This window comes from Carassius auratus, chromosome 4 (assembly GCF_003368295.1).
Source record: "Carassius auratus strain Wakin chromosome 4, ASM336829v1, whole genome shotgun sequence".
Classification (NCBI taxonomy): domain Eukaryota; kingdom Metazoa; phylum Chordata; class Actinopteri; order Cypriniformes; family Cyprinidae; genus Carassius; species Carassius auratus.
Window position 1 is genome coordinate 9,849,616 of NC_039246.1, and position 144,179 is coordinate 9,993,794.

The window sequence follows — 144,179 nt, forward strand, 5'->3', positions numbered from 1 at the left end:
CCAGCTTAAGCCTTCTGATTGGGTTACACAGATGGAATAATGAGCGCTTTTCTGTTGTCTCAGCCGATCTGGAGTAAAGCTCTGCGGACCAGACCATTCACTGACGCCACACAACATTTACATATACATGAGATTTAAAAAAAACTTTTGCCTCCTGAATTAGTTCAGCTTCCTCACAAACTCGACGAGGCCTTTCCACATCACTAGCACTTTTTAGGAGCACTCCATCGGACAATGAACTCCTGTGATCCGGAGCATAGACCTGCACATCCATTCAAAGACCATTTAGTTTCTATCCTGAAACTAGTGTTGTTTGTTCTGACCTGAATACCTCAGCAACAGCTAATGTTTGCTGGTTTTTAGGAAAAGACGTCTATTAATGAAAGTAATCAGGCTGTAATTAATCTTTTCTCCAACAAAAAAAGTACCAAAATGTTCCCATGTATTTTGGTAGTATGTGTGTTTTCAAAAAGTGACTCAGAAGTTGATTCACTATCTCCGCTGATGAATTTGGTTCAGTGGAGTATTTGTCAGACTAATTAAAACCAGCAACTTGTCTTTTTTAAAAACTATGCATTAAAACAACCATTTGCTTTCTGAGTCACCAAAAAATAAATAAAAAATAAAAACTGAGTCATAAGAATAATTAGTTCAAGTATCAGACTACATTGGTTGTTCTTTGGATTTTTGATTCATTAAAAAGATCCAGTTGGTAATAAGAGTAATTTGTTCAGGAATCAGACTACACTGGTTGGACAGTATGGTTTTGCTTCACTTAGAGTAATTCATTTAGGAATTAAAACATAAAATATTATCTTTGATTCGCTAAAAAGTACCAAAGTAACTTGTTCAGGAATCAGACTATACTGGTTGAAATGTCTGGTTTGGATTCACTAAAAGGTCATGATTCGTAAGAGTCATTTGTTTGAGAATCAGACTACACTGGTTATGCTCTGATTTTTATTAATTAAAATAACCAATTCGTAGAGTAATTTGTTTGATAATTGTTTTTCTTTTTAGATTGTATGGTTTTGATTAACTATGAGTAATCTGTTCAAGAATCAGACTACCCTTGCTGTGTGGTGTGTTTTTGATTCACTAGAAAGAACCGGAGTAACTTGTTTGGGAATCAGACTACACTGGTTGCACTGCATGGTTTTGATTTACTCTCTTGATTTACTCTCATCAAATGGCTGATGAGAGTTATTGTTGGAGAATTAGACTACACTGGTTGCACTGTATCTTGTTCATTCACTAATAAAACTAAATATTCATTAGCAGTGGTAGAAATCAGAAGCATTTAGTATTATGGTGTTTTTACCAAAGTACCATGATATTACAAACTGATACCATGACTCTATCATGTACCACACTGCTTCATGACACTTTAAGGTACCTTTTTTGGATTTAACATATTATTTTCTCATTGTTAGCAATAGTATTTTACTTGGTTAACTGACAACCCCAAAAATCCACAGTGAATGAGATCCAGGTGTGCTGAGCCTTTCCATTTGCACTTATGTTAACTTGAGATTCTCCTACGCCAAACCACATGGTGATAAAGCTCAACCTCGTCCTGGTGCCTGCCACTCACATTACATCACCTGTAAGACAAGTCCAGGCACTGTCAGACTTTATGAATCAGATGAATTTTTTTCTTATTCTTCTCTTTCTTCCTCTGTTCTGCTCTATAAATCACTCCTGAAATCCGAAGACCCTGCTAATGCACCACTGGAACGGATGCATCTGTGGCAAAGACGCTGCGGGATTCTTCCTTCACAGTGATATACGGGAAGAAATTACTTATAGAAAATAATCTGCCTAGTTTCTCAACCCTGGAGCTCTTTCATTGATGTTTTTATGAGGGTGCCATTTCACCCATACGTCATGGTTCATCACTGTTTGTTTACATTCGGTTTACAAACTTTGTCAAAAAGATTTAATATCAAAAGCTTTTATGAGGGGTGGGTGTCAGGGTGGGGGGGGGGGGGTGTGGATTATGAAACTTCCGTTGTCCACTTGTCAAGGACTATGACCTTTTGTGAAATGAGTGTTGACCTCTGACCTCTGCACCTCTGATGAAACAGAGGAAACACGCCTTTTCAGAAATGGAAATGGACAGGAGGTACTAAATTTCCCAACACACCCTCATGTTCTAAGGAAAATGGACAAATTCAGTGCCGCTTCTGCGTGCTTCGTTATAAAGTTGACAATGATGGAATGAAACCAGCAGAAAAAGTTTTTATTGTCTTACAAGTATATAAAAATATTTTGCATTTTTGCATATATTATGGAAATGTCAAAGTTTCTAGCATTAAATTCTGAATCGTAAAATTTAAGCATTGCAAGGTATCTTTACCATGGCCGACTACGTCATCAGCGTTCACTCTGTCTCCTGTCTCCTGCTGGTGTAACACCTCTCTATTACATCAAGTAATGGAGGACGTGTTTCAAGGGGCTTTGCTGTTCCAGCAGGAATCTCTGGTAAAGTGATTATGCTCTGAGTTCTGTCTCTCTTTCTGAAGTGTGATGAAGCCCTCAGGTTACTTGCATACTCTCTTGAGAGAGAGGCTCTTGTTTTTGGCACTGTCTACTCTGGTATTTCCACTTTATAAGCTGTCATTACCATGCAAATTCTGTGTGATCCTGTGAAACACTGAGTGAATATTGGATCTAAATAAAATAAAAATATTTATATTTTTGCTGTAATATTTATATTTACATTTGACCTTTGAGAAAAAATAAATGAGTGGGATCTATGGTTTTTATTTGTATTTTTTATTCAGTTTTTTAATTATTGTTTATAGGGACCAATTCTCATTATTAACTAGTTGCTTATTAGCATGCCTATTATTGATAGCATATTGGCTGTTTATTAGTAGGCTACTTCTAAAGTAGCTTCTAAAGCACATATTCTGCATGACCATATACTACATCCCATCCTACCCAGTACCTGAACTTAAAGGGCTCATCGGATGCAAGTTGATATGATTCTTTAGGGTCTTAATGAAAAATCAGTAACATAGTTTGGTTAAAATTTCTCAATGGTAGTGTAAAAAAAAAAAAAAATTTTTACCCGGTCAAAAGCGGCTCTTTTCAGAGCAAGCCATTTTGTAGCATTTACCTTTACATTTTAATGAGCTTTGCTGACCCCGCCCCTCTCTGCTCTCTTTACTTTAGAACGTTAATTAGAACGTTATTAGGAAACGCTATTTTGCAAAGATACATTCAAAAAACTTTATACTCCCTTTTTCTGTAGGTGAAGCTGGATCACGAATGATTTGCGCGAAGATAGATTTGAGAAAGGGGTAAAGATTTTAGTAGAAAAAAAAACTAAATAAAACACTTGTTGGGTTTTTATCATTATAGGGTGGTTATGGACACACACTACCAACACACATTTATGTTCAAACAGCTAGTCAAAGTGCATGTTTAGCATCCGATGACCCCTTTAACATCTACCACGTTAACTATTAATAAGCAGCAAATTAGGAGTTTGAGGCAAAAATAGTTAATGCTTTGTTGATACTGAGAATTTACTAAAAGTGTGAACAAATAATTTTGTTCTATAATTATTGTGTTATTAGTCCAATCAATTTTTTTTTCTTTATAACAGCACTAAATCCATCCATCCATCTATCCATCCATCCATCCATCTGCCTGCACTAAAACAGCATTACTTGTGATACACAGATTTCCAGTCTATCAATCTTCAGGCTCGTTGTTCATGAGCAGATGTGATTTGTGTTTTTTACTGCTCTCGCTCTCTCTATTTCTTTCTCTCTTTCACTGGGCCATGTGTTGATTGAGCAGACCAAGGCGTCTGAGCTGTCATCACGGCGAGTGGAGGATGTGGGTAGAGTGGAGACTGACTTCTTATGCCACGCAAACATTACCCCTCTCCTCTCTCTCTTTTTCCATCTATCCTTCCTCTCCTCCACTCCCATCATTCTCGTTTCACCTAAACCAAAACTCTTTCAGGAGTCACAGGGGAAGTGGACGTGGTTTACTGATATCTGCTGACTTACTGTACATGGTTTGGAGAGATGTCACTGCTGTGCGTTACTCAGGCAAGAAATATGACCGCTTTAACAGGAAGTTCCTTCTGGTGGAGTGGATATTTTATATGTATATATTTTAACTGAAAAATTAGACAAAAATACTAAATTCATCACCAACTGTCGCCTTATATCACTTCAGTCATTTCTTGGAACAAAGGATGAATACAAGAAGTGACCAACATGCACATATGTGCTTCTGCATGTATATACACGCCAGCAATGTTAGCATTTGCCTATAGGCCTAGTCGTAAGTGACAGACCGGTAATTATTTACATTGGCTATTTGTACAGTAGATTGCACAAATCATTCCATGCCAACAGGTGTCAAAGACTCATTGCATTTGCACTAAAGATAACACAAACACTTAGCAAGCCTACATCCTCAACACAAATGCCGTATTTATCAAAGCCACTCTGACTGACAGAATCCATTCCCTGTGTTTCGAAGAGGCCGCTCCTCTGTGGATCTCATGTTTCAGAGGCTATATTTACCACTTTGCTACTGACAGGCTTCTGGAAACTAGTTGTCAATGAGCTATCTTGTTTTAGCGGACTGCGAGTCGCAATTCATTAAGACGTCATTAGTCATAGTACCCTGACAAATCCCCTCCACATAGTTGAGGTACAGAAGAGCGACAACCAGAGGAATTCCTCGGCATGCCAGCGGATCTGCTGTGAGCGGATCGAGAGACCAAGCTGCAGGTGGATGTTTTTAGCCTCCTGATGTCTCAGAAGTTGGAGGAGGTGTAGTGTCTGTCCATCATCTCCGCAGGTCTATGTGATGTAAACACCTAAAGAGCATGTTTGGTTGTAAAGGTGATGAGACAACGGAATAGACCCGCTCATTAAAAGCAGGAAACACTTATATACAGACATGCTAAAGGCACTGAAAGATGTTGATTTTTTTTTTTTTTTTTTTTTTTTTTTTTTTTTTTGCAATTGCAAGGTTCTGAAAGACCTTCACACACTCAGCTGGTGTTTGTGGGGCACTTTTGTCTTTAGCACTCAGGGGTAAAAAATTCACACATTAACAGCTCTGTCTATCAGTGGCTTTGTTACAGCAAGTAGAGAGCGAGCGAGGGGTAAGAAGGCAGTATAGTCTAGCTCCATGTATTACTTTTTAATTTAGGTTTTAAGTAATTACTAGTAATTACTAGTAAATTTAATTTGCTTGCTGCTTATTTTAATAGAAAGGCTGAAGTTGGTTTATGGACACCAAAGAGGAATACTTCTCACAATGACAAAAAAGAGAAATACTTTTAAGTAGCAGATAATTTGTTCTACAGCTTATTTATTTATTCCTTTATTTATTATTGCATAATTCCTAGATCAATAGATAAAAAGATTTTATTTTAGAGTATTTATTAACCTCAATTCCTGAATTTAGATATTTATTGTTTATTATTTTTATAATTACTTTATTTATTTTTTATATAATTTTATGGTTAATTTATTAGATAGATAGATAGATAGACAGATAGAGAAAGAACAGACAGATAGATAGATAGCTATCTATAGATAGAATTTCTTGTATTTTTATTTTTTATATTATTAATTTTAAAAACTAAAGAAGTTTTAATATAATATTTTAATGTTATTTTTGTTTTAATATTTATGTTATTTGAATATGCAAGTATGCTACATTAATCAATCAGTCAACCATTTTATACAATTTTCATTATCACTTTTTCAATTTTACTCAAACACATAAATCCAGAAATATTCTAGAGGTTCAGAATGTGATGAAATATGATGTCAGAAACCCAAAAAGGTGAGAGCAGGTTGGAAGACAACACACTGTAGGTGCAGCCTACAGTATAAGCAATGCAGAAAAGAAGGACACCTTTTGCCAAACCTTTGCAGAAGAGTCTTTCACATACCTCTCCTTTCAGTTCGGCTCCCTCGTCCTCCCCCTTCAGCTGCTCCCCCTCCCTCTCCTCTTCTCCCCTCCCCTCCTGCGCTCCGGTGGATGGTGTACTGCTCTCTCTCTCTCTCTCTCTCCCTCATTCAGGCTGAGCCGTGGACACAAGCAGCAGCAGTCTGTGAGAGTGTGTGTGAGAGCATGTGTGCGCGAAACCGGAGTGAAGACAGAGGGTACTGAAACTCTACCTCTCCCGCAAACACACAATCCCACTCACCAGTCCTCCCAACCAGGGTCCAACAACGCATCCCTGAGGAGTACACCTTTACCCCCACGACTGGTGAAACGCCCCCCACATGGAGCCATGTGAACCCATGTCTCCTGCTTTGCTTGGGATCTGATTTCGGATTGCCTCCTTGGAGAGAAGCTCCAGGCGCTGGATCTTTTGAAGTAAGGAGGGACTCCGAAGACCTCTGCTATCCCAGAGGAAGCACTTTGCTCTGGGCACTGTGGGCTGCAAGCCCCCCTGGGCTGGAGGCCAGCGCTCCAGCACCATGGATTACCTAGTTGGGATTTTTCTGCTGTTGTGTGGGGTGGCGTTACCTGGAAAAGTTGCACCCCAGCACACCAAAGAGAGCGTGCCCAGACTCAAGCTCTCTTACAAGGGTAAGTTTTGGAACTAGTCCCATCACCATCCAAGATTTTTAACCTTTTTTAATGATCATTACCTGTCTTACACCAATTTACATTTGTAGTTTTTACTTTTTTGCCATAATATATATTTGAATTCCATCACTGTCACTGCTGTTTCATTTTGACAGTCTCTTCCACTCTCTTGCATGTGATTTAGTCTTGTTTTGCCCTAACAGATTATTTCCATGTGTTCAAAGTGCATGTGTTGGCTCTTCTACATAATTTTTCCAGTTGCACTGTTCTGTAGCTCTAAACTCTGCTCTTGTACCCTGTCATATGGCTTGTGAACTCTGAATGAGGTATCGTGGGTAATGACTCTGCATTTGCAGCCAGAAATCTAATTTCTGATGCCTCCAAATTGATTTTACAGCAATCCTTTAAGGGAATAATCCTGGTTCAATGCATGTTAAGCTCAACTGACTGTATGCTGATTAGCACGCATATAATTTTGACTCTCTGTTAAAAAATAAAAAAAGAAAGAAGATAAAAAATGTGTTACAGTGAAACACTAACAAAGTGAATGGGGCCAATTTGTAAGTGAACATTTTAAAGTGAAACGTCTAATTGGATAAGATAACTAACATTGATTCTCTTGTTAAAACGTGTGCTGTAAAGCTATTTTTAGTCATTTTAGGGTTTATGATGTTCTATTGTCATGGCAACAAAGTTGTCGAAATTAGAAGTAAATACACAGAAAAGGATAGAAAGTGAAATGTTAACCTATGTATATGGTTTATGTTTTGTGGCTATATTGTTGAAACAGTAAGTGTTTTTACATTTAAAGATCTTTCCCTTTTACTTCCATTCTAAGTGCCCCCTTTTAACCTAGAATTTAGCTTTTTTAGATGAAAGGGAGGAATAAGTGGGGCGTTTAGTTCTGTCAATTCAACTTGTACTGACGCCGAAATACCTTTGAGTTTACTAGCTTTGTCACAATAAATTGACATGTGTACAGATTCTAGCAAATATGCATACTTGCTCGCACACATTGCATATTTTAAAGCATTATTCTCTCATACTGTACTCCATACACTGTATTTGAATTCTTTGACGATGCTGGCCGCTATGCGTGAATGGTGGTAACAGCAAACATGTTATTCTCCGGGCTGTGCTATTTTAAAGGAGACAGCAGAGAGATCCAGACTATAACAGCCTCTTTGTAACCCAGAGCTTTCATCTCTCACGGAAATAAGCGGCAGCATTTTTGGCATATTTCGGGCTGTTTCCCTTTTTTAATGTAAGCTTAGCGTGCTTGCTGTGGTTCTTTGTTTAGGAACATGACCAAAAGTGTACGCATCTATGTGTGGCGGTGATCTCTCTCTCCCTCATTTGGTAAATATAGCCTTCTGTTCTGTCAGTGATTCTGCGCTTCTGGTGTGTTGATTGTAAGGTCTGTGTGTGGCATGGGTTTACCCCACCAGGGTCTGTTTAACGCCCTCTCATTTCTTTTATAGATACAGAGAATGAAGGAGGAGTGAAAAAGACCATTTATTTTTGTCTGAGAATGTGTTGTTAGGAAAGAGAGAGTCAGAGAACGGAGAGGATTTAAGAAACCAATTGTTGCTCCGAGCATCAGCATCTGCTGTTTAACTTTAGGAGGAAAGGCTGGAGACTTTAATACATAAAAGATGCAGGTCCACCTGTGATCAATCACATGCTTCTCTGAGTTAATGCTGTTGTGCTTGGATGGCACAAAGCATTGTGGGAAAACAGTCTCGCGTTGCGTCATCAAAATGCTTTCCAAACTTACGCCACCTGTGAACTTTATGGATATGTTTTTCTGAAATTATTTTGTATGTTGTAATGGATTTGGATTTAGTTTGATTGACAGTTGTAGTCAGATAAAAACAGAAAATAGCTATACTGCTATGCAAAATGTACAAATGTTGGGGATATCAAAATGGCAAACATTCTGTACAATAAGATGTTTTTCTGATTTTTTTTTTTACTGAATTCTGAATCTTCTTAAACTGAGAACAAACTTGATGTTTCCAATTATTGCGAAAAAATGCTGTGTGATGTAACACTGCCACCGCCCAATCAAATGATAATTGGTGTTTGTGTAACACTTTTGTGGAAGAGGATTTCGGACAAATGGGATCTCTAGAGCAGGGCAGCTGCAGTGTGATGCCACACACATTCATATCTAATCATTTGATAAAATGTCAAATGTCCTGTCGCTCGTTGATATATATGAGCAAAAAGTTTGAATCGCTTGTTACTTTAACGCTTTATGCCTGGTTAGAAAACAGTCTGTTGTAGCATTTTATTCAGGTGTGTTAAGACTAATTTGATCACCAGATAATGCCTAAAGAGCAGTTAGCAAACAGAAATGCAAGACTAGTAGCATGGAAATAGTAACATGTCATTTACAAGTTATTCTACCTCCAAAATCTACTGACAGCCTTGTAAAAGAAAAGTTTCCCTTTTTAATAATTGTTAAAGAGTGAATTTTGAACAAATATTACTATAAATAATTGCTTTTGATACAACATTTGTTTGTCAATCTCATTTTCTGTCATAAAATTGTACATTGTATTTATATAATGTACAATTATAGGTGTGTGTGTATGTGTATATATGTGTTTGTATATATTGTGTGTGTGTGTGTGTGTGTGTGTGTGTGTGTGTATATATATATATATAGAGAGAGAGAGAGAGAGATAGATAGATAGATAGATACCGATTTAAAAAAAATTAATTATAAATATGAAGATCAGTATCAAGAAAACTTGGGCCCCACATACAGTAAGTTGTACTGTAGAATAACTTGTTTTCCTATTGGATTATCATGAGTGAGACATTATATGTGTGTGTGAGACAGAAATGTGTCTGATGTGGTTTTGGCCAGCAAGATGTGTGAGAATGGAGGCAGGCTTAGATAATTAGACACCTGGCCATGGTGATAGAGCTGTTTGTGTGTGTATGTGTGTAATGGAGAGGCATAGTCCACAGGTGCTTGATGGCTCTTTTGATGCTCTGCAGTATGACAGATCGCTGTTCACACCCACACAGTGTCTGAGTGTTAAAACGAGAGAGAGGAAGAGAGGAAAGGATGGAGGAAGAGTGGCAAAGAGGGAACGGGAGGGGAAGAGAGCGGCTGTTTTAATGAAGGCGGTGGGCAGACAGTAGTTGGCCAGGAGAGGATAGTCGTTAAGTGAAGTGTCATTCATTCTCACTCCCCCTGTGAATCCAGCATAGTAATTAAGCCAAATAAACGCGCAGACATGCTCTCCAGAGACGTACTCTCCAACGAGTGCTGAGAAGGGGAAAGGCTATCTTTTTCTCACACACACACACACAGATTTATCATGAGTTGCACACAGAGTTTGCAATTCAGTCGTGCAGCCTCTGGGGAGGCCAGTCCGACGATCACAGACGGAGAGATCCATCTTAGTATTAGTATTATATCAGCACTATGTGTTCTCTTTATTCCCCTCGTACGCTTTAAACTACCGTCTGTGAAAATTGCTCTTGTCAGAGCTATCAGCGGCCCGTTCATCTGTCAGTACGTTGTGGGATATGCCTTCACATGCTTGTCAGATTGCCTTTCGGATCTCAAACTTGTGGTTACGAGGTTGTGAATTCACACTGTAGGATTAGCAGCGGGTGACAGGGTCCATGTGTGCCCAAAAACCCCACATAAATACCATGTGAGATGCCAGATTAGGGTGGAGGTGGTCAGTGCATATGAAGACACTGCCCCCTGCAGGTGGCAAAATATGGACACATGCCTCTGATGGGGGGGTCCCTTTGTGGAAAAGGCCATCCCATTGTCACACGCTGGTAAAATGGTGCATCGGGGACTTTAAAGTGCTTGTGAATCAACCTGATAATTACTCACTACAGCGTAATTACCAGGCTTCGCATTTCATTACCCTGCCCCATGGCCTCCTGGGATTGATTGGGATGGGCGACACTGGGACGAAGAGAGACTGCGAGTCGTCGGAATTCAGCTCAAATCTTCCGAAATAGACACTCCGCGCCCGACCGCACTGGACGCAGACTGGAGGCATCCTATAATAGCGGGTTGTTCACTGGCTGCCGGGTGAAGTGCAAGCTGGAGTCGGGCCAGGATTCGGGGTGGATGGGAATGATTATATGGAGAGGCTGGGAATGATGTTGGTTTCTCTCACGGCCTCATCTGCATCCGTCTCTTGCCTGTCTGTTTTCACCCACTTCACCAGAAGTAGATCTCTGTCTTTCTCTGTTTCTTTTGTCTCGCTCTCTCTCTCTCTTTTTCTCTAATTCTCACATAATGAAGCTACTTTTAAAATAGATAGTTAATTATTAGATAGTTGTTACAGTTAAACTCTTATTATTATTATTAATTACATATAATTACATAATTACATATTTAAATACCCCATTTAAAATAATTTATAAAATGTTTTTATTCTTACATTTAAATGTAGTTAAATTTGTCAACTATATTAAAACAAAGGACTTCATTAGTAGTTATGTGACCTAAGTTTATGTAAATATGAACTAAAATCAGTGTACAAATTATAATTATAATTTCACAAATTATAATTTGTGGCCACAGTATCTATTTTTTTTTCTTTTGCATGTCATGGACGGGGCTCCTTAATCAATAGCTGAATTTAATTTGATTGTGTTTTTTTAAGCACCTACTGTATCTATATTTTAAATGGCAGTTAGAATACTCTTTTGTAAATTATTTATCTACTGAATCAGCTGAATGAACTGATTCACAAAAAACATCTGGATTTCCCAAAGCTTCATTATGAGATGAAGGCTGAACACATTTGATAGTGTATATTGTTGTCTTGTTGTTCACTGCTTCTTGGAAAAGTAGTTTGTTAGTTTTTATCTATGATTCTGTGTGTGTGTGTATTTTATGTTTCATGTCCTTCTTCTCATTCACTCTCTCGCTCTATTTTGCTCTCTTCTGTCTGGAGTGCTGTGAGGAACTTGAAGGTCACCTGAAGTCTTTCTGTCACATGAATTATTTACTCTGTGGCTGTGGAAGGGCTTCGTCCTTATTGACCTTTTTACGTATCACATCCTGTTGTGTTGAGTCTTCTGTTGCCCCTATTAGATGTTAGACTCCTTTAATGACCCTCAGAAACCACTTGGCTCAGTGATTTGCACATTTAGCTTCCTTTTCATTACACACAGTTATTAATAAGCAGAGTGATTTGTTATTCAGATGCAGTGTGTGTTTACACCTGTGTGTCATATGTTGTGTATTAGGTTACTGACTGGATACTGAGCGCAGTGTATTGGGAAGTGGTACACCTGTTATTGAATTTCAATGGTGTCCTTAGACAAGCGTTTCCAGACGAGTCAGATTTCGTATGACTTAAGTGGCTATGTGTATTAGTAGTGTACTTGTTTGCTTGTCAGGGCTCTAGACAAAAAATGGGGGGGGCGGGGGTTAACAACTTCCAGCATCACTATGTATTTCCTTAATAAAAAATGTTTGTCATTTTTATTTGTTATAATTTTGTACATGTTGTCCTGTAAAAGTATTTGCAAATGTATATACTAAACAATCCTAATGTTTAGTAGACTATATCATAGGTTTATGGTCCCTTGCGAATCGTACCAAAAAAAAAAAAAAAAATCTTATTGAAAGAATCACTTCCAGTTAAATGAGAGACTTAGTATGAACCCAGTAACATCTCTGAATGATTCACTGACCGAGAGAGTCTGGTTCAAATGAACATGTGAGAAAGTTTGAAGCTTTTGGGATTTTTCTTTAAATGACTTTAATTAAAAAGAACTGGTTCATAAGTCTGGAGCCCTGCTTGTAAAGGCGATATTTCTGTCAGTTCAAGTCAATATAGATGGCTCAGTCATCAGAATGAACCTAAAAAAGCAGCAAGTTTTTAACATCATCATCGTAAAAAAAAAAAAAAAAAAAAAACTAGAACTAGAACTAGAGAACTAGAACTAAAAGTTCTGTAAAAATGTATATGTAGCTCTCTTTCAGCACTGTGTCTCTCACTTTCACTCTTGTAAACCTCGTCTCTTGGTGATTTGTTTTAATGTCACATTATCTCTGGCTGTCAGTCTCTCTCTGTACATGTTCTGTGTTTTGTGTGTCATCTGGAGCTGTGGAGAGCGGATTGTGCTTCCTCTGCATGGTCTGTGGCCGGGGGCCAGTTTCAAACAGACTCTGCGGTTCACCCGTCATGTCGCGAGCAGATTCAGGGGTAATTAAATGGTTCCACATACTCTCCCCTCTCTCTGTGGATCAGGGCAACACAGGAATTTCATGTGGTCGCGCACAAATATTGTGTTGCATTCTGCAACAAAGGACATCAGCGAGAGCGCTGGTTTTTATGCTGGCGTTCGCAGACAGACTTTCAGGCTTAGAGTGCAACAGAAGAAAGTGCATAAATGCAACCACTGACAACATGACATTTACAGTTTTGGCACAGATGCTTATGTTTTAAGCTAAAAAACGATTCGGTTTAATAAGGCCTCTTTTAAGGTACTTTTAAGATTTTTTTTTGTCATTGTCAAGATTCATTGTCAAGCTAAACAAATTCATTTCAACATTCGTCTTGCAAAAAGCATCACTCTGTTTCTTACCATTTGGCTTTGTGAATGGCAATTTTAGCCAGTTGGCCGTGACATAAATCAGTTCATACAGAGGCATCTTTTATTAAAACTAATGTGCATAAATAAATGTGACACAGTGATTAAGTTTCCTGTTGGTGTCAGTGGAATTAAATGTCATCCTGCACTCAGCTGTCAATCCAGCAGACTGAGCTCCAGCACGGTTACTGGGGAAACTTACCAAAACCTGCGGCATGCGAAAGCAAGTTAAAATGATTAATTCGGACTTATTAATATCCCAGAGCGTGTTAAGCAATTTCTGTTTCTAAAATCAAAGTTCTCTCAAGCACAAAAAACCGACAAGACTGAACCACACACTTAGCCCATTGAGAGAACAGAGAGAAGGAGCACTTTTGCCAAAACCGTGTCACGTTCGACGACGTGTGTTTTGAAGCGTGCCATTGTTCTGGCTTAAATAAACAGGTAGCGCCCCAAACCATCTGCAGGACTCTTTCACTTTTTATACCTTCTTTCCTCACTTCCCTTGCTCTCCTGGGGCGGCTGGTAGCCCGAGGCAGCAGCTCGCACACACACTTTCCCGTCTCTGAAACACATACACACAGATGCAGAGATACGTAACTGTATCCCCTCACTAAAATCCAAAACTGCTTTTTGTCCATTAGACTGTGTGTATTATTAGTTTTGCACTAAATTTCACTTCCTAAACACTGGTCTGTTCACTCTTAATTCATTTTTGGGTTGTGTTGGACATACTGCTTTTAAATTTTTGTCCTTAATAATCAACTTATTTCAGCCATGTGAATAACCTAATCACCTAATTGGTCAACTAATTGATTAGTGAGGTTTTATATTTGTATATTTTTATAACTGATATTAAAAATTTTCTAAAAACTAAAAAGTTTTTATATTTAAGTTTAATATATTTTTGTAAAAAATTATGAATTTAGCGGACACTTTTATCCAAAGTGACTTCAAAAGTGCATTCAGGCTAACAGTTTTTACCTAATGTGTTCCCTGGGAATCGAACCCACAACCTTGTACTGCTAAGACAATGCTCTACCACTTGAGCACTTTTAAATATATTAAGTGAATGAGAGACTTCTCTATGATATATGAAGAGTTGACAGCACAGTTCTCAGTCTGCAGGATGGAGAGAGACTGAGAAAGAGTGAAAGACATTTGTTCAACTTCCTTTTTTAAATCTCACACTCCATTTACTCTAAGCTCCTATCCAGGTTGATGTATCTCCAGATAAAGTGAGTGTGTTTGTGTGATCATGGACCATATGACGGCTACCTTTTGTGATGGTCTAGCCAAGGCAACGTTTTAAGAAATGGTCTTCAGAGTTCAAGCACCAGTCAATCACTTTGAGCAGGGGAATAGTGAAAGTGCCAGACGCGGCCGTCAGATCTTGAGCCAGAATGGCAGGAGAGTGGGGCTTTGGAGAAGTACACCTAATGGCAGTAATACAGACACTGGCAGAGAAAAGAGAGGCTAAGAATAAGAATATTTGGCACATGGATTGAAGCAAAGACTAGATGAGTGAGAATAATAGAGTCAAGGGAGTGAGAAAAGACAAGAAAGATGAGATGTCCTTCTATGTTCTTTTAGGCCTCCCCTGAATTCTGGCAAGAAGGAATAAGTGTGGCTTTCTTTTATTTGCTGAATGCAATTTACTTTTGACCATTAATATTTCTTATTAAATGTGTTCGCCAGAAGCAGCACCAGCCAGAAATTCCTTTAGATTCTTCTACTCAAGAACCTTGATTTGTTGAATAGGCTTCTTGAGTTGATTATGTGGTTCTTCATGATATAACATTCTTCATGTTCTTCATGTCAGTTGAATGGGTTCTGGGTTCTTGGTTCTTTAAGCACCAGTATATAGATATAGATTTCTGAATATGCAGTGTTTTCTTACCGAAGTTTGCTTGTCATTAATTAAACTCTTCTCTGATGCTTAATTTCTGATTTGTCATTTATGACTTTCTGCTGTCAAATATTTTTGTACACGGTTTAGCTAACTTTATTATACATTTTTGACCCCAAGAATCATCATAGTTTGATGTCTCTTGTATTACTTGGCAACCTCTGTTTTCATCTCCATTTAGTTATTTGTTTGGCAGCCTTTAATAAGTTTGGGGTTGGTAAAATATTGAATGTTTTCAATAGAAGTCTCTCTTTCTCACAAAGGCTGCATTTCTTTCATTAAAAAAACTGTAAAAACAGCAATGTTGTGAAATAATAATATTACGGTTTAAAATAGCCGTTTTCTATTTTAATAAATATAAAAATTTAATTTATTGCTTGTGATGGAAAAGCTACAATGTCCAATTCCTCCAGTCGTCAGTGTCACATGATCCTTCAGAAATAATTTTAATACGCTAATTTGTTGTGGATGTATTTCTTCTTATTTATTTTTTTTCAGGTTTCTGTGAAGAATAGAAATCCAAAAAATATATAATTTATTTTAAATAGACTCATGCTGTCATTGCTGATCTCTTGAAGTATCTTTTCTTTTAAAAAAACAACAAACAACATCTTTTACACTTTAGTGCAAGTTAACCAATTACCGGAGTGCTGATATAGATCTTTTCCTCATGTGATATGATTTAAATAAACCCATTCAAGGTGATAAAAGACCCTTCTGTATGTATCGTCTTGCATAAAAGAAAACTTGCTCAATATTCTGACTCAGCCGGAGTCTGTCAGACAGGCCTGGCATCTGTTCATAAATCTGGATATTGCTTGCGATCGCTTAATGAAACTCTCGTGTTAGAAGCAGAGAACGAATTGAGCAGGAACGGACAGACTGAACCGTGCCTGTTCTGCATTCGGCCCTGCGGGAACGCTGTTCTACATTTGATATGCACCGTTATTGACACAGGCAAAGGAAGGATGGTCTGTTTCTCCTTAACGCTTTCCCTTGCTCGCGCTCTCCCTCTCCCACAACCACACAGTTGTCCAGAATCTTAGCGGCGAGAAACACAGATGGCTACTATAGGAGCGGATTGATCTGGGCTCTGGAGAGGAGCTGCAGTCTTGGCGTGTCACTGTTGATTATGATTCGTGTGTGTGTTGCAGAAACGTTTTCGAGATGTTGACCTCACCCTCTCCCTTGAGCAGATGTTCTGGCCCGTGGCTCCTGCAAGCTCTTTTCCAAAGCCATTTCTCTCTTTCACCTCTTCCCTATCATTCTCACTTCATCTCCTCTTCACTTTTCTTTCCCTTTAGCCATCTCTTACTTTTATCCAACCTTGTTTCCTTGCTCACTGGTAGAGTGACAGATCTGGCAGATTTTTGTGCCTCAGGTCATTATATTTTCACAGTGTCTGGTTGAACAGATAGTTTCTTTGGCTGCATCTGCCATAACAACAGCAGTTTTTGCTTGATTAGCTATTCCTTTGACCCGAGTTACTAGGATTCCAAATAAAGCTGTACTAATTTTGTCTTGTGCAATCTAACAAACTGCGTGTGGTCTCTAAGCTGGTGTATTGCAAGTGATTTACTCAGAATTATTGTGCAAATAGGTTTGACACACCCAAATTTAAAGTAGGCTTTTAGTGCTGGTGTTGAAAGATGTATGCAGCAAACTATATTAGTATCAGATTCTTGTATCATGATGTTGCAGTGTTTCTATACACACAAATGCTAAATCAGGCCCTCTGGCTTTATATAGACTATGCAATGTAGACGTAAGTGCCAAAGTGGAACAAGAACTATTAAATAAGCTGTATACACCAGCATGTTTAAGACCTGTTCTGATACTACCTCAAACCCAGCACACACACACGGAGAAATTTGGTTATTCTGTCATGTGTTAAGCTCATATAAATGATTACGTGGGTCAGCTGATCATACACTAGATTTGGTCCTTGTGATTTGTTCATGCAGTGTTTTCCTCAGCAGTTTTTCGTGCTATGCTTGAAAAGATACAGTTGTGGTTCACTAAACACCAAGGTGGTTTTAAAGAAATTGTAACTAAACATATGATTAGTGTTGTTTTTCAAAGATGCAGAAAGTGCAACAAATAACTTTCGAAATAGGTGTATAAAAACATTTAAATAAAGAAAAAAAATTGTGTTTATTGTAATTTATAGAAAAAATAAATGTGTTTATATTAAGTTTATATTTTTACAATTTGTTACTTAAAATTATTTAAATGTAAAAATGTAAGATTTAAATGAATTTGATATAAAATATGTAACAATATCAGCAATGTATTTAAAATTATTTTAAACATAGGTAAATAAACGAATATATGAAAGTATAAAGCGTTATTAGCAATAAATTATGGGGCCTACTTAAGTTTTCTGCTAACCTGACACACACAAAAATAAGTTAACTGTTATTTTGAAATATTTATAATTTAAAGAAATAGGTGCATAATTAAATTTGTAATAATAAATAAATAATCAGCAATATATTTCGGTACCTTCATTTATGTATGTATGCAGGTATGTATAAATAACATTGAGCATTTTGGGACCTACTTGTTGGATTTCTTTAAACCTGACACAAGCATTGTTTTGTTTACTGCTTTATAAAGCAAATTAACAAATGAGTTCTAAGTTATGTATGCCTTCTTTTTTTTTTTTTTGTTCTGTCCTTCAGAAATGCTGGAATCCAGTAATCTAGTGACTTTCACTGGGTTGGCAAACAGTTCAGGTTACGACACGTTCCTGATGGATGAGGAGAGAGGAAGATTACTTGTTGGAGCGGAGGATCACATCTTCTCTTTTGACCTGGTCAACATCAACAGAGACGTCAAACAGGTGACGTACTGCACTGGCCTGCCTTAACATCAGCATAGATGAATGGATGTTCCTAGTCTTATTGTGAGCGATTAATATTGCATGCTATTTGAAGAGTCGTCTTATTCAAATTAATAGGTCATAATCCTCTTCAAAACACCATGTCACTTAGGCCACACAGCTTGTTAATCATGAGCTAAATTGAGTTTTTATTTTTTTATAGAAACTCAATTTTTCATGATCAAATCAAACTGTGCCCTTCCATTTTTCAAGCTGAATATCCTGCTTGCCTTGGAAACATGTCACATTCAGCAGTAAAATATGTTGTGAATGGTAATTCATGGTGTTTCCCTCTGTCTGCATTTAGCAAGAATGATTGGTGAGGGATTTTATGGAGTGTGTCGGAGAAACCCAGGGTCATCAGAGACGTCCATCTCACTCTTATTAGCTGCACAACTTTCTCCTTCTTTCCATCTGCCCATTTGATCTCAGCTTGCCTCCCTCTGTTTTTCATTCCCTGATCATATCTGCAGCGTAATGCTTCTCTTTCTATCTCTCTCAATCACTCTTTCTTTCTCTCTCTGGATTCCATTACTTTGGTTTCCTCTTTCTTTTTCATGCTTTTATTCTTTTTTTCTTTTTTTCCTGGAGGATGCAGACCTTTTGCTTTAAATTTGCTCCTTGTAAGGGTTAAAAGCTGGCTTTTATTGAACACACACAGAAATCATGCATACTTCACCAATGCCATCGTTTAAAGATAAGAACTTGGCAAATTATCGCAATTAACCAAATTACTTTCTCAGACAGAATACCTTAGCAGATCTTAGAGGAAGATAACACAGAATAAAAAACACTTAGCAGGCCTGTGTATGTGTGTGTGTGTGTATCTATCGTGTGCTCCCTGGATAAGAGGAATGGTAGTTTTTATCCTCTGTCTTCATCGTCGTCACAGATGGAGGTGGCAGAAGGACGGCAGGCAGCAGTCGTTGATTATTTTACAGCCAGGTTTCATGCTGAGTGCCTTAGTCAGTCATTTACAGTTCATTGTGTTCGCTCTGCACATATTCTCACACCTTCTCTCTATTCTTGTTTTATAGATCTCCTGGCCTGCCACACCTTCCAAACGCGATGAATGCAAGTGGGCTGGAAAAGACCTTGGGGTAAGTGTGGGCAAACTTCCTTTTGAAATCAGAACTGCATCAAACTACATTGATCTTTTGGGTATATTTAGGGTATGTGACTCACTTCAGAAATATTCAAAGTTTTTTTGTTTGTTTGTTTTTTTTTAAAGAAAGAAATTAATACTTTTATTCAGCAATTGATCAGAAGTGATAATAAGGACTTTTAAATGTTTAAAAAATTATGTTTAAAGTAAATGCTGTTAGATGCTTTAGAACATTTTATCATAAAAGAATCTTGATATAAATGTATTATGATTTTCACACAAATATAAAACAACAGTTCAACATTGATAATATTTCTCAAAGTTCATATAACCCCGAAGACTGACTAGTAATGACTGCTGAAAATGTAGCTTTGCCATGGCAGAAATAAATTACATTTTTAAATATATTAAAATAGATAACATTTCCTGGTATAACTGGTTTTACTGTATTTTGTTAAATTAATTGTAGCCTTGGTGAGAGACTTTTTTTCAAGTGGCCATAATGTATAAATAATGGAAAAATATTCCCCTGAATTTTCCAGAATCAGCAGACAAAATTGCTGAAAAGTTTTCAGAGTTCATCTAGGCCTACTGTGAAAAATTATTTTAAAGATTTTTGGGACGTTTCACAAAAACGTTTTATTCGTACAAAAAAGGCTATTATAGTTTTTCTACTAAATGTAATGTTTAATTTAATGAGTTACTTGGCTATTCTATGTAATTGTTTGTAAAAATTTACTTTTTGTCTAGATGGTTCCATAAAGAACCTTTAACATCTGAAGAACCTTTGTTTCTCAAAAGGTTCTTTGTGGTGAAAAAAGGTTCTTCAATTATAAAAAGGTAAAAAAGATTTCTTAAAAGAACATTTTGACTGAATGGTTCTTTGTAGAACCAAAAATGCTGCTTCTATGGTATCGCCGAGTGTAGCGTTTTCTATGGAAGCCTGTTTCTGCCACTGAATAAATATTTACAAAAGGTAATTTGGTCACAATTCAAAAAGGTCACAATTCTGACATTTTTCGCAATTGCAAGTTTTCATCTTGCAACTCAGACCTTTTTTTCTTAAATAAGAATTGAAAGTGTGTGACAATTGTGAGTTTATATTCTGCTATTCTGACTTTTCTTTACCTGCAATGAGTTTATATCAGAATTGTGACTTTAACTTGCAACTAAAAAGAGAAAGTCAGAATGGTGAGATAAAAACATGAAATCACCTTTTTTTTTTATATATATATATTTAGTGGTGGAAATATAGAGCCAATAAAGTCTCAATAAAGATAAATGCACACAGTACATTCACATATGCACACACAGGATTCATACATGCACACACATGATTCATAAATACACACACAAGATACACAAATGCGCACAAAATTTACAAATGCACACAGTACATTCACATATGCACACATAGTTTTCATACATGCACACACATAATCCATAAATACACACACAGGATACACAAATGTGCACAAAATTCACAAATGCACACACAAAATTTAAAAAGCACAGAAGATTCACAAATGCATACAAAATTCAGAAATGCACACACAATTATGAAATACACACACAATTCAGAAATGCAAACAACATTTACAAATGCACTCAAGATTTAAAAATGCACAGGACAAGATTCAGAAATGTATTTCTGATGCACACACACATGTATCTTGATTTACAAACTGCTTGCTGTCTGTGAACTTCACTGCATTTGTGTGTGAATTTTGAGACTCCCTTGACTTGGCTCAACACACAAATGTCTTTATTTAAACAGGGAATGATCAGCAACCAATCAGATATCTCCCTTCTTTTAGCCAATCACAAGAATGCACTCCACGTGGGGGATTGTTTACTTATAAGCCAATCACATGAACGCATTCACAGAGCCGATATGCCTGGGCATATTATAGCCTACTTATGAAATTGTATGAAGATACAGATGTTTAGATTACAATTCAGGTTTATTTTCTATTATTTTTTACAAAATATAAATAAAAAAATGTCTCAGTACATATAGCCCAGTGACTGCAGAAAAAAAAGTTAACCATGGATTCATAAATTTGAAATATTTTAATGAAAGTAAAAAAAAAGTTACACCTTTTTGAATATTTAAATATATCTAAATATTATTTTGGATGCAATATAGAAGTCACTTTAATTACAATATTCGGTCCCTACATGAAGAGAGAGTCAGTGGTCCGCTGCGAGAGGAAAGTGACTCTCCGGCTGCGCAAAGTGAGTCGCAGGCTGCGTGAGGAAAGTGAGTCGTTCGCTGAGGAAAGTGAATCGTTCGCTCAACTTCGCTGCGTGAGGAAAGTGAGTCGTTCGCTGAGGAGAGTGAATCGTTTGCTCAACTTCGCTGCGTGAGGAAAGTGAATCGTTCGCTGAGGAAAGGGAGTCGCTCGCTGCATGAACAAAGTGAGTCGTTCGCTGCGTGACTCGTGAGGAAAGTTAATTGTTCGATGAGGAAAGTGAGTCGTTCGCTGCGAGAGGAAAGTGAATCTCCGCCTGCGGAAAGTGAGTCTCCTGTTGCGCAAAGTGAGTCGCCGGCTGCGTGAGGTAAGTGAGTCGTTCGCTGAGGAAAGTGAGTCGTTTGCTGCGTGAGGAAAGTGAATCGTTCGCTGAGGAAAGTGAGTTGTTCGCTGAGGAAAGTGAGTCGTTCGCTGATTGGCTTATAAGTAAACAATCCCCCACGTGGGGTGCATTCTTGTGATTGGCTAAAACAAGGGAGATATCTGATTGGTTGCAGATCATTCCCTGTTTAAATAAAGACATTTGTGTGTTGAGCCAAGTCAAGGGAGTCTCAAAATTCACCCACAAATGCAGTGAAGTTCACAGACCGCAAGCAGTTTGTAAATCAAGATACATGTGTGTGTGCATCAGAAATACATTTCTGAATCTTGTCCTGTGCATTTGTGAATCTTGAGTGCATTTGTAAATGTTGTTTGCATTTCTGAATTTTGTGTGCATTTCTGAATTTTGTATGCATTTGTGAATCTTCTGTGCTTTTTAAATTTTGTGTGTGCATTTGTGAATTTTGTGCACATTTGTGTATCCTGTGTGTGTTTTTATGGATTATGTGTTTGCATGTATGAATCCTATGTGTGCATATGTGAATGTAGTGTGTGCATTTATCTTTATTGATACTCTTTTGGCTCCATATGGAAACGGGCTTCCATAGAATTCAAAGTGAAAATCATTTTTACTCATTTTCTTAGTGTAGCTATACACTGATCTTAAAAACTATCAAGAGATTTTTTCATCTCTAAAGCACCATTAACATGGTTCTTGATGGTTTTCTAAAGCACCATGGACATGAAAAATGATTCATGACAAGAAAAGTGTTCATTAAAGAACCTTTACTATATGTGTATGTGTGACCTGTTTTACTCAGGCCGGGTGTTGCATGTGCACTTTGGCTTGATTGATCACGGTTGCCTTTAGCGAAGGAGTTTTGCTGGTGCACACGCTCGTCTGTTCCTCTCGAGAGTTTATATTCTGTGTTTAGATCCAGCAACCCTTGGCCCTTCTTTAAAACAGAAATGGTTTATTTATCAACCCGGCTCTCGCTTGCTCTGTACGTGTGTGTGTTGTTTCTGATGGTAATTTCACGGCTGGGTTCCCGTTGAGATGGTGGGGCAGAAGGGGAGAAGGATTATTACAGATAATTCACCAGACCTACTTCTGAGAGATGTACAACCTTAAATAAAGTCACCTGATATTGCAATGAGGTGCATAAATCACGTGTTTACCACATGCATCCTAAAGGAACCGTAGCTTTTGGCACTGGCTATGAAGGGTTTATCAGGCGTTACATACACACAAATTCACCAGCTCAGAATAATGGCATTTGCGTGCTGTGAAAATGTTTGTTCTGGAGACAGAGTTGTTGAAAGCTGCTAGCGAGAGAGCATGAATGCTTGATTAGGGTATTACCAGAGCATTTCCTTCTCCGCAACCATAAATCTCTTCATTCTCACATTTGGCTTGGCCAGCCGAGGCAAAAACAAGCCCAAAACGACAGCTGGTACAACTGCCCCGCTGCTCGGTCGAAACTCTGGGTGATTCATGTGAGACAAGGGTTAAATATCTCAGCAGCACTCTTCATAACTATTCATTCAAGTCTCAGTACTATATATTTACAATAAATGCATAATTTACAAAGAATTAGTGAGAATCAGTTCAGTTATTAAATACTTATGATAATAAAGCGCTTTATAAAAAATGCTGAGTGTGGGTTAGTAAACTCATGGCTGCTAGTTGCTGTAGTTGACAACTGTATAGTGTGTAACAACATTATGCAGTGAATCTCAAATATTAGCTGTGAAATTGTCTTAAATCTATCTTATGCATGTTTATGAATCAACTGTAATAGTGTTATGTCCAAATACTGGCACTTTTGAATCATTATAGTTCCACGTATATTTTTACTTCCTCAGCATTCTTTGTGAAATATTTATTTATTATTCATTTTATAAATTATCTAGATTATTTTTTTTTTTGGTATTTGCTAATTTACTTATTTCCTTTTACTTTAAGTCACTTGTTTTGTAATATATTTATTTTATAATTTGTTTATTTGTTGTTTTTAATACATTTAAATGTAGTTACTTTGCCATTTCATACTTAAATTTGTGAAATCTACTCGGGGTTGAGTCATCTTTAAAACTCATTATGTATTCTGAATAAATTAGTGCTATCAAATCGATTAATAGTGATAAATTGCATCCACAATAAAAGCTTGTTTACATAGAATATGTGTGTGTGCTGTGTATATTTATGTGTAGAATTAACAAAAATATTTAAATATTTAAGAAATATTTACATATATAAATATGAAAATGTATATATAAACAAACACACACACACACACACACACACACACACACACACATATATATATATATATATATATATATATATATATATTAGAAGGTTTTATTTTGGATGTGATTAATCGCAATTAATCAATTTGACAGCACTAGAATAAATGTGAAATATTCTTATTCATATTAAAGTAAGTCACTGAATTGATCATATTTTTTCAACCCTTCACACTGGCTGCGAGAACATTTATTAAAGGCAAAAATCACTATAATGAAGCTATTTTCATCATTTAATGACACAGTACAGCATGACTATTTTAAAATCATCTGTTCTGTTATCAAGAATTTAAAATTGCACTGATGTTACAGTGAAGTTCTGAATATTTCAATTTTTGTTAACTAATGTAAAACCCTGGTAATATATGTACAATTTGCCAGATTGGTGCAGGCTAATCTACAGTAGCTGTATTTTTTTATATATATATATATATTTAACTGTGCGTTAGGTTTGACATTGACAAGCCCTATACTGTTATTATCTTTTCATGACTTCACTCATGTGTGAATTAAATTAGTCACTACCGTGTTGTTAGTATTGTACGTAATTACAGATGTGTCTAAATCGTAATCCCCAACACTCTTTGCTTATCTTATCTGAAAGGGTATCATATATCTCTCACTCTCATGAAAGTACACTCACTTTTCTGCTTCACAGCTTTGGCCGCGAAGCAGGTCCTTTCTTTATGGACCTTGAAGATAAAACAGCAGGGTTATATGTGTCTAATTACACAGTAGTTACACTGTAATTATACTACACCACCCAGTTATTACAACTTGAGGTTTGTATACATAGTAAACTTCGGAGAGTGCCAGTTCAGCCACCTCTCTCTCACGTGAACACCACACTTGGCTCTGTCGCAGCAGGCGAGGGCCTTAAAAACAATACCGGCCATGGGAAACTTAAAACATTCCGCCTGTTGCAGGAAGGGATGAATTTTATAGTGCACGTGGAATTATTATGTTAGAAATACACACATTTCCTTTAGCTTGGAAAAGCCATTACATTGAAACACTAAAGTGCCTTTGTGTGGGTTGACCAAGATGGGTCACACATATGTGTAAGCAGCGATCGGATTGGCGGTTGCAGGTAATTGAGGTCACTGGATTTGTAAGAAAACTGAACATGTTGCCAGAAAATCTGAGCCTTATACAAGCATTTATTATCTGCTTTGAATAGCTTGCTCAAACTGAACTGAACTGGATGTAATCGAGGGAAACAGGCCTGCATTTATCTATTGTTTGGCTTTCTTCACACACACGTGTGCTAAATAAGAGTGTGTATGTGTCTTTGTGGTGAAAACACACACAGAGATGACAACACCCTTTCCTGTGCTCTTAAATGACAACTCTCATTCAGACAGCACACATCGGGCCGAGACCATCAGTGTTTACACAGATGGACCTGCTTTATTTTCTCAATAGCTGTGGAAAGGTGTGTGCATGCGCATGGTTGTGTGTTTGTTCGTGCAGTGTGTTTATAATGTGTCGGTTTATTATTGTTGAACCCTGGTCCTCGCATATCTTGCAAATGAAAGGGAGTTAAAGAGCATTCATTCACATGAAACAATTCACTCATCGGCTCTCGCCAACTCATTCAGATGGCCTTAAGACATGTGCTATACATTTACCTTTCATCAAAACCAGACACACACACACTTTTCAGCGCTAATGAGAGTTGGCTGACAGGATATTGTGATGGATGAAACAGGTGGGATCGTCATTACTCAACCGTCATGAACTCAAAGGCAATTTAATTACAATAATATCTTAAATATTAGGTTTACGTAGATTTTAAATGTCTCATTTACCTATTTATTACGGATCTTGTGTCAATTTAGATGTTCTTAAAATGTAAGTGCAGTATTTCATCATGCATCATAAATGTAAAATAACTGCATTGCATAAGAGGGGTTATACAGAACCAGAGAGTCTGAAAGTGAGAAATTATGATATTTACAAACTGTTTTCACATTTTTTAAAGAAAATGTGTGTGGTTCTTGCTTAAAAGTAGGTTGATAAGGTGTTCGGGTTGTTGCTTTATATCCAAGTTCCATATACAATATCTTCTTAATAGACATGTTTTATATTATCTTGTTTAACAGATATTTTTGTATGTTGTCTTTTTCAGAAAGAATGCTCAAACTTTGTGCGTGTGCTGCAGCCATATAACCAGACACATATTTACATATGTGGCACCGGAGCTTTCCATCCTATCTGTTCCTACCTGGAGATAGGCAAGCGAGCAGAGGTACACAACACAGTCGATATTAATAATTGATCAAATTAATTATCTTAGTCTAGTTCAATCTCAGGAAAGCAATGGCCCTAAAACATACTCACATGCTCATGTGCGTACATACAAGATCTCCAAGGCACATTCACCAAAACATTTAAAGAAATGAAAAGGAAATTTATAGTGCCTATCTGCTGCTAACATCTACCCTGTTAACAATTTCGGCCCAGTGAAGTAGAAAATGAGAGTGTCACAAAGCACAAATGTGTTATTTAGAAGTGCCTCAACTGTGGGAAATGAGATGGCCTTTACACTGTGGAAAAATGTCAGTGAATTTCAAGATTTGATCCACGCAAATTAATCATGGCCTGAGCACGCTGAACATAATAGAAGATAACTTGAGAGCTGTTTTTTTTTTTTTTGCTGTGATTTGGGAGATCCAAATCTAAACAGGTTTCTATGAATGTTTTTTTTTTTTCAAAAACAGCATCTTTTTGACAACTTTTTGAATATTGAGAGACTCACCTCTCCATTTATTATTCATGCCTTGCTGTGGTTGGTTAATTCATTATCCTTTTGCTCAGGACAACATCTTCAGACTGGATGCCAACTACATTGAGAACGGACGTGGGAAAAGTCCCTATGATCCAAAGATGCAGTCCTCATCCCTCCTGATTGGTGAGTTAGTCAGAGATGGTGATGTTTTGGTTTTAAAGTTTTAGAATCAGTGTTAACTAATTGGAGATTTCATACTCTTCTTTATATGTCAGATGAAGAACTGTATTCTGGAACATCAGCAGACTTCATGGGACGAGACTTTGCCATTTTCCGAACACTTGGGTCACATCATCCAATCAGAACGGAGCAGCATGATTCTAGATGGCTGAATGGTAAAAATGCTGTGTTCTCAACTACTTCAGGCTGGTTATTGAATATATACACGTTTACATTGAAATGCACACCATGATATGAACCAAGTGACTCTTTGAATAAATCACTGAATCATTCTTTCACCAGATTTGTTCAATGAGGGAGTAACTGTATTATTAATTTAACTATTTTTTTTAAATTCTGAAGTGACTTCTGTCTTTGTGAGCAAGTGATTAAATCATTCAGTCAAATGGATCTGTTCAAAAATTTGGATCAGTTCAGGAACTAATCAAGTGACTGTCTTTATGAGTGATTTACTGAATAATTTATTCAACTTATTTGTTAAAAATGCTTATTCTTTCAAGAAAAAATTAAGTATTTGTCTTTATGAGTGAGTCACTGAGTCATTTATTCAACCAATTTGTTCAGAAAGACTTGATTTATTCAGGAACAAATTAAGGGACTGCCTTTTTGAGCATTGTTTTGAATTATTAATTCAACTAGTTTGTTCAAAAATGCTTATTAAATCAGGAACGAATCAAGGGACCATCTTTGAGCGAGTCACAGATTCATTTATTTAACTGATTATTTCAAAACTGCTGATTTATTAATTAATGCGTGTTGTTTGGAGAGGCACAACAGTTAATAATGCTTCTACCTCATTCTGTGATATGAGATATTAGTCATGCTGCCCATTCCTAGTTGAAATATTGTCTCAGTGTGTATTTTTAAGGAGTTCACAAAGACGTTATATATACATATGCTTGCGTATTTGTCTGTCCATGTGTTTTTATAGACCCTTTATGATTTTCATTCTAGCACTCAATTTCTATCCTTAACTGCCTGGTAAAATCATCACACAGTATATGTTACTTTGCTAAGCATGTGTCTGCCAAGAGCAAATGTGTGAAATAAATGTAAATTTATGGGTTTTCTTTAGTGTGCACAAGTTTATGTCCCTTTACATGAATGTGTATGTGCCCATATCTGTGTGAGTGAAAGAAAGAGCCTCTTTGTGAACGTCTGCAGGAGAGATTAGCCCGGCCGGGGTGTTGAGTGTTTCCTCTAACATCCCGCCTGCATTTTTGCAGACTTATGGAACACAAAAGGTCAATATCAAGATAGGAGAGTCGGTCAGTGTTTTCCCATGAAGTTAATCCTGTCTCAGCTGTTCCTGCAAGTGGCTCTCATTTCAGTCCTCACACAGGGTCACCATCCACGCCATCAATACCCTCCTATATCCGCGAGGAAAGGTGCTTTTCAAAACGCTCATCTCACCTTAATCCTCACCATCTGTTACCACGGATACATCGGACGTTAGTTCTATTTCACCCGCTCTGAAAGCTGTCTCTCTCGCACAAAAGAGGCAATGTCGTTTGGAGGATTAGTCAAATGGATATTCTATCAAGCTTTTATCAATAGAAACACGGGCCTCTCGCCATCTTCAGACAATGAAGCCGATGGCTGTTGATGGTTATTCTTCCCGCACTTCAAAGAGGATCAGTATTTACAGGGCAAACATTCGAAAGTTTGGCTGGAACAAGTCGAGTTAAATGAAGCAGTCGGTGTATTGAATGACATGGGCGGCACTGTTTCATTGGCGTCTCTATGGACACATACACACTCTCAGTGCATGAACGGAGTCACTCTTTGGTAAATGTTCGTTCCGCAGTTTAAGCACCACATCCTGTTGGGTCTGTTGGGCCGTAATGCAGCACTGCATGTTGCTTTAAGCGTGTGCCGCCCACGTGGGTGGGGGACTTGTTACATTTCGTTTCTGCAAGAGAGAGCGGTCACGGTTGGGTAAGAGTGATCCCCCTGTAACTGGCGATACTGAGGTCTCGGCTCATTTTGGAACAGCTAAAAGGGATTCAATGAAGTGTTCACTCATTTCTTTAAACAACTCAATTTCTTCCGTTTCTTCTTTCAGTCTTGTGGAAATTGAAGTTCTGATGCATTGTGTGTACTCCAGACCCCAGGTTTCTAGGAATACACCTGATCCCAGAGAGCGATAATCCTGAAGATGACAAGATCTTCCTGTTCTTCAAAGAGAACGCCATGGATGGTGAACATACAGGCAAAGCTACTATCTCCAGGATAGGACAACTGTGTAAGGTATCATCACAGATGGAAACATAAATCATGCACATTCAAGTGCATTTGGAAATAATGTCAGTATTCAAAGCTTTATGGGGTTTTTAAAGAAGATGTGACTAATCTACTTGCATTTTCTCCAGAATGACATGGGTGGACATAGGAGTCTTGTGAACAAATGGACCACCTTCTTGAAAGCCAAGCTGACTTGCTCAGTTCCCGGCCTCAATGGAATAGACACGCATTTTGATGAACTGCGTAAGGAATTTCTATGAACGTTTAGTTTGAACATAATTATATGAACAATAATATGAAGTCGGAAATGCATCTTTAAAGAAATCTTGTGGGAAATCCATGAAATAGTTAAGTCGACAGCATCCATGGTATGCTGTCACCACTGGAAACAATTTCTACTCATCCCTCAAGCTTTAAAAAACATGGAAGTTTATGGGGCAAACTTGCAACAGTTGGCCCATAAACCTCCATTGCAACATTCCAGATGCTGTCAGTAGAGTTTAAGGTGTTTTTTATCCACTTTTAATAACTCCAAATGTTTCTTTATTTCCCTTCCAGAGGATGTGTTTCTAATGAGTGCTAAAGACCCAAAGAATCCAGTGATCTATGCTGTGTTTACAACATCCAGGTAATACAGACATACTTAAAATACATACAATTAAGCGTTTGAAACATTTGAAGAGAAGTTGCATAGAACTCTTTCCTTTCCTTTCCTTTCCTTTCCTTTCCTTTCCTTTCCTTTCCTTTCCTTTCCTTTCCTTTCCTTTCCTTTCCTTTCCTTTCCTTTCCTTTCCTTTCCTTTCCTTCTCATTACATTCCTTTCCTTTCTTTGCTTTTTTTATTGGTCTTCTTTGTTTTTTTCCTGTGTCCTTCTTTATTTTTTGTTTTCCCATACTATTCCTACCTCCTTTCCTTTCCCATATAATTTTTCTCCTTTCTTTTCTGCCTTTTTCCTTCTTTCCTTCCTTACTTAATTTCTATATTCTATGCCTTACCTGACCTTTTTTATCCCTTCGTTCTTTTTTCTATCCTTTCTTCGTTTTTTCTCTTCTCTTTTATGAGATGGCAGTGATTTTTTTTTAATGTGTTTTTAGGAGCTTTGCAGGGCAGTAATCAGGTTAGACTCAGACAGGCGCTTCACATCACTACACTCTGGATGGGAATTTCCTCCTTATCCTTGTCTCTGCCCTCTCTTACCTGTTTCCCCATTCAGCTTCGGCTCAGCACAGCTCAGACGAAATATGATTAAGGTGGTAACCTGAATCTCACTCCCCAGCCAGACACCCTCTTCTCTGTGCCTGCTGGCGAGGAGCAGAGGGTTGGGGAGGGGTGTAGGCAGTAACAAAAGCAGATAAACGATGTTCAAAAGAAAAGACTTTTAAGATGATGGATGAGCACACTGTGTGTGTGTATGGAGGTGTGCGTGCATGTAAACACAAGATGAGGAAGAGGACAAACATATCACGATTAATCACTGTCAAAAAGCGAGAGAGAAGCAAAAGCAGCGGTCGTCCAAACCTGCACATCCTGTTCATGTGTTCCCACCTCACTGATTTCCTAATGTATGCAGGGAACACAACACTCGAAAATTCAATTACGGGCTTTAAAGAATTAGACTGCTTTAATTGGTTTTCTAAGTGCCCCATTTCTGAGATGAATAGAAGTGCATTCTAGGGACTTGCTTTTAATATTGCCACTTAATGAGGCATGAACGCTGGGGTGATGGATCAGTATTTTATGTCTCGCTTTATCTGGGTATGTGTGTTAGAGTGTGTAAGCACATGTATGTGTGTGTGCATTTTTATGTCTGGGACCCTGACTGAGTGATGGGGAATTAGTTTATTCATGTGCCCTGTGGTTAATTGATTTTCTCGCTAATTAACATTTTACAAATGCTATGGGCTGATCACCACAGTGTGTTTGTTCTCATGGCTGTTTAGGGGGAATAGGGGCTTGGATACACACACATACACTGCAATACAAATGCTAATTTTATACATCACATGAAATCAAAATCAACCCTATTAACTGTGTTAACACACGTTTCTGCTCTTATTGTGTGTGATACATTTGTGCATATTAAATTTGTCTTCATGATCTTTCATCAAAATGTACAAACCCAGATGACATTGCCAAGCCCTCTTAATTTTTCATTAGTCTTCATAAAGACTTTTCAATCTGTTTTGTCAAATCCTGATCCAAAAAAATAAAGAATCCACACATGTCCTGCCCAATTTATTCTTGGTAAATTAAAATAATTTTAATACATTGAAATGGATCATTTACTTTTGATATATACACTTCTAGTAAAACTTTACACAAAGTGTCAAAATATTTTGTTTTCTATCAATGATTTAGCTTCTGTTGTCTCTTCTTCTTTCCTCAGTAATATCTTCCGTGGATCGGCTATATGCATGTATAGTATGGCAGACATCCGAAGGGTATTTCTAGGTCCATATGCCCACAGGGATGGGCCAAACTACCAGTGGGTTCCCTTTCAGGGCAGAGTGCCTTACCCCCGTCCTGGCACAGTGAGTACTGGCCAATATATCTGGCATTATCACAAAACTGACAAACTATAGCTTCATATATGTGCACTTGGTAAAATACTTAATTGCATTATTTTTTCAACCGGTAATTTACTGTTATTACCCTAACTGTTTGCTTGCACATTTAAAACTAAATTTGTCTAAAAATTATCCTAAAATACATTGCTGCATTACTTTAAATGTATACTTAAAGAACTAAAATCACACTACATTATTCAGAGTGTGACATTGAAACTTGAACCTGTGCATCAATGAGATTTTTTTTAACCCTTAATCCCTCTCCTCCTTTACCCACCATAGTGTCCCAGCAAAACGTTCGGAGGCTTTGACTCCACTAAAGACCTTCCTGATGATGTCATTACATTTGCACGCCTGCACCCAGCCATGTATAACCCCGTGCAACCCATGGGTGGGAAGCCCATTGTGGTGCGCACAAATGTGGAGTACCAGTTTACTCAGCTGGTGGTGGATCGTGTAGAAGCTGAGGACGGCCAGTACGATGTCATGTTCATCGGCACAGGTTAGTAAAACCAACCAGGACATCAATACAGAAATATAACTGCTGTATAAAGCCAAGAAATCACTCCACTTTTATAATTCACAAGCAGCTGTTCACAAACGTTTTGACTTATTCTCCTCAACAAAGGCTCTATGACTTTTCCAGTTGCATGTGATTTACAGGATAAGGATATGCTAATGGTTTTTATACTGTTCAAACTGTATATTCTATGGCCCTACACCTAACCCTAACAGGAAACTTTGTGCATTTTTACTTTCTCAAAAAAGCTCATTCTGTATGATTTATAAGCATTTTGAAAAATGGGGACATGGGTTATAAATGTCATTTCAACTCATAATATATACTAATTTATTTCATTGGCACTTGAAAAAAAATACTCTTACAATTACTAAGAAATGTTTTACAAATGATGAATATTAAAAAATTCGAATCTTATAATCAGATTTAGGAACTGTGCTGAAGGTGGTGACCATTCCCAGGGAAAGCTGGTATGATCTGGAGGAAGTGGTGCTGGAAGAGATGACGGTGTTCAGGGTATGAGTGCCAACTGTTCATTACCCAGAGAGCTGTGTTTCTGCTTGCTATTGGAATCGAAATCCTCCAACTATAATTTTCACCTTAGTACATTTAATTGCTCCCCCATAAATCTGTCTACATAGCCACAGCATGTCATCCAAAAAATATCCTCAGATCTTAAAATGAGATTAAACTTGTTCTGTTTTCCCTTCTAGGAGCCAACACCTATTACTGCCATGGAGCTCTCCACTAAACAAGTACGTCTGCTTGATATTACTCTTCACCAGCCATTAACAGTGAGCAAACCGTGTCCTAATAGACTTATATGTTCATCTGTCAACAGCAACAGCTGTACCTCGGGTCAGATTTAGGGATTTCCCAGATGCCCCTGCACCGCTGTGAGGTCTACGGGAAGGCCTGTGCCGAGTGCTGCCTGGCAAGAGATCCATATTGTGCCTGGGACGGGACAGAGTGCTCTCGATATTTTCCAACTGCTAAGAGGTAAGTACATATTTGATGAGGATTATTTTATTCTTTAACATTTTGGTAGCTTTATTTTGGAATATGGATCAAATTACATATTCTTAAAGAGACAGTTAATTCACCGATAAAAGTTTTTCCATTTATTTAGCCTCATGTTATTTCATACCAATATGGCTTTCTTTCTTCTTTGAAACATGAATAACCGTTTTTGTCCAGAGGAGTTATTTTGGACCCCATTAACTTTCATTGTATGGACAAAAAAGCATTTTTCTAAATATTTATGAGAGTAAACGAAACTATTTTTGGTGAACTATCCATTTAAGTCAATGACATATTAACACAAATTATGGCACCATATTCACTTTTCAGGTGTTTAGTGCACTACAAACTCTGCATCTGGACACACATGCGTCGACAAGCGCAAACACCTGGATCCAAGTATTTCAGGCTGCTTTTAAACACACTATTAACACATGCTCACAATACGCCGCATATCCTCTGTTAACACACACGCACACACACACTGCATGCTTGGCCAGCAAAACCTTCACAGAGGAAGAAGAGGGCCATGGCTTTGGTCTCAACACACCCTCTTGGTCCACACACTAGTATGGGTCCACACGTCGCGGTTATTACAAGATATTTGAAGGTTGTGAGGTTTGAAATTCAGTAATGAACATCATGAAAGATCTCTCCATGAATCATGTTTCTGAATTAAAACTAGGGCACATTCAGCACTTTCTTTCCTGCATACACATAAAAGTGTGATGTGAACCACAGAACCACATGGAATTATTTCCCTTTCTGGCTTTTTATGTGGACAAACAGTTTATCCCCATCGGATGAGTCATTGTTGGGCAAAGTTGAAAGTGCCGCGGAGGCACATTGTTTACGTTAATGTTTTAATTATTGTTGTATAAAGCTAAAGTATTTCACCATATAAACCTCACATCATCTTGAGATTGTCTGAGACAATATGGTACAATGTAGTTGTTTGATTGAAACAACAGTGCCCTCTAGTGGCCAGACTGAAGTAGTGTTGCAAATACTAAACTTAATACTAGGTCAATTTTAGTGTTTTAGAATATGCAAAGATCTACATTACATGCGTCTAATCCAATTTATTTATTTATTCATTTATTTTTTTACAGGAGAACGAGGCGTCAGGACATCAGAAATGGGGATCCTCTTTCCCAGTGCTCTGATCTGCACCACAATGGTAAGTATATTTATTTATTTATGATCAAACATAATTAATAGGTTGTCAAAACCAACATGAGGATATGCACAGTTCTTGCAAGTCACCTTATTTCAAGAAAAAAATGCTTGAAAAAAGCTCTCCTTAGATATTCTATAACATTATATACAGTAAGGACCATTCATTACACCTCTTCTGTAATATAATGTTTAAAAATTGTGCAGTTGTGAAATTGCACCTCAAAAGAAACGTCCTGTAACTAAACATTAATTAAATCAGCATGCCTGAACATTTGAGAAGGACTGATGCATTGGAATCTTTCATTTATGTAGGCTACACTGGCACACCGTTCTATTTCAGCACTGAACATTACCTCCTTGTGTGTGTTTGTGTGTGTTAGATGATCTGGAAGGATACAGCAGTGTGGAGGAGAGAAGTGTGTATGGCATAGAGAACAGCAGCATGTTTCTGGAATGCAGCCCGAAGTCTCAGAGAGCTCTAATCTACTGGCAGCTACAGAGACCCAGTGATGAGCGTAAACATGAGGTACACACACACACACACACAAACTTATAAATAACGTAGGTCAGCAAAACATGCACTTAAATAATATGCTGTCATTGTGATCATTGGAAAATCCATGCAGGACTGCAAATAATATAAACGACTTAATGTATTGGAACCATTTTCCCATTTCTCTTGGCGTGGTCAGTTTCCAGATTCTTCACACATTAGATCAGTTGGCAATCTTAAAGGTTTTAACAGTCTAACACTGTTTTGAATTAATTTAAAGATTACTGCTATTCTGTTTAATCTGTCCAAAGTAGCAGTCATTTTGTATGAATGCAGAAAGAACATTTTTAATTTTCACATTACAAATGTCATTTCTGTGTCATAAGCTTTGCCAAACACACATGGAATCGCATTAGTCTGCTATTGGTTGGCCAAATAGATACAGAAGCACCACCCTAAACTCACTATTGGTTATATAAGTATTGCAGTGTCCGATTGACCATGAAGTTTTAGATGAAGATATTATAATAGTTCAAGTTAAACTGAAACATTTTTAATAGCCCCCCCCCCCCCCCCCCACACACACACACACACTACTACTACTACTACTAAATGAAGGTATTTTATTTAATAGGATATGACATAGTGACCCCCCTTACCACCCACTATCACATACACCAGCTGTGTTTCTCTTTCAGATATTATCAGGCAAAAAATAGTGCTAAAGTAACACCTCACCGCAGACGGTCATTATGTTAATGTAATAATGGTCAGATTTCAGCCTTCCTGCTGTGTAAGAAAATCCCCAGCTGTGCTGTAGTTTTCTTTGCACCCCATGTGTAAAATCAGCAGTTACGTTCTGAGGTTAAAATCTATGAAAATGTGTTCATAAACTCAATCTGTTTTTCTCCATGTCAGATTGTGATTGATGAAAGGCTGAGTCTTACAGGCCAGGGTCTGCTGATCCGAAGTCTAACCCAGGCCGATTCGGGAGTGTACCACTGCCACGCCATCGAGCACGGCTTCATCCAGCCCCTGCGGCGTATTAATCTCCAGGTCATCCCGTCTCAGCGCGTGGGCGAGCTGCTGCTCCGAGCAGGCGCCAACGATAAGGATCCTTCCCCTAAACACAAACTCTGGTACCGGGATTTCATGAGCCTCCTGGAGCACCCAGACCTCAACAGTGTGGATGAGTTCTGCGAGCGCGTTTGGAAGCGAGAGAAGAAGCCAAAGGGAAAGAAAACCCCCAAAGTCAACCCCATCGCTGGCGTCGGGACAAAAACAGATAAGACCCCTCAAAGGACGGCTCAGAGTTTGCAGAACCCAACGCAGAGGGTGCAAAACACACCAAAGGTGCAGAACAACCCAACTCCTCAGATTCTCCCAAAGTCCACAGGTTTGCAAAGAAGTCAAATCCCGGGAAGTACAGTGAGCACGGAGAGCCAAAGCATCAAACCGGACACTCAAAGCATGCAGAAGGTCCAAAGTGCTCCTGAGAACCAAAAATCACAACCCAGCCAAGGAAAAAGAGGTACCCAGACCCCACAAAGAGGACCTCCTAACACAGCCAAGTGGAAACAGCTTCAGGAGAACAAGAGGGGGCGCAACCGCAGGACCCACGAACAGCAGAGACCACCGCGCAGTGTGTGAGATACACTCACACACACTCAAGAGTCACTTGTAAACATCCGCATCAGTCACTCATACAACAGACATAATCGTGCATAATCAATAGCACAAAACTCAAAAATGGTGAATCCTGCTCACGTCTCTTGTTCACCAGGGAAAGCACATTGATTTTGTTGTTGTGATGTGACAGCAAAGACCTTTTACACTCCTAGTGTTACAGATCCGTCGTCATACACGTGATGTTTTCATCAGAGGATGTGCGGTGGTCGTTTGCCAAAAATCCTTTGCGATAAAATGGGATAGTGCCAATGGAAAAAGAAGAAGAACTCTTTTAACAAGATATGAACAAAAGTCATGGTGGAGTGAACTGGGCACCTGGAAAACTGGAAGCCAGTTGCTTAGATTTGTAAAGACTGTAATATATAAGCAAGCATTGTGCTGTAGATAGAACAACACTAAGTAATTATGGACACAACTGGTCAAAGGTGAAATTAAGGCATGCCTTAGTAACCGCTTGTCTAACCTCTGATCCTCAGAAGCGTTTTGATGTTCGTGTTAATTATGTTTCAGATAATCAAGTGGGCCTGACTGACTAAAAACAGTCAATAACTGTGGTGACCATTTCTGCCAAAATTTAAGTTTCAAATACAACGTGCATGAGTTGAATGAATAAGCTCTTCCAATCCAGTTGCATAGTGGAACTATCTGACGATTACAGCCGCCTAGATGATCGTTTTAAATGTTGGTTGCCTAAAAATGAAAGAACGTCTTTTGAAAGATGTTTTTAGATACTTCCATAATGTCTGTAGTGTATTTCTAAATTATTATTACTCATATTACATACGTTTGCGTCATTGATTTCCTAAATCAGTCTATGTTAGGCTGAATGCTGAGTGACCCTAGTATATGTACATATATAAACAGCAGAACACCACTTGATTATTTATTGCTGGTTGGTTATTGTTTATTGTTCAAAGGGTTGCATTTATTTTTTATATAATTTTTTTTTTTTTCTATGCATTTGTAAACGTGGCTCATTGGCCACAATTCACATAGGCGGACCAAGTATTTGTTTTTAGGCTCAGATTCTTGTTGAGTGTTTGCAGATCTGTATTCTTTTAATTCAGTTGTACATGCTTCCTTTCTTAAATTCAGTCATTCTTTCTTTTTTCTGTCTTAAACTTGTTTAGGTCTTGTTTTAACTTCATCGTGCAAAACTAACGAGAAATATTAAATCATCTCCAATGATTAGCTGTGAATCTCCCTAAAAAAATGTGTGGATTAGGACAGATTATGCCGTGGAGAACACACTGCATGTGAATTCTTCCTTTGTGCATCTTTATTTTTTATAGTCAGTGTGTCGTGCGAGAGGTCATTTTTGTGCCATGCAAGATGTACAAGATGTGAATATTTTTTCCATTTGCATCTAGACATACCCTGTCCCTTTTTATGTATTATAGGTCTATAGGTCTTTTCACACATACAGGTTTCCCCCCACAAAATTGTCATTTCAATGCAATGCAGAGGTATCTCCAGCAGATGGCCCTGACCCAGATGGAGTTGATTTGGAGCTGGCTGGTGCAACAAGGGAGGAGAAGGGAGCTGTCAGTTATGTAAAATTGGTGTTTCTGGCATGCATTTGGTTGTCTAAATAAATATTTCCTCTATAATTTCAGGGTGGTTGTGGGTGGATTATTTGTATATTTCTTTGATGTATATTTCTTTTGATTTTTGCAGCATTTGGAGGACACATGTACTGTAGGCCTAGTCAATCTGTGAATGTTGTTGACTCTCATATTGTGTTTGGTGAGAGGTGAAGTTACCACATCACGTAGTTTACAGTCTATTTTTTTTTTATAGTCACAATACATAGTCAACTTTTGGAGCATTGGTAAGTTTTCAAAAGGAAGCTACCTGAGCTTGGAGGTCTGCAACACTGGTGAGCTGGTGTGTATTGTGATACAGATCTGATATTGTTGCAGCAAATTCCAGCTGCTGTTCATTTTAGTTACACATTTTAGTTACACAGTTAATTATTTAGTCAGATGTTTTCCTAAAATACCTGTTTGGAATCTTGTGTAATCCAAGATGGACTTGTTCTTTGCAGTGTCTCATATATGCCCATGGGAAAGTGATTGGAAATTAAATTAATACAAATGCATGCCAACATAACTAATATCTCATTATATTATCATTCCAAAAAAAGATCTAGCTTGTGTGCTTGTGTGCTGGCTGGCTGAGCCAGAGACGGGCGCGTTTGCATAGCGTTGCATTATAACCAATATTTGAGAATATTTCAAAATTAAATTTACGTTTGGTATTTTTTCGAATAAAAAAAAAAAATACAGGTGTCACCTCAAAAAATAATGAAAGCATGACGCCCCTGTGTACGTGCGTGCGTGTTGAACTTGTATTTACTAAAGGTTATTTTGGCACATAAACTAATGTCTAAATAAGATAATAATCTTTGAACAACAAAAAAAAAACAGTTAATAAAAAATTCGAGATAAAATTGGATTGTTAGCCAATATTTTCATTATTATGGGTTTCGAGTCTCGTTAATGAACTATTTTATGAAGAAATTGAATTAAACATTCAGAAAGCGTATTTTCTATCATCCAGATCAAACTTTCTGCGATCAAAACATCTCCCTAAACCCTATATAATATGCTTAATTGTATCAGAAGTCACCATTTTCTAGCGTGACGGCGTTTGTTTGCATACAACGCGAGGCTCAGCCTTCTCGATGCCATATTAGGAAAGGTAGGCGGAGCAGTGGAAACTGCGCGCAAACTTCATTTGTTCTGGAGAACCTCGTGACGCGCTAGTTTTAAAGCTGGATGAATAAAACGAATATTTTCTACAAATGAAGGGTTATATTTCGGCCTGTTCTCAAAAAAAAAAAAAAAAAAACTGACATTAAGCTTGACTGTACAAGATGTTACATATAGGGGACTACTTTTATGACACTTTGTAGAGCTCGACAGCCGCAGTTGACAAGAAACAGCAGCCTTGTCGTTCACTTTTAGAGTTTTTTTTTTTTTTGGTCAAACACGAGTTCAAGAAAATTGGTAAGAATCTGACATTCATCTATGACTGTTTACAAAATTACCAATCATTATATTTTTAGCCAACTTACTCTATATTTTAAATGTTGAATTATTTCAAACAAATAGTAAACCGTCGTAAATATTAATGATTTACTAAAAAGTTATTTATAACATTTATAGAATTTTTGAAAACCTAAAAGTTCCTTTTCATCCACATTCTGTAATGTAGCCATTTAAGTTCGCACTGTGTGCTTATTAGCACTAGATGGCGTGCAATCTCTTTTTTCATCGCAATGAATCAGATGTATTTGGCTAAAATGTGTGCTGTTAAGATGCTGTATAAAACATATAGTTTTATATTATCAATCCAATTCAAAATCTATATGATGACAAAATTAGTATTTCTTTAATGTTTCAAATTCAATCAAAATATTAAGCACTGTTCATTTATTCTGTGCCCAGGGTTTGACCTAAAATGAGTGTGCACATGAAGTGTTTGTGACTCACAGGAGAGCAACAGAAATGAAGCTGCCCTCGACACATCCATCATCTCCCCCACATCAAAAGTGTCCTCAGAAAACAAGTGTGTCATTCTGTATCCTGGAGATCTGTGTGCGTGTGTGTGTGTGTGTGTGTCATAAGTACACTTATGAGAGCAAAAGGCATGTGTGCATAAGTGTTTGCCATGAATCAGAGGTCTCCTCACATTGTCTGACTCACACACATACACCATGGCCCTAAGGATTCTGGGTAGAATGGAGATTCAGGTCAAAGCCAAGGCAAAACATCTCTCTCTTGCTCTCTGTAAATGGAATTACTAGAATTACTATTTTACAGTTTGTAATGGATTTACTGCTGTAAAATTAATATTTCTGATTAATTATTTGCACACATGTGCAGTTGTCTGAATCAGAGTTGTTACTATAAACTAAACTAAAACTGTCAGAAATAAAATTCAGTAATATACCGTAAATAAAACTGAGAATTATAAAATTAACATTTTCTTTAAGCCTTATATACAGTATAATTCATATGAAAATTTTAATGCATTAATAATGCCTTGTGATTCACAGTTATAATGCATTATAACACTCTATTCATTGTTAGACTCTTGCAAAGTATAATGCATTAAAACACAACAAACAGATCATTTCAGATGTAACAAATAATCTGCAAGTATTATAATGCATTTGAATGCATTTTGTTTAATTATTTATGAAAGTATATTATTGCATCTACATGATAATGAATACATATATAATGCATTATACATAAGATGTGTTACCATTTTCCTTTTTCAGTTTTAGTTTTTTTTAATGCCTAAACATACTTATTTCGGTTAGTTTCCAAGGCAACATTTATCCTTTAACTTCCCTTTTTAATTTAAAACTGCTATTGTATTTGATTTCCTCTTTATTGTATTTACAGAAACAATTGGGATAGCTTTAGTTTGTTAAATGAAATAAATTAATAAACTAAAACTAATAAATGATCAAAAGCACATAACAAAACTAAACTTGATATAAAAATAATCAATTATTTTTTTTATATATATATATATATATATATATATATAAGTACATTCTATAATAGCATTTAAATAATACTAAAATAAAAAGAAGTGCCTTAATTACAATCCCTCAGGTGGACAGGAATGAGAAGTGACTATTGAAATAACATAATCTGGTGGCCCAATAACTGGCAGCAGTGAAGTGTTTCTGACGAGATGGTATATCTTTATTTTTTACTACAAATTAGAAAAGACTCCCAACTGCCTTGGTTATATTTAGCATCACGGCACAAGTGATGAAGTCAGCAGTCAGTCACCCAGCACAACCCCCCTTAGCCCCTAATCTCAGGCTCATTATGGAGTTAAAATGAGCTCTGCCCTTGATGAGAATGGTACACTTCAGCACACCTAATGAATTTCCCTCATTCCGTTCCTCCCTCCCCCTCCTTCCTTTCTTCACTTGCTTTTTCAATCCCTTCCTTCATCCGTATATCCTTCTCTATCGCTCTCGTTTAGAGTTTCGAGGCCTAGCCCTTGGAGCGTGATGGAGGCAATCTCACCTACAATTTGCATTTATTAGAATATGGTGCTTTTCCACATTTTCTAAACAGCTTGAATAATTTCCGTTTCGTAATTTTCTTAATCCCATTTGTTACAACCCTTTGGTCGAAGTTGGGTTTTCATTTTGTAGTAATCCATGTCTCAAATTAAACTTAATTTACTCAGCCTCATGTTTTAGATCCTATATTCTCTGTTAAAAAAAAAGAGAAATTTGAAGGAATATTAACGCTGATGTTTTCCATACAGTGAAAGTAAATAATAACAAGGAACTGTCAAACTGCAAATTGGACAAACTTTACGAGCCAGTATTGTGGTCTATATTCCAACATGCATGAACCAGACCAAAATTAGTAATTATTTACAAAAAAATCTAAATGATGCACATTCATATTCAAAATGGCTTGAAATATTCTTCAAAATTTCTCTTTTTGTGTTCCACAGAAGAAAGAAAGTCATACAGGTTTGGGTTTATATGAGGGTGAGTACATAACAATTATTAGTTGATCTACTTTGGAACAGGTGAAAACAGGAAGAGAGCAGAATAGCACTAGCAGACATGAGCATCAGCTCCTTAGAAACAATCTCAAGATCCCATTAAAAGAGAAAGCGACAGTGTGTCTTTCACAAACAATTGACTTGAACCTTATTCTGACTCTGGACTGAACGAAACCCCACCAGTGTCCCTCCCCACTCACACACAAGGAGCAAGAGATACTCTGAGCCTTATTATGTAACGAATTGGCAAAGTTTTGTTGTTAAACTTAACCTTAAGCCTAGAGAGGTTAAACCGTCATTGATAATGTCTTTTACCAAAGTCAGCTGAATATTAAGTTAGGGATAAATAAATACAACAAGTTATAGTACTTACAGACAAATGTTTAATACCATGGCAATATTGCATTTGCAGATATTCACCATAAAAAAAAAGTTTATTGAAGTAATTGGATAAAGTATATCATTCAGTCATAGTTACCCAGAGAAAAATTGAGTTTGTTTGTAATTCTTATTTGATTTACATTACTATAATATATTTTTTTAAATTAAAATCAGCCTAAATTGAGGTAAATTAATGAGTAATGAGGCAATATGTTAATGAAAGATATGGCACAATTTTAATGGTTCTGCTTAGTTTTTACACAAAATTGAATTAACTTTTTCCTTCCTCATGTGTATGTGTGTGTGTGTGCATATATATATATATATATATATATATATATATATATATATATGTGTGTCTGTGTGTGTGTATTTACTGTTTAAAATTTTTATTAAATAAATCTGAGACCACCAATGAAATTTCTTTTTCATAAATTTTACTATAATTATAAAGGAATTACTAATTATATGATCAGCATACCAATTTAAGTCTTATGACCTACATATATTGCAGTTTTACATTTTTCTTTATTCATTTTAAAATATAGTTTCTTCACTCTTATAAACTTTATTTCCATCTTCAAATTATATTTAGATTCCCGGATTTTCAGTGTGGCTTTGACCTTAGTACTTGCACATGTGCTTGTAAGTGCATGTTCCCGTGTCTTATCCCAGACCCATGATTGGCCGTTGGCTCCTAAGAAAGCTGATTAGAGGTGTTTGTGAATTAAAGGGGGTGTGCTTTCTGCCGAAGCAGATGCAGGGCGCAGCCAGAGAGGTGAGAGACACCTTCCCTTTAAGAGAGTATTTTTAGCCATCCAGTTATTAGTGCTCATTGGGAGGGAAAACGGGGTGTTAAGGGAGGAATTAAGCACATGCAGACTGTCTAAGAAGGATGTGGAGATCAGGATGACTAATATACCACAAGTGAAACGTCGTCCCTAGGGAATGAAGTGCACAAGGAGCTGTCCACTCACGAGTACTACAGCAAACAACAGATAGTCAGCTTGTAGTGCAGGTATGTGACCATTTACTCTTCTACATCCAGTTTTAAATCTTTTTGTTAGTTTACCTCTGAAGCACTCACAACTCTTGTGTGTGATAGTTGTGTTAATGACTATATACACTTGTACAGTCACTTCTGAATCATCATATTCTCAACAGAAATTGTATTATGTTTGAGGGAATTACTGTAAAAGTCTCTATCAAAACTACAACACTCTCCTGATTTGAAGACTAGTCATGATTCATATAACGCTCACAGCTTGTGTGTTACTTTAAGTAATAATGTTTAATCTCCCTTACATTCATTTGAAGGGTCATGCCAGCCATATTTTCTGTATTGAAGCCCATATTCAACTTTAATGAGCAACGCACTGTTTGTGTGATTAGGTTTCAGGCTTCAGTTCCACTTCTCTGCTTCTCCGAGCGCTGTAAGTCACCCATACACACCAGCATACATAGGTCGCACAGCAACACACACACACACACACTCACTGGCATATTGTAAAGCATTATTAATGTGTACAATGTGTGTATATGAGTGTGTATGTGTATTCATTAGAGAGATAGGCTGCTAGAGGAAGTCAGGTGAGCATTTAATATACAGTACTGCTCAAAAGATTGATTACATTTTTAACATTTATAATGCTACAAAACATTGTATTAAAAAAATAAAGGCTCTTCTTTTGAACTTTCTATTCATTAAAAAATCCTGAAAAAAAATGTCACAGTTTCCACTAATCCAGCAAAAAAAATAAATAAAAAAAATAAATAATAATAATTCAGCATTGATAATTATTATTAGAAATGTTTCTAGAGTACCAAATTAGCATATCATAATGATTTTTAAAAGGACCATGTGACACTGAAGACTGGAGTAAGGGCTGCTGAAAATTCAGCTTTGCCATCACAGGAATAAATTAAATTTTAAAATGTATTTAAATAGAAAACAGTTATTTTAAATTGTAATAATATTTCACAATATCACAGTTTTTTGGGACAAATAAATGCACCCCCCCCCCCAAACTTTTGCATGGCACTGTAAAACCAGTTTGACCAGGTTTCATAGCTGTATCTACAGTGGCGTGTGTGTGTGTGTGTGTGTGTGCGTGCGTGTGTGTGTATGTGTGTATGTACTTGCGCTTCAGAGCGTTAAGGTCATTAGTGTTCGCTCCAGCGGTCAGCCCTGTGTGTGGAAGGCTATCTGTTCTGGGCCGCCGTTCATCACTGTAGATGAGAGGGAGAGGAAACGAGGGAATAAGGGCAGGACAACCCCCTAACAACAATAATAGTAATCTCTGACTCTCCTGTCATTGTATTTATCCTGATTGTGGCGCCAACAGCAGATAGTCATGATAGAGAGCTTAAATTACTGCTAATGCCGTTTGATCTGGTTAATTGATGTCTGGAGATCGTTAGAGCAACTGTGGATCTTGATAAGAGTCCATCTCCTCGATATAGCTCAGGGACAACAGCTGGTCACGCAAGGACGAATTCCCCCTGGAGCTGTGGGCTGGGCTGAATAAGCCTCCACTGTCACATCACACAGCCGTCACTCTGATGTTAAATAGGGTGGAGAGGATAACACGTAATAGTTAAAAGGAAGCTGGAAACTGCATTAGAGGCATCTGAGATTCGCTGTTCTGTTTTACAGTGTATGGAGCTGTTGCATTGTTTAAACCATAGCTAAAGATAAAGCGGATGCTCAGTCGTGCTCCTGGGGATCTTCCTTCCTGCCGTGTTTGTTCTAACCCTGCTGTTGCACACCTGTCTGTAATTTTCAAGAGATCCGGAAGACTTTAATTAGCTGGTTCAGTATTTTCCCTGTGGCCTTGTTTGCCATTTTTGTTGATGAGACACTTTAGAAAGCACTTAAAATGATTGTGAGGAGAGGGGCCAACAGGATTAGGAAATTATTACTGCTCAAAATGTCAGATGCATGGGTGCTAACAGCTATGCTATGGTTCAGAATGTTTTTTTTAATTTATAGATAGATAGATAGATAGATAGATAGATAGATAGATAGATAGATAGATAGATAAAGCACCTCTGGTTTTAGTTTCAGAAATTATTGTAGCATTATCACATCTCCATATCAGATTATGCACTGATAATGGACACTTCCTGTAAAATCTGACCTGTTTTGGTCTATTCACAGGGTTCTAAATTCAGAATGACTCACCAAATGTGTTTTTGCATTTAATTTGGCAACCGTTTAAGAATTTTAGGAAATGAATTCAGCCCCGGATTACAAATTTTATCCAGTATGTTTTGTTCAGAACTGGATCAGTGATGTGTTGATCTTGGTGAGAGTGATCCTGCAGACAGCTTCATCTCTGCACAAAAGTGGGAATCAATAAAGGTTGCTAATGGAGACGGGCTTTTCTATCGTCACTCCTCAAGGCTGCTCAGACACAGTTATATTAAGTTGCATGTCTGGGGCTTTCTTCGTTTTAATTCAGAGAAAATGCTATTGTTGGAGCAAATGAAAATCCTGCAGCCTTCAGACCTACCGTCTGCAATGTTGATTCTCTGTGAAACCAACAGGTTTTGTGTCCTCTAGCATTTGATTTTAAGGACAAACAGCACTGTCGGGACATACAGCCCTGTAAAGTGGGCAATGTGTCCCTGCAAATTCTCCCTCTGACTGTAGAAGTCATTGGTGACAAACTACTTCAGTGTCTCCTTCTGTCTCCAGGCCCTTGGCATAGCTGTGAGCCAAGGACATATTGATGACTTATGGACATATTGATGCAGTGACTCATGATTCCTATTCAGCAGGAAATCTGTGAGCAGGATGACTGAGTCTGTGAATGGATGTGTTTGTGAATGTGTGATCTATGCAGTGGTTGGATCACTAAACCTTACGGCAAGTAATTCACTCTTATGCACCACTGTTTCAGTTTTATTTTACACTTTTAACAATTATATTCTTCCTCAAAGCAGCTTGAAAAGGGTGCAAATATCACCAAAGTAACAGAGCAGGGAGCTAAGAATAATAATATTCAAGTACTAAGAGCCAAGGGAACACTTATAATAATGCTACAATATCAAATACAGTGCTGAGCATTTGGAAGTGAGACTAGCCTAAAGTAAGAACTAATCATTTTTAGACCATAAAATGTTACCCCCTGGTGTTCTGCTCTGATTGGTTACACTGCGTTCAGCTGCAGAATTTTTCACTTCAAAACAACTCATGAAACTGTTTATACATTTTAGTTTGGAGCCACCGTAAAAGAAAGCACACATTTTTGGACTTTTTAGACCAAACTTCAAAGAACAGTTTTTCTAAAAATTAAAATTAGCTGAAAATGTACTCACTCTAAAGCTATCCAAGATGTAGATAAGTTTTGTGTCTTCATTGGGAAAGATTTAGAAAAATGTATCACTTGTTCACCAGTGGATCCAGTGGAAACAGCTGATAAAAACATAGCAACAATACACACAGTTCCAATCCATCAGTTAATGTCTTGTGAAGCGATTAGAAACAAATCCAATTTAAAATCATTTTAACTTTTAATCATTACTTATTTAAATTCAAAAGATACAGCGCTAATTTTCTCCAAATCAGCTTGAAGAAGAAACAAACTAATCGACATCTTGGATAGCCTGGGGGTGTGTACATTTTTATAAAGGTTTACATTTTGTGTGAACTATTCCTTAAAAGGTAATGAGATCTTGAATGTATAACAAGGTTAGGTTTAGGTTTTAGGTTTAATTTTTTCCTGTCTATAAATTAACAACAAATCTTGATATTCGAAAAAAAAGTTAATGGATATGTAATCTGTCGACTACCTAATTAAACATATTTACAGGCCTATGTGTAACGTGCTTTCCGTAATGCAAAGTGTTCCAGTTTTTGTTACTACAAAACCAGCTGCTCTGCACCAAATCGGTTCGTTAATTAGGGAATTATTGGCTCGGCTTGAATGCAAAATAAACATTGTAAATATGATATGAGACGATTTTTTATGAGGCGCTTTGTCCCTTTAATTCATTTTTTATTTCAACGGCGACGTCTTGTGATCACCTGTGAGGGGCGGGACATGCGCGTTGGATGGATGAAGGAGGGAGGCGCACAACTCTAGACCTACACCCGCACGGAGAGGCTCTGCTCTTGGGATGTGCGTTATCGCACAGAGACCCTCGACTGAAATGGAGAAATAAAACGACATGCATCCAAGACAACCGCGGATACCGACGCCGATGCCTTATTCCGGACATTAAGAGCCGAATCGCCGCGTAATTAGCTGGAGGGAGGGGGGTTAAAAGGGAAAAGGGGTCGATCATGGGGAACGAAGCGAGCCAAGAAGGCGGCGAAGGGGCATTCGCTGGATTACCAGCGGGACTCGCACCTGATGGGAAGGGTGGTTTCATCCAGATGCCCGCTGGGGTGGAGGCAGACCTCAGTAATCTATCTGAGGAGGAAAGAAAGCAGCTTGTGGCCGCTATGGCCAAAGCGCAGTCCAGGCAAGTTGAAGTGTTTATAAATCTATGCCGTAATCACGATGATGATGTCCGTCCCTTCAGTGCCCGAGCTCTTGTGTTGGACGCGTCTATGATGTGCTTGTGTTTTGATCAGGGCACTGCAGGTTGTCACATCACGACAGCAGCACCGATGCAAAACATGATCACACCCATTCACGCTCTTGCTGCATGTCTAAGGCCGTTTTATAGCTAGATATTTAATCCGGCCAAAATTTCAGCCCTGCATATGACTGCAATTCAATACCTCCTTAGAGCACTTCTGTTTTATAACTATACATATCGGTAGAACCTACCGCTGATTTGAACGAAACGCATTTTTTATAATTAGTATCATCATTGTTAATATGGTGGGGCACTGTATGTGCACAGTGGATGTGCATAGTATTTTAATGAATGTAGTTTTCTTTAAACCACCTTATTCAATCCATGCAAGACACCACGGTTATAGATTGAATTAAAAATAAGAGTTTCCTTGTATGAAAATATGAATCCATGCTGACAAACATCCGTTCTCTATGTATCCAGATATCCATTGCGTTCTCCATGCACACTCCATCTTCCTCTTATGGGCTGTGTAGGTGATGTCATGAGCAGATTTGGATAACACTGCCTGAGAATAACACAGGTCTATGACAATTCGATCACTAGAAAGCACTCGATCGACATTAACTTTGACATGATCTCATTCGTAAGCTAATTGAATTGTGTCTTTAAAACTGCTTAGGCGTAAATATGTTATTTTTGCCCAAGCGCAAATGGGGGAGGGGGTTTAAATATTAATATGACTAAATATAGCACCGCAAGCACAAATGCCATCATGCTCATTGATCGCTTTTGCTTATTTTTGGAGAGCGTGCGTGTAATATTACACCTGAAAACAAGAACTGTGCTACAGTCATATCATATATTGTTCGCTGTCCGTGGTGCTGAAACGCTTGAAGTGATGCCTAAGTGAAGAGCGCCGCTCGATCAGAAACAATACGAAAATTGGACGTGGCGTGATGATCTTTTATGGGAGGCTGAATGACAGAACGATCAAATATATGTAAAATAACGCTCCTGTGATCGACTAACCGTTTGAGATGCTGTGCTGAACAGCCATTGAGCTAACAATAGTAATCCACTGAAATTAATTATGGTGAAAATGGGCCAAAAACTATGAAACGTTATTTTAAATTAGTCTTTATTTTTAATAAATAAATTCTGTTAAAATTATCATATTTTGATAAGTAATTACACTTTTTCACCCTCAGTTGGCATCACTAGAATAACAAAGGATAGAGAAACTTTGCAGATGTAAAAACTGACATCAGGCTTTTGTAACTAGATAACAATGGACAAATGCACTAAAAGAAAGGTGTCTCTGTCTTCTTACATGAGAGGCACTTTCTCTTTGTATTAAGATGCGCTAAATAGCCTTATAGCCAAAATGCAGGACAACCCTATTTATTAAAGCACTAATAACCAAGAGAGCAGTATTCTGGCATAGGAACTTTAATATCATAACTGGGAAACTCAAATATGTTTGTTAAAATTTTGACCACAGTATAAAGGTGATAGGTAACCATTGGTATATAATTTGAGTTTTGGGCCTTTTGGGGGGCTTTAAGTTCTGGTGCATGCTTAGTTAGCCTTTATATTTATTTTCTGTCACATTAAATTGTGATGAATACATTGACAGTTAACTTTGTTTTTGACTTATTCTGTGTGTTTTGTTGCTGCAGTCTCTTAGAATTAATAAACTATTTAAATATTGTTCACTGACAGCAGTAATAGACTTCATATGTATTGTGGATACGTCTCAATATTGTTTGTCTTGCGTTGTGACCGCAGAGCCCATTTTAGATGTACATTTTTTCTGCTGCATGAATTTTGCTTTTGATTTGATTGTCTGATTAATTTGCAGTGGCCTTTGAAATGTATTTTTGGATTTTATCCACTATAGCTATTAAGTAAAAGTACATTTCAGTTAATCACATATTTTTTAAAATCTATGTTGACTTGAGGCTAATAAATGTGAAGTTGACCTTATGTCTGTTCACTCCACAGGCCACCAGAGACTCAAGCTGGTGGCACCAGAGTCCCAGCAGGTCTCAGTAAAAGTCGGACTGTAGATGCATTTGGAGAGGGGCCGCCTCCCAAGCCAAAGCCTGGACGGAGCCCCTCCTCACTCAGTCTCCTTGAGTCACGTTTCCGGCAGGAGCCCAAAGACCCAGAACAACCACGAACTGGCATGTTCTCATCTGGCTTCTTGAGTGGGGCCAACCCCCTGAGTGCGGTCTCTTCTGCTGTCTCCTCTGCCAGCATCCCAAAGTTTAGTTTGTTTGGTGATGATGAGGAAGAGGTGCCTACAAAGCAGGAAGGAAAGCCTCCTGGCCCACAGAGTGGAGCAGGGAAGGGTCCTCCTCAGCAAGGGGGTAAGCCACCTCAGCAAGGTCCACCTAAAGGACAGGGGCCTGGAGGTAAACCTGGAGGTCCTAGTCCCCAACAACAAAGACCAAAACCTAGTGGACCAGGACCCCAACAGGGACCTAAACCTGGGGGACCCGGACCCCAACAGCAGGCACCTAAACCTGGTGGACCAGGACCTCAACAGGGACCCAGACCTGGGGGACCAGGAACCCAACAGCAGGGACCTAAACCTGGTGGACCAGGACCTCAACAGGGACCCAGACCTGGGGGACCAGGAACCCAACAGCAGGGACCTAAACCTGGTGGACCAGGACCTCAACAGGGACCCAGACCTGGGGGACCAGGAGCCCAAGAGCAGGGACCTAAACCTGGTGGACCAGGACCTCAACAGCAAGGACCCAGACCTGGAGGACCAGGCCCCCAGCAACAAGGGCCTGGGAAGCCTGGTGCAGGGGTTACAGCAAAACCCAGTGGACCTCAACCACAGGGTAAACCTGGACTGGGGGCTCAAGGGAAAGCAATGTGTCCTCTTTGTAATTCTACAGAGCTGAATCTGCAGGCTAAAGACCAGCCACCCAACTACAACACATGCACCCAGTGCAAACAGCAGGTGTGCAGCCTGTGCGGCTTCAGTCCACCAGACTCAGCGGTAAGAGACATATCTGCTGCCTTCACTAAATCATTCACCTAGATCTCACACTGGTGTCACTTTTTACCTAGATATAGATAAGAGTGGCATATATTGTCAGCTTTTTGTACAAGGCACTATTATTCTAGTATTTCTTTGAAGACATCAGCAAAATCAGTTCATATTTTGCTCATTAAAGGTGCAGGGTTTTGTTTTAATAACCCTTCTTTGGTTCTGCCTAAAATGCTGCTTGCACTTATTCCTCTCATCCATGAGTTTGGGAGGAAAATATTGGCACAGAAGGTGGAAGATTATCAAGGTCACTTACATCACCCAGACAGGAAGTGGAGGAAGTTGTTATTCAGTGTGTTTAGAAACTACATTCATCAGTTATAAAGGCAGTGATTATACAGACGTTTGGCATTATTCCTGGTCCATGTTAGAGAGAATAACAGTATTACTCACACAGTGATGAGTGTACAGTGTTAAACTTGTTTTCTAAAGGATTTTAAAGTGTGCATTACAATAAATGTCTCCGCCAAACCAATAATACAAGTAAATTAAATGTTATTCATATAATTAAATCAGAAATTCATGACTTTCAGAGATAACTAATCAATCCAATAAGAATAAAGGATTACAAAGAATAAATGATAACAGAAAGTTCTCCACAAATTAATATGTTGCTTACTGGGTGTTTCTGTTGAGTGGCTGGCTATATAAATTAAAATATTGTGATTGCTATTTTCTAATGAGCTTGAGATGATGCAAATCAATATTCTTATAAAAATGTTATTTGCAGCATCAGTGTTCCTGTGCCTTGACTTTCTCTGTTTGTTACAACAGGGTAAGGAATGGTTGTGTCTGAACTGTCAGATGCAGAGGGCAGTGGGGGGCATGGAGCCTCCTGGACCTCCAATGATGAAACAGCCCCCCAAGCAGGGTTCTGCACCTCCCTCCCCACAAAGGAAGGAGCCACCTTCTGGGTTTCCCTCTAAGGATGAGCCAGGGAAGAAGCCCCCAATGCTGACCAAACAACAGAGTATTGCTGATACTGGGAAAGGAAGTACTCCTCCAACTACACCAAAATCTGGACCACAGCAGGGCCCTCAGCCTGGACAACTAGGGGCCAAGCGTGGGCAGCCACCACCTCTTCAAAAACCTTCACAGAGCCCAAAAGGTAGTCCTCAGCCTTCTCCTGCAAAAACTACTCCAAAACAAGATGGAGGGGGCTTTTTTGGAGGATTTGGTCTGGGAGGATTGACAGAGGTGACAAAACCCTCTGGAGGTGCCCAGGCTACAGAGTCAGTCGCAGGAAAACTCTTTGGTGGATTTGGTGGGTCGTCCGAACCTCAGGTCGGTTCTACTGCTCAGGCCAGCGAGTCGGTCACTGGAAAACTCTTCAGTGGGTTCAGTGGTCTCACTGAGTCGGCTAAACCTATGCCAGCAAGTTCTCAGTCTGCCGAGAGCGTGTCTGGAAAGATGTTTGGTTTTGGCTCTTCCATCCTGAGCTCTGCCACCAATCTCATTTCCGGGGAGGAATCAAAGTCTCCCCCAGAATCTCCTCCAGGATCACCCCCTGATTCCCCCATTGGGTCTGAAGCAGACTCCCCTCCCGGATCCCTCCCTGACTCAGGCTCAGAGTCACCTCCTGACACACCACCTGCTTATTCCAAAGACACAGCCTCTCCAGAACCTACAGCCGCTGAAGGAAAAACATCAGCAGACATGCCCCCTCCAAAATCGACAGAAGTAAAGGAGCCTCCAACTCCAATTTCAGGCTCTGAGGCCCAGTCCTGCTGTCCACTCTGTAAAGTGAAGCTGAACATGGGATCAGGAGAGTCACCTAACTATAGCACCTGTACAGAATGCCAGAAGACTGTGTGCAACCTCTGTGGATTCAACCCCACTCCACATCTCTCAGAGGTAAGAGTTCTGCTGCAGCTCTTTGTTAAAGTGTTTTTGAGCAACTCTTTACCTTAATTTATTGGTGTATTTCCTATTAACACAGGAAGTTGGGCCAGAACACCTCATAGAGCTTGTTCTGTTTTTAGCTGTCTGTAGCTTTTAGTTTTTTCATCACGGCTGGCAACACTAAAAGACTATTTATGCTTCTTACATTAGCTTGTCGTAGGCAGGTGGTGTACATAATTTAGGAGGATGGGACATGCTTATTCCAGAGGGCATTTTATTGGACAATAATTTTTATACGTGTCTGTGAACAATATGAGTCATCAGTTTTTTTTGTTTGGTCAATTTTTCAGGTGTGTGCTCCTTTTTTTTATGGTGATCAAAGGTGTGATTTACAATGGGTTTTGTGTGATCTACATTTCAAGCATTTCTCTGGAGAATGGCTTTTTGCTGTTGCTCTTTGAAGTTTTTATTGTTCTTTAGCATTATACCTAAGTCTCATCATTCCTGTCCCTGTTTACTTAAAAAGCTTGACACTTCACTGTGTAATCCAGTGCACTCTAAGCCTTTTCGAGTCGATGTGTTTAAGAATGTCTCTGCACTCATAGTCTGATCCCATTTCAGATGACTTACCAACTCACTTCCTGTTGGAAATTAGACTTTGCTTTTTAGTGAACTCAGATGGTAGAGGAGGTATGTTTTAATGTTTTAAAAAATGAGCAAAGGAATATATTTGAGAGGAGTGTTCATCTAAACATTAAAATTATGTCATTTACTCACCCTCATGAAGAATGAATTTAAGGTGAGCTATATAAAATGGTAAAAACTTTATTATGTTTATTATGCATAAAATGTACCTTCATTTTATGATTCATATTAGCATGGGTTGCCTAGATGAAGGATAGACCTCAAGGAATTTTGTTTATTAATAGATTCTATAATTAGTTACTATATATTCTATAATTACCTACTAAATTATAATGTTTTGTAGCTAATTACAGTGTTCCTACTGTCTTGGATACCTGGAAATGTCAGGTTTAAAAATTTTCTTTTTTCTTCCCAGAGAAGAAAAAATGCTCCCAAAAATGCTTTGATTCTTTATGATGTGGCTGTGTAGAGCAACACTTGCATGCAGACCGGTGTGTCAACATCAGTCTGTCCGCTGAGGTTAACTGCCTGTGTGACTCAGAGCTAATAATTATCTCCTATGGGACACAAAGTTGTCTTCCTGGAGCTATATCAGATCTCGCAATATGTGTGTGTGTGTGTCTGTGTGTGTCTCTGTGTTTTATTTAAGGTTTTTTTTTTTTTTTTGTATGTGACAATGAATATGATAATTTAAATGTATTAATTCGTTTTGTCCACCAACATACACATTTTCAGTGTTTTTCATATGAAAAGATGCCACTGAATTAAATTGGTAAACATATCAGTTACTGCAGAATAAACACAGTCCACATTATTATACAGTGCATGTTTTTTGTGTGTGTGTGTGAAATTTGTTTTCTGCTTACTAAATGGTGGTAGATGTGGTAAATAGTAAATTTTTGTGTAGTTCTTTGCAACAAGATTTTTTATTCCAAGTGAGAGCACGTCTTTAAACAAATTATTACATTCCTCAAGGGTACTTGACGTGTTCTTCCATCCATATGAACAGGTTATGCTAAGCTCACATGCTTTGACCTCCACACCGTGGCCTTTGATGGCTCTCACATGTAAAACACCCCCTGTGTTTGATCATGGGTTTGTACACCAGGTTGCTCATTCTCTCTGTAATCCCATGAGTCTATTTCAGGTTTTCCAAGCAGATTAGCCTGAGCATGTGCGTCTGGTTTCACCTCACATGTTACAGCCAATGACTTCACTTATTATACTGTCAAGAGTACCCTACCAAGATGGCTGACAACACAGATCCTCATTAAGCTTAGACTAGAACGGAAAGCAGAGACAGTCCTGTCATTTTTAACTGCAGACAGGCCTTATTACACTCATTAAAATGAAGGTGTCTCATGATGCCATAGAAGAAACTCTTTGTCTAAATTGTTCCATTAAAAACCTTTAACATCTGAAGAACCTTTCTGTTTCACAAAAGCTTCTTTGTTCCAAAAGAAGGTTCTTCAGATTATAAAAAAAGGTAAGGAAGAGATGGTTCTTTAAAGAAACTTTGACTGAATTGTTCTTTTGAGGAACCAAAAATAGTTATTCTATGACAGGGGCGGCGAACTTCGGTCGGAGAGCCACAGCCCTGCAGAGTTTCTTCAACCCTAATCAAACACACCTGAACAAGCCAATCAAGGTCTGAATGGTTACTAGCAAGCTACGGGCAGGTGAGATATTAGAATTAGAAGATTAGAGAATCAGGGTTGGAGCTGAACTCTGCAGGGCTGCGGCTCTCCAGGAATGTAGTTCGCTACCCCGGTTCTGTGGCATCAGTTAAAGAACCTTTTGAAGCACCTTTATTTTTAAGAGTGTATAGTAAACGTTAATGCATGAGACTGCGTGCTTTTGGAGTGTGTTGTTTATTCGTCAGATCATCCTGATCAAAAAGGCTCAAGGCCGTACAAAATTGCGTTATCAGGATCAGTGCTGAAGAGCTTCCATTCGAAGAACATCCTCACTTGAGATTAGATTTAGTTTTTTTCTCTCCTCCTGTGACATTTTAACACTACTTGTGCTACTGTGACAATGTGGGGCGAGTGTGCATGTGAGAGTTGGTGTAGTAATCTGTTTGAGCTAACAGGATTTAAAGGGCAACAGCTGAGTTTTTCTAAAGGCCACTTTAGGGCCATATTTTAAAGTCTCTCAGTATGTACAAGGATTTAATATGACACACTTTACCTTTCAAAGATTTTCTCCATTTCTCTTCATTGTTTCTCTTACCTATCTCTCTAGTGGCAACACACCTTCTCCATCAGATTTTTCACTTACTCATGTGACTGGAATTCCTTGTGGCGCTGATCTTCTGCCTCATTCCATCCTCCTCCGTGGATTTAAATGACTTGAATTAGAATCTCCTATAACTCCCATTCTGTCTCTGTTCTTTCTTCATCTTCATTCTTTGTATTTCTCACTGGTTGTTTTGAAGAAGACAGGAAATGTTCCCTAGACAATCACAGACTGTGTATAATATAAAACACAAAGCATTTAAGTATATGCCCAGAATCTATGCTCTATTTATTTAGACTAGGGCTGTCAAACGATTAATCCCGATTAATCGCATCCAAAATAAACGTTTTTGTTTACATAATATATGTGTGTGCACTGTGTATATTTATGTATATATAGATAAACACACACGCATGTATATATTTTGAAAATATTTACATGAATATATTTATATTTTTTTATGAAAATAAATGTTATGCTACCAGTGCGGTTGATTAAAATTAACTTCTAAACATGAAAAACTCCTTTATCTTGACAGTATTTAACCCGGGTCATTTAGTTGTATCCGCAGACTCTAATCAGATTCTTTTGTTTAACTATTATATCAATGTTATTAGTGTTCCAAATTCATAATTGGCAGGACTGCGCTTAGTTGCACGTCATTTTACCTGATAAGCAATTTAACATCGTCCTTTAATCGCTAATGAAGTAGGCATTGTTGGACAAATCAGGTGTGCCGCTTTTTCTGTGTGGCACAGTGTTGACAGTTTCACAACAGTCCCACAGAGAACTGGACCAGGGATTAGAATGCACACTTTCTGTGTTTTTTTTTTTTTTGGTTGGCCATCTGCCTTAGGCTTTGAGTCACTTGCCAGCCACCTGATGTGTCATCCCTCCCCACAGAGCACCCCCACCTCAAAGATGACCCATTCATTCCATGCGTACAGTCACAGACAGCCCAGTGTAACATGAAATCAAGTGCATGTGGTTTGTCTTTTGCCATGCCTCTATTCTCCAAGGTGTTGCCCACACAATCACGCTCACTGTGACCCATCCACCTCCCACTCCACCAGTGTAATAGATTTAGTTGACTCCCCTTCCTCAGTATTTCCAGCACAGGGTCAGATACAGCACTGCATGGCCTCCCTCAGAGCAGAACTCCACAGTTTTACATAATCAACCACCTCCCTAAATCTGAGCATCTAGCAGCCAGAACTGCTTCCTGCTATTGTACCGTCTCTCTATAGCTGCAGAGCAGGCGTGATCGCATTCTGTTTTTGACCTGATTTTATTCAGCTTTGATATACAGAGAATAATATTGTCAATATGCATTTCACGTTTGCATCCAAGTCCAAATTAAATCATAATTTACTTTTTAAATATGTGTTCCTAGTCTCAATGTGCATGATTCGTCATTGCAAATTATTCCAAAGAAAAAAAATGTGGTGACATTTTATTTTATGCCTTTATGTATAAAGCATTATAAACGGTTATTAAAGGCTATATTGCATTACAATTATTCATAATGTGTATTGTAATACATTATATATTGTCGTAAATAATTATTACCACATTTAAAATGCATAGTGTAACAATAAATTGATAAGTGTTACAATGTCTTAACTGTGGTTACATGAGATTGTACAAATGCATTATAAGGTGCATTGCAAGGCATAATTAATGCATTTAAAACTACTTTTTTTAATGCATTTTATATAAAAGCCTTAAATAAAGTGTTACCAAAAATATTTATTTTGTCCCCTTCATCAAAATGTGACTCCTCTGTCACTATTTTTTTAAGCATTATTTTTATATAAATACAGTATTTACATAATTGTTGTGGTGAAAATGGCACCACAACTGAGGAACAGTGTTAATGTGTGTATAAAAAGGTGTCACCAAAATGGTTTGTCTTTTGACTCTTTGATTGTATTATAATGGTTTTTTAAAATGTAGTTAAAATTTTATGATGTATTTAGGAAATGTTCCTCCCAAATTTTGGACGTCTGTTCACAGTTTTGCCTAGAAATGAGAAGTTAAACTCCTTAATTCTTCCAAATACTTCAGCTCGAACACTTCATATCCGCTTTAAAGAGCTACTCAGCTGTCCTCTGTCTGCTTGTTCTGTTCCCATAGCTACAGTGCCGTCTTTGATCACTTAATGTGTACAGACGTGTGTTTCTGTGTGCCCTCCATCGCCATGGAGATCTGTCCGCCTGTCTGTTTAATTATGATGTTTGCTTTGTTTATCTTTAGCAATCTTGTGATTTCAAGCCTGCATTTATTAATAACACCACAGAGTCTCTTAATCTACAGGACGATGTGTCCATGTGAATGTCCTGTCACTCTGAGGCACCAAAAATTTGTTTTATCTGGAGTTTCAAAAATTCATAATGTATTCTTGGCTCAATCATACAGTGTAACTTAAATTGTCCGGTCTATCTGTGTTTTATTATACCTTTCTGTCTGGCGCGCAGTCAAAGCTGTGTCTCTGTACTCTCTTGTACGTTGAGGCAAAAATAGCCAAAGTGGCAAAAGAGTGGTAGAGGCAGAGCCAAGAATGACTGCAGGACATCAGGGGAGATGTTCCTCTTTGTGGCAGCAAGCTTTTATAGCCATGTATGTGACTGTGTGTGTTTTTCTTTGAGCTCAAAAGGCTCTCAATCCTGCAGTGTCCACCACGTGCCATCCTTTTCCTGATGTTTTGAAAGCAGTCATATTTTTAGATGTGAAGGTGTTTTTTTATAATGAAAACTGGCACATTCTAACTGTGCAGGCACCACCAGGAAATCAGTATGGTGCAGTCTTACAGGAAATGTGAACTTCACACAGACCTGCTGTAGCTAGCTAATAAGGAGAGGAAGAGGGGTGGTGGATGTGAGAGGAGGAGAGAAAAAAAGAGCATTGAAAGTGAGAGAGGAGGCGGTGAATGATATTAGAATTTGGAGGAGGAAGTGTGTGGAAAGGTTATTGAGAAAATGCGACTTCCTATTTGTTTGCATATTGTGCACAGAAGTGGAAAACAGTTTGACTTAATTTGGTCACATTTGAATTTTTTAATTAAATAAAAATACTTTTTCTATGTATCTAAATGTACATAAACTTACAATATACTTGCTATAGTTTTGATAATCCTACATTACTAGCCTTTTAAACATTTACATTGGTAACCAGTGATTCTACCAAAATACAGTTATTGTGTCACTTCAGTAAAATTGTGGTAAAATTTACATCAAAAATAATAATAAAAAAGGGGTTTGGAAAGTATATGATTGAAAGGATTGCCATAGTAATGTTTTATTATTATTATTATCCTACATTTGTAAAAACAAAAAAACAAAACTGTAAATAACAAAATTTGGTGGAAAATTAATATGGTAGGTTTGTAGGTGAGTGTGTTTCATTAGTGAAATAAGTCTGTGGCATTCTTTGGGCTTTTAGTAAATTTAGCTCAGTTTCACACCGTTTATTGACAGATTTCACACATGCACACATTCTGGCTTTGAGAGTAAGCACACCCATCTGTGCTCAATGGATAGAGATTATAAAGCACAGTTTTCCTGATTGACAGAAACAGAAACTTCAATTCAGATAATGTCCAACAGAAGAAAGAGTTTAAATGTATCTAAGAAAACATTTTGTAATCAAGAAGCTAAAAATCCCTCTTTGAATGGTGTCACAATAAAAATGAGAGATGGTTTTCTTAGGAAGGAAAGATGGGATGCTTTTTTTCCTACTGTGTTTTTTGGAATTCTCTTTTTCACAAATACTCTTCTTTTTTTCACTTCATCAGATACACTTCCACTGAAAAAGTTACGAAATTAAAATGGCCTGTTCCATTAACATGCAATTTTTTTCTATACCCTTTTTTTTCTCTTTGTGGAAAATATTCTTTAAAAAAAATCTGTAATATTTCTCAGATACAATCCCTTATCAGCAACCTGAGATGCTCTAAAGAAGTCTGGCATAGATTATATAGGCCATCATAAAAAACGTAATGTTGCTCTGTCTGATATTCCTGTCTGCAAACTCAGCAAGTATGAAAGAATGAGTGGTGAGAAGACAAGCGGTGTTTTCAGCCCAAGCCACAAATCACATGACTGCCTGAACTCTCATTATTTCGCATCAGTTCCAGTCTCTTCACCTCTGAGACTGCTGGATTTAATGCCTCTGTTTGTGAGGCTAGTAAATCTTAATGCTTTTTGAAATACATGAGTATGCTAGGAAGATCATGCAGAGGTGATTAGCTGTTAGTGGTCAGAGATTGAATAAAATCACTCAATTGATGATTCATGTTATAATGTAAGTCGATAGCCTGTGAGTCAAATAGATTCATTTTTTTTTTTTATTCGGTTCCAAGTCTATATTGCCTCTATCTGATCTTGTCATTTGTTATATGGTAAATGGGCGGACCGCTTTATTGCTGATGAATTGCATAAAAATAAGTTTTGCACAGCTTTCATTTTCAAGTTCAAGTTTCAGTTTTTAAGCTGTATTAGAAGTGAGATCATCTGTTTTTGCTCATCATTATAATAATTGGCAGTAATGCATTTCAGGGAACTTTACTGCAGTGTTTGACCAGACTTTTTAAAAGTCTTTACATTTTTGTTTTCCTTATTTCCTTGATTTGTAGTTGTTGGTCATTTTTTCCTTAGGGAGGATAATATTTCCCTCTCTTCTGATGTACCTGATGCAATATTGTTGAAATACAAGTACCTTTCATAAGGTTACAAGCACATCACTCTTTCATCTTATAGGGTTTCATTAAGATCATGTGTCTTTGTCCTTGAACTCTGTCCTTGCACACTAAATAAAGTAATTGGTCTTGCCATACAACTTGTGTGTGGTATGAAATATCCATATCTCAGAGTGTCTCTGCCCTCGCGTTGAACAGGGATCCTCTAGATTTAGACTAAACCCTACAGCAAAGCCACTGGAGAACCAAAAAGTAGCTAAGTATGCCTCAGAACTGAAGCCTAGATCGCTCTGAATTTACATCAGCCAGTGGGGCATGATTCCTCATGAGAGGACTGCCTGCATGTGGCATCTGCATCCCCCACAAACATTTAATATTAATCTCTGACGTTACCATTTGTGGCTCATCCAGTGTCATGGAGTGCTCTGCTTGACATCACAAGTTTCAGTAAATGTATTTTTTGTAGCTTTCAGCAGCTTTTTTTTTCTTTGGAAAATACATCTGTGAAATCTTAATAAATTCCTGTGGGCTGGAATATCGGGGAAACAGCCATTATAAAACAGTTGTTCGTTTTAATTGAGCTGTGTTCAAATCTCAATCACAGCTTAAGTGGGGGATGGAATTTTTCCTCATGTCGTCTCTCTAGTAAATTATGCTGAAAGGATGCTAGTTTCTGTGAACAACTATAGACCACATTTTATTTATTGCATTTTCCAAAGTGTTTGTTTGCAGATTGAATTGTTTGTAAATAGATAATTTTGTGTAGCCTACTTTTGTGAATTGGGGGAATACCATACAGTATATCCACACAGCACTGCTTAAAGCTGCTTAATCTTTTAGCTTGTTTTACGTCACAATTAGCCTAAAAATAAAGACCAATACACCCACCTCCACACATAGAAATGTATATGCATTCACTTCATATATTCACTAGCATCTGTTAATGGTTGGGGTGCAGTTTTTGCTGAACAGGTTTTTCTGGCATTGAACTGATAAAGGTTCATCCCATTACTATTAATAATAAATGAACAATCTTTTAGGTCACATACATTTAAAAAGCACTTCAGAAATAGAGTGAGTTATCCTCTGCTGTAGTATTAAAGGTTTATTAGTTAAATGTGTTGTGATACATGGTAAAATCTTTAGAGGCGGGAAATGTATTGTAGCACCTTAACTTTCAAAACTTAATCTCAAATCTGCTATTATTCCTTTTTTGCAGAAAGAATGGCTCTGCCTAAACTGCCAGACCCAAAGGGCTCTCTCTGGGCAACTTGGGGATATGCCACCTCCTCCTTCTCCATCCAAGCTGCCAGCCAAACATGAACCCACCCCTCCCTCCTCCCCAGCCCATGCAGCATCCTCCACCCCCTCCTCTCCTGCACCTACTGCCACTGCCACCCCCACCAAAGGGCTAACACGGATGCCCAGCATAACTCAGGCCCCAGCTGACAAGTCTGAGCCAGTCTCAGCCAAAGTTGATGCTAAAGATATCAAAAAAACTAATGCAGAACAAGGGGTTACAGCAGAGCCAGTACCGAAGAGCACACAGGTAGTACCAGAAGAGAGCAAAGAACAACAAGCACGTGGCACCCTGAATGAAAAAACAGTGGGCGCAGCAACTATAACCAAGCAATTAGTTAAGGAAGATGCCCCTCCTTTACCTCATGTTTTAAAAGAGACGGCAGATGTTAAAGGGGCAGCTGTAGAACAGCCTGAAACTGAGGACCAAACAGAGGTACAGAATACAGAGAACAGTGAGCCAGAACAGTGCCAGGTCCAAAAAACAGAATATGCTAATACATTTGAAAAAGAGCCTGATATCAGCCAGGAAGCACCTATAATTGATAATGTCATTCAGACCCTTCTGGTTAGTGACATGGAAGCCATTTCAGGAAAAGAAATAGAGCCACAATCCACTGAGACATTAGAACCAGCCACAGAGATCAAAATGAAAGAGTCCAATGTAAGTCAGACTACAGAGAAACAATCTGAAGAGCTCGTACTACCCTCAAATGTAGATACAGTAGATAACATGCCTGTAAAGGAAAGCTCTATTGATACAGCAACTTATGATCTTGGTCAAAGTAGCATAGGGAATGTGCCAGAGAGGAAACCTGAGGCCTCTGTGCAAATTGAGGCACCAGGGATTGAGTCCAGTGAGCCCCGTGATGATCAGCCATCCTATTATATTACCTATCAGGAAAAATATGCAGAGCCAGAAAATAAAGCAGATCAACTTGAAAATGGGGTCATAGCGGAGGACATTTTAAATAACAAATTAAAAGAAGAGCAGGTTACAGAAACAACAAAGCTAACCCCCCAAAATAATGTAAATGTATGTGACAAAGAAGTGCTTATAGTACAAATTTCTGAGATGAAAGATCAATTTGAAAAGTCAGAAGTCACTACCAAAGATTCTAGTCTTATTGCAAATAATATTTCTGTAGATAATAACGAAGGGAATTCTGAAAAAAGTCCATCTTTAGTTACTGAACTCAGCTTTACAGAAGAGATATTGGCCAGTGGATCCGAAAAAGTTAGTAAATGTTGCCCGAAGGATCACTGCACTAAAGAGGTCTATGTAGAAAAAGAGGAAAAGCCTCTGGAAAAGGAACAGATGAGCACAGATAAAGTAGTGCTGGAAAAATGTATGCCAGATCAAGCAGGTGAAGATTTAGAGATCCTCAAGAACACAGAGCAGAAAGTCACTCTCAAGACTATGCCTGACGACATCAATTTTGAATTTAGTTCTGAAAGCCCTTTCTCTGAAATAGAGATTAGTCCAGATAAAAACATAGAGGTACAAAAGATGGGGGAGACATACCCTCCAACCATTCAAGAAGCTGCTCCCAAACCAGATAATACAATGTCAAAAACAGAGAAAATATGTGAGCGAAACACAGAGTCAGATGCTTTTATTACAAAGAATGAGAATGAATCTATCGTCATTAAAGATGAACTGTCAGAGATTGTAGAAAAAATATTTCCAGAAGAAAAGGAAATTAGGCAAATTCCAGACATTGTGACAGAAAAAGTTTTAGAACAGTCTGTCATGCCAAGTGGTTTTGCTGACCAGAAAATTGAAGTCCCCTCATTCCCTGTGGTTAGTCAGAATGAAGACATAAAAGCAATAATTGTGATTAAGCCTGAAGTGTTGCAGTCTGCACAACAAGTCAAAACCCCTGCTGTAATATCTACTGTGTCTAGTGTGAAAGATAAATTAGCCAGTGAGGAGCTGATGGAAAAAAAACTGGTTGTAACTGACCTGGAAGTCACCAAAAAAGCTAAACTGGAATCTACAACTAATTTTGTGCCCCATGGCCTAGACCATGATGTAGAAGTAGTCTCCCCACCATCTACATTTAGCCAAAAGGAAAGAAACAAATCAGAGGAGGGAAAGTTGACCTCTGAACCACAAGAAAAATTGGAGGATGTGCTACAGCCATTGATAAAGTCTAATGAAATTGATGAATCTGGAGAGGTAACTGTACATGTAGCTATAGAGGTTACATGTAGCTATAGAGACTTTATCTTGTAGATAAACTAGATTAATTGTCTTGACACCTACAGTATCCCACAGTTGATCTCAGGTAGAGGTATAGATAAATTATAGAAAATCTAGGTTCACTGTGTAGACACCTCCAGAACTCCAATGTTTAACTTATGTAGTTCTTATTTATCTTATAAATATAATGCATGTTTTTATCATAGTTGAAATCATAGCTTGTCAAATTCTTATTCTTTTTTTTCTGTTTTATAGAATAAAGAAGAGGCTTTTGTCCCAGTGAAAGAGAGTGAGCTACTGAGGAAGTCTGGTGAGAAAGATAAAGAATGCAGCCCTATGAGTACTTCAGACTTGGCCAAGTTGGAAAGCACCGTCCTTCCTATACTAGAGGCTCAGACAACATCTAAAGAGGAATCACAAACTGAAACTCAAAAGATCAAGCGTCGACTGGAGGTGTTGCCAATGTCTCCAGAACCCAGCTCAGAGGATGAACAACATGGAGAATCTCAAGAGCAAAAAATCGATGTACCAAAAAAAGAGCGGAAAAAACTTCTGGTTCCAACTGATATTCAAGGAGATTCTTTTGACGACAGTAGTGAGGGAGAATCTTCACCTAAACTGCAAAGGAAAAAGACTGGTGGAGATAAGGAAGTAGAAATGGAAAGTCCTATGGATGAGGAGGATTTCATCCGGAAGCAGATCATAGAGATGAGTGCAGATGAGGATGCATCACCATCTGATGAAGAAAACATTGCCAGACGGAAAATTAAAGATCAAGAGAAGACGCAAATGAAACAAAATGCAAAGAAAGATGAAAAGGACAACAGTGATTTGTGCAAAGGGAGACACCTTCTCAAAAAGAACAGCAGTATCAGTCCAGAAGATGAGCCTGAATGGAAAAGTATTATTTCTGTTACTAAAATTGAAGAACTAGATAAAGGAGAACAACCTTCGGTAGACAGTGGAGTTGGTATGCGACACTTTAAAACAATTGAACTTAACAGTGCAGCAGCCACTGTACGTCAGATATCAGATGACGGTGAGCTAGAGAGCCTAACAGACTCTCCTGATGACAGGTCCAGAGGTGAAGGCTCTTCCAGTTTACATGCATCCAGTTTTACCCCAGGAACATCTCCAACATCTTTGTCCTCTCTTGATGAAGACAGTGACAGCAGCAGCCCAAGTCATGTTCGGTCTAGTGGTGAGGGCAAGCAGCAGAGGAAAGCGAAGCACAGGTCAGGCCAGCTTCCTACCATTGAGGATTCATCAGAGGAAGAGGAGCTGCGAGAAGAAGAAGAGCTTCTGAAAGAACAGGAGAAGCAAAAGGGCACAGGAAAAAAGTCAAAGAAAGACAAAGAAGAGATACGGGCACAGAGAAGGAGAGAAAGGCCCAAAACTCCACCAAGCAACCTCTCACCAATTGAGGATGCATCTCCCACAGAAGAGCTACGACAAGAAGCAGAGATGGAGGAATTCCGCAGGTCCTCCTGCTCAGACCTCTCCCCAAGCATGGAGTCAGAACCAGAGAGCTTTGAGATTCTCCCAGAAAAGATTGTTGCTGTCCAAAAAGTGTATCAGTTACCAACATCAGTCTCACTGTACTCTCCAACAGAGGGGCAACATGCTGATATTCAGTCCAAAGAAAAGAGAAAACAAGCATTAAGAAGTGCAGATGAGGCATATGAAGAGATTATGCTCAAGGTCAAATCTCCAACTAATGATGGAAAAGAACATCCACCTGGTAAAGAATCTCTTTATGGGGGCATGCTGATAGAAGATTATGCATACAAATCTCTTGTTGATGATGCGTCCTATGAGCAAGAACCAGATAAACTTTTTGTGTCAGAGAAACCCAAAAAACCCCTGAGATCACCTGATGAGGTTTATGAGGACATGATGCAAAGAAAGAAAGAGATTATGCTTAAGGAACAGGAGATAAAACACAGTAAGCCAGTAGAAGATGCTCCTAATATAGAAACCATGTTGCCTGAAACTGACTCAAGCAAAGAACAAAGCATTATGTCATCAAGCACCACAGGTCAATCCAGAAAGGATGGAAGGCCATTATTAGATGCAGAAGCAGCCTATGAGGAGCTTATGAAGAAGCAAAGAGCAGTACTAACTCCAGGTGTCAGTCCAACTCAAGTAGGCCCTGATCCGAGTGGCATGGCACAAGGTACAACAATAAGCCAAGTTGAAAAAACCGAGCCATCACCCCTACGAAGAATACTGCCTATTCCTGATCTAAGAGTGACACAGTGCTCCTCGGGTGAAGAGGAATCTGGTGAAGAGAGCATTTCTGATCAAACACAAGACTCTGAGAAAGCTACCGTTTCAGTTACAAAGACTGAATCAGAACCACTTGTAGATGAGGCTTTCCAGAAAACATCAGCTTCAGAGCCAGTCGCAGATGATTTGTCACTACAAAAAGAAGTGACATTGTCTGCAGTATCAAGTGATTCACAGGATGCCACAGAGAAAGATATAGAAATTGAGCAGACAGTTGTTGTTGACTTGTCCAAGTCATCAGCCTCTAGTCAAATTGACTCTTTTACAGCACCAATTCCTAGTGTAATTTCAAGATCCTCTGCCCCAGTAGTTGTAAGTGTATCACCTTTACCCACAGTACCACAATATATAGTACCCACTGTACCTAGTGTTGTATCAACTGCTCCACTAGTTCCTCCCAAACCAGTAGTACTACGCAGAGCTGCATCTCTGGAAAAAGCAGACATTCCAGTTCCTCCACCCTTGCCACCTCCAACTTTACCCAAACCCTCTGTGTATCCCAAAAAGACTCCACCACAGGTCCCCCCAAGAACTACTCCAGTTGGCATACCAACCACAGGGGACAGTGTACCAGTAAGACAACCTCTCACTCCAGGGTATAAGCCCCATGTTCCTCCACCTGTACCACCTAAGCCATCCTCTATCCCTGCAGGCCTAACCTTCAGTCACAAACCTGGGGAGACTGTTAAACCTCCTATAGCTCCCAAACCCATAGGTGGTTCTCAGCTACCCTTTACAGCCCACACACCTGCAAGACCTACCATACTGAGTACAAGCAGTGCAGATAGTGTCCTTAATTTAAGTCCTTCTACCGAAAGTAAAACCACATCTCCTCTCAAGTCCCCTACATCACCCAGGTTTGGAAAGGTTTTACGTGACACATATGTTGTTATTACTTTGCCATCTCAGCCTGGTTCACCTACAGAAGGTATCACAACCCAAGCCTCAATTAATCCTAGCCAAGAATCACCTCAGAAACCACCTCCTTCACCACCTCAACCACCTCCACAGTCACAAACAACTAGAGTACCATTGGCGTTCACACGAATTACTGAATCTATTGAAAGTCAAGAAATATGTGGTACAGAGAAGGTAGTTTCTAGCATGAATCATGTCTACGAGGCTATTTCAGCCTCAACGCAGCCTCAGTCAATTAATCCAAATGTTGGGGTTCAGGTAGTTACCACTGAAGTCCAAAGAACCACAGTGTCTGTTGTGCATGAAAGGACACCACCTCCACGTCCCATTCCAAGAGCCACTGGCATCTCTGTTGTTCAAGAAAGCATAAAACCTGAACCAGCTCAATTGCAGAATGGTCATGCCTACCATCCTGGTGAGGTGGTGGATCTCCGTACCCCAAAGATAGATGCAGAGACATCCATGAAAGGTGTGGATCTGTCTTCCTCTGAGTCAAGACGACAGTCCCTTGCTATTGATAGTGGTGGACGTCAGCAAAGTGCTGTGCAGTCATCTGTAGTAAACCTAAGCACTGATACTTCCTCAGTCTCTGTGGTTACTGACAACATCACCATCCTCACGTGCACAGCCACTGTAGCTTATGGTAGTGATGCATCGCTGTCTACATCAATGCCTCTCCAAATTACAACAGCTAAATCCTTTGAGCCTGTGTCTCAAATTATTTACAGACCAGTGGATTCTCAACCAGAGAAACCCATAAATCTCTCTACAACAATGGGTAAAACTGTTCCTGTAACAATGGCTCCTACAATTGCAAGCAATGGCATTTGTGCAACTATACCCCCTCGTCTAGAAACAGGCTTATCCGGTGCAGTTGATCTCACCACAGTAAAACCTGCACAAACTTTGGTTGCAATGAATGGGTCCACTGCAGGGGTGGTTACTGCTGTAATTACAGAGGATAATGGAAAACCAGTAGATCTTACTGCTGGAAGAAGAGCAGTCTGCTGTGATGTAGTCTACAAGCTTCCTTTTGCAAGCAGCTGTACAACTCAGCAGCCCTCAGCTCCATTACCAGAGGATCGCTTTGGCTACAGAGATGACCATTATCAATACGATCGTTCTCCTTATGGTATGAGAGGTCTCGGTGGCATTAAACCCTCAATGTCGGACACAAACTTGGCAGAGGCTGGTCTCTTCTTTTATAAAAGTAAGCATAGTTATGATTACAAGGAGACCACTGAAGGTGCTGTAGACCTGACATCTGGAAAAATGTCGGTGGCAGGTCAGTATGGCATTGAAGATCTTTCTTCTCGATATAATTTTGAGTTGCCTCTACTTATTAACAGCTGATTTTTTTTGTATGCCTGTCTGTATTCCCTTTTTTGGAAAGCCATTTTGCATGCTCTCGATATATTTTTATTTATTTTTTTGTTTTTTTTTGTTTTTGCATGTCACTGCATGCTATTCGATATACTTTTTGATGCTTTATTTCTCATCCTTTGGATGGTGCATGGTTATATCAATGCTTTTACCAATGCACTCTTTGTATGTGCTGAACTCTAATCTAAGAAAATGAACTTTTAACAGGTGAAGCTGTAGACTATTCGAACAAGTCTACAGGAGTGTGCATTGGAATGACAGTTCCACAGTACACACAAGCCAGGATTACTTCAGCAGTTGGAACCCACTACGGTGTTTCTAGTGTCCTAAGATCTTCCAATGGTATTGTTTATTCTTCTGTAGCAGCTCCAGTCCCTTCTACATATGCCATAACCACCCAGCCTGGCTCTATCTTCAGCACATCCTACAATACTCTGTCAGGCATGCACACAAGTGATACTATGCCTTCACTGTCAACTCTACAGAATCAGCCTCTCACTAGGTCACACAGCTTTCTTTCAACAATTGCTTTAACCACAGCAGGAGAACAAATTGACTTACCATTAAATCTGGAGACTGTTGTTTCAAAGGCTGGCCTTTCAACAACTCTCTCAGATGTAGTTTCTACAGTCACCACAGTGGCAGCACTGGACACCTACACAAATGCCTCACTAGAGGCAATTGCAGCCTCTTTAGAAGCTCTGTCTTCACCCTTGGTTCCAGGAGATGGACAGTACCAGATGGAGCGTGAACTTCTTGAGATAGAGAAGATAAAGCAGCAACGCTTGGCTGAAGAACTTGAGTGGGAGAGACAGGAGATACAGCGGTTCCGTGAGCAAGAACAGCTTCTTGTGCAGAAGGAGCTGGAAGAACTCCAGGCCATGAAACAGCAAATACTATGTCAGCAAGAAGAGGAGAGACAGGCCCACCTTTTGATGCAAAAGGAAACTTATGCTCAGCAACAGGAGCAGTTAGAGCAGATCCAGAGACTCCAAGAACAGCTCAGACAGCAGTTGGAAGAACAGAAGTTCAGGCAGATGTATACAGGTGAAGTCCTGCCAGAGGCTCTTGTTGTGGCAGGAGAAAGAAAAATGGACAGTGGCTGCCAGACTGATGAGGAGGATAATACTGAAAAGGCCTACACTGCAGGAAGGAAAAAGAAAAGTACAAAAAAAAGTGTTGACAGTTGTGTACAGACATATGATGAAGACCAAGATGAATGGGAAGTTCCTGCTCGAGGCAGGCGCAGTAGACCACGTGGTGGTAAACATGGCATGGGTGAAAGAGGAGCCGTTTCAGTTCAGGCCCTTACTGAAATCTCTGTACAAACAGACTCCTCAGGAACACTTAAGGGGCACTCAGTGCAGGTAGATACTAGATTAGATTATTCTGACTCTGATAGAACTTCCTCTCCAAAGAGGCGTCCCACTCCACTTGATATAGGTCAGTCTCCTCACCTCAGAGCAGATGCCTCTACTCTTCAGGTGGTCTCAGGTCCTCCTAAATCCCCCAAAGTACTGTATTCTCCAATTTCCCCTTGTGTATCCCCTAGCAAATCCCTTGAGTATCTGTCCTATGAGAAATCCCTTGGAGAGACAAGCCCACAGAGAATACACTCTGCCACAGATCTATCCAAAGGTCCACCAACAAGTCCTAGGGCTCCCAAGGTCATACAAAGGTCAATGTCTGACCCCAAACCCATGAGCCCAACTGCTGAAGAAAGGGCAGCAGCAAATCTCCAGTATCCTGAGGTTTACTCTGTGAGTATACAGTATTTTTTTCATAAGTGTTTAAGTTTTGTGAGAAGACTCAACTTGGAAAATATACTGAAATGTCATGCCTTATGTAATAGCTTTTTACATAATTGTTTGTTAATATATTATTTCAAATGTATAATGCCTTGTGGCAGATTAATCAAATTGTTTTTGTGTAATATCTTCATGCTGTTGTTCAGCTTACATTGAGTTTATCTTTTTTGTTTTTCAAATGTTGCCTTAGGCCTGGTAGCCATTGACATGTTAGATGTCCTTTTTTTAATATTTTCAGTGCATGCGCCTTTAAAGGCAGTGCAGCAGAACAGCAGATATAGAGTATGTGTTTGTTTACCTGTCCTCAAGGCATGTCTGACATGAGAAAACAAAATCCTCTAGAGATTTTTTTTTTCTTTTTACCATTATACTTTATTCTCATTCAGACTTGAAAGCTTAGGTGGTGGTTGTTTGTTTTTAAAGTTTTTTTTTTTTATGAAAACAACTTTAAATGGTAATTCCTATGAACTGTTATTAAGCTTGAAAATAAGTTTAAACTTAAAGAAAAACTGTATTGTCATTTAACACTGATTATTCTCTTTTTATTTGTCAACCAAAGGGAAAGGGATCTCCAAGTGGAACTCCATCTGGCACCCAAAAGAAGGTTAAGAGGACCCTTCCTAACCCCCCTTCAGAGGAAGAAGCTGTTAATGCTGGTCAGACAGCCTACAGCACTGGCTCAGCTCGTCGCCGTCTCTGCCGAAGCACTAACATGGCACGAGCAAAAATCCTGCAGGACATTGACCGTGAACTAGACCTGGTTGAGAGAGAGTCCTCCAAACTGCGTAAAAAGCAAGCTGAACTGGATGAGGAAGAAAAGGAGATTGATGCCAAGCTGCGATACCTGGAGATGGGCATTAACCGGCGAAAGGATGCATTGCTTAAAGAAAGGGAAAAGAGGGAAAGGGCCTATCTTCAGAGTGTTGCAGAGGACCGTGACTACATGTCTGACAGTGAGGTGAGTAACATTCGTGAAACAAGAGTTGGAGAGGAGGTCAGTGGACATGGGCTTGAGAGACCACGTACTGCACCACAGTCAGAACTTGATGAATTTGTTCCTCCACAGACCAAGCATGACCAGTATGGAAAATATTCACAGTACCAGTACACACAGTATCAGCAGTCCCTGTACCAGCCTCAGTCATCATACCAATCCCAATCCATCTACTCTTCTGTTCCTTCTCTGACTGCATCACAGCAACAGAGCTACCACCAAATGCTTTTGCTCCAGCAGAAAGCCAGACAACAAGCTGCTCTCCTCTCGGAATTAGATTCTACCAAAATTTCCACCAGCTATGACACGTCATCTTACTTGGGAGGAAAATATGGTAACCACCTTGACTTGCATAGCCTAGAAGAGCGTGCTGGCAGCTTGGCAGTTAGTCCTATGTCAAATGTATCTGCTGACTCCTTCTATGCAGACTTAGATCAACATCAAACACCAAGGAGCTATATGCTTTTAGAAGATGCAGCAGAACTTGCAAAAAGCACTGGTAGCCTTTCGTCTGCCAGCTATGGCATTGCTGAGAGGGAGCTAGCCAAAGCAGAGCGCCTTCTGAGACACACTGCTGCAGATGTTGGTACAGACTATCTGGGAAGCTCCTCCAGACTTCACTCTTATGGTAAGGCTCAAGATGAAGAGGACCCCATGGAAGAGCCATTTGAACTAAAGCTTTTAAAACAACAACTGAAACAGGAGTTTCGGAGAAGCACAGGGGGCACTGAAAGCTTAGAGCAGCTTGCTGGACTCTCACATCACTACACCCCCAGCACTGGAGTGTCTAGTGGAAGCTACAGGGCGTACCCCAAAACTGAAAAGTACAGCATCAGTAGACTGACCTTAGAGAAACAGGCTGCCAAGCAACTTCCTACATCTGTGCTCTACCAGAAACACAAAACCACCAGTAACATAGGCAAGTACTCCTCTATCCAGGATAGCAGGGCTCTTGAAACAGATTATAGTAGCTACTTGGGGTCCAGTAGTGCTTCTCCCAGAACAAGCAGACTTCTTCAGGATGAAATCACCTTTGGGCTACGCAAGAACATTGCTGAACAGCAGAAATATCTTGGCTCCACTCTTGGGGCCAATTTGGCAGGTTCACTCAATCTGGGCCAAAGCCTTAATCTGAGCCCAGGCATGAGGTCCTCTTTGGGAGAAGACTCTGCTTACCCTAGTGGAAGTAGGTCACGGCCTTCCTCTAGACCCTCCTCTGTGTATGGCCTTGACCTGTCACTTAAAAGGGATACCTCAAGTTCATCTCTGAGGCTCAAAGCAGAAGGTGACCCCTCCTCAGACACATCAGCTTTCCAGGCTCCATCAGGCAGGTCAAAACCTACAAGCCTGGCCCTTGTTCAAAGTGGGCGTGGACGTATTCCTATTGTGGCACAGAACTCAGAAGAAGAGAGCCCACTGAGTCCAGTGGGTCAGCCAATGGGTATGGCACGGGCATCAGCGGGTCCACTCCCACCCATATCTGCCGACTCCCGTGATCAGTTTGGGTCATGTTTGTCACTCCAAGACCCACAACAGCAACATCTCAGAGAAGATCCTTTAAGAGGGCATAGCTATGTACTAATGGATGATCTGCAGGGCACCATGTCTGATAGTGAAGGTAATTTGTTTGTCCACAGACTGTTAACTTGGAGTGACACAGTTCCAGATTTTTATTTATCTATGTTTCATCTTGTAAGTGCTCATTCCTGTCTATATGAAGGCATAATTTCCCTGCTGATAACTGCTTTTCTGTCTTGTTTGAGCTTTCTTTTCTTGTGCTTAAATAATGAAAATAATCACACTGTCCCAGTTTTCTTTCTATATTAACATTTCTGTGGCACAGTTACAGTTGTGGTTAAATATTTTTGCATGTGATTTCTTCATAGACTGATTTTTTTGTTTCTGTGTGAACTCTTATAGTGCATGCTTCCAGTTTTTGTATTTTTATTTAATGTGGATATGTACTCTATGAATAGGATAAAAAGTTACAAAGTTACACTTACACTGAAGTTGTACATCTCTTTTCATTAGCATAAAAATAGCTTTATAGCTTTATATAAAGTTTTTAGTTAAGATTCTTGTAAACTAGAGCTACATGTTCTTGATTAATCATCTGTTTAGTTATATTTTGGTTATGTAGTTATCTATTATCTAAGTGCCTTATTGCAAAAATAGTATAACTAAACAGATTATCTCTTCATTTAGTTTAATTATGTTGAATTTTATGTAAAACCTCAGCCACAACAGACTGTAGTAATAAGATTTTGTTAAATTTATTAAAATAGGTTTCAGTTTACTTTAATTCAGAAAACGTAATAGCATACAGTATATACAAAATGTCATAATCAATACAAACTTATTTCTCTCAGTGATCGATAATACTCTTCATGCATGTTGCTAACATGAAACAGATTAAATAATACCATGCCAGTTTGTGTTTGCATGTTTGATGTTCCTTTAATAAATAGTACATGTGATGTGCATGTCTCATCCTGTCTTTTTTCATTTATAAACTCTTTCAATTTCTTGCTTGTTCATCTGCCTTCTTTTTCACATGGGAACTAATAAATGCCTTCAAATAGAAAGGGCTATGCTTTTTTCTCAGCTGTGTATTAATGTTTGTCTTATGATTTATGAAACCATTTAAAGTATAATTTTAAGATTGATGAAATGGAAATTGAATTGGATTGCATGCCCCCCCCCCCCCATGATCTGTGAAATGCATGAAATTACATGAACTTCACTGAACAATATAAAAACAACATGAATATTTTAATTGCTACACAATATACAGTTAAAGAATCACACAACCACAGAACATGAAGCTCAAACCCAAAATACTCACCAATTTTAACATTCTTTTTTTTTTCATTTATCTGTAAAGTAACTGACTCCATACATTTAACAGCATATGATGTGTTGTCATCATATGTGTCATCTGGAAGTAAATGCATTTGCCTTGGTTGCAGCACTAAGTGAATCCCTGGTGGGTTTGAGCAGAGACGATCCAGGAAACTCACATGAGAATGTCACAAACGGTAGAGTATAACCACCTTAGACTCCTGCACGTCTCCCGTCTCCCCCACAGCCCTGCTACCATGACCACCCACATGCCAATCACCCATGAGCTGTTAGGCAACCAAATTGACCGCAAAATTCATTTCCATAACAACATGTTGCAGGAAGTATGACGAATTTGCCCACTAATGCAACGTTGTGTTATTGAATGCAGCTTTTGCATCTGTGATTAAATTGGAATTCCACACTCCTTTCTCTCTAAAAAAAAGAACACTCATTTTCTCAGTTTAAGATGCTGCACTTTCACAAATATGGTTTATAGAAAAATCATTCACATAATACTAGTAATCATTTTTCCTATCAAATCTATTGAACATAATGACTTCCTTACCAAATGAGTCACACTTATGAAGCTATACACAATAATAGTGCTCCATGTTAGTGAGTGTTTCCCCATGTAATAGGATCTACATCTGTCATATCATTTTACATAAAAATGTCAGGTCTTTAAACACTAAAATTGTCTTCTGTTAAATGTTGATGACCTGAGGTCAATTATTCACATGTCCATGACAAAATCTTGGCATCTAAAATTGCTTTTGAATGTAAAAATCTACAACAAAAATATTCCCTACCTCTGTCTGTCATTAACCCCTGTCTTATTTCTGAAAACCTGAGATTTTTAGGGGAAGGTACAGTAGTAAACAGACTTCCTCTAAATCTTCTTCTAAAGAATTCCAGTGTAGAATTAAATATAGAGAGAAAAAAAAAACAATCTGAAGACTTGTATCCTCAGGGTTTGTTTTAGTTTTAGGTTTGCATGCAAAAATAACTGCTCTACTTTATATAACCATTTTCTTTTCTGTCCCAGATGGCTCTATATTGTTTGAATTTGAGACTGCATATGTACCTTAGCTGTCTCTAGTACCTGATGTTACCAGAGGGCCTTGTTTGTTTTAACAGACCGGCAAGCAAGACTTTTAACGTTTTAATTTCCATCTGTTTTTCTGAAGCGTACCACCTGCGACGGGAGGAAACTGACTGGTTTGATAAACCACGAGATGGGCGCACAGAGAACGGACAAGGAGATAGAAGACAGGTGATACCTTTAGTTCTGCATTACCATTTCAGTCCAATTAGCGAGAAACAGTAAATATACAGTGCAAGAAACCTAAAAAACTGACATATATAGAGACATGGTCATCAGAAAAAAAACATATTATTGCATGATATGTGTCTGATTCTGCTTATTTGATGTCTCTTTAGGGAAAGTCAGCTCACTACCCGTTTCCTCATGCCAGAATAAAACTACAGAGGGATCCCAAAGATCGTAGTGTATCAGGTAAGTGCAACCTGTCAAATACTCAGTGCTGTGCGGATTGGCTTCCTGACATGCTCCAACAATGTAGACAGACGTTTAGGGCAGCTGCCCCTGATAAAATAGGATCTGTTTGCCTACCAGGCCATCATCAGGAGAGATGCCTGAGGCTTATATCTATGCAAACATTAGTTTCACCATGCTGAGATTGCATTGGCACAGTTTTATTTTATGCCTCCTACTAAACAACACATTAGCTCTTCTCCAATTTCCCTTTAGCGTCCTCTTGTGGCACTCCATTTTGTCACATTATTGCATGCCAAATGTCAACATACCCGAAACCGCATCAGTGTTCTATCCCCTCTTCATGCTTTGTTATGTCACGTACTGTAGGTGTGGTTGATTCCCCTTCATCTCCTGTGTAAATGTTCCTTTAAGCATTAGAACGGGGCAGACATTACACAGCAATGTGGCAGATTGGCATCCTTCCATTTCCGTCAGTCATCAAAGCTCAAAATGGTGTGTAATGCGCAAATTGGATTATCCCCGTAATTAGAAACTGATGAACAAACAAGTGCCTAAAAAAAGGCAATGAAAAAGGCTATAGTGAATGTCCTGTGCTGTGACTGGTGGATTTGTTGCACCATAATTAATGTAATGGAAGGACCTGTGTATGATTCTAAATGACAGAATATCATAGAACAGTTTCTGTATAGACACCTAAACATCTTGACAAGGTGTACAAAAAAGCTTGAGCATTTCCTCGTTATTGCCCAGGGATAATATATAGTTTATTGAACACACTTGTGCCCCTTTAAAAAGCCTATTATAGATTTGGCAGCTTACTTCCTGACATTTATAGAAATATACTATAGGTCTTGGCCAGCATAATTAAACCTTTCTCTTAAATTCTAGATTCAGTTGATTCTTGTCTGAATGTATCGATGTTGTCTGAATTATAGTTTTATAGCCCTTTTTTACCCAACAGCTGTGTAAAATGTAAAGTTATTGGCATTTATAGATTAGTTTAACTGTTGTCACAAGGTTCTGTATTGCATCAGTGGTTTCATGAAGATAGTTTAACATCCATGGAACCTTTCCATTGCACAAAAAACAGTCTTCTAGGCTTGTTACTATCTGGTGCAGGTTTTGAACCACCTTTTTATGTATCCGTTACTATTTTCTCACAGGAAACGGACTGGGCATCCGTGTGGTTGGAGGAAAAGAGGTCCCAGGCAGCAATGGAGACATTGGTGCGTATGTTGCCAAAGTTTTACCTGGAGGAGCTGCGGAACAGATGGGAAAGATTGTGGAAGGTAGGCGCCTCAGTGAAGGGTGGTTACTCTTTTAAACCAGTCACTGTGTGAGTTCACTGTTTTGGTTTGTATAGATGTTCACTGTCTCTTAAAGCAGGGAGCGGAGCGCATCTGTTGACATTAAGGGGCAGAATGTGACGTGATATTTCAAAGTAGGAGACAGGAAAAACAAATGATGCTAATCTGCATGATTCTTCACCTCCAGGCTCCAGGAGTGACTCACTCTTGATGTGAGAGATAAAGATAGAGCAGCAGAAAATGATGTTGAAGTTTCAGGTTCATGACTGTGTTTCCTCTGCGGTGTACACTGGCAGCGTAGGTGTTGCGCAGATCAAATGAAAGTTGAGTGTTAAATTTATATCAAAACTTTGACTGAAATGTCTCTGGAGAGTTCTGCTGAAAAGAGTTTGAGGTTTTACTGCTTTGGCATGGTGTTCTTTCACAATGCCGTTATGTAAATGTGCACTTTACAAAATCAGAATTGACCTCATTGTGACAGATTCGACCAAAGATGGCTGACGGCTAGAGTTTCTCGTTGACTTGGAAGAATCATAACAGACTTTTGGAATAAAACCCAGAGTGAAATTTGGATTTCATGACTGTCTTGATTGACTATTTCAGCCATTTTGATGAAGCTGAATTTTACAAGCTCTATTGATCTCAGATGTGATGGAGAAGTTAATGCTCTCTCTTTCTCCAGGGGTGAGGTTGAGCATAGAGTGTTGTAAATTAGGTCTGCTTGGGCTCCGGCTTTTGTGCTGCTTTCTCCTGGACATAATTTACGAGGGGCCGAGATAGGTGGCAAGGGAAAATAGAAGCCGGAGGGATTGGATCTGTCTGTGTGCAGACTTATTTATGAGGCTATATACAACCGCTGGGCTTTGTGAGAGAACATTCTGAGCTTTGACTGGGACTGACACTTCACATCTGTCTTCCTGCTCCTCCTCTCACACTCTTCATCAAATATCACTTTGCATTTAGACATCTGATTCCTTAGCTTTGTCCTCTCCTCTACTCCTCATTTTCTGTTCCGTTCTGTTCCTTTCTATCCTCATGTATTCTCTACTGTCTCATCTCTTCGAATCTCACATTGTCTCTTCTAATATCATCTTGTCTCTTCTCTCCTCATATCTTCTCTCCATGTCTCATTTATCTTGTTTGTTTTGTCACTTGCTGTCTCTTCTATTTCCATCTTGTCTCAATGCATCTCATATAGTCTCATCTTTTCTCTTCACATCATCTTTTGCCTACTCTTTACGTATCTTCTCATGTCTACTCTCAACTCTTCTCATCTTGTTCTCATCTCTACTCTTATAGTCAGTTTGCTTCTCATTTTCCTGTTTTTTTCTCATTTCTTTTCATCTTGTATCGACTCTTCTCTTGTGATCTTGTTTCTTTGAATCTTATCTAGTCCCTTCTTTACCCTTTTCTTGTCTTGTCTCACCTTTTCTCATCTCATCTTGTTCCTTCCCTTCTCTTTTGAGCTTTTCTCTTCTCATATTTACTTTTGTCTCATATCATCTTGCTTAGTCTCTTGTAGTATCAACATCTCTCACCTCCTCTTGTCTTTTCTGTTCTCTTTTCTCATCTTTTCTTGTCTCTTACCTTCTGATTTTGTTTCTTTATGTATCTACTCTCTCATTTCACTTTGCCTTATCTCATCCTATTTCCCTTTTTCTAATCTTGTCTCTTCTCCTCTCATCCTGGATTTTCTCTTCTTTCTCGTATCTACTCTTTTCTCATCTCATCTTATTCAGTCTCTTCTAGCATCCTCTTCTTGTCTCGTCTCTTCTCATATAATATTGTCTCTCTCCCACATAATGTCCCAGCAGCAGTTGAAGCTTCTAAAGGGTAAAATGTCAAATGTTTCTACTTGCTTTAGGTGTGATTATGCATGCAGTCGGCATGGTTACAACAGCCATGTGACTCATGTATATTATCAAGTTGGTGTTAAGCAGTGGAGTAATGTGAGCTGGCTGTTCAGTCTCTCACATTAAACTATAAAATATGTGAGTGTGTACATATACAGTACATGACACAAGTACACATTCACCTCCAGGGAGCCCAAGCATCCACCGTAACATGGGAGCTTTGAAACGTCCAAAGCGGGCCTACCTGGCCTACCTGAAGACACGTTTTCATCTGTGTAAGTGCACAAACAGAGTGGTTTTAGTTTGCTGTGACTTGGAGTGAACTCTGCTGCACGTGTTTCCCTCTGCTTTCTCACAGGGTTTCTACAGCACGGTTTGTTTAATTGAAAGACATCATGTCTGTTGTTGCAGTGCTTTTCACAGCGTGTTTGATCTTTCAGATAGTGAAGGCTAAAATGTATCTGATGGCTGATTTTACATGTGTGTATGTTTGCACAGGAATGCAAGTTCTGGAATGGAACAGCATTTCTCTGACTGGTAAGACGTACGAGGAGGTGCAGGGACTAGTTGGTCACCAGGTCGGAGAGGCGGAGATGTGTGTCAGACTGTGAGTGTCAGATTTGATTAAATACTTATTATTTAAATGTACTTTAGGTCATTTGTACTTTTACCTTCTATCTGTCTACTATAAACGTTGTACAACTAAAGAAATGATTAGGACTTGTTTGGAAAATTTAGTGCACATTTAAATGCCAAGTTAAAATTAAACACAGTTCCTAACCCAATTTTACTCTGTATTATTTATTTCTCAATAAAACATGATATTTAAAAATGAGAAATTTTACTTAAAGGGATAGTTCACCCAAAATGAAAATTTTGTCATAAATCACTCACCCTCATGTCGTTCCAAACCCCTAAGACCTCCATTCATCTTCAAAACACAAATTAAGATAATTTTGATGAAATCTGAGAGCCTTCTGACCCTGCATAGACAGCATGCTACTGAAATGTTCCCAGACACAGAAACGTAGTAAGAACATTTACAAAACAGTCCATGTCACATCAGTGGCTCAACTTTATTGAAAATCTATGAGAATACATTTTGTGCGTAAAAAAAAAAAAAAAAGACTTTAACAATTCTTCACTGCCACATCATTTTGGGGAGTACCATGATTTCTATTGAATGTAAACAACTGACAATGATTACGTTCAGGAGAAAGCAAGTGCATGCATCGTGGTACTCCCCAAAATGGTAGAAGATGGTAACTCGATGAGAATTTTTAGTGAACAGAGAGCTAATGGGTTTGGAATGACACAAGGGTGAGTAATTAATGACAGAATTATAATTTTGTGGTGAACTAACCCTTTGAATTAACTTTTTGTCTCTTTACCATTATTTATTTCCAGTGACATAAATATGCTGTCTGATTCTGAAAGCTCCCACCTAGATCTTCAAGACCAGAACAAAGGTGAGAACTTCCAGTCAGTGGAGAAGACAATCAAATGATAATTAGGTTATTCCTCATTAACCTCAATGACACTTTACCAATAACTTCTGACTTGCATTTATGATTATACAGGGGACAGACCTCCGCGGTCACCAGGTGTGGACCCTAAGCAGCTGGCTGCCGAGCTGCAGAAAGTGTCCCAGCAGCAGGTGCCATCCTCCTCTGCGTCAGCACTGGATAAAGCCTCAGCGTCCACTGGCTCCAGTGCAGTTCCCAGTCCTGGCCAGCCTGGTTCACCCTCTGTCAGCAAGAAGCGTCACAGCAAGGTACGCATATGCCATGCGTGTACAATTATTTGATGCCTTTTTGTGTGTAAAGATTGAAATGCATAATTGTGTATTTTCTTACTGCTGATGTTTTGTTTCTTAGACCTCTGAGGCTGCAAAAACTCAGTCCCATCCAGTGTCAGGAGAGATCCAGGTATGGTTTTGGCTCTCATTAACAAGGCTATAAGAGTAACTTGTCAGGGAATATTAAAATTGAAGTCGATATATTTGGGGAGCCCTCCCCTCAGACACCACACCAAATATGCATAGCCTTTAATCTGTTTATTATATATGTATGTAAGTGTGATCTCATAAAAAAACTTTTATAGTTAAGCTCAGCTCTAAAATATTTTTTCAGGTGGAAAATGCTCATTATGAGTGCATTCTCTATTCTGTAAAGTGTATTCATTGGTCAGAACCCTGTTTATTAATCAACAGAATGTATGCCATATTCATTCATCTTTTTAACAGTAGAAAGTAGAAAAATCATTTTTCTTCAATTTTGCAGCTTCAAATAAACTACGACAAACAGCTGGGAAATCTCATTGTCCATGTTCTTCAAGCACGAAATCTGGCACCCCGGGACAACAATGGCTACTCGGATCCGTTCGTTAAAGTTTACTTGCTGCCGGGTAGAGGGTGAGTACTTTGAATAACAGTCAACTGACTGGAACTGAATTGTGTCTCAAGGTTTCTGTCTTAGTGTGAACAACCAACTGTGATTGATCACTTTACATGTCCAGCCTCTTCCTTTTTAATCAACCTATCCAGAGAGTGTGAAAATATATTTTAATATCTGTTTTCTTGACTTAAAAAAGATAAATCCACTTGTTTCAACCTTGGCACTGGAAATGAAACCTCCAAGAGTTGTTATTCAATCCTAGCTGCCAATTTCCATGAGTTAATGAAATAGAAAATCACTTATCCAGCTGTAATTAGCACCAGGTCTGTGGGAAAGACCTGGAGAGGATTATACATATTGTGTAAGGCCTAGTTTTTAGCTGTATATGATTGTGTGTGTGTGTGTGTGTGTGTGTGTGTGTGTGTCCATGCATTTATATGTGCAGTAAGTGATTCAGCAAAAGAGGAAAATCAATGCCAGTTCAGTTTGTGTGTAAAATGATAGCGCTGATTGATGTTTGTAGATTGGTGTGTATGTGTGTTGGATCATTTCTGGCTCTCATCTGATCATGCAATACTTGGATTGAACCTACAGAAACAGGAGCTCTCCATTTCTCTTCTCCATATGGGCATGAATGCATGGGCTACTGCAAACACACACACACAGACACACACCCCTCCCTTTGCAGTTTCCCACTCATCACTGATTGTTGTCTGTTTTTGCTGCATGTTGGATCTTCACAGTCAGGTCATGGTTGTGCAGAATGCCAGGTATGTGATTCTTTCCTACAGTACCAGCACATTATACAAGACTTGGCCATGCTTGGACATGAATGGCTTAATGATGTAGTGTTTTGCTCTTTATATCATCATTTCTCAATGTAGTATATGGTCACTGCAGCAACACAAGTGGGCCTATACTAGACGTCCTCCATTGTGCAAACCATTTGCCACCAGTGAGGGGTTTCATGGTTAAGTTTGTGCCCAACTTAATTTCTACCTGGAACTCATGATGACCTCTTGTGGTTTGTTATCTAATTGCAGTGCTGAAAACAAAAGAAGGTCCAAACATGTTCAGAAGAGCCTGAACCCAGAGTGGAACCAGACTGTCATCTACAAAAATATCCATCTGGAACAGGTGAACTACCAGCTCACAATCATGTCTAGGATGCAGGTGTCTAGAAAACCAAAAGAAAAATCAGATTTCACTTTGATGGAATATGCTTTGTTTAGTTTAAACATCTCGTGTCAGTTTTGAGATTTCAATTATCTGAAAGCTCTTCAGAGAGAATCTTAGGCTTTTGGTGCAAACAGGGAAAAGTCTGTTGTCTCCCAAAAGTGCTTTAGTCTAATTAAGACTAAAGAGCTTCCTGAGTCTGTTAAGCTCACTGAGACTGCTGCTGACAGATGTGATTGATATGTTTTTACTGGACTATTGAAGCGAACCAAACGGCTCTTAATTGAGAGAGAAAGACAGAATGTAGGTAGGTGAGGCTTGTACTGAAAACCATCTGGATTTAATGCTCCAGTGCTACATATCATGTTGGAGATGTTTGCCGGATTAACAGAAAAGAGATATTTTTGTCTTGCTTTCCAGGAAAGTATCTAAATGTACTAACAAACGAAATCACTTTACTTCAGAAGAGGTTCAGAATGTCTCAGAAAGTCTCTTTGCTCACAAAGGCTGATCAAAAACACAGTTGAAACAATAATTATGTTAAGTTAAATTAAGTTTTCTATATTCACATATTTTAAAATGTAACTTATTCCTGTGATGGCAAAACTGACTTTTCAGCAGACGTGACTCCAGTCTTCAATGTGACATGATTCCTTAGAAATCAATCTAATATGCTGAATTGGTACTAAGAAAACATTTCTTATTATAAAGGATGAAAAGAATTGTGCTGCTTAATACGTTTTTGGAAATCATGAACAATTACTGCTTTGATTAATAGAAAGTTTTAAAGTACAGCATTTATTTGAAATAGAATGTTTTGTGATGTTATAAATGTCTTTACTGTCACTTTTTAATAAAATTATTCATTTATTCTTAAAAAAAATCATACTGACCTTTTGAATGGAAGTGTGTGCTTTGAAATATAGCTTCACAGGTAAATGTTAATTGTTTAAAGGTGTTTACATATGTTTTACTGGAAAACTGTTTATAAGATGTTTCTTTCCCCTCATTTAGAGATTAACCATGGAATAGTTCAGTTGAAGTTACTAAGAATGACAACGATAAAATAATGTATGGTAATAGTCACTAAGTAAATCATCTTGGCATTGAATACTCTGTGTTTGTGTGGTGTGTGTTTAGCTAAGAAAGAAGACACTGGAGGTCAGTGTGTGGGACTACGACAAGAGCTCTGCCAATGACTTCTTGGGAGAGGTGAGAAGCTACAAGCTGTAAACACACTTTGAAAGATTAAACACCAAGTCCAATGTGTGCTAAATGATACACAAGTGTGTGTGTGTGTATATATACATATATATACGTACATATATACATATATATAAACACAATTACACTACTGTCACTGAATAATAATGATTAATTAAGCATTAATTAAGCATGTATGGGGCTTTGTAGGTACTAATCGACCTGTCCAACACGGCCCAACTGGACAACGTCCCACGCTGGCTGCCTCTGAAGGAGCAGAGCGAGGGCGAGCATCACCGGCGTTCTCACTCGGGACAGGGCCGCCAGCACTCGCCCAAACCCCCCGGGGGACACGGGAGCCAGCATTCTCCAAAGACCTCCAGTCACGGCAAGGAGGACTCGCCCAAATCCTCGGTCATCAAGAGCCGTAGTCACGGAATCTTCCCTGACCCTGCCAAGGGTAGGACCGCAAGTCGCATGGCACTTCTGCCACATCACCTTCCACATTTCCAGTCGTGATGTCTTCCTCTTTTCCATCCTTCTATTGCTGTCATTTCTATGCATTCTGTCTTCTCTTCCTCTCTCTGTATTGTTCTTGCTTTCATTGGATCTCTCCATTCTGTACTTCTCGAGTTTCCTAGCTTTGGCTTCTCGCTCTCCATATATGTGTGTTCAGTTCACAACGGCGCTGAGCTCACCAGCGCTTCACTCCAGCCACCTCACACAGGGTGTGACAGGGCCACTCTGACAGGAAGCAGCCTGCTTAGATGCTAACTAGGGCACAGTAGTTGGAGCTTAAGTATCACATCAGTTGTGTCAGATGGAAACTCGATAATTTCAAATAATCTAACAACGTAATAATTGTAAAATATGAATAAGAATACATGTTTTTGAAGGATTAAAGTAGGCAAAATTAGAGTGGTAATTTGGTTCTGGTTGTTTTAGACACGCAGGTCCCTACTATTGAGAAATCACACAGTAGTCCCAGCACATCGAAGCCGTCCCTCTCCGAGGGCCAAGCTCGCCCCCACGGAGGCCCCCGTGCTCATGGCAAAAGTAGCACGGCCCGGGCACACCTTGACGATGCCGCGGCACCGGCCGAAGCTGCCGGCCAGCAGCCCCGTCTCCAACCAAGTAAACGACGCAAATAAAACCTCCACAGCATGGCTGCCTTCGCACTCATCTGTTCCTCCTTCTGTTCTTTTTCACTGCCCTCTTTTGTTTTTTTCTCTCTTCCCTGTAGTTGTTTTCTGGTTTCTCCCGTTTAACTTCCTCTGGTTCCCCTTTGGTCACAGTCTGTCACTTCACTTCCAATTCGCCTGTGTGTTCTCACCGAAGACACAAGAATAATAATATAATTTTTTTCCCAACATTTTTTAACACTTTAGATAATTATAACAATTTAAGAACTCAGAAAACTAAATAAAGCTAAACTGGCCAAAAAGTATATCAGTAGCTATATCATATTTTGAAGTGATAGGGCTAAACTTTGAAATGATCTATTGGTAATTATATGAGATTAAATGATTTTAACCTTCCTGTTCCTGTAGCTCAGCTAGCATGGTGTTAGCCAGTGTCATGGGTTTGATTCCCATGGACCACACAATAAGCATATGTATAAAATAGTGTCCAGCCTAAAAACTTTTAAAAAAATAAACACAGTTTCGGAACTAGTTTTTGCTGCCTTCCTCAGGATCCTAACTAAGATTACTATCACTGTGAGGATTGACACCTAGTCGGCAGACATGTTCTTTTACCCCACTTGGACATGTTGAAACCTTGTCACTGAGGTTATTTTAGGTAAAACATGAAAGTTACCATTTTATTAAAGTTAGAGAGGAAACAACCATACCTGATTAGCACACAACACATAGCGCCACGTTTTGCCCAATTGAGCCCTTTACAACAGCCCTGACAACCTTTCTTTGAACTTTTCTTTTATTTGTCCCATTAAGTTGTTTTCTGTCCCAGAAGGCCGGCTTTTCAACAGCTTCCCCACTCCACCGAGATGGCCGTGCATGTGGCCGCCCGCTCCTTAAAGCACCATCCCAACCTGCCTCCACTCTATCTGCAGCTCTCGCTGGCCTACACTGCACCTCAGTCGACGCTGTAAGCGTACTGTGGCTGCATGTGACCATGACCTATAGTAAAAGCTGGTGGTGTCCATATTGTGACGAGTTCATACTCTGAGTCTCCATCTCGCCCCCCTTCTCCCCTCTCCAAACCTTCCTTCCTTCTCGCCTCGCCACCCCATGGCTGATATATGGCCCCAGCCCAAAATGGCCGCCTCGACCCGAGGCACCACAGGCACAGCGTAGTTGGTGTGCTCACCATTCAGAGAGCCCCGTCCGAGTCGCCGGCCAATGAGATCCCTGAAGGCCGTCACCTGACGCTCAGGAAAGCCATGTCTGAAGAGAGGCCGCAGCCGGACGGAGGTGAGAGTTGAACGTCTCGTATGATTGCCGATGACAGCAAGAGAGCGAGAGCGAGAGGATGTTGAGTTACTAACGCACATCTAACTATAGGAACTAGCTGAGGGCTAGCTGTTTTGCCAAGGGTGTTTTGTGCCCACAAAGGGCACTGTGGGAAGGGGACGCTATTTAAAGGGTCTTTCCAAATGAAAGTGAGCAACTGGATTCCTTTACACAAAACCATTACAGAAGTCAAGGATGCAAGTCTGCAGTTATGATCACTTGATCCTGGGTGCCACATCTTCACAATTTGTTTTGAAACCTGAAGTGATTTGTTCCTCCCGGGACTAAATATTCTTTTACATATTTATATAACTAGAAGTTTTACAGCACACAAGTTCAAATAAATTTGAATTAAAGAAACAAGATTTTATCGTTAGTATTAGCATTCATTAGCAGGAAATTATGTAAAAGGCCTGTTCATACCAGTGCGGAAATAATAATTTAATTTAATTAAACACAAATATTTGCATGCCGTCAATTTGAATGAATTTTTCAAATGAATAAGTGTTATAATCTCTTTTCCATTGCACTGCCACGAAAACTGGCTAACCAATAAGAATTGCACTTTTGGTCATGTGTCTGGAGACACATGTTTTTGCTGTTACATAAAACAACAACTTGGTGGCGCTTACAAAAGTCTATTTTGTTGAGTGACAGTGAATAGCAGAGGAAGAATCTTTCTCTGTAGTATTGTATTTGCTGATGTTTATGAACATCATACCAAATAAAAAAATGTTAATGTCTGTTTAAAAATGCTATTTGATCTTGTTTTGTAACCATGAAAGCGAGTGTCAAAAATGTCAATTTGCACAAAGCTGTTTTGCACAGTTTCTTTGTGCACAAAAAGTATTCTCGTAGATTCATAAAATGATGGTTGAACCACTAATGTCACCTGGACTATTTTAACATTATCCTTACTACCTTTCTGGGACTTGAACCTGGTAGTTGTATTGCTGTCTATGCAGTGTCAGGAAGCTCTCGGATTTCATCAAAAAAATCTTTCATTGTGTTCAGAAGATGAACGAAGGTCTTACAGGCTTGGAAAGACATTAGGGTGAGTAATTAATGACAGAATTCTTGGTTGAACTATCCCTTTAATATAAAAGCTTTTCTGTAAGCGCCACCTACTAACAGATGATTTGAAATTGGTCTGAACATAGAAAAAAAGCATTTAGGCAGATTTTTCCTATCGAAAAGTTGTTGGTTATGACCAAGCCTTAATTTGGCTGATTCACAGTAGAGTAGTAACACTTGTCCTGCAAATGCATGCTTTATGACCTTCAAAGTCCTCAGTTTTTTGCGTGATTAGGACCTAGTGATGCTCACTTTCGACTGGAATCCTCCCTCTTCCACTTCACAGGAAATTCATGCAGCGAGTCTCAGTCTTATTCAAAAGTCCAGCAACATGATTCCCCAAAACCAGGGAAAAAACAGCAAATTCATCAAACTCTGTGAGGAAGCACTGACAGCCTGGCCCTCCTGAGAGAGTCATTAGACGCCTGGTGTTAGCGTTACCGTTGCTGAATCTGTTTGGAAAAGACTGTGTGCATGAATTACGTGCCGAAATCATGCATCCCACGTCACACCATCACCATTACTTTCAGTCAAACACTGCACCAACATTAAAAAAATCTATTCAAATATTATTAATCATAAGTAACCACAATTAAAATAAACTTAGCGTAATGCTAACAGAATTAGCATAATGGAATAACAATGTACAAAACTCAAACACACATTTTACTAATGAACAGTTTAATTTGTTGTGTCTGTGCTTTTGCTTCTGTCATCTGATGTCTGCTTAGCATATCTCTGTCTGTGATATTTCCTTTCATTTAATGGAGTGCTGTCACGCTTTCTTTAAATGTTGCCAGCAGTATCTATTTGCGTGTATGTGTGTGCGCATGTGCTGGGAGTGGATATGTGGATATCTACCCCTAAAATTAATAGTTAACAGTTGCAAACTAGTAGTAGTAGTTAACTCATACAACTAACATAGTCTACTTCAAAAACAGTGTCCCGCAGCCATAGATCTGGTGATGCTCCTGTTACTGCAGCCTCATTGGACAGTGGTCTGAGTGGCAGTGCCTTTAGCCTATTGGATGAAGAGGGCGGGACCAATGCGGTGGATAGTGCTATCTTCCAGGTTCCCAGATTGTGAGTGCTTTCCATATGACTCCCATGATATTTGCTTATCAGCCATATTTAGTTTGAAATAACTTACAGTTCCATGGTTTTATTTGGTAAGCATCTAGATTGCTTTTTTATTATTTATTCAAATCCCTCCATTTTCTTGGCACTCCACGTGTTCTCTGATCTGATGTTGTTCATTATTTAGTGGAAAGATTCCAAACGGCACAGAAGCTGTAAAATCCGCTCATGGAGATACAGAGGGTAATGTTTGCATGGGATGTTGTGTGGTTTTGTGATCATTTGTGCATGGTTGTGTCAATAGCAGGGTATGTGGCACTAAAGAAGTTGAATTCAAAATACAGTATTTTGTATATATTATGATTTTGTATAATTTTATTAGATCATACTTTTATCTACAGTACAGTTTAAAAGTTTGTGGTGCCTCTTATGCTCTACTATTCTGCATTTATTTGATCAAACATACAGTAAAAATGGAAATATTGTGAAATATTATTTCAGGATAATTTGATGAATAGAAATCAGTTTTGATACATTTTTAATGCATCCTTGCTGAATAAAACTCCCAAGTGCTTCTAAAACTAAATCTTACTGCATGCAAACTTTTTAACGATAGAATATATTATCACACTTTTATCTATGACTTAAATAAAAGTGGAATAATAGTTCCTCCTGGATTCATCTGTTTCCTGTTCTGTGTTATTTATCACTGTCTCTATGCTCCTCATGCTCAGAGATACACAGAATTTGGGAGGAAGAGATATAGAGATAACAGATAGGAAGAAGAATTGCGATATTGACGTGTCTGTGTCTGCCCATTTAGGTAAGACTCAGGTGATGGGGGAGATAAAGATCGCCCTGAAGAAGGAAATGAAGACAGAGGGGGAGCACCTGGTGCTTGAGATCCTACAGTGCAGAAACATAACCTACAAATTCAAGTCTCCAGACCACCTCCCAGGTAACAAGACACGCCTGCAAACATGCTCACTCACGTTCATTAAAATTTGCGTCTAATTTATATGTTACCCCGGACAGCAAAAAAAAAGTCACATATATTGTTGATATACACATTATATTATTGATGTAAGCTTCTCAAATGTTCTTACATCAATGCTGTTTAAACAGGACTTGAGAGAAGAAAGCTTAATACTTGATTTTGGTTTTGTTTTACAGACCTGTATGTGAAGCTCTATGTGGTGAATGTGGCCACTCAGAAAAGAATCATTAAGAAGAAAACCAGAGTGTGTCGTCACGATCGCGAACCGTCTTTTAACGAAACCTTCCGCTTCTGCATGAACCCCACAGGTCATTCCATTCAGGTACACCAGAAATCAAGACACTAGGGTGTTAAAATGTGACCCAAACTTGAAGTCATGTGATTTATATGTATTCCAACCCTTGCAGCTCTTTCTTGTTTCAAACGGAGGCAAGTTCGTAAAGAAGACCCTAATCGGCGAAGCCTACGTGTGGCTGGATAAGGTAGACCTCCGGAAACGGGTGGTGAGCTGGCACAAGCTGCTGGCCAGCACAGCTCAGATCCACTCCTAAAGATGGCGGTCATATGAGGCGCGAGGACAGAACAGGCAGCGGAGTCGCACATCCCTGCCGCACTCTTTGGGACTAAACTGAGCTGAATTTGGAGGGCCGACACAGAGAGCTTCCCGATTGCACTGGCACATGTGATTGTGTTAACCCAAGCCATGGAGAAACAGGTGTATAATGGTGTTTACAGAAAGGATCTGACCCTTATTGACAAGATGCAGATCTTTACATTAGGAAAAGCTCAAAAAAATTGAGCCAGAGAGTCACACAATGTTCATACGTATATGTGTACATGCACTTTCACAATCACTCAAACTTATCGACATATTTATACCAACGTATGTATAATAATATGTGTACAATGGGCCACAACAGACAAGTTAGATAATAGAGTGAAAGTTTATTTATCCCGTTTGTGCATTATTTACAGATAGAGACGGATATCATATACATTATTTTTGTATGATAGAGACAAATTCAGTTTTAGATCTTTATTGTTATTTTGCATTCCCTCTCAGATGTTATTATGTGTTGACAGAATTGATATTTAAAGGATATTATCAATGGATTAGAAGAGTATTTTATGGTATATTATAGACAGATTTAAATGAATGAAATATGATTTTTTTGGGGTGTTGTGATGACTCGTTGTGTCTGTATGGTTATTATAACACTTACATCTTTCGCTGTGTGATACTAAACTCATCAAAGTCAGTGATACAGTTTCAGAGCCCGAGGAAATTAAGAAGCAGATAATTACAAAGAGTTTAAACGTTTAAGAAAACTGCCGGTCTAATATGACTCACAGAAATGAATGGGAAATTGAATAGAATGTGTTGGCTGATTGTTATGATTTGTGATCTCATGTGATGAACGTGACAGATGAAATATCTCCGATATGCAGCAGCAACAGTTGAAAATGTCCAATCCAGCACTGTTATATGATTTGCACTTTGTGTCTAGCATTTTAAGATTGTAGGTTGGTAGCTTTTTCGTCAAAAAAAAAAAAAACATCCCGTCATTTGAAAAAGTCAAACACTGTCAATCCCCCACACAAACTCATACGCATCTGTCTCTCTTAAATACTCAAGGATTAGAGTTTGAATGGGTCTGTGTAGTGTCTGTCCACATCATATTGCTGATACAATGTTGATATTATGTTTTATTTAAAAAAAACTCCTAAACACTCAGGTTTCGATGAAAAAGCCTTGCTTATAAGTTATTGGCTGATCTTTGATCTAAGCAGGTTCAGCTTAAAGGTGATAACAGTGAGGATCAGGGTGATGACATCAAAATGTGTACATTTTTAATTGAACAGATCATTTGGCGTACTGTTATTTTCTTTTCAGTTTACATGTCTAAAAGGACACATTTAGACGCTGAGTGCACCATCTCATTCTTTCAGAAAAGTGTGGCCACTTCACAATGCAGACACTGAAATCAAATGCCATTAGTGTTATGTATTTGATGTTTATGTTGGTTTTATGCCTTTAAACTTGGGATGTGTGGGTTCAAACTTTACAACACATAGCCCAGCCATTTTACAGCTCAAGCACTTACGGATATTCACTTAAACATACAGCGTTAAGGGTTAAGTCAACTTTTAACCTGTGCCAAACTACCAAAATCCGCAGGTTCTGTGTATGTTATTCTATGCAACCGAAAATACATCTGATGTACTTCTTTACAGGATCATATCATAGCAAACTGGTGAGGTTCATCATCCACTCATTACTTCATCTCACTGCACTCAGATTTATATACAATGCTCAGCGTTCACTATATATTCTGATCTCCCAGAATGTGTTATAATTGTTTTATGTTTAAAAATTAGATGAGGGGGGAAAAAGCATCATATAACAATTCGTCACATGAATTCATCTTAACCAATGCAGCCTACATTGAATAATAATGCTCCAAATTCACTTCGCCAAACTAACTCTTTCACCTCTGCAAAAATGATACAAAACAATAAAAACAAGACGTGTAAATAAAACAAATAATTTTCTTTTTGTACAAACAGGATCTTGTATGAGTTTTCTGGTTCAGTGAAGAGCATGTGTGAGGGAAAGAAGCAGAGCGACTGTGTTTTGATCTGTGTGTTACATGTTGTACATGCACTAGGGTAAAAGCTTTCCCCATGCTTGCCTCTGATAGACTGGACTTGACCTGCACAACAGACACTGATTTAACCCTGTATAATAAAGAGCAGATGTTGACCTTACTGACTCCAAGTAGAATCAGGAAACGTATGGTGTTTTCACTTTGGATGTTGCATGTTTTGTTGGTGGTTTGTTCATACTATTTTTGTGTCCAGATTCTATTTACAAAAAGAGAAAAAGATTGTGAAAAGTTAATCAGATCTAAATGTGTATGCTGACTGTACAAAGATATGCTTGTATAATCCGTCTGGTTTTCCACTTAATGTAAACTAATTTAAAAAAAATCCAGCTGTCATGGTTTTTGTGGTTGTACACAAACGGTATTGATAAATTATGCAAATTGTGCTGTAATAAAAGGCTATTGCCCTAAGTCTAAATATTAAATGATATATGTAAAATTCTCCCTGATGTGAATTTATTTGTAAGCCACTTTTACACTATTCTTTCTATCTTTCTTTCTAACAGTAGTTTGTGGGTAGTAAGAAACATAAGAATATGTAAGCAGTAAAACATACTGTCAATTTGCGTCGTTTTTCTTGTTTTATAGTTTTATGAGAATATTATATTTTGCACAGATAAAAAGTGGGACTTATGGCGGGACTTTTATTTTGAAGTAAAGACTGGTGTCATTGACAAGTAATGTCCGACCATTCAGTAAAAACATTGGAGGTTTCGTTGAGATTTTACTAGTAATGCATCGCTGTTGTGTGTATTTCTTTACCTATAAGCTGTCTACTTAGAAGGATTTAATTGGGCTAAATGGAGGAAGAAAGCACATTAAAGCCCTTAATCAAAGCAGTTCAACATGGAGAGCTGTGCACAATCCGACAGCAGCTCAATGAGCACGTCAACAAGCAGGCTGTCATCTATACTCATGTTGGGAAATCTGGAGATACTTTAATGCACTATGCTGCCAGACATGGACACATGGACATTTTGCGTTATTTAGTAGAGGAGCTCAACATGGACATTGAGGTTTATAACAACGACTACAAGAGAGCTCTGCATGAGGCTTCTTCCATGAGTCATTATGAGTGTGTGCGGTACCTCATTGCCAGGGGAGCGAAAATAGACAGTTTGAAGAAAGCAGACTGGTAAATTATGATTACTTTATAATCAAATAATTTGCATATAATGTATGGAATATAATATCAGGAAGTAAAACATAGTTCAACGCCTTCGATAGCTCAGTTGGTAGAGCGGAGGACTGTAGCGGTATAACACTGTCATCCTTAGGTCGCTGGTTCGAATCCGGCTCGAAGGAAATGTTTTTAGCTGAATGTAAAATATAAATGAAAAATACGTTTTTATAGGTACAAATTAAAAAATGTGTTGAAAAAATTCTAAATTGTAAAATTGTAATGTGTGCACATAAATCCATACAGAACTTGGTTGGGCAGTTAATTATATTTTTGAGTGATCATTTTTATGTAGCTCTCAGTGTTATTTTATATATGCACTATTACTATATTTAGTTATATTTTTAGTTAGCTTTTATTTTATATTTAAATGTTTCATTTTAGTTTTAGTAATTTCTTTGTACTTTTTTGTGATTTTAATTATTTGTAATTATTTTTATTTGTGATAAAATATTTATGTTTTATTTGTTTTTGGTATTTTAGTACTTCTTCAAACTTATTTCATTTAGTAACAGGCCAGCATTTCATCCAATATTTATATTTTATTTTATTTCAGCTTTACTTCAGCTAGCAAAAATTATACTGAATTGTTTTATTTTTAGTTAATAATACCAACAATGACATTTTTTCTCGAGCAGCTTTGCTGCATTTTAGCAAAAATGACTTCTATCCTCTTCAGGACCCCTCTGATGATGGCCTGTACCCGTCGAAACCTTGATGTCATTTTGGAGCTGCTGAATCACGGTGCTGACCCAGTGCTGCAGAACAAGGATGGATGGAACTCATTCCACATTGCATGCAGAGAAGGAGATCCAGCCATCATACGCCACCTCCTACTGGCCAAACCCGAGGTCTGGAAGACAAAGAGCAAGACTGGCAGAACGCCCCTCCACACTGCTGGTATAGAAGCAAATTATTATTATTATTTTTTTATTCCAAAAATTTCCCAGATTTGATTTTATGTATCTGCCTTTTTTCACCCAAGCTATGCATGGCTGTGAGGATGCAGTGAAGATTTTGCTTCAAAGGTAACATTTTGAGTATGTTTTGAGTATAACACAGTACCTTCTTATTTTGCTCACAAGGTTTGCATGTTAATTCAGTTGTAGCTATGAGCCAGATGGGAAGGACAGTTGTGGAGTCACACCATTTATGGATGCCATAAGGAATGGACACATAGCTATTGCTAAACTCCTTCTTGAGAATCACCAGGTAAGCTCATATTTGCATTATAATTCACTTACAATGTTTTTTTCTAACACTAGATATAAGCATGTTCATGTTTATTTGGTTTAGGCATCTCCCTCCGCTGTAGATATTCTCGGTGCACAGCCCCTACACCAGGCCTCTGTAACTGCTCAGGAAGAAGCACTTTCTTTCCTTGTGCATAATCTTGGTATCGATATAAACTCAAGAGCCACAAAACTGGAGCTGACTGCATTACACTATGCTGCAAAGGTTCTATCTATTGCATTAAACATGAAGTACAGTTAAGATAAACACACTTCCTCTTTTAATCTGGCTTTGATCTCAATGCTCATTTTCCAGGAAGGTCACACAAGCACAATAAAATCACTGCTTGCTCTGGGCGCTGATCTACATGCAAGAGACACAAAAGGAAGATCAGGTAGGATTAAGCTTTACAGTGTATTTCACTGAATGCCACCTTAGTGAGATGCCATAATTGGGATCTTTTTATTAGAACACAATGTGAAGATATTTTTTATGGTTTGCAGCTCTACATATGGGATGCATCGGGCAGCATGTGGACACCGTTAGGATGCTGCTGCAATTGGGACTCACAGATACCGAAGACAATACTGGCAATACAGCAAGACAGTATGCCAAAAAACCTCAGATTAAAGAAGTGTTTGTGTCTGTGTCAAATGAATAAAACAATGCTTTGAATGAACATTAAGCAAAAGTGGAGGCACAAAGTAACTAAATAAATGCTTTTATGAAAGTCATGTGGTATAACTATGAATTTGTGTCTTTTCATATGAAAAGCGTGACATGAAACCCTGAACATGAACTTAGCATCACAGCTGTTTTGGTAATAGTTTGTACACATTTGTGGCCATTGTGGTAATTTGTACACTTATCAGTGTTTTTGAATTACTTGGTCGATCTGTTTAATCGGGACACTGGGTGGGGATGACGTTAAACACAAAAAAAAGACAGTGGGTTTCTTTTACTGTCTATGGTTTTTGCAAATGCAGATTTATTTCATAACGCAAAGATGCTAAACTTGTTGCCACCTACTGGCGTAACGATATAACCTTTAGAAAGAGTCACTTTAGTATTTTCTTTTAGTTTTCATCAGGGGTTAACCGTTACAAACCATAACATCCAAATAAACTGATAGATAATTTATAAACTGAGCCATATGTGTATTATGCCTTATTGTTGAACGTATTTAAAGATTCGAGTCACTTGGATTAATCAAAATCCCACCCACTTTATGCAGGTTCTGTTCTGTTTGGTGATCAGGGGCGAGGTATTCACTCACTGTGAATGACAACAGAGTCCTCCAATAGAACGCGCAAACACATACGCCCCGCCCACTTCAGCCACACCCGCTGGGGGGGTGACGTGACAGCGCACTTCTTTCATTTCCAGCTTTGCAAGATCTCCATTTTCTTCGGGCCAACGCGTTGGAAAAGGGGATTAAAGACGAGGAAAAATGAATGAAGAATACGACGTTATCGTGTTGGGGACCGGGCTGACGGTATCTGAATATTATCTAATCCAAATGCGTTCGCGTACATGATGTAAAAATCTCAAGAAAAACCACAGCCAGAGGCTGTTTCGGTCTTGCTAGGCGGTGCTGTTACTGTACCGCTGACTTTAGGAGGCTAATTACTAACATGCTAATTTTAGCATCATGCTAATAAGCAGCCAGTCGAACTCTATCGGATATGCTAATTAGCAACAATGCTAGCGTTAGCCTCAGGCTAATCGGCATTCATTGTATCTGTACACTTGTGCTAATCTGTCTCTATGCTACCTTTAGCATCAGTTATAGTTATTGGCGCTCAGAGCTGCGGCTAACGCTGCTTTACAGGCCTCAGTTATAAATTTGACGGTGTTTTGTGACTACGCAAACCCTATTCATATTGCAATGCCGCATTTTTTTATTATGTTAATAACGCTCCAAGAATCCCTTTGTGTTTTATTATTTTAGTGTGATATTTTGATAGCTCGCTTGCAATGCGGCATTCATATTTTGACAGTGCCAGCTACACAGCTTGCGTTCTGTGTCTAGGTTGTTAATGTTTTTTAAGGTGATGTTTTTAATTATTATTAAAATCATAAAATTGTTAACATGCATATTTTTATCTGCTTTTTAAAACGTAGTTTATAATGTTTCCAGAGGCTTCCTCGATGTTGAGGTGTTATTTTTCTTTTTACAAGAGGTTGACTTCATAGTTGTATTAAGGGTGGAGCATTGTTTCATATAGTTTTATTTAAAATTAAATGACACAATGAACCAATTTTGAGATTACTTAATGCGTCAACAAAGGTCAGTAAACAACCACACCCTCAAGTGAAACAGAAAACCTTCATTACATATTCCATTGCAATGCTTTATATTCCTGTTCATTCAGTCAGGAAGTCGTTTTATGCTTATAATACAGATCAAATGTCATAACCCACATCTCCCTGGCTTTTACCTGCAAAATTACAATATTCAATGTATACATTATTGTAAATATTTACCTTTAAAATATGCACCGGGAAAACCCCATGATGGAAATTATTCCTGACTGCAACTGTACTTTTCTTTTTAGTCAAAGTAATTTGTTTCTTGGGAAAGTCCCTGAAAATGTTGCTTACTTGCTTTCTGAACAGGATCAATGGCACACTTTTGTTTATTTCTCATTTTAAAATAAGAAAATGTGCACCCAAATCTTTATAAACCAGCATGAGTAGTCTTGTAAACCATGCCAGATACAAGTGTGCATTAAAACCAATGTTGCATTTTATTGATGGTGGATATCAATTATTCATATTTTATTGCATTTACTAAAGCTTGGGTTAGTGTAAAACTGTTAAATAAACCTATACAAAGTGGTTCCTCTAAAACAGGAAGTATGGGATGGGAACAGAGAACGTTTTTGTGCAGAGGTGAATAAGGCTATCAGTAGAGAACCAGAAATGCATCTGTCTGCTTTGTAGAGGAACTGAGACTGACGTCTTCTCTTTAGTTCTGCAAATCAGACAAGAATGGCAAGCTGAGGGTGTCATGCAAGTGAAAAATGAGCAACAACAGTGTTCCGGTCTCGGTTGTTTTATGAGGAATCCCTCATAGTTTTTGAGGGCATGGTCTCTCAGAGCGTAGTAAGGTTTTGGCATTACATGGATTATTTAATAATCCCTTTAACCAGAGCAGGACAGTCTAGTGTCTGGAAGTTAGGGGCATTGATGCCTAAACTCCTCTGAGTTTTAAGAAAAAAGTTACAAGGCTCTTCTTGCCCATTGTAAAACATGTAATGATAGGAATTGTTACACTGGCTTGTTATTCTTTTATAGTAAAACTACTTTATCTTTACGGTTTCTCTTTTTCTTTTGACAGCTATGCATTTTCGTATTGTGTAGATTCCTCTTTCTCCACATAATGTGATGAATCATCTACAAAGGATTGATGGGAAAAGGCGACAGCAAAAGAAATATCAAATAGTGGATGATTTAGCTTTCACTTGCAGAAGAGAGGGAGAAGTGTTTTTCTGGAGCATGAGGATTTCTGTCACCGACAGAGTCATCTGAAGCCAGAACGCTGGATCCCAGCAGGTGTTTAACGCCATGAAAGAGGGAGACAAATGTCAGGAGTATTTCTTAGGGCCTTTCATGTGACCTGCAGCCTGATTCTTTAGTAAGGAGAAGCAGGTGGTGATCAGCCGTGTGGATCTGCTGTACAGTTTACAGCGAATGTTAACGTTTAACCCTTATTGCTGCTAAAAGATCTTTGGATTTAATACGTAGTCATTTTGTTGCTAGATTTTTCCTTGAGTTATAAATGAACTCATCCTTTGAGCTGAGAGCAGTTGCATCATGGACATTTGAGCTGAGGACATTGATTAGGCTATGTGGGCATGACAAATTGGCTTTTGAGGTGTAAAACAGCATTTTTGTTTTTATCCAATACCAAAAATTCTGGTAACCACCATCTTGGCGTGAGCTGATCTGGTGATGTCTGAATTAAGTTGTTTGTATAGTCATGAGGGGTCGTTTGGGTGTACTTTTTCCACTAAACAGTTTGTGAATTAATAATTGCACAAACATTTTCTGCTTGTACTAATACAGTGCCATCTATTCAGCAGCTTTGATCAGCTGAGATGTAGCTCTTATGTTGATATCCCATCCTGACCTGTTCTAGCTTAGCAAAGCAGATATTGTCTGGTTTAGATATTTTCTTATATATTTATAATGCTAAGGACTCCACTCACATGGGTTTTGTTACTCTTGTACCTCGTCTTAAAATTTGCAGTGAAATGATTTTGATTTGGGCCCGTAATAAAGAAAACAATGTCGTTGTTTGCCGGAAAAAGAGTTATTGTTTTTATCGCTTTGAGAGTACATATCATTGTGAACCGTGTCATTCGATTGCATCTATTGTGTGTAAAGTCCACTACATCATGTGATTTGTAGGTTCGCTGTTTCTAATTATTTATTATGGCCTGTGAGTGGACAGTGTTTCAGCATTTTCTTTAAACGTCCATGCTCATCATTTTTTTAAAGCATTTTTTTAAACAAAGCTGTCTGTCTTAAGTGTTGTAAAAACCAATAAAAAATGTGTTAATTGACATTAACTGAAGCTAAAATAAGTGTTAAATATCACAGAATAAGTAAAATTGCTCAAACGGAAATAAAAATAAGCAAAATATAAAAATGCGTAATATAATAATAAATAAGAGATAATAATATAAATGTAATAATAAATAACACTAGTTATAGCCCTTAAATGGGCTGAATGTTTAGTTCATGTCTGCACTTCTGTATGGTTCATACAGGTGGAACTAGGTTAAGTTGTTTTTGCTACAATGATAGACAGTTTATGATGAGTAAAGTTGAATGTTTTAGTTGTGGCATTCTTTTAAAGCATACAGGACATTCCTCTGCTGAACCCCTTTGACCTACTCCACAAAGCCATTGAAAAGAAGTCAAAAATGTGCTAGGGCTTGTTTTAAAGGCATGTCTACAGAATGTCAGTATGCTTGGATTGGATCTTTTAAACAAAAAATGCATACTTTGTTAAAGTCAAGGACAGCAATGTATAATTTTATTTACTACAGAGATGCAACTTGCATCAAAACCACTAAATAACTGGCATTATATTACACAAACCATGTCTGCATTTTGAATGACCTGGAGTCATCATGGTCACGCCTGAGATATGTTGTACTGAATCTGCATTGATGTGTTTCCTCTAGGAATGCATCCTGTCTGGGATCATGTCAGTGAAGGGGAAGAAGGTTCTGCACATGGACAGGAACTCGTACTATGGAGGGGATAGTGCCTCCATCACCCCTCTAGAGGATGTAAGTCACTGTTTGACACCACAGCTTTACTCTAAATCTCCACAGACACTAACAAACTCTTTGTTTGCTCACAGTTGTACAAGCGTTTCAGCCTTCCTGGCAGCCCTCCTGAGTCCATGGGAAAGGGCCGCGACTGGAATGTGGACCTCGTTCCCAAGTTTCTAATGGCCAACGGTAGGAAACCGCAACAAACTATACATTTGCATTTCAGTCGTCGCTTGGAATCTGTAATCTCAGCCAAATACGCAGCACATTCTGGATCGCTCTGCACCAGGCGCTGCTGGATCCCTCAGTCCTGTTGCTTAGCAATTTTCTGTCATGCCTCAAGAATACAATGGATGATGATTGTGTCCTTTTTTTACATTCATAGGTCAGCTGGTCCGTATGCTGCTGATCACACAGGTGACGCGTTACCTGGACTTCAAAGTGATCGAGGGCAGCTTCGTCTACAAAAAGGGCAGCATCTACAAAGTGCCCTCCACTGAGACCGAAGCTCTGGCATCCAGTAAGTGACTTATTTAGGATTCTGATAACATAAAGATAGGATCAAACACAAGGTCTTGCAAATGCAGCAGAGATTTTTCTTGACATTTCTTTTTTTCTGTTGTCCTGGCAAAAGGTTCAGATTGAAACTGGCGATTTCAAGCCAGATTTTGCCATTTTTGTACGCATTGTTCATCAGATGGTCTGTGAACAGGCTGTGGGCGGCCCATGGACCTGCCATCTGAGTCTATAGCCATATTGACTGGAGTGTTTTATTGTCTGAATCAGGGTTATTGATGATAAACTATTGTTTCGTGTGCACTCATTTTTAGATGAATTTGCAGCACTTTAACAGGGTTCGTACAGTCATGAAAAACACACACACACTCTATGCACACTTGATTTGTTTAAAGGTGTAATAACAAGTGTAAAATCAACAGATAACTAGTTAAGTTAATGCACTCTGAATTAACAAAAACCAACAATTATCATTAACTAACATTAGAAAGACGAATAAATACTGTAATGTATTGTTCATTGTTTGTTCATGTTAGTTAATACATTAACTAACATTAATGGAACCTTACTGTAAAGTGTTACCTTAATATTAAATATCAATATCGGTGAGCATGAGCGGTAGTTGAGCCGAACACACAGGGTTGTGCCGATAGACGATAGTATCATGTATTGACCATAGTCAGAGATATCGTTATAAGCAGATTTCTCCGTCGATAATCAAGACGATATTAGGCTCATTTTCCTGTTAATGTATTAGATTATAATAATAATAACTATTATTATTTTTATTAAAAAAAAATTATTAATTTTAATTAGGCGGCTTATTATAATTCGGCTAACAAACTGCCCAGCTATTTCACTTCAGCACCGCATTTCACACACACACACACACACACACACACACACAGCGCAATATTTTAAAGAGCCCTCACTAACTGAGTTTAATGCCACAGTTATGTTAGAATGTGTCTCGTCCTTGTTTCTGTGGCGGTGCATCGGTCCAGAGCGCTGTATGACTGATGCAGCAGTTCCGTTCAACTTTAATAAATAGATTAACTTACCTGTTTGAAATACTTTATATTTAACATGTTCGTTTATGTCCAATATTAGTGTCAAACTGTTGGAACTTCAATTGAAATCTACTATTGATTTTCACCGCTGACATTTAGAATAACTTCTGTGCGCAGATGCGGCACATTTGTCACAGGATGCGCAATATGACCGTTTCGTCTGACTATACATGAACTAGCTGTTGTAAATAGTGTTTTTATATTTAACGTTAGTTTAGAAGTATGTTTAAAAGTATATATTTTTGATTATTGGTGTTTCAATAGGCTCTCTCTCGTGCGCACCTGCGCAATTTAAAAAGAGTTTTAACAAAGTCTCTCTCTTGCTCCACCTATGCATGATAATATTTTATATCGTCGATCTCACGTAATGACGATATGACGATTTGAAAAATGACCATATCGCCCAACATTAATAGAGCAAAATATTAAGCGGATCATCAAACCACGCAGTGACAAGGAGAGTGATGCTTGTATGTCACGCCATATATATTATTATTATTAATATTATTATTATTATACATAGCTTATCTTTTTGCTCGCATTTTCAGATGTCAAAAAGTCGGTGCATCCCTACTTAAATCCCCTCCTTGTTTACAAACCTGAAGTCCATACATCAGGTTTAAACAAAAGGGCTTTCCTGATAACTTTCTGCAATGCGGTCATCTTTATTTTACTACCTTACTGCATGCTAAAGGTAACCCAGCTGACCTCTCCTGAAAAAAACTCCAACACCAACATCTAGTGGATTGTCAAGGAATAAATGTTATTATTCTACCAAATAGTATACTAAAAGATTGATACTTGGCGTCTGTGCATCGATACAGTATTGCAGCAGAATATTTTGCGATACTAGACTGTATCGATTTTTCCACCTCTACTAGTTATGAGTAGAAGAGGAATTGCAGTGTTAATGATGATTATGGATGTCTCGCCCTACTTCCAAAATGATTAATTTTGCAACATAATACAATTTAGCAAAAAGGTTCAGTACATCCCCTTTTTCTTTTCGAGACGCTGGCATGTTTTTTTTCCTGAAATACATTCCACCCACAAAAGTGCATGTTGTCATAACTGATGGGGAAAAAATATAATATTTTAACATGAAACAATTATCCTTTAGGCCTCATGGGACTTTTCGAGAAAAGACGATTCAGGAAGTTCCTCGTGTTTGTTGCCAACTTCGATGAAAATGACCCTAAGACCTTGGAGGGAGTGGACCCAAAAAAGACCACCATGCGAGACGTGTACAAAAAGTTTGACCTCGGGCAGGATGTTATCGACTTCACCGGCCACGCTCTCGCACTCTACCGCACAGATGAGTGAGTCAAAGCCTGAGTCTACTTTTTGAAGAAAGTTTACCGAAAACACTGACGTCGCAGGCTTGTTTGCTCCATGAAGTTAAACCTGTTTGTGTTGTCTATCCGTCCAGCTACCTGGATCAGCCCTGCATGGAGTCGATAAACAGGATTAAGTTGTACAGCGAGTCTTTGGCGAGGTATGGAAAGAGTCCATATCTGTACCCCCTCTATGGCCTAGGAGAGCTGCCCCAAGGCTTTGCCAGGTGAGTTTCCCCAACCATTCTTCTGCTACTAACATTCACATAGTTTTTCAACCTGTCTGTGTGTAGTATACATGTCCCAATATTCAGATTCTTTTTTGTTCATTCACACTTTACAATAGGGCTTCATTAGTTAATTCATTAGTTAACAAACTAACAATTAAAAATTGTTCAGAACATTCATTCATCTTAGGTATTCCAATATTTGAAAACATGTTGATAAAATCGAAAGTTGCAACTGTGTTATTTAACGAGCTAACATGAACTAAGACTTGAAAAAATAATAAAAGCATTTTCATTTAATTGCAACAGGAAAATTTGATACTGGCATATCCCTAGTGTGTAGTGTGCTTAGATTGCAGTACTCTGTAAATACACTAGCAGTTTATTTTTGTCTATCACAGATTAAGTGCCATTTATGGAGGGACCTACATGCTGAACAAGCCCATTGAGGAGATTATTATAGAGAACGGCAAAGTGGTGGGCGTCAAATCTGAGGGAGAGGTGAGTTTCTGTTGCAAGCTGTGTGAAATCTGATTTGTTCTTAAAATGTGCTGTGACTTTAATGCGGTTTATTCTTCACGGTCAGATCGCTCGCTGCAAGCAGCTGATTTGCGACCCCAGCTATGTCATGGACCGAGTCAACAAGGTGGGTCAGGTGATCCGGGTCATCTGCATCATGAGCCACCCCATCAAGAACACCAGCGACGCCAACTCCTGCCAGATCATCATCCCTCAGAACCAGGTCAACAGGAAGCATGGTTAGTTTGACAGGAAACCACAGCGCTTGCATGTTCGATGGGCTCTTACCTTACTTTAATCTCATATTATTTTAAACTTGGTGTATTTTAGGGTTGACAGTAACAAAGTGAAACTACAGGATTTTTGATACCAAATTTATTTCCAAAATATTTTTTTTTTAGAAGTTATATTTATAAAGAATTTAAATATTAATAGAAAGTAATTGCATGTAGCTTTCCAATATTTTAATTAAAAAATCTAATTTGTCTAAGTAATTTATTTTTTACATTCATAAAAGGACTAATAAACTTTATCTGAGATATTGTCATGGATCAGTTTCTTGCCACTTGTTTACATTTTATATAATTGACAAATACATATTTAATAATATTATTATCATTATTATTATTATAATTATACGGTATACACTGCCATTAAAAAGTTTGAGGTAATTTGAGCTTTAGGAAATTAATATTTTTATTTAGCAAGGAAACAATAAATTGGTTTAAAAGTAACAGTAAATACATTTACAAAAGATGTTACAAATGATTTTGGTTATGTTTTTTTTTAAGAAAAGAATCCTAAAAAAAAATCAATAATATTTCATTACTGATAGTTTGAAATGTTTCTTGATCACCAAATTTATATTTAATAATGATTTTTGAAGAATCATGTACTGGACTTGGAGTAATGGCTGATCAAAAAATTAATCTTTGTCATCGCAGGAATAAATTATATTTTAAAACTAATTAAAATGTAAATGCTGTTTTAAATGGTAATAATATTTCACAATATTCCTGTTTTTACTCTTTAGTTTTGATAAATAAATGTAGCCATGCTGAGCATTTAATTTTTCAAAAGCATTAAAATAAATTACCGACCCCAAACTTTTAAAAGGTACATTCAAATCATCTCTTCCTTTTAGATATCTATGTGTGCATGATCTCTTACGCACACAATGTGGCAGCCCAGGGTAAATACATAGCCATAGTCAGCACCACTGTGGAGACCAATGACCCTGAGAAGGAGATCAAACCAGCCCTGGACCTTTTGGAACCGGTTGAGCAGAAGTACGTTCGTGTGCACTCTCTGATATCTACAACTTACTTTGACATGCATGCAGTCAGAAAAATAAGATAATTTTGTGCATTATGTGTCCTTCCTGCAGATTTGTGAGCATCAGTGATCAGTTTGCACCAACCGATGTGGGATCTGACAGCCAGGTAAGTGTTTACATTGTGCTCACTTGATATACAAGAGTGACTATAGTATTAAGTTTGTTTTTGTCTGCACCTAGATCTTTGTCTCTCGTTCTTATGATGCCACGACCCACTTTGAGACGACCTGCGACGATATCAAAGACATCTACAAGCGAATGACGGGCACAGAGTTTGACTTTGCCGAAATGGAACGCAAGAAGAACGACATCTTTGGAGACTGTGCTGATCAGTAAACTAGCTCCAGCTGCTCTTGAATATCAGATATTCAGACGATCATAATCTTAACATGTAAAAAAAGAAAAAGGAAAAAAAAAACGGCAACCAAACTGGGCGAGCTGGCTATCCAAGCGTATGTTTTGCCCTTAATGGAATTTCTTGTTAACCGTTATACAAATTTAGCATTTTTGGGGGGGGGTGGCGTGGGGAGAAGGTTCTGCCAGTCTGCTTTTTATAATCAGGAAACAAGATCCATTTTGCACTGGTTGTTTATTAACGCCCTTTAATCGGTTTCCATCATGTGATCTTTAATCTCAACCTGCTTAGACAAGGGATGTGAAAAGTCCAAAGATGCCAAATAAGATGTATTCCAGTGATATGAAGAAATGCATATTTTTTAAAATGCACTGGTGTTGGCTGTCAAGGGGAGGGGGATCGGGTTTAGCGAAATTGCTAAATTATCTGTTTTGAGTTTGGCCTGGTTTAACAGCACACGTTTTTATTTTTAAAAGAATCTATCTACTTCTAAAATAACTTCCAGGGATTATTCATTCTATTTTCCTACAAATTACAACTGGTGCTTAAACTAGTATCCTGAATGTTTAGTTGGCAATATTTCTCCAGTTTCCTTGCGTTTACAGATCGAAGGGAAGTATCAAGCACACACAGTGTAGATAATCTTTTATGTAATCCGTGTCCAACCACACAGTATTCATTTTGCAATATGCTCATGTGATTTGACATAACTGACCCCCCTATTAGCTGTACATTGTGCTACTTGTCGGAAGGGCCAGGGTTTCTTTCAGCTTTGCCGTGCATCTCTTTTCTGATGGGTTATGCGTTGTTCTAAGGCTACAACATGGAGGTTAACACACATCAGTGGGAAAAGCTGCTTAACTGTAAGTCTGGAATCTGCTTGTCTAGTGTGTGTATTAGGGAGCTCTCCTTCGCCTCAGAGCAGAGAGAGGAGCAGGCAGGGTCTCCTCAAGGGTTCCGATGTGTTAGCAAGGACCAAAATGTCTACGGCAGTATTGACATGACCGGGGCCCTGTGCAAAATGTCACCAATGTTTTAAAAAAGAAAACGAAAACAAACGCTGAATGGATGGGGGCTTAAATGATTTCTGTACTGCGAAGTAAAAATGTTATCTTGTGGAAAATTGACTTTGTGTTTTTATTTATGAACAACTATGTTTCACTAACAATTATTTAGAATAGTTAAATATGAATAATAATCCATGTTTTATAAACAATAATATTTTCTATCATGTATTTTTTTTTTATTCAAAAACAAAGCAGTTACATTTAATTTTGTACAGTGATTAAATCTATTTCACAAGTACTTAGTTAATATAAAAGTTAGGTTTTGACATTCGAAAAGTTTATTAAACAACTGGTTCCAGTTCTTGTTATTTAGCGCTAAGGATGAACTACATCTCCCAGAATCCTTTGCGTATTTGCCGTATTCCATCCGTAGTATCGCAAACAAACCACACAGGCGGCTATTCTGAACAAGTTTACTTTATCAGCACGTTGGTCGCATGTTATAAAAAATAATATTTGTTAAATGTCAAGTAGATATAATAAATGATGGAATTTACCGCTGCCAGATCAGCGTTTAATGGTGACAGTGGTGAGTATTTGTCACAAGCATAAAAAAGCATCAGTTAAAATCGTGTTTGTGGATAATTTTAACACCTAGGCATGATGCCTGCATCCAAGCCCATTCGAAGTGTTGAAATACTGCTGGAGGCTGGAGCTCAGGTGGGTCACGATCAAGGCACAATTATTTAGCAGGAGCATTCGAAGTTAACTACAACTCCCACCGTTAACGGCAACACGTCACAACTAGAACCGAAACAGAACAGACCACGTGATTCATACACTGTTTTTCTAAACGCACCAGAATTTTTTCTTTAGTTATTTAGTTAGCGACAGTGTTTGGTTTATTTTTCTCTACCATTTTACTAAAGCGGAGATGGAAGTGGAAACGGCACGACCTTATTTTTTCGGGGACATCGGTAAGTCAACGCGTATTTGCCGCTATGTCCGGTCTGCAGCGGCGTGTCGCCCTGTTTTGATTATCATATTTCACACCATAGTGCTCTTAATGCCATGCAACTGTAGTCAACGACCAATAAACATGTTTAATATAGCCTTAAAGACAGTCTATGTCACATAGCCAACCATGGTAATATATAAACTATACAAATAACTCGAAGGCTTATATGACCAATATATTATGCCTAACAATACATTGTTATCGCATATGCTAAAATTATTACCACAACACATCATCCATGAATAAACCAGTGGAAATGATCTGTTGTTACTGACTCTTGTGGTTGTGGTTTTTCTGTGTATCAGGTTTCTGGTCAGAGAGGACAGAGGTTCATAAGGCTGCATGTCAAGGACAGGTGTCAGAGCTGCAGAGTTTGATCCAGAGGGGAGCTTCGGTGAATATTGTGGCTGTGGACTCCATCACTCCGCTCCACGAGGCGGCTGCGAGTGGACAGACACAGTGTGTGAGACTGCTGCTGGACGCTGGAGCTCAGGTGGCAGTCACACACACACTGTTCTTAAAAGGGTCCCAGACACAAGTGTATTCTGAGTCCTGACTTGGGCTTTGAAATGGGGTTTTGTGTTGCAGGTTGATGCCAGGAACGTGGATGGCAGCACTCCACTGTGTGAAGCGTGCTCTATCGGGAACTTTGAGTGTGTGAGGCTTCTTTTGGAGTATGGAGCAAAAGTCAACCCCATGCTGACCTCTCGTACCACCTCTCCTCTACACGAGGCCTGCATGGGAGGTGGGCTGCTTCGGTGTACACTGTAGAAGTGTATTTTATTTTATTGTTTTATTTCAATTTAATGTTATTTTATTTATTGATTTAAAATTTATAGTTATCTTATTATTAGAAGAATTTTTTTTTAATTACCTTAATTCAGAGAATGAATTATTTTAATGATGAGTCGATGGTTGTTTTTATTTTATTTTTAAACCACTTTATTTTAAAAATTTTTTATATACAATGCTAAAAAAACATTTAGAGAAAGAATTTAGGAGTTTTTAGGATTCTTTTTTTATTTTTACATTTTATTTTATTTACATTTTTATAAAAAAAATATAATCAGTATTATTATTAAGATTTGTTGATTTTTTTTTAATTACATAGTATTAATTATTTTCATGATTATTTATATGTTTACAATTTATTTAAAATATAAAATTGAATTTATATCAAATTAAAAAAAAATGTATAATGTGTTTTATTGACATTTTATCATTTGTGTAGTATTACAGAAGCTGGTTTACATGTAGGTAAAACGTAACTTTATAATTTTAAACAATTCTTTTTTTATATAATTATTTTATATTCACATTTTGTTTAATTGTTTTTATTTTAAGAACAATAATTATTTTCACTATTATGAAAATTGTATTTGGTTTTTAAAGAATCTGTATGAATTGTATACATTAATAGAGTAAGAATTATTTTGATAAACTGAACTTTCTGAGTGAACTTGTCTGTCATCTAATATGAGAATATTCTGTTATGTAGGTAATGCAGATTGTGTGAGGCTAGTGATTGCTAAAGGAGCCAGTCTGGAGGCCTATGACCTGTACTACGGTACTCCTCTACATGTGGCATGTGCCAAGCGACATCTGGAGTGTGTCAAAGTGCTACTGAATGCAGGTAAAACCAGATTCAATGAACCATGAGATTGTAAAGAACTCTGTCAGCCATGCAAACGCAGAAGAATATGCCTCTAAAGAAGGTCGTTTAGATCTGAAATCACCAAAGTAAAGCTTTAATCATGAATCATTGTGTGCAGGTGTGCAAGTAAATGCCGCTAGGCTACACGAGACGCCCTTACATCATGCTGCCAAGTCCAACAATGTGGATATGATTGAGCTGCTGGTGGAGTTCGGGGCCAACATTTACGCCAGAGACAAATATGACAGAAAGCCAGTCGACTACACGAGGCCAGATACGTCCTCAGCACAATATCTTCAGCTTTATGAGAGTGAGTGCAAAACAAAACTGCCTTGTAAGGAAATGAAATTACATGACTTACCGTAATCTGTGTTCTGAAATGGTTTACATTCATTAAAGGATATGTTATATTATTTACATTCATTACTTAATAGGTTAGACAGACTGAATGTACAAGATTTCAAATTTTAAAATGTAATTTAAATCTGAAACCATTTTAAAATGTAAAAACATATTCGTTGTGTTATAGAAATAAAATATCTAACATTTAATATTCTGCACTGTTTTGGTCTCCTGTCAAATAAAATAAAATAAATTTAATATAAAATTTTGATGGAAAAAAAGATATAGTAATAAAAGATTTCAAATTTTGAAAAGTATCGATTTTAATGTAAATGAAAAAAACAATTTGTTTAATATTTTGCACTGTTTTGGTCTCTTGTCAAAAAAATAAAAATAATATAATTTCTAATTAAGTAAAAAAAATAGTCACTAATTAAAGTTTTAAAATTGTAAAAAAAAAAAAAATCAGTTTTGAAGTTTAATATAAATTAAATATTTTATATTTTTATGATTTTTTAAAGTAATTTAAAAGCAAAACAGTGTTTTTATAAATAAATAAAAAAGATCTAATCAAAAAAAAAGTTAATGTAATTTTTTTCTTAACGAGAAAGACAATATAGAAAGTGTCCAGCAGATGGTGCCCATGGCTTAATGTACAAGCTGTTGTAACCTACCTTTTATGTGTTATATTGTTTTGAATGAGGAAGAATCAGTTAAAAGTTCAGTTTAGATTTAAGATTCAGATTTAAATGTTCTTAAAAAACAATATTTATACATGATATATATATCTCATGTTAATGTTACGTGTCCTGGTTGTAGTGATGCTGCCACTGTGGTTGTATTTTACGATGGCTGCGGGAGTGATTCACAGCCAGGTCTGCTGCCTAGGTGCTGCTCAGGATGTTTTGGGTGTGATGTTATAAACAACTACCTGAAGTTTATGATGATGAGATTAAAAGTTAGATTCTGGTGTAGGTCTGGAATCCATCATTAGTCTCATTCCACAGGCACTTTCGCGACCCAGTTGAGTCCAAACACAACACAGCAGTGCCTCTCTTCAGAATGTAAACCAGATTCATGCGAAACCGTGGCCTAGGAGCATATAAATATTTTCCTGAAAATGACATTCAGAGGCTAAAATTAATAATGCGAGAATGCAAACATTTTGATTTTGTGTATTGAGTGATATGAAAAGAGGTTGTGATCTTGAGCGCGAGACGGTTTTATCTCCTGCAATTTTCACTTGTATTTGTTTTTATTTGGTTTCTATGGAAGGCGAAGTCAAATGTAAAAAAAATGGAGGGTGACCATACCAAATAGTTACCACAGTTGTCATCATTGCCTCATTTACATGTTCTTTCTCCTCCTGTAACTAAATGCAATCGGAAGGAATAGTGTTAGCATTGAAATGTTATTGAAGTGTTTAATACTGCATTATACTGTTTTTGCAGGTAACCCTCTTTCTCTGCAGCAGCTGAGCCGTATCGCCCTGAGGATGCTGTTGGGCGTCCGAGCTGTGGATGTGGTGGTCAAACTGGATATTCCCAACCGTATTATCAGTTACCTCTTATACCAGTGAACTCTTTCTTTAGAAGTTCACAGATACCATGGAAATACGTTTTACCTCAGATGCAAAACAAACATATGAAGCACTGAAATCTCTCCAAAAATAAATATTAGTTATATTGGCACTTAAGAGCATTAAAGGTGAACGATGTAAAAGTTAAGTTTAAAGGTTGCTTGTAAATGAAAATTATGTCATTATTAACTCCGTTTCATGACTTTATCCCAATGGGGTCCAAAATAACCTTTAGTCCCTACTGTATGAAGAAAAAGCGCTGAGATATTTTTAAAAATACCTTCATAGGGAGTAAATGACAGACTGTCCTTTTAAGTAACAAGCACAACAGATTACATGAATAGGAAGCACTTCTTAATAGCACTTCTCAGCAGAACAGTCTATATTTTGTTGTAAAATATGTTGTCTTAATGGGTCTGAGGTGAATTTAGGACTGATGGAAACCATTATATGTACACTAAATATTGCCGCAAAAAAAGAGCAGGAGATAGAGACTCAAAAGAGAGGAAACACTTAATCTGGCAGCTGTCTACATTCAGGAACTCCTCTGACCACTAAATTAAGTCCAGGGAAACTTTTAGTCGCTCAGACAACGGACACTATGCACAACACACAGCATTGCTGGAAACGAGCATGTTAACATCCTCATGCTCTCATTAGAGATTCATTGTAGGAGATCACAGCAGCTACAACAAAGTCTTATTGATAAAACACCGGCATTCGTTTTATGACATCAAGCACTTTGAGTTATACCACCGTTTTGCCACATTCATTGTCCGTGTTCCGCTATAGTGACGCCACAGTGACACTGAAAGAAACCAGTTTACAGCTGTGTTTTATTGTAGTGCTGTTGTTTTAGTTACACCGGTTGTAATATTTTACAATTCAGGTGAAGGATTTAATATAGTCTATATGTCTGTTTCCTTATACTGTTTTTTTTTTCTGAATTGAGGAAAAGATATTAAGATTGCATGAATTTAACTGCTGTAATTTAATTATTTAAGTTAATCAGAATATTCTGCAGGAAAATGCATCAGGCTGGACTTGATTTGATGCATTACGATTTGATTGGTTCTTGAAATGTTGGGCTTTAATTTTGTATGTCTTTTATTTAATATAATGTATCCTCAATTTGGACGCCTTGGCAAAAATATAAGTCTTTTCAGATGCAAACAAAGTATTATTTTCATGAAAGATAATGATAGCAGTTGTAAAATTGCATTGCATGCACTTATGAATTGCATATGCAGATAAATTACAGCATGCACACTACTGTTAGGGGTCGGTAATGTTTTGTTTCTGAAAGGAATTATTACTATTATTCAGCAAGGATGCATTAAATTGATAACAATTGTATATGTTTATAACAATTATAATTATTAAAAAAAAATGTATGTATCTATGTATGTATGTTTGTTTATATATTGATAAAGACAAAGGTTTCTTGAGAAGCAAATCAGCATATTAAAATGGTTTTAATTTAAATTTTTAACTGTAAAAATAAATAAATGCAGCACTTGTTCAAAAATATAAAAAAGATGCCAACCCCAAACATTTGACAGTAGTAAATGTATGTAAAGATGGTTTTAACCCTATACAGAAGCTTCAGTTTATCATTAGACAACTGTCTTATTTCAAGCCAAACGATTTGTTCCAGTGATTTGTTTCATTCATTTCTAATCTGCCTGTTCAACTATTCCTTCCCTCAATTAATCGAAAGGGTGTCAGGATTCGTTTTTTGAATGTGACCCACAGTTTTCCTAGTTCTCTTTATCCATCTGATCCCTTCACATCCCGAGTTCCTCCTCCGGCCTCTTCTTATAAAGTACAGAATGTTCTATAAATAGCAGCCAGACCAGAAATAGAGTGAAGTCCACTGAACTGGAGAAATCCTCTTCCTGTGCACGTATCCCGAGCCCATGAGCACTGGATCTGACCTGAAGCTGAGCAGCGGGGAGCACTGTTATTAGAGCGCTAACCCTCTTCTCATATCAAGCTTACAGAGACACGACAGCTGCTATTGAAAGAATGCTGCTCTTTTTCTTCTTATCTGACTCACATCTTCAAAAACAGCCTTTAGATGATTGTTGTTTTATCTTCACCAGTCTTAATTGTTTAAAGCAGATTGTGGAATTCATGGATGCTCTGTAGAGAACATGCCAGTGATTTTTGGCTTTTTGGTTGGTTATTCCAAGGCATGAATACTTTTCACAAAAGCTTAAAAGTATTTGGTGCTATAATGTTTGCTGTTATACTGTTCAGAAATATCTTATGTTTGTTTAAGATAATTCAGTTCTTGTGAAGTAAATATTTACTGGAAGATTCTGTCTGTTGTCCTCCGTCAGGATATTCCATGGTAAAGCCATAAAACAATTAGCATTCTTCCTCAATGAGAAAACAACTGAATTGACATGGATATTGTTTGAATCCTATTTTAATATGACTCACTGTGATTTTGGTCATTTACAGTGTATGCAAGTGAACTATATATCGATTTTCCTATTTTATTTTATTCCTATTTTTTCATAAGCATTCCCACTTATTTCAATGACAGTTACATAGGCTTTTTTATAAATTGTTATCCTATAGTGACCAATATTATAAATGACCAATATTATTTTATTCACAAGCATTTTGATTTATTCAATTTTCATGGCTGGTTTTATGGATGTATATCAACAGTTCAGATTTTAAAATGAACAATATGTTGACATCTAAAACTGCTAATTAACTTATTTTATTTTATTTTTTTCTTTTATTCCCCCAGGCCCATTCCTCAGTGCCATATCTCTCCATTGTCACAAGGGGGCTCTGCAGATTTTGTTTAAACAGTTATTCTTTTCTTTGTTTGTAGACAGTCTTGCTTCTTTGTGACCCAAAGAAGGCCTCTTTGCGATTAAACACACCTGATCATATTCTGATCACATTCTTGTCCCACTGACCTATGATTGAGCATCACATAGTAGAAAAGAAGACTTCAATTTTACAGAAGCTTGTGGCCCAAAACAGTACATTTTTACACAACGGGGTTTACATCTCCGTCTGCTCCTCGTAATTATTCTTTATACTGCGTGTTGCTGTTGTGCTACTGCATGTTGCCACTCAGCCTTTTCATGCAAGAAAAATAGCACACCTGATTACACAACCGAACGGCTTTTGTGCTGGAACAAAGGTCTGCATAAAAAAAAAAAAAAACTGCTTTAGAAGACTGTAAAAGACGTGCTTGCACAAAAAGATAGTGACCCAAGGTTGGAGGAAAAGCAGAGGAAGCAGATTCTGGTTCTGAGATGGTCCGCTTCTTGTCTTTAAAGGCTCTCAAGCACAAATCACCTCAGATCCACTCAGGAATTCCGACTCGATGAGAAACAGATGTTGTGTGTATGAAGCGCAGCCATGAAAGCCAAGCTCAGCTCAAAAACTGCACGCTCCACTCACACACACACACACACACTAAAGACTCAGTTAAGACCAAGTTCTAGTTGTGATAAACCATATTGTACCCAAGAAATGTTTACATGACCTAGTTTTGTTACTTATTATTCTATCACTGTATTTTATTATAGGGAATCTTTCATAAAACTAGTTGCAGATTCAAACGTTGTGCTTTGTTTTGGAGGTTACTGCATTTTTTGTGCCACAGATGGGAGTTAATTACATGGCAAGATAATTTGTATAATGACGAAAGGCTACAGGACAGAAAAAGTTGCCTGAATCTTTTCATCTTGGTTGCTTGTCATTTAGCAAAAAGTGACTTAAAAGTCAGTAATTGCAGAGACAGCCCCCTAGAGCAATGCGGGGTGAAGTCCTATCTAAAATCAAACTGGTCTGTTCATCTGTTTTTATGTACTGTCTCTGACTCAGTCTAGAGCTGAAACAACAGACGAGACTCAATCAAAGAGTTTTTGTATATGTCTAGTCAGAAAAAAATGTGTTTCTGTGCAGCTGAGAGCAGAAGCAGTGTCGGACAGACTGCACACACTACACTTCATCTGTCTTTGTTTCCCCTTCTCCCCGAAATGATCATACCATCTGTGTGATTTTTTTTCTTCTAAAGGGACTCCCTCTATTGGATATTGAAGTGACACACCACATACTGACCTCAGCAACTTTCCATTTTAGCTCCTCTCCGTCAATACGTGATATTGATTTTCTGAATACACTCCAGTTTTTCCAAAAGTAATTTCTTTTGGGACAATATATTGACTTCTGCATCCACTTACTATTAATTATTTTTGTATTATAATAAAAAATAAAAAAAACATGGCAGTTCTTTTAAATGGCAGTTGCGTGGCTGGTTTTATGGATTGTATGTCTGATATTCACATTTTTAAATGAACAATATAACTATTTATTATTATTTCATTTAATTTCCTTTTATTTCAATGGCGGTTGCATGACTGGTTTTATGAATTCCCAGTGATTCACATCCTAAAATGAAAAATATATTCACTTCTACACCCCAAATTAAATCTCAGTATCATGGCTTTAAATAATTTTTTACCAATTAACAACCCAATATAATAAATATAATTTTTTTTTTCTTCTGTTGCGATGACGTTTTGACATCACACATTGTTGGTTATGATGTGGTTATGATGTCTTCCTCGTGTCTTCACGGGTCACAGCACATGTCACACTGAGAACAAAGGCCTCACATAGACACATGCACATGATTTCTGTTTTCATCTTCCCCTGAAAATGAATTAAACTGGTTAAAATCATTCGAGGAAACCAATCACCTGACTGCACATCTTAAATGTATTTATTATTTGCCATAGTGTACTATTCATTCTTTGTGTGTTACAGCCCCCTTGTTTATGTGTTGATGGCGTTTGTCTGTGCTTTTATTTACACTGTGGCTCAAATCTCAGTCTGTCATTTTTGGATCAACCCTCAATTACATGCTTGCTTTGTAGTCAGCATATTTGGGGGAATTTCTTTTCTTGAGGCATGAAAAGGCAACGCTAGTCCCATCCAAAGGCATGCCTAACCACTTACATGTTTTACATTTTGTTCTCCATGCACGCAAAGTGAATTAGCACACATTAAAATGTATTCAAGGATTCAGGCTTTCTAACCATATGCAGTCATTTGAACAGCTTGAGTTTGGGTGCTTGAAGGCAAATTTTTGCGAGACGGCTGAGTAATGATAGCGGACTATATTAGCACATTGGTGCCATCGTAGAGCAAAACTATTTGGTTGTATAATCAGTTTCAAGGTCATATTCGCCACAGGCTCAGTTACTGTGAATATTTCATTGTTGATCACCTGCTGAAAAACAAAACAAGAACAGTATGTGCTCCAGGTAGCTTCTTCTCACTCCTTCAAACTGACAATTAGCTGTCTGGCCTTGTTGGTAATGACAAGGTGTGTCAGCAGGTTGAGTAGTTTTGAGCTTTGAGATTGCATGCTACCGCTGTCGCCGCAACCCATCTGTCCTACAAATCTGGCTTTTCAAGTTCACCCCTGCCTCTTTGCCTCTTTTCGTCAATGGGATGAAGCAGAGCTGTTTGGGAGGTCAATTATACAACACTTTTTGTGTGACACAAATACTTTTATTGGTTTGTTGATGTCCCAGATCGTATGATCAGAATGTGATGTGTTGTAAATCTGCTTCTAATTGAAAGGTGACACTAGGCAGTCATTTTTGAGGATCATAACATACAACAAGACTGTTTGTACTTTGAACATTAAATACCTTAAAATACATTTTGCTTAATGTGCAATACATAATGGAGCATGTTACAAAATGTTGTCTTCACAGCGCAATGCACTTAACAGATGAATGCACAAATATATATTTTTTGAGTTGAGTTGTGAGAGTTGAGACTCGCCTGTGCTTGTGTTCAGATATATATGGTCTGTAGGCCTTCTGGTTAGCAGGGTCATGCTAAGTTGAAAGAGGAGTTGTGTTGTCTGATAGGAAATGACACTTTTTTTAGACTTGCTGCAAGCTGTTTGTTGCTTCTTCAGCGTTCTCCATCTGAACAAGTTTGGCGTGAAAATGGTACCACTTCAGCTCTAGGTAAACATTTCCAGACTCTCAGACACAAGCTATAAAGTTTTATGTTGTTATGGATATATTTTATTCTTAAACAAATAACGTGGAAATAAATAGACCCTTTGGCGTTCTCACTGAAATTCATGATTTATAAAGACAGACAGACTTTAAGCTATATTTGAACTGTATGCATGCCCGCCTGAAACACGCACACCAACAAGTTGATTTAAGATCAACCAAATCGGCATGAATCAAAGTCTTGCCTTGTGCATGGCACAGAGTTGTTTAAAAGCTGGATTAGCACTGAGATAAGAGATCTCTATAAATGCTGCCTTTATGCCAAGCTGGCAAGAAATAAGTCCACCTGAGAAAGGCCATGTCACTCAGTCTGGACCTCAGCAAGCTTTTTATATGAGCTAATAGGCCTACATTATAGTGTAGCAAAGTTTATATGTGCATGTATTTGAGTGTTTTGTGCATAAGTCATTTGATGTATTCAGAGATGGTAATTCCAGATTTCATTGCATGCATTCTTCTTCTCACAGCTCACCACCTTTCTGTGGCTCACTTTAGGTCAGCTAAATCAAACCATTAACTAGTAGGGCGAATCATTGTGGGAAGGCAAATAAAGCATTTGTGTCCTTTGGCTGCTTTATAAAAGCGTGCCGGTGCTGTCCAGGTTTGTTAGAATCAGAAGGCACGTGTTTGTTCCATGTGCTTTTATATTAAGTGCTGCATGCGCATCAATGGAATCATTTGTTTTTACTTTTGTTTGCATTGTGGGTTCTGACATGGCTTTTAGCGCAATATTCAGTGCTACTTCAAGGCTCCGTGGATCTGTTCTGTCTCAAAACTGACCCAGAATGGACCCTACACCTCATGCTTCCTCCATCCTTGCCAATTTCACAAATCCCATATCAGTTTGACTGAAATCCTGGCCTCCTGTCTGCGGTTTTGCACCACTGAAAAATGATGTGTTATTGTATGGATTTAAATCATTGTTGTGCATTGATAAATGCAGCTTGTCAAGCAACCTTAGAAGAAGGGACGGTTGCTTGACACAGCTGCTGGGTCCATCACTAGCCATCCCGTCACGCTGTAGGACACCACCACACATTCTTTTAATTTCTGAAGCCACACAATGCCCCAGAGGTCACCCAGAACATACCGTGGGGAAATGACCCTATAGTAAACCTGCTTTCCCCATGTGTTAGCCCTTTAGCATTAGCATTCATGCACCCTGAGATCAATTCAAAACCTTCTCGTAAAGGCGGACATATGGTACAGTCGAACCATGGCTTTTCTTCTCGCTTTGAACATATATTCCCCTCTGGAATATAATCTTCAAAGAGTTAACGTTAAACAGTCTCTCAGATCCTTATAAAAACTAAGCCGTTTATGATGGAGATTGTAAATGGACTTAAGCGCACAATTTTTTTTTATTATTATTCAAGATTAAGAGTGCAAATATGTAGGAAAGACTTTACTTAAAATGCATTGACTCATTAGCCATAAATACAGTAGGCTACTGCAGCCATACTGGTCATTAGCATTTAGCTTGATATGCTAATGTGCTTGTTTTCTCATCTGGTGGATTAACTCTCATTAAACTGTGAGATAAACCAACCATTATCACCAGAAAGATCATTCTGGTTGAGTTTTACTTTTTTGATGGTCAATTGCATACCCTTATTATGAAAATTAACCATGGTTTTACTATAGTAAAGTTTTTAGAAACCATGTTTTTTTTTGGCATATTGATTACCACAAACATAGTACTACAAATACCATAAACTATCGTTAGTATAGTAAGCCATGCTTAATTTGTGGTAAGCAAAGTTTAACCATGGTTTTTGGTTTTATTTAGTTAATTTTCGTTAGGGTGCTGGTTAGCCAATTACCCAGAGCAGTACTTATGTAAATAACAGTTGGTTTTCAACAAATGTGCTTACACAGTAGTCAAAAATCTGAAAGTTTCCTCACACTTAATAAACTTTTCCATATTAATAAGCTAAAAAGACATCACCGTGTGGCTTGCTATCTCACTGAATATGTTTCAGACTAGCGGCCTGGCTGACATGTTGCATTGCTCCTCTTGGTTTCAAGGCCCATACTTACGTAATGTCTGGGCTCTTGCGATGTGGTTGGGAAGAAAATGTACATATGCTGCCTCTATGCAAATAAATGTCATATTAGTGAGAGGAATCATATTCTCGGGATCCAAAGTGTGATATTATAAAAGAGGATTCTCCTTTTTCCATAGCAGGCACTTTGCCTACATCAACCGAGCATGTCAGCAAACCAGACAACTGTAAGTAGATATCCTGTTAAATGAGTGTGTTTCTGTGGACTTAAATATACAGTTTTAACACCAGCCTGCATGCTGTCTTAAATATTAGCCTGAGAGTTCCCGGCTTAACCTCAGTTTTAGGTGGGATGCTTTAAGTGAGTGTTTTACAGGAGCTATTAAAGTATTCCTGACAGAATGCTCCATGTGTCCATCTGAGCAGTCTTTTCCCAGTTTCACCTTAATTCTTTACAGACTCGTCACACAATGATACTGATGACAGAGATAGTCTGTCTGTGTGTGTGAGAGAGCTCATGCTGGTGGGCGAATGGCCTTGAAACAGGGGCAGGTGTGACTCTTTATCTTTTCAGAAACAGTAAGCAGAGCTCAGAGGCTGAGCTGTGAATGAAGCGGTCAGGTGTGTGGCTATTTCAGCAGCAGGTATTACGGTGCAAACATGGCACTTTCTGCATTGACCTCTGACCATTATGTTTTGATAACTTAATCTGGAAGCCCACTATGTATGCTCTTTCCGCTTAACTGGTTTATATTTGATCAGATCACTGTTTGCAAAAGTTACTAAATTAATAAAAACTTAAACTTATTCAAAAGTTTGGGGTTGGTAAGATTTTTTACAATTGTATAAAAAAAAAAAACAAAAAAAAAAACAATCGCGCTCACCAAGGCTGCATTTTTTTTTTTTATCAGAACTACAGCAAACGGTAATATTGTAAAATATTATTACAGTTTTACATTTAAGAAATTAAAAGTATATACAACTTAAAGTCTAGAATATGTCCTAATTTGAAATGTAGTAACCATAAGAAGGATTTAAATAAATATTTTATAATTAAAAAGACAAAATACCACTAAGGGACTCATCATATTCGTTCATCACCCATTCTTGTTTTTAATGAGCTCATTTAGATTGGGAACTGTTTTCCATCAAAACTTTTCCATGGAAATGGGCAGAACACAGGACTCTCAATGTGCTTTTGACAATTAATCTTATCTTGATGTGGGGTGTTAAAAACACATAGCTTGTGCCAGGACACCCAAAAACCAGTGGCAGTCTAGACTAGGTCTAATCTCCAGGAAACAATCTTTTACCATGGCTCCTAATGCCTTTACAGTCTGTTAGCATCAGTGAAGTACTGCGTTATGTATGTAAGGCTGTATAATCGAAGCCAATGAATCTGACTTCCTATTCATCATTGTTCTCTCTGTTCTTTAAGATAGGGATCCTTTCTGACGCTGTAATCTCAGATTTCACCACTGATGAGACTGCCACGTTGTTTTCCCATTGACTTCGTCTCTTCTGGTTGTCTTATTATGTAACCCCCATTTCCACTTCTTCAAACCGCCTGAATTTCAGGTCCGACCTAGATAATGGGCCCTTAATCAAACATGTCCAGGCTCTTGGTGTAATTAACATACTTGGTGTCAGTCAGTTGCAGATTTAGTATAGTCTACTGTTGGAGTGATGTTTCACCTGATACTTTTCATGAGCTGAGCAGATGTTGTTTTGGTTGAAATAATTCAATTCATAGCGAGTAATTAAATTTGTAAAAGACATGCAGGCTGTAGATCTCATTGTTGACAGCCGAAGCCACTAACTAAAAATATAATTAGGTTTTTTCCAACATAGAATCAAGAAAATGGCTTTTATTGAGTCATGTGGTATTAAAACAGGTATTACAATACCCTAACAGAGTCTGAACAAACTATTTCTCATTGGAGAATGTGGCTGATTTGTTGGGGGTTTGAAAGCTCCCAGCATGCATAGGAAAATAAGAAGACGTGTTACGTTTATAGAGAATCTGTTTATTTACTTGCTTACCTTTTTATATACTTATAATTTAAGATATTATCTGTCAAGAAAGAATAAGTCACCTCGAAAACTGTTTATTGTTCACTGGGGTTTGTGCTTTGTTTCATTGTCTTGAAGTTTTTGCAACATGTCTTCAAGTACATATGCTCTCATGTAGGCATATTCTGGTTTTCTTATGATTTATTCCAACTGTCACCACTTTCTTTTGTATTTTTGGGACAAAAGGGAACTGGGGAAAATACGCAGAGTTCCATCTAATTTCATGGTTATGCTTCAAGTACTTTTTCCAAAATATATTTTCCAACAGTCAATTATTTTTCATTATTGTAGGATGAGCACATTGTCAAAAATCCATCCGTGTCTTTTGATTCAGTTGCAGATGTTTACCAGCATGCATTGGCCTGCATTTATTGACACTAGTTTTTGTACAATACTAGAAGATCTAGATTTTGATTTTAAAGTCACTCGAGGAGTACATGACCTAATCACATGACTGAATTTTGAGCTATTGATGCACATTCAGTAGCCAATAAGATCATACTGGTGAAATGTAGCCTGTTACTCCAACCAAATCTAGACACGATAATACTGATCGTGATTAATTAACCTAGAGTGTGATAGTTAATATTTCGTTATATAACACTACTGGCAAAGCATCAATGCGTTCATGAGCTAGTTGGCATGATGACTAGTGTACATTTTCTCATTTCAGTAAGATTAAGAAGGGTAATGAGACCAATTAACAATCACAAAAACATCTGCATTGCTTCTGGCATGATGAGAAGGCAGAGGCCGGACTGCTGACTTGATGTAGCGTACAAGTAGACTCTAATTTGTTTGATTCATAGCCGGCCTGCCTTTGCTTTACTCCTGACATCTGCTGTGGCTAGACATTCAATTTCAGCTGTTGCGTCACACACACATGCTCTCAGACCAAACTCTGTGTCGGGGATCCTACGTCGGCAACTTTCAGACAAAGAAGCCTTTCAGTGTAACATCAGTTTTCAATTCGGACTGCCAGACGGTCTTTGGTCCTATAAACAAAAATCAACACAGACTACAGGCCTGCTGTAAAGTTTTCTCAGGGTCAGTCTGACTTTATTCCTCGGCTCTTCTGTGTATATGGCATGAGTTTTGCAAGTGAGAATGACTTTAAGAAGGAAAGCCGGTAAATGTCATTAAGTCTGGTGGTTAAACACTAGTACAGGGTGTACTGTGTGATTTAGTCCTGGACAAAACAGGTGAAATTGAGGTCAGTGTTGTTGATTCATTTGACTAGCTCTGACCTACAATCCATTTTACAATAAAGTTTATTGCTGTAGAGGTGTTTTTGTCTCTCATTTTTATGAAACAATCTTGATTGTGACACAAAACACATGCTTTTTTATGACATGGGCATTTGCATTGATGTTTTAGAAATGTTGCTAACTAGCCGAGCACAGAAAAGTGCACGTGAGGCCTCGAGGGTTTACATCCAAGCTGCTCAAAGGAAGAGAGATTTCAGGGCCAAGTGACTGGGGTTAACCACTTCTCGGAAAAAAAGTGAACGCGAGGGCCGCTGTTATAGGAGCGAGCCGATCAGCATGTTTGATGTGCCAGTGCAAGGAGCCCCATTACACATTTGTGCGTGTACCAAGCAGCGAGCCAACAGACGGAAAATCAAGCATTCCCTAAGAAAAAACTTGCTCTTTAATGTCTGCCCATAAGCCCAAACCATCTGCGGCTGGCCTTGCTGACAATTTAAAAGCGTCTGTTAGAAGCATTACAGACTTCAGCCAGATTCGCCCAGATTCAGTCTCATTCAGTGTGCAGAATATGCACTTCATTCATTTAGTCAGAATTTAATTTAACATGCAAAATTAGTTCTTATTTGGAATGTCAATTTAATGATGAATGTTTTTTTATTTTATTTTTTTATAATGATTGAAAAATATTTGGTCTTGTTTGTGATGTTAATTTAATGATGATGACTGATTATTATAGTTTTTTATTTAATATTCAGTCTTAATTTGAATGTATGATAAGAATAATAATAATAATAAATTATTATTATTATTATTATGTTTCATCTTAATTGTAATGTTCATTTGATGACTGGCTATTATTGTTTTATCTAATATTAAGTCTAAATTTTAATTAATTTAAATAATAATAATGCTACTACTACTAATAATAATGTCATTAACATTTAAATTAAGACCAAATATGTTTTTTAATAATAATAATAATAATATGTTAATTTATGTAGAAATATATACCAAAAAATCTGTTAATCAATCTGAATGCTTTTGCAGGGTTTTTTTTTTTTTTTTTTTTTTGCTTGCCTAAAATGTGTAAATGCTTCTTTATATATCACTACAGATGCAGCTTTTGTGTTGACTTTGCAGCGCAAAAACAGCCTAACATCTGTGTGGCTGTTTGTATTTATTACATTAATTTATGAGTGAAACCAATCTTGGGTCTAGATCTAGACCTCAGTTTGTTAATTGGTGACCTCTGGTTTATGGTTTTGGTGTTGTTATAAATTGTTTAATTTTATGAAGAAACCAAGCCCACAGGAACAATTTATTGCTCAGAAATTTCTCTTTCATAGCTCAGGAGACAAAATAGTTATGGACTGGTTTTGTCTAGGATAGTTCTCCTAGAATTCCTCGGGATTAATTAAACCTGACTGACTCAGAAAATAAAAGTAGACAGTCCAGGTAATTTGGTTTTGGAAGTATTTGATGAGAAATGTAATGCTAACAGAAATGTCTTTAATCGAAAGCAAAATCTAAGAAGCAACAGTCCCAGTTTGATCTCCCAGTGCAGTCTAGATAAAACAATGGAAAGCTACATTGTGATTTTTTCCTATATGGAAAGTCTATTTGGAGGTCCACACGTGTGCAACTTTCAGTGTGTGTGCTCATAAACTGGCATAATCATTTGCGAGGCAGCAAAGGAAATGAAGAGTAATTAAAGTGGGCCATTTTAGTGTTGCTTGCACAGCGAGTGACACGGTGCTAAAGAAAACAAAGAGTGGTGGAAAAACTGCAACTATCAGCAGCAAACAGGGACCAGCACTCAGGCAAACCGCCAATCCAACCATGATTACCCACAGAACTGAACTTTACATGCATGCTCACGTGCACACTTGTTCAGTTGGTCCGGCCAAAGAGCAATAAAGCCTGGAGTGAGAATTCCACGCCGGCGTGATCAAAATGGTCATTAGCATTGGCCATGTCAGCGGGAGTCCGTTGGACCAATTTTCCATTCATTTCGCCCCATATCTCCCATTTCCTGCCTAGTAAACAGTAGTCAACTGGGAGCGCTTAGAGATACGTTGCACCTACTGTTAGCACGACGTCCAAAAAACTAGAGCAGGACCGATGGGCGCCAGATATTGTCATTTCTTCCATGAGCGGGTCTCGCTGTACTGCAGGAGGCAGGAATCAGGCCAACAGTAGCTCAGTGGACTTTTTACTGGTGTGTGAATATGCAGAATGAAGAAATATTGTAGCAAAGCTAATGGAGAGGGAAAACTAGTTTTGCATTTTGTGAAGGACCAGCGCTTGCAAGGAAGCAAACAAATTGTTTTGAAGACTGAATAATTGTGATTAAGGTTAAAATATCAATAGAGTGTTGCAATCCAAACTTTCGTAAGTCTTCATTTGTAACTTTATTTGTAAGCTACTCAAATTTAGCTAGCAAAGCTACCAACTACTTGGAAAATAAAAGCTAAACTGCATGCCATCACTTTCAATTGCAGCTGCAATTTGCTTCATATTTCTATTTATTTGTTTTAAAATACAGTGTCCCATTAGGTTAGGCAAAATTTGACATGTAGTTGTTCAAAACCGTTTAGGTCCTGGTAACCCTAGGATGACACTTTTTGTCCCTAGGCACAAAGTCTTTCTCATTAGTGTGTCTGACGCATGATTTGTACTTGCTCGGAGTTATAAGTCAAATGGAACGCAGCCAGGTCTGACATCTAAATGCTAAGACAGAATGATAATAAGCTGGAGATAAACTGTTTATGATGCAAGACCAGGGTGTAATCTAACGCATATTGATTTGATAAGAAAAGTGGACTGATGGAGACATTTGCTGCCTTGCCATGTTACTCAATATCGCAAGCACTGCATTAGCACACACACACTTTTCAAGCCACAAACCTCTTCATTTCCAAGATTGCAATTTCAAAAAAGCTCGAAATGCATAATTTCAGCCTTTGCATCAAAAACTAGAGCAGCGCTTAGAAGTAATAGAGAGAGATTAAGCGGGACCGAGCAGTTTGGCATTCTATGACAGGTAATTACACTTGAGCCTAGCGAAGCGGAGGATGACGTTATGATCAGACTAAGTTCCAGTTTTACAAGTCTGGTAGGCCCAGTTATGCCCGAGGAACCTTGTTCTTCTGTGTTTTGTAATTGAGCCGTTTAACACTCATATTACTCTGAATGGTGTCAGAGATAAATCAGAGATCATTGAAAAACTGCGTACAAAAGTTCACAACCTTGACTTCACAAATGAAGTAATGGGTGGAAGGTTGCTATCTTGAGTGTAGTGCATTAAACAATTATGCTTTGTATTTATTAGTCAAAAGGCCAATATTTGAACACTGGTGTGATTTGGGGGGCAGTTGATCCAACCAATGGCAAACAGAAATAATAAATAAATAATACATTTTACATTTAAAATGTTTTCTATGTATTTTAAAATGTATTTTATTCCTGTGATGCGAAGTTGAATTTTCAGCATTCATTACTCCAGTCTTCAGGGACACATGATCCTTCAGAAATCAATGAAGATGGTAGATATTGAAAATTAACAATTTATTTGAAATGGAAATATTTTGTAATATTAAAAATCTCTTTATCCTATCGCTTTTAATCAAATTAATCCATCCCTGCTGAAAAAAAAAAAAAAAAACATCACACTTTAAGGTCCAATTCTGGACCTTATCTTCTAGATCTATTTCTATATCTGTTATAATAGCCTTGCTAATAAACAACTAGTTAATAGTGAGAATTGGTCCCTATACAAAAGTGTTACCGAAAAATCATTGTGATTCCTAAAATTTGAGTAGTTGTAGTATTTAATTATGGAAGAGTGAGGGAGAAAGACATATCAGTGTTTTAGACATGTTTCTTGGTCTCTAGCGTAATGAAAGAAACTGGTCTGGCCAGTATTGGTTCTGTCTGGAACAGTGAAATCCAAGAACAGTCCTGGGCCTCATATAGCCTGTTTAACATGTGCCAGGAAAAAAACCCATCTCGCCCCTCCTTTCCTGAGGAAACAGCTCAGTTGAGGGAAAGATCGAATGAGGGAGTGAAAGAACGAGGGCAATGGACAGAGATGAAGTGTTAATAGTGGCCATGACAGATGGGTTGCAGAGGGACCAGCCTTTCCTCATGAACACCCATCAAAGACTTCGTCAGCTTGTGCTTTTCACAAATGAACCTTGTGGTGAGTGAGCCCAGCCCACAGGTTACTCCCCAGCTAACAGCTTCTACAAACCTGAGGAGACTCCCTCTTACAGATAAAGGAGACAGTAAAAGGAGTGTGAGAAAACAGGATAGAGAAATAGTGCTGAGGTTGAGTTTTCCTCTGAAGTGGATTCAGCGATTTTATAATTTCATCTGGCAAAGGACTTTTTATGTGACCCAGATTTGTAAATAAATACTAAGGCTTGCATAGACTAGTCGAGTAGTCGAGTGATGGACTAGTCCAACCACTAGTAGGCGCTGTCAGAAACAATCGACTACTCGAGCATGCCATGCATTAACCATAATGCATACAAAGTGTTTGCAAGTGCGACGTGAATTTTAGGATTACAACACTGCTTGTTGGTGTTACTTTTTCTGTTATGTTGCATGTAAAGTTAAAAGTTGTGCCTGAAGCCGAATACCTTTCCGAATGGCACGGATAATGGTTTAAAAAATGAATAACAGACAAGGAATAATTCTGCCTGAATACTCGGCTGAAGCTTGCACAGTCCGGAGTTTGCTAGATAACAGGTGAGCCAGGGGATCAACGCAAAATTATACAGAGACCTCTAAAGTCACGAGTGTGAAGTGAATCAATGTAAACTTTATGAATGAAAAGAGCGCAAATCAAACACAGCATTGCTGTTGTCTCTCCGTGCATCTCTCAAAAATCAGAGCTTGGCAAGAATAATATCACCTATAATAATACATCAAACACGTTTTATTGTATATATTTAAAAGTCAATGCTTTAAACCTTAGGCTTCGATTTGATACGAATGAATGGATTAAGCACAGCGAGATCACCAATCAAACAGCTGCGCTGCGCGTGTCAGTCTCTCAAAAACCAGTTGCCAAAAGGCACATTTGTTCAGTGAAGTTCACTGGACTCGCTTAAAGAGTTAATGTAATGAAAATGTGCGCATTGAATTGATTCAGTCTTGTTCAAATGATCACTAAACGTTTGTCATGACATCTCTCTGCTTGCATGATTAAAATTATTTTAGAAATTAATAAGTATTTTAGTTTAACACGGCATACTTGTTCAGTGTTAACTATGGAAAAAAAAAGATACCATAAACGGACAGATACGAAAAATGTTGTGATTGTTACAGACACAAATACAAATACTGACAACGAAATTTAAATATGTAATGTCATAATAGTTTTGACAATTTATATATGTAATTGTTGCGTAAGCCTATGAATTAATAAGCGTTTATTGATTAAAAAAATAATAATAATGTCTTTTCATTTACATTAGCATGAACCACGAGTAGTCGAGTAACTTGAGTATTTTTTTAATAGAAAATCGACTAGTAGTAATCAGTAGTCTTGCAAATACGATGCTGCACTCTGAAAAATGACAAACAGATAAACTAGCCAGATGCAATGTGTGAAATTTAAAGCAATATGATATATCAAAGTCAATCAGAATATATCTGATATGTAACATGCATTGATGTGTTGTAGGATTTGGGATCATTTAGGTTTTAACAGTGACTGGAGTTACAATGAGTGACTCCAGGAATAAAATAGACTGTCCCTAGAGTTTGCATCTGGTTAGGACTGCTATACATGCAACGTCAGATCATTTGCAGGGGGCTCACAATATATGATCATTTAAATCACAAAATGTTATTTTATGATTTTATGAAGTTTGTTTGATATCTATAATCGCCTACAACCTTTTAGTTTATAATTTAATTAAACAACTTAAAAGCAAATTAATTTTTATTTTACATTTTTATTTTTTATTTGAATTGTCAGGTCTCCAGTGCAGGAGAAACAAAGCAGCCCAAGTTATGATATGGTCTGGCCTCTGTTTCGTGACCAGAAGCAGATAAAAAAAAAAAGAAGAAGTAAAACTATTCTATTGGTCATGTTTAAAAGCCCCATGAAAACAAACCATTCTTCATGGGTGGCTTTGTGCTTGATGAGGGCCGCAGAAGCACTCTGGCTGTGTTTAAAATCAGTCAGGACGCCCGGTTAACTTCAGACCAGTGGCTCAGGAGTTCAACATCAAAAGTCTTCTCTCTGTCTCTCTCATCCTTGTTTAGACTCCAGATACTTGAGAGAGGGAAGGAGGTGCTCTTTTTGGGTTGACATGACCGGACATAACAATGAGAGAGCTTACGGAGAGCGACGGGCAACCCTAAAAGGGCAAGTGACAGCAACATGATACCACACTTTAATAAGCATGCAGAGTCTATAACACACACAGTTCATGCATTTAGCATGCATCTACCATAATACCATGTCGATACATTTGTTCAGATGTCACCCATTTGTTCTTGTCATCCTCTATTTGGCAAAGTAAGTTCTAGATTAATGTGGTATTAAGTAGCTATGTATTCTCACTCTCAAGCCAAACCACTCTCCTCTGAGATGTCACAGGACGTGTCCATGTATAGTTAACAACACAGCTCTATTAGGCCAAAAACAAATAGTCCACCGTCACGTGGCATTATCACTGCGGCTCCTGCATTTATAGCTCCTAATGCTCTTACAGCTGGCTGTACAATGCTATTACTATCCCATGTAACAAAAACACTCTATATCTATATCTATTTCTATAGCTATCTTTTCCAATCACATGACAAAAATTCATGCTGAAAATACAGAACGCTCAACCAACACTTTACAATGGCTCTTTGTGCGTAACCTGCTTTATTTTTTGTTACTATTTATTTTATGCATTTTTGCACTTATGTATGCATTTATTTGTGCATTTATGATTTTCTTTATTTGCATTTATTAATTGTGCTTTTATTTATTTATTTATTCAATTTTCTACATGGAAAATGACTTTTTATGGCACTGCAGATTTATTCAGGTCAAAAATATCTATCACATGTTCAAGAATTTTCTTGGTTTAAAACCATAAATTATTTAGCAGATTAGCCATAATTTATTAAATGAAGCATTTCTGTCTCATACCCCCCCTTTTAGGACAATTAACCTTCGAACCTTTCACATGCAGGTACAGACATGATATGAACTTTCTGAGCCTCGGGTAGCTTCACTCAACCCAAAGCTATAAAATACACCAGCTTTTTGAAATAACATAACTATAAAAAATATTTTATTTGCAAATGCTGTGACACTCGTAAAAAGTGTTTTTGTCTGTATGACATTTATGGTTTAAGGTTTCTTGATCTGTGCGGCTGAGGATCAGTAGATGTCTTGGAGGTGTGAATGTAACTCACTCCTTGAGTTAATGAACAGTCAGTCAGTAAATAAATATGATCTCATTGTAAAATGCTGCTGATTGTTTCGGTACTGCAATGACGACATCATCTCAGGAAAGAGATAACAGCTTTTCTGTTGTACTTTGACCCAACAAGTACAACTGACGTCAGTTCTTCTATAGATTGACGCTTTTTGAAATTGCCTTTTTTTACATCGTCGTAATTGGCCTATTGGTAAGCCCCTCCCCTCGAACGCAGATGAGCCACTGGCAGTTGAGTATCAGTTGCACAGGGATCGTAACTCAAACATCTTTAGTTTTCAGCACCATAGAGAAACATTGGAAGATCCGAAGGTCGTATCAATTGATGTTGTTTGCATTGTGATCTGTAAACCTTGCTTCGTAATACCCACCGTATTTATTTTAAAAATATTTTATATGTCCCTCCATGGAATATTTAATTCCCACTTGAATGGTGGCCCTTCTGTGTACAAAATTGTGCAAAAACATTGTGGGACAAGATTTTGACACTTAAATCTGTCGTTATAAGAGAGTAAGCAACTCCGTTTGTTTGTCCAAGGGAGTAACAGTAACTAAGGGGGCGGGGCTTACCGATAGGTCAATTGAATCAAGCTCTAGTAAGCATCAAGATTCGCTCGCAGTCGTCTGGTGGGTCTTTGTGTTTTAGGGTTTGTGTACACGGGTCCTGATAAATGTGCTTTGACTGGCTGTTCTGCAGTGTTCTGTCGGCACTTATCTGAAGTGACTTTCAGAACCAAACACAACATGTCATGCATCAGTGTTAACATAAATACAAGGACTCATCGAGTTTTTGTCACTGTGCTTCATGGCACGTAACACTGTGTAATCAAGTGTTGCTCTGCGTTATGTTGATAACAAACTAGATCACATTAGCTTTTTATTGTGATTATGGGTCATAGGTTGCACTATGAGATGTTGAGTTTGAAGGGCGGTATTAACAAGGGAACAGCACTGAGAATAAAGTGTGTGTTTATACATAAAGATGTTCTATAGAAAAGCTATTTTATGTGATTTTAATGTATTCAATAATTGAATGTTACAGTAATGCCATGCCTTTTTAATTATAAAAAGGGGCATTTAACGGGCCTTTTTAATTATATATTATAATACATGAATTAATCAATATATTGTTGTTATTATTATTACTACTATAACATGCTGTGTAACTATAAATACTACTACGGCTGCTGCTTCTACTACTACTATTATTAATAATAATATAAATAATAATAATAATAAATTATTATGTATGTTTTTTAAATATTTATTTATTATTATTAGACACTATAAAATGCTTTATTTTATTATAATAAGTATAATTAAAGTTTCTAATATTATTATTAACATGCTAATAACGCATATTAATAATTTGGATAATACTATTGAGCTGTAGTTGTAGATATTATTATTTTATTAAAGCAAGCCGTATAGCATAATAGAAAATGTAGCGAATCAGGGATCCAGTAATTAAAAGGCTTTAGAGGTCGTCATCATCATACAATTCATGCAGAGAAACTTTGTATTTGTTCATTTAAAGTTAATTTAAAACATGCACGCACAGTACTCACACATACTTAGCTGTTTACCAAGTTATTCATTATGATAATAAGTTCAATTCTTATTTGAAAACATCTTGTTTTAGGTCGCCTCTCACGTGAGCTGTGTAAGCGAGTGTTTGCAGCAGCACAAAAGAGGCTTTGTTCCAGCAAACACACACACCACACGTGAATGACATCACTCTTGTGAGTGTTACTGTGTTGAATCAGGATTAAACCCTTTGGTATATGTGCCTGAATGTGATCCAGTGGTTTGAAGCCATACCTCAGTGGGTATTAGGTTTTCTTTTCTCTCACCAATTAATCTTCACACGTTATTCTCAAGTAGGTCTTCCATTACCTTGTGAAGATGGCGTGAGCCTCTAACACGTTTTAAACATACATAAACCAATGCACAAAAACAGCATGTGTAAAATTTGTGTTTACAATTAAGTGATATCGAAAGCATGCAATGCTAATATAAAAAAAAAACCTTTGTACACAAGCTGAACGAATAACATCCCGTCAAACACGCACACAAAAGATGAAAGGCAAACATTCAGAAGGCTGGCATGTGTGTTTTCCATTTGCAGACTAGCAGCAGTATTGGGTTACTGATGGTAGTGGTGACCGGGCCAAACATAAGCCTTGATCCATGTAACTGCAGTGTTTCTGAGCGAGTGACACGTGTAACAGAAAGACACGTGTGATGTGAGCACTGCTAGGGAAGTCTTGTCCCATCGCAAATATAATCGGTTTGCATGGGAGACTTCGATAAATGTAAATAAATGCTTTGTGTGTTTGAGCATGTTCGTTTCCCAAGACCTCTCCTGGGAATTGGAGGGGGTTTTAGTGTGATCATGTGCCTGTGTGTGTGTGTGTGCACAAAAAGTAGACAAATGTAACCATGCATTTGCTGTAAACCACAGTTTAGTGGTGGAAGTTAATTCAGCTTGCCAAGCTACTTTTTCAACTCTTGAAAGACTAACACAATGTAGCTAACTACTTTGAAAAGAACCAATACATTTTAAAATGGATCACTATTAGATAGAATTAGCAACTTTTAAAACAGTTGTCAAATTCCAATAAAAAACTGCATTATTCTCCCACAGATATATTTTTCAATTTTTGACAATCTGGTGCATTAAAAGGAATCTGACTTTTCAATGAGTTGAAGATATGATTTTTTTGGCAGAGGTTATTTATTAACTAGAAAGAATGCACTTTTTTAAGACTAATCATAAACTGGTGAGCTGTTGAAAACGTTAGGTTAGTAGCGTTGGTAACTGTAGTTAGTTACTTCGCAGTGCTGACCTTATCCCTTTTGTCCTGTGGCAATGAACAGGATGTAGCAAACTGTTGGACTACCCTGTTCCCTTCCTCCATGTTCTTTATATCTAATCGCCCCTCAATAATCAAGTTGAACATGAAATGTGGAAGAAGATCAGCCTGTCTGCTCTGCTTTGTCCTTGTCTATTTGTCCACTTCCTTTCACCTGAGCCAACAACACAGCAATTAAGTCGTCAAACATATCATGTTCAGGTCTGTCAAATGCCATGTAAACAAGGGTAATCCTCTTATTTGTGTGTGCCTTTTAGTACAGTTACATGGTGCATTGTAAAATACTTCAGAAAAAAAATGTTTGCATATAATGTTTTTATTCAATATAGCTTTGGGTTTATTTACACTGGTTATTGCTTCATGCTGGCTGGAAGTAATGTGCAGGTATTGGTAAAAATAAGTTTTTTTTTTAGTAGTTACTGGATCTTGCAGTGTTAGTTTAAAATAGGGATGTGACGTTAAAATGATATACCAATAACTGAACGGCAAAGAAATGTATTTTCAGTTTTGATAATGGTGCAATTAGCTCTAGTGGTGCAAAAACCATACACTTTATGATTACGATTTTTTTTTCACACTTAAGCATACAGTTTTATTCATGACTTACATCATGCAGCAAATGTGTCATTTTAGCTTGCTTCTATAAGTCTTTGAGCTCTTGTATCATGATTTATGGTACCCGAGCACCAATGCAATACTGTACCAGGTGAGCAACTGAGCAAGTTTACAATATTAGAAAAGGCAGACATATGGAGCTGGATATGTCAGAATGTATTCTTTTACAAATCATAACATAAAATTGTTCAAAGAACCACGTAAAAGAAAGTCTACATTAACTGATAATCTTCCCCCTATATTGATTTGTAAGAACATTTATAGACATTTTACATCCACTAGTGTTTATATCACCTGGAAACTTTAGTGAGTTGTGTGAAGGTAAAACAGATCAAGCAAATGCAAACCACAAACTTTGACTAATGCTAGCTGCTCCAGTCTTGTAAATCTGGTTTATACTCCAAACAGGAGAAGCAGGTAGGGAAACAGTAAACTTTTGTATATTTAAGTGTCGTATCTGACCATCATGTTCAAAAGATAAATTCGCTATCAAGCATTTTGTCTTTTAGATTAGAATTGACACAACTGTTTTATTTCTCACTAGTCCTATTGTATGCTATATCTTTTTGAACACTCGATGATGGCTAAACCTTGATGAAAGCACTTCACAGGTCTGCCGGCCCCAGCAGTCAAAAATGACTCATTGTTGTTCACCAGACAGCAGAAAGATTAAGTGATAGTAAATAGAGAGAACGGCATACAAAGTTGGAAGGAAAACCCATTGGCGCATCCTGTCGGGTGACCGGACCGGCTGAGAACAACCTATGATGTCATGACAGCAAAACTGTCAAAACAGATAAAGCACACATCTCTCGCCCACGTGCTATGGAGAGAAACTAAATTCATTGGGTTCGTTTATCTGGTAAATTCTTTGCTCAGATATACGTGCCAAATGTGGTTCATGGGGAGCTGAGGTTGGTTAAGGACTAGTATATTTCTGATTCACCTACGATGACATACTTAACTGGAACAGCTGTACGGGATGGCTAGAATTAGGCCTATGGCACTGCAACCTAGCGCAAATTCAGACATGATCACGTAATGCGTGTCTAAATATACCAATGTGACCTCATATACAATGAGACCATTTCAGTTCATCAATAGCTTTGTCTCTTTCTCTGTTACTGTGGGGTATTGATAGATGGTGCACTGAGTTTCGTTCCTGCAGGGTTAGATCTGTTATTTAACAGTGTTTTGAGTCCTGGAAAAGCACTGGTAAGTAATGACAAGCAATGACACAGCAGTCCAGTTCCAAAAAAACAAGACATTCCTTTAAATAGCATGAGCATGTATTGTCAATATTGAGGCTTACAATGAATCGACTGGCTTTTGTCTTTATAGGGTTGTTGTTGGTATACTTAACCTTAGGTCGTTTTAAACAACAGATTTTGAAAAGAGGTTGGACAACCAATCAGAATAGCCTCAGCAGTCACCACATTAGATATTTATGAGATTGGTAGAGTCACAGAAACTTCCTCATGCAACTTGGTTTCAGTGTCTGATATGGAAATGTTTGTCTTTGCGCATTTCAGTAGATTTAAAACAGCAACACACACACTTAGATCTGAATTAGATCTTGACTACCTAAGGTAAAGTAAAACATTGAACAAGATGAAACTTCATTTTAAGTAATATTGTTTATCTGCTGTTATAGGGTGGGATTGAGAGAGACGCAATGCTGTGAGATGGCGAAAGGATAGAGAGAGTGAAAGGGAAGAGTCATTTAGTTGATCACACCGATGATTCCTCTGTTAAAAAAAATAATGATAGAAGTTTCCTGCCTGGCAGACATTATAATATAGATTTTGAGTCACTTTTGCTGTGAGAACATCTGTTGCCAATCTGGCAGTGACTCAAAACCTAAAACAGACACAACTATAAAAGTAGACCGAGACTCCCCAGACGGTCTGCTCCTTGTACAGTCAAGAAGACAAGGGTAATGTTGGCCACAGTTCAACGCCACATTATGATGTGACACTTATATGGTTTCAGGCGCCTTTTAGATTCCCATTGTAAAATACAATTCGGTGTATTCCCGCTTTTGAACTCACACAACTTTTTCCACATAAATTTAAACGAATCTTTAATGACACTGTGTTTGCACCAAGGTTATCATAGTTTAGCATTTTCCAATGTATATATATATATTTTTGCAATTATTTCAATAGGTTTTCATATGATTTATTATTTACATTTTTTATTTTATGGACATATGTTAGTTTTTTATTATTATTATTATTGTAATTCCTAGTATAAACCGAGGAACCAATAGAACATGGACAGAGTTTACCTGTAAATCTAGAAAAGGAGGAAGTTGTGTCTGTTACCAGAAGATGTGCACTGTTTATGATTTTTGGAAAATACACTATTTTGATGGCCCCACAATGAACGTTCTACTAATTAATCTTGCGAATACTTGCAAATACAGTATATTCTACTAACTCTAACCCAACCACTTAACAGTCTACTAATGCGCTGGTCTCACTTATGTGGCCTTAACTATGTACTTACATCAAAAATAAGTGCAATGTTTTTTTTTTTGACTTCATATTGTATGACAAAACACTTCAGCTGCTATTGAGGTGGGATACAAGTAAGGTTAGGGACAGGTGTGGTGGTATGGGTAGGTTTGGGCCTACAGTTTAATTATAAAAATAATTACAGAAATCAATTACATACATAATAGCATGCATGTTTTTAAAAGTACAATGTAAAATCAGGTAGATATGCAATAAGTGCTTTGTACCAACTGATGATTGTGATAGTTATAGATGCCTAATGATAGTTAGTTGACATGCAGTTGCGAAGTTAGTAAAATGTCTTCTAGAAACTATCGCAATAAAGTTTGGACTCTGACTGTCATAATGGCAAAGTTTAAATTGACATGGAATTTCCTCGTTTTTTTTTCATGCAGAACAAAAGCTGTATAACAGTCAGATACAGAAGTTTAATTTACAGAAAGTGTAAATGGACTCTGTCTGCCTGTACACTCATTGTAATGTGATGCACTGACGTTTAATTTATCTAATGTAATCTCTGTTATCAGTATGAGTAAACTTACTGGCATCTCGCTTCATAAAAAATAGACGTGCTTTCTGACATGACTTCGGTTACTATGCCATGTGATGAGTTTTTATTTTATTTTATTTTGTTGGTTTGTTTTGTTTAATATTTTATTTTATACATTTTTTTTACTTTTTTATAGGTAAACTTCTCGCTTCATAAAAATATGTGACATGCTTTCTGCCATGTGATGAGTTTATTTTATTTATTTATTTCATCTTTTATTTTATATATTTTTAACTTTTATTTTTTTATTAATAGGATTTATCTTAGTTTTCATATAATAACCCTGCTCCTTGAACTACAGGACAGGTGCATATAAAAAAAAAGTTAGAATATCATGGAAAAGGTCTTTATTTTTTGGTAACGGAATTCAAAAAACAAACTAGATTCATTGCACACAAACTGAAATATTTCAAGAGTTTATTTGATGTAATTCTGATGGTTACCACTTACAGCTTAGAAAATTTTACAATTCAGTATCTCAAACAATTAGAATATTCCATTTTAAGCTTTATTAGTTTGATTAATTTTGAGTATAAATACTGGGTACCTCCTGGGCTAGATTAGAACATGAAACCACAATTATGGGAAACACTACTGACTTGACAGTTGTCAAGATACCCGGGGATTTTGGAGCACTTTATGCTTCCATCTGCTGATAAGCTTTATGGAAATGCTGATTTCGTTTTGAAAGTGACGTGACATACACCATACTGTATGGTGACCTATACTCAGAATTCATGCTCTGCATTTAACCTATCCAAAGTGCACACACACACACACACCATGAACACACACCTGGAGCAGTGGGCAGCTATTTATGGGGAGCAGTTCTTGAACATTTCTGTTTTGTAAATCTGTTTTTGATTGATCTTTGGAAATATATTTAAATATTTTGAGATACTTCAATTTGAATTTACCTAAGATGTTAGTAATAACCATCAGAATTAAAACCAAAAGTTTGTGTGCAATGAATCTAGAATATAAGAAAGTTAGCTTTTTTAAATGAAATGCCAAAAAATAAAGAACTTCTCCATGATATTCACATTTTTTGAGATGCACCTGTAAGTTTAAAAACCTGATATTTGAGTCCTTTTATGCTGTTCCCTGGCTCTTCCAGCCGTGCAGTGGTTTTATATCATTGCTTTTATGTAGTCTAAGCAGAACCAGTTTCATATTGCTCTAATAAACTACATCAGGAAGTTAATCTGCTGATATACTCTCTCACTTGAAGAAAAACGACACCGCAAATGCCACAATGCTCCAGGCAGCGAGACAGGAAGTGCTTTAATCAAGGGGTTCCTGTGTTCCTCGCTCTGAGAGGCTTGTTGTGTCTGTGATGCACTCACCAGCTGTTACTGTAGCAGCTGGATCCAGACGTGTGTGTGTGTGTGTGTGAATGACTTGAGCTGTTAAAACTCCCTCGTAGCAGAACATGTGCTCTCTACCGCCTAGATCTTAAAATCTAGATTACTCATCCCTCCAATGTGATAGTAATGATAGGGATCTGCACCTGACTGCCTGATTGTTGAGACTGATCTTTCAAACTGCATTTATTCCACCTTCTGCTGTAATAATAATGATGATTATCTGTGCTCGACTGCCTGATTGTTTGTGTTACTGAAGCCTTGCGGTCTCGTTGTTTTTAGCTAAAGGAGATGCTATGCTTGTCAGATAAAAAGATGAAAAATGGTTTGTTTTTGTCAAGTTTTTGTATGTACATCCACACCCAGGATGCTAGCAGAGAAACTGCTATCTTGCTGAACCAGTTTTATGACGTTAAACAGAAAGTTGCAGGGTTTCCTTTTGTATATTCTGTCAGACTTTAAATGCTAATGATTGAGATGCTAACGCAGTTTAAGAATCAGGTTCAAATTAACATAGAAAAAGAAAAAGTATCCATTTAAATACCTGGAATAACCTGGGGTTAAACAAGTTGCTGACTGGTCATTTCAAGCTGTTATTTTTTCATTTTCACATTATGACTCATAAGATCCCTGATAAGAAAGGGAGCAAGCAGAAGAAGAGAAAGATATAAGTGACTCATAAGTAAACATTGAAGACAGCTCAAACCCCTTGTTTGAGTATATTGATTAGCCCACTCTTTATAAAGATAACAGAATGAAGAGCATATTTTAACATTTTCAATCAAAGCACATTCATTTTGATAACACATTATGGTTTATTTGGTCTGTCTGGCAATGTGTGTTAAAATGAAGATATAATATTTTTAAAAATAATAATAATATACCAATCAGGGTTATTTTATTATCAACTAAAAACCATTATCCTATTTGTTAATATTTTGAATTAGCTTTATTTTATATTTTTAGTTGCCATTTCAATCAGTTTTTCCTTTAATTTAGAAATTTAAGTACATACTTTTCTAGTTTTCTCATTTTCCTAAGACAACATTTCTAATGTTCATGTAACATTCATATTTTATTTCAGCTTTTAAAATTAATAAACTGTTTTTGTAGGTAACTAACAAATCTGATACCAATTTTCAATTCACTGTTATGAATAAGAAGGTGAATTTATATTCTAATTAATATTTTAATAGTTCAGGATTTAAAAACCTACTTAAATAGCCATTGTGCCACAGAGAGCATAAGAGTTAACATTTTAAAAAGTCAGTTCTTTTGGCCTTAACATAATCTACTGAAATGAGAAAACATAGTTCTGGTATCTAGGGATGAGTCTATAAATATCCTTCTGTTGCACATTTATCATCTTATCAGTACCTGCAGCAAGGTCTTGTAATGAATTTGTAATGTAGGGACATTTTAAAAATTTGAATGAGTCATGAAAGATGGAATTGTTGGTATGGTGTCCGTGGAAACACTGTTATTGTTTTTAATCCACCAGCGCAGGGCGAAGCGTTGCACCCATCAAGGACAGTGGGAGGCTCATTGTTTGTGTGTCTGTTTAAGCTTGAGATACTGAAACGCTGATATTTCAAAGAATGATGCGTTGTTCAGTGTGTTTACTTCAGTGTGCGAGGAAAAGGAACAGAAAGAAAGAGACAGAGTGTGTTATCTGAAGTAGGTCTGTTTGGTTTATCATAAGTAAGGCACAAAAGTAATCTTCCATATGCTGTTTACAGCTAGTTATCCAACTCAAAATGGGGTTAAGAGCCTCGTGCAAGCCTCCAGTTCAACTCTAGAGTTCTTGGGTTCACATGCCTTCAAGCATTTAGCAAACATGTTTAAATAAAGCAACATTTAATGTGTACATTTTTTCACTTGTGATCCCTGAATCAAACCCATGACAAGCAGAGCCATCAAAATTAAGAGTTGCAATTGAACATGCAACCTTTCACATGACAGAGTCCTATTTGGACTACTTTTGCTGCCTAACTGCTTTTTATATACAAACTGGTTTTCATAGACTAAATAATTTCTCCTGCTTCCAGGCATCTTTGTCTAATTTTAGGAGAGTTAAGTACAGAGGCTAATTTGGCTGCAGTCTAAACATCGATTTGGACATGCATTGGTAAAGAGAAGTAAATCTGTTCAGATGTAATCAGTATACTATCTATTTCGGGTTTGTTACCACTATAAATAGGAACGTCCTCTGGTTGGTTCTAGATTGTATTTGTTTTCTTTCCCTTCCAAAGAGGAGATAATCTTTTTTTAAACACCAAAACTTCTTTGTATCTCAGCTTTTACCGTATGTATTTTGATTTCACGGTCTCATGGTATATTTCTCAGAAATTGTCTTTTAACTTCAGGTGCAGCCACCTTTCATCTGAATTTCTTGAGGGTTATTATCAGATCCTCACAAAGCTGGGTTGACAGAATAAGGTTGTTTACAAGGTGTTTGTGAGATCTTGCAGATGTTGCACTGTTAAGACATCGAGGTCACTTTGGCGCACAAACAGACATGAAGTTGAGCAATCGCACTTGAAACTGAGAGCGGAGAAACCAGGTCACAGCATCCCTGGGTCTATTCTCTGCGATGGGGAGCACAGACCTCTTTGCACGCAGACCAAAAATCCCTTTGGATGAAATTACACCTGGCTAACCTTGCAGGTGGGAATATATCTTTTAGGATACACCTTTATGGCCACTGATGTGTTGAGTTTGACTGCAAGTTATGTCCAGAAGGACTTCTGTCATTATGGAACTGATGGAAATAAAATGTAAATGTTGCATTGACAACTAACTGCAAAATTGTTTGAGTACCATAATCACTAAAACGGAAATTAAAGGGGGGGGGGGGATGCTATTTCATGCATACTGAGTTGTTTACACTGTTAAAGAGTTGTATTCCCATGCTAAACATGGACAAAGTTTCAAAAATTAACCAAAAAAATACCTCTTCCGGTTTGTCACAAGTTTCGGAAAGTTTTTTTCGAGTATGGCTCTGTGTGACGTTAGATGGAGCGGAATTTCCTTATATGGGACCTAAGGCACTTCTGCCGGAAGAGCGTGCGCTCCCGTATAGCAGAGCACTGAGAGCACAACAGACTTCACTGATCAGAGCGAGAGCGTTGCGAAAAGTCACAAAAGAAGTGTGTTTTTGGTTGCCAGGGCAAGACAACCCTGCACAGATTACCAAAAAAAAAAAACAGCATTAAGGGACCAGTGGATGGAGTTTATTTTTACAGAGCATCAACGGAGTTGTGCAAGTGTTTTTGTTTGTTCCCTGCATTTCGAAGATGCTTGTTTTACAAACAAGGCCCAGTTTGACGCCGGATTTGCACATCGTTTATTTCTTAAGGATAATGCAGTCCCAACGAAAAAGGGTCACGATCGTGTGTTGGAACCGCAGGCGGTGAGTAAAACTGCTTCAAATATCTCTGTGTTGTTAACTTAGCTATCGGCGCGTAAGCACATCAAGCAAACAACATGCGATGTTATCATCAAACTGCACTTTCCACATGTACAGCTTAAAAAAAGAAAGAAAAAAAGACGACATAAAGTGGTACTTAGTCATTTTCCAAAACCGCTAAGCAAATATATACAGTTTCAGTACATACCACATAGAGACGTCGTTGCTGCTGCTGCTCTTGTTAAATTTCAGCCTCTGGATCTGATTCTGGATCATAAATATAGACGGTTTCATGGGGCGCACGCACCTGGACCTAAGTTAACTTCCGGTCTGTTGGCTGCTGTGCCTTGCCTTCTACAAATGCAGTTAAAGTTAAGGTGATGAGTAGACTGAAGTTGGGCTCAGGTGGTTGTGCTTCGGGATGTGTTTCCCATACATTTATTTTATTTTTGGAGACTCGCCACAATTTTAAAACTGATCGATTTTCAAAAAGGCTTCGTTGAATAAACTTTTATTAATAATAATTCCTTACATTTATATGTTTAAATATCAAAGCGAGGCACAGGTGTTTTTATATCGCTGTATTTCTGAAGGAAGACTTGCATGTTCAATGGCTGATAAAGCAGCGTGTGAGCGTAGCTCTGCTTTGTTTACAGCTGTTACAGGGGAAACTTCTATTTGTCGCACTTTATGTCTATGCTTTAAAACATATTTTGATTTGTTATCAAAAAATATCTGTTGTTATTTATTCTATTTGGAAGTCTACCGGAAGTTAAGTTAGGTCCACAATACGGGCACGCGCAGTAACGTTTTTTTATATTGTTGCCGTTGAAGCCGTCTATACAGCTGAATCTGACTGTTAGCCATGGTTTGTTTTGGATGATGTTTTTTTCCTCACGGTAATGTCACAGCTTCCAAACGCTCTCAACGCAAAAGCCTACTCGCGCTCATGATTCTTTAGCTCCGCCCACACGTCACGCCTCCAGCGGCTCGTGTTTTTCCGGGAAAAATCGGTACAGACTATCTTTCTCTTATAAATATAATAAAACTAAAGACTTTTTGGAGTTATGAGGGATGCAGTACTACTCTATAGGTACTCAAGATTAACAGGATATTGAGTGAAAACGAGCATTTCACCCCCCCTTTAAAAAAATAAAGCTATATAGGAATATTAAAAAACAAAAGAATAGAACGGCAAAAGCACATACACCTTTGGTCACACTTTATTTTAAGTTCCAATTTCTCTATTAACAAACCATTAACTTCAACTTTTACCCTAAACTCCTAATTAGCGGTTTATTCATAATTAGTAAGGTAATTGTTAAGTTTAGGTATTGGGTTTTAGGGATGTAGATTACAGTCATGTAGATTTTGTGCTTTTACTGAAAAACAGCCAATGTTTAAATTAGAATAGCGCATATTAAATGTTTTGAGAGTCAAACCTTTACAAAACGAGTTCTTAAAAATAATTAAAAAAGAGCTATTAATAAATATTATAAAACTATATAAATAATATTAAAACAACACTTTAGAATGGTGGTTTTCGATTCAAGTAAAACAAGGTCCGCGGTTCACATTACTTTGAGTTGACATTCATGTTTTGTCAACATTTCACAACATAAATCCCTCAAAAGTGAATTATGGAACCTTTGTGGGCTTCTAAAAAATGCAGATTGCTAAAAATAACTTCCAGAAAATATGAATTAATGTGCTTGACGAATCAGTAGTCCTTATATAGCGTCTTGCATCCTATGAGAAACACAGCGGCTTGACAATCTCTTCAAATAACGTTAACCGCAGACCTTTTTAACTCATAAATCGAAATCTACCAACAAGGGATATTTGCGAATAAGGCCCACCAATTTAAGAGTTTGGAAAGAATGGCTCCATCTTCTACTGCATATCTGGATATTTTACACATCAAACAATAACAGTTTGTGTCTGGCAAATGTTTATGGGTCCTAAAAAGATGGAAAACACCTTGTTATATACTAGATAACTACTAGATACAGAATATTTCACAAGTGGTTGCTGTCTCTAAATTACATAATTTGAGTCCAAACTGAGTGTGTGTTTACTCTGCTGGAAGGAAACCAGCGGAAGATATGTGACTGTTATAATACAAGAGTGTAATCAAATGTAATGGCCATATTTCAAGCATAGCTAAAATGATTGTTTGGCCAATGGAGAAAGACAAATTCCTGTGAAGTCATTGTTATTTAAAGACTTCTAAATATATCGCATACTAAAATAAAATGGTGTAGAAACAATTTTCATTCAGAAACTTCTAATTTCATATATTATTATAAAAAACGGCAAGTAACACAGAATTGAATGTAAAATTTTGCAGTATAAAGACTCAAACTAGTTTTATAATCAGTGTTGTTGTAGTAGTACAAATTATTTTGGGTAACTTAAATAAAGTTCAAATATAATTCTTAAACTTTTGGTAGTTATTTTAATTAGTTACATTTCTAATTTCACTTTATGAGAAGTACCAGTTATAAAAACTTATAAAAATATATAAAATAACTAATAAATGACAAAGGCACAAAGTTGCTTAAGCTTTTGAAACAAAATTAAAAACACTGAGAATATAAAAATCTAATTCAGGATATTAATAAATATTAAAAAATGATAGCGTAAAATTGTGTTTTTTGATTTGAGTTAAACAAGGCCTGTTATGTTCTCATTCCTTGAAGAAACCTCCATGTTTGTGACCATAAATCCCTCAAACATGGATTATGAAACCATTGCATGCTTCTAAAAGATAAAAATGGCAAGAAACAAACAGATGCTTTTAGAAAGTCTGTATTAATATTTCCTTGTAAATTTTACTCCATCTTTATTTACAACTTCAATAAATAAAGTGAAGACAGGGCACAGAAATGTCGATATAGTCATTTTTTTTAGTGAACTATTCCTTTAAGAATATGCTTTAAAATGTTTTTCAGGTGCCGTCTTAAGAGCCTGAAGCTCACATGACATGATATTGACATGCCAAAGGTCTTCACAAACATGTTTTTCTCCAGAATGGCACAGATGTTTTGGCTGCTGCGTTTGCATCCGAAGGTTGTTGAGAAGGTCACAGTCTTGTTATTGTAGAGCCAGAGAGCCGGGAGGACATTGTGTCTGTAGGAGCTCCGAGGAGCTGTTAGATAACAGGCTCTTCTGCTGTAGTTTACACTTCTCAGTGTGCTACTGTGCGGACAGATGCTGAAGTGTTTAGGAAAACTGTTTGTACGGCCAGGGCACGTGTGCGGGAAGGAGAA

At 37.9% G+C, this 144,179-nt stretch overlaps 5 protein-coding genes and 1 non-coding gene across 17 annotated transcripts; all 6 read left to right on the forward strand.

Annotated features, from left to right (window-relative positions):
• Positions 1–6,476: 6,476 nt before the first annotated feature.
• On the forward strand, positions 6,477–38,267 carry LOC113067750 (semaphorin-3aa-like). Its single transcript, XM_026240206.1, has 17 exons — positions 6,477–6,588; positions 17,779–17,939; positions 19,016–19,078; positions 26,101–26,220; positions 26,790–26,883; positions 26,976–27,095; positions 29,048–29,190; positions 29,313–29,427; positions 29,743–29,812; positions 31,571–31,715; positions 32,034–32,253; positions 32,696–32,787; positions 32,985–33,026; positions 33,113–33,270; positions 34,404–34,471; positions 34,851–34,996; positions 35,882–38,267. The coding sequence occupies exons 1-17, from the start codon at positions 6,477–6,479 to the stop codon at positions 36,611–36,613; spliced, it is 2,601 nt and encodes an 866-aa protein (XP_026095991.1). The 3' UTR covers positions 36,614–38,267.
• Positions 38,268–47,618: 9,351 nt separating this feature from the next.
• On the forward strand, positions 47,619–92,537 carry pcloa (piccolo presynaptic cytomatrix protein a). 11 transcript variants are annotated; one of them, XM_026240030.1, is made up of 28 exons: positions 47,619–48,061; positions 50,129–51,140; positions 51,966–53,045; positions 61,832–64,093; positions 64,373–68,609; positions 68,915–70,467; positions 71,075–71,473; positions 71,582–73,127; positions 74,479–74,547; positions 75,541–75,626; positions 75,794–75,869; positions 77,036–77,161; positions 79,531–79,639; positions 80,440–80,501; positions 80,613–80,806; positions 80,910–80,960; positions 81,315–81,445; positions 82,172–82,198; positions 82,472–82,565; positions 83,745–83,816; positions 84,018–84,267; positions 84,753–84,941; positions 86,081–86,242; positions 88,297–88,438; positions 88,620–88,675; positions 89,256–89,390; positions 89,606–89,751; positions 89,837–92,537. In XM_026240030.1, the coding sequence occupies exons 1-28, from the start codon at positions 47,880–47,882 to the stop codon at positions 89,978–89,980; spliced, it is 14,592 nt and encodes a 4,863-aa protein (XP_026095815.1). In that variant the 5' UTR covers positions 47,619–47,879; the 3' UTR covers positions 89,981–92,537. The 11 variants fall into 11 exon arrangements, with proteins under 11 accessions (XP_026095815.1, XP_026095806.1, XP_026095858.1 ...); XM_026239998.1 differs by having other exon boundaries at positions 47,620–48,061; positions 71,075–73,127; XM_026240014.1 differs by having other exon boundaries at positions 47,620–48,061; positions 71,075–73,127; positions 88,339–88,438.
• A 225-nt stretch (positions 92,538–92,762) lies between these two features.
• ankrd16 (ankyrin repeat domain 16) lies at positions 92,763–95,255 on the forward strand. Its single transcript, XM_026240535.1, has 7 exons — positions 92,763–93,230; positions 93,955–94,175; positions 94,261–94,303; positions 94,379–94,487; positions 94,572–94,733; positions 94,824–94,902; positions 95,012–95,255. Exons 1-7 carry the CDS (start codon positions 92,896–92,898, stop codon positions 95,167–95,169), a joined length of 1,107 nt encoding a protein of 368 aa, XP_026096320.1. The 5' UTR covers positions 92,763–92,895; the 3' UTR covers positions 95,170–95,255.
• trnay-gua (transfer RNA tyrosine (anticodon GUA)) lies at positions 93,313–93,400 on the forward strand. The gene is given in 2 exon segments: positions 93,313–93,349; positions 93,365–93,400. It is a non-coding gene; the product is annotated as a tRNA-Tyr (tRNA).
• A 587-nt stretch (positions 95,256–95,842) lies between the features above and the next one.
• Positions 95,843–106,281, forward strand: LOC113067954 (rab GDP dissociation inhibitor beta-like). The gene is made up of 11 exons (XM_026240456.1): positions 95,843–96,003; positions 99,707–99,814; positions 99,889–99,988; positions 100,185–100,319; positions 102,506–102,704; positions 102,815–102,946; positions 103,348–103,447; positions 103,533–103,704; positions 104,610–104,754; positions 104,853–104,907; positions 104,982–106,281. Exons 1-11 carry the CDS (start codon positions 95,959–95,961, stop codon positions 105,135–105,137), a joined length of 1,347 nt encoding a protein of 448 aa, XP_026096241.1. The 5' UTR covers positions 95,843–95,958; the 3' UTR covers positions 105,138–106,281.
• A 180-nt stretch (positions 106,282–106,461) lies between these two features.
• On the forward strand, positions 106,462–112,114 carry LOC113068054 (ankyrin repeat and SOCS box protein 13-like). 2 transcript variants are annotated; one of them, XM_026240627.1, is made up of 6 exons: positions 106,462–106,752; positions 107,487–107,674; positions 107,770–107,926; positions 108,680–108,814; positions 108,954–109,145; positions 110,629–112,114. In XM_026240627.1, the coding sequence occupies exons 1-6, from the start codon at positions 106,707–106,709 to the stop codon at positions 110,754–110,756; spliced, it is 846 nt and encodes a 281-aa protein (XP_026096412.1). In that variant the 5' UTR covers positions 106,462–106,706; the 3' UTR covers positions 110,757–112,114. The 2 variants fall into 2 exon arrangements, with proteins under 2 accessions (XP_026096412.1, XP_026096420.1); XM_026240635.1 differs by lacking the exon at positions 106,462–106,752 and adding an exon at positions 106,783–107,140.
• The last annotated feature ends 32,065 nt before the right edge of the window (positions 112,115–144,179 follow it).

Bases quoted from the DNA above. Each gene is read 5' to 3' on its own strand.
- LOC113067750 (XM_026240206.1), top strand. From the start codon at position 6,477: ATGGATTACCTAGTTGGGATTTTTCTGCTGTTGTGTGGGGTGGCGTTA. The intron at 29,428-29,742 runs GTAAGGAATTTC...TTTCCCTTCCAG, and splicing joins CACGCATTTTGATGAACTGC to AGGATGTGTTTCTAATGAGT. The intron at 34,997-35,881 runs GTACACACACAC...TCTCCATGTCAG, and splicing joins GTGATGAGCGTAAACATGAG to ATTGTGATTGATGAAAGGCT.
- pcloa (XM_026239998.1), top strand. From the start codon at position 47,880: ATGGGGAACGAAGCGAGCCAAGAAGGCGGCGAAGGGGCATTCGCTGGA. The intron at 73,128-74,478 runs GTAATTTGTTTG...CCTTGGTTGCAG, and splicing joins CACCATGTCTGATAGTGAAG to CACTAAGTGAATCCCTGGTG. The intron at 80,807-80,909 runs GTACGCATATGC...TTTGTTTCTTAG, and splicing joins GCAAGAAGCGTCACAGCAAG to ACCTCTGAGGCTGCAAAAAC.
- ankrd16 (XM_026240535.1), top strand. From the start codon at position 92,896: ATGGAGGAAGAAAGCACATTAAAGCCCTTAATCAAAGCAGTTCAACAT. The intron at 93,231-93,954 runs GTAAATTATGAT...TATCCTCTTCAG, and splicing joins AGTTTGAAGAAAGCAGACTG to GACCCCTCTGATGATGGCCT. The intron at 94,176-94,260 runs GTATAGAAGCAA...TTTTCACCCAAG, and splicing joins AACGCCCCTCCACACTGCTG to CTATGCATGGCTGTGAGGAT.
- LOC113067954 (XM_026240456.1), top strand. From the start codon at position 95,959: ATGAATGAAGAATACGACGTTATCGTGTTGGGGACCGGGCTGACG. The intron at 99,989-100,184 runs GTAGGAAACCGC...TTACATTCATAG, and splicing joins CAAGTTTCTAATGGCCAACG to GTCAGCTGGTCCGTATGCTG. The intron at 104,755-104,852 runs GTACGTTCGTGT...TCCTTCCTGCAG, and splicing joins TTGGAACCGGTTGAGCAGAA to ATTTGTGAGCATCAGTGATC.
- LOC113068054 (XM_026240627.1), top strand. From the start codon at position 106,707: ATGATGGAATTTACCGCTGCCAGATCAGCGTTTAATGGTGACAGTG. The intron at 107,927-108,679 runs GTGGGCTGCTTC...TCTGTTATGTAG, and splicing joins ACACGAGGCCTGCATGGGAG to GTAATGCAGATTGTGTGAGG. The intron at 108,815-108,953 runs GTAAAACCAGAT...CATTGTGTGCAG, and splicing joins CAAAGTGCTACTGAATGCAG to GTGTGCAAGTAAATGCCGCT.